Genomic DNA, 141,554 nt, shown 5'->3' on the forward strand with positions numbered 1-141,554 from the left:
CAGACTCGAAATTATCATCAAATAAGGACATTCCTAACTAATCTGGCTAAAGGGACATTCTTGGTCTCCCGAGATGACAGAGGTCCGCCTGGGAAGCATAAAGCGACAAGATTAAATACAGTGTTTCTTAAGAATTAAAATTGCATCAGGATTATCCCATTGGTACATCTTCCCTGGGGATTGTCTTTCAGTAACTTGTTGGTAAATTCAGTGATGTGGTGAGTTGGGGGAAAGAAAAAATTATTATTTTCACTTGACTCACCTTGAAATCATGTTTTTTAAAAAGTTAATTCCTACATGCAGCGTTCTTTTTCTCCGTCTCCTTCTCCTCACCTTTCTCCTCTTCCTTCTTTTTTTCTTTTTTTAGCAGGGAGGCCATACTCTGCAATATCTCTTGCTCTCTTTACTTCCGGAAAATTAATTCCTCCTAATTTTACTTTATATTTCTGATATTCCTTCTTGGTCTACTTTGCTGGTTTCTTCTTTTCCCCTAACTTCCACTCGAGCTGGGTCTCGCTCCTAGGTCCTCTTTTCTTTTTACATTTTTTTCCTCCAGATGATTCAATTTAGTTGTTTGGCTGAATTATCAGCAACAGACTGATAATTCTCAAATGCGTTATTTCCAGCTAAACTTGTCCTTGAACTTCAGACTTGTATATTCACTATTTGACATTTCTGTTAGATCACTAATAAGTGTCTTCTGTTCCACACATCCAACATGACACTCTTCACTCACTATCTACTTGGGTGTCCTGTATTGAACTGTCTAAATCCTGACCGTAGTCTCTCAGTAATATTTGTTGAGATTAATGAAGACTGATGCTTCATTCAATATCATCCAAAGACATGGTTTTCTTTTAGTGTTCCCTGGAGAAATGAAGGACCGTCTAGAGCTTTTTCTTTTTAGAAAGGTCATTCACAAAATTACGGAATGAAAAGGGATGTTATTTATTTATTTATTTATTTATTTTACACAATAAAACTTTGAAAAGGGATTTTAGAGGTCATCTAAGTGTTACCATCTCTGATCCCCATATCTCAAAGGCCATTTGAGATTATTAATTTAGTATTTCAAAAGCTCTAACATGTCGTATATTTTCCTGGGATGATTTTATATTATTGTTATTATTATTACTTTGTTTTTGTTTATTTGATAGAGTTGGGGGGCACCTGGTGGCTCAGTCTGTTAAGTGTTCAACTCTTGATCTTGGCTTATGTCTTGATCTCACAGTTGTGAGTTTGATCCCAGCATTGGGCTCCATGCCTAGCATTTTTTAAAAAGTTGTAGGTAGTAATTTTCAAATCATGGGGTTTGGAGACTATATATATATATATATGTGTGTGTGTGTGTGTGTGTGTGTGTGTGTAAAAGAATGGCTAAAGGAGGGATACCTGGGTGGCTCAGTCAGTTAAGTGTTTGCCTTTGACTCAGGTCATGATCCCAGAATCCTGGGATTGAGTCCCACATTGGGCTCTCTGCTTAGCGGGGAGCCTGCTTCTCCCTCTCCCTCTGCCTGCCACTCCCTCTGTTTGTATGCTCACACACTCCCTCTGTGTCAAATAAATAAATAAAATCTTTGAAAAAAGAAAAAGAAGACTAAAAGAATAGGTATGAATTCAGACAGACTTGGATTTAAGCCTTGGCTCAGCCACTGGCTGAGTGTGCCTTTGGATAAGTTAATTAAGCTTTCTAAGCCTTGCTTACCTTACCTGCAAAGTGGGAATGATAGTACTGCTCCTCTTTAAACTTTATGACTGTGGGGTTCATAGAGAAAACCGTATATTTCGTGTGGTGCAGAGAATGTTGAGAGCTACTTATTTCATTCATCCTTACTTCCAAATATTCGTCCCCAATATTTTGTGTTCGAGCTGAAATTGACAAATAAGAATTGTATATATTTGAGATATATAATGTGATTTTTTATATATGTATACATTGTGAAATGATTGCCACAATCAAGCTAAATAATATATCCATTACCTCATACAGTTATTTTTTTGTGTGTGGTGAGTATACTTAATATATCTCTTCACTTAGAAAATTTCAAGTGTACAATACATTATTATTAACTGTAGTCACCATGTTGTTACAGGTGGTATCCAGAATCTATTCATCTTATAACTGGAAGCTTGTAATCTTTGGCTAACATCTCCCCAATTTCCCCACATCTCAACCCTTGATAACCACCCTCTACATTGTGTTTCTAGGAGTTCAATTTTTAAGAGTCCACATTAAGTGATATGACTCAGTATTTGTGTTTGTCTGGTTTATTGGACTTAGCAAAATCTTCTGGTTTATCCGTGTTCTCACAAACAGCAGAATTTCCTTTCTTTTTCTTGCCTAATTACTTTGTCTAGGACTTCCCGTGTTAGGTCGAAAAGAAGTGGCAGATAATACTTTTATGCTCAGAACTGCAGAAAAGTTATCTGATGGACTTCAGCAGAGATGCTTTATAAAAGCTCTGAATAAAATAAGAATAGAAGTAAACTGTTTAAATATACTATAGTTAGCTTTAGCTGTTCTGTGAATATTTATTGAGTACTTACTGTGTGCCAAGACCTGGGAGTACAAAGGGGAATAAATCAGGAAAGATTTCTGCTCTTGTGTCTACATTATTGAATGCTGCTTCTGACCTAAGCAACTCTTCTAAGTATGTCATATGTATCACTTACTCTACATAATTACATTGTGAAGGAGGTGCTGCTATTATTCTATTTTTCAGAGAAGGAAACTGAGGACCAACATGTCAAGTAGCTCACCCTAGGGGATGTAGCTAGCAAGGGATGGCACCAAAATTCAAACCTATGCTGTTCCTAAAGCAGGAATCAGCAAACTGCAGGTACATGTCACATCTCTGGGCTGTTTAAAAAAATTTTTTTAAAATTTTTATGTATTTATTTGACAGACAGAGATCACAAGTATGCAGGGAGGCAGGCAGAGAGAGAGGAGGAAACAGGCTTTCCGCGGAGCAGAGAGCCCCATGCGGGGCTCGATCCCAGGACTCTGGGATCATGACCTGAGCTGAAGGCAGAGGCTTCAACCCACTGAGCCACCCAGGCGCCCCTGGGCTGTTTGTTTTTTGTAAAGAATGTTTTATTGGAATACAGCTGTGCTTATTCATTCCCGTTGTCTACGACTGCAGCAAAGATGAGCAGCTGTGACAGAGGCTGTACGGACCACAGAGCCTAAAACACATGCTTTCTGGGACTTCACAGAGAAAACTTGCTGACTCCTGTGGAGCCTAACTTCATGTAAAAACGACTCTATTAAGATCTCACAGCAGGCGTCATTAAAATGGTAGAATAATTAAACCACATTCACAAAATACCAGGTGCTAGACAGGATGCTTGCCATCATCGTGATTAATCAACACTTTTTGGAGGTTCTAAATAATGCAGTCAGACAAGAAAACGAAATAATTGGTCTCAGATGATACGATTTTACACTTAGAAAATGTAAGAAATTTTAATTTAAAACTTCTGTCTGTTAAGGGATCTGGGGTGGGACCTGAGATTCTGCACTAGTACCAAGCTCCCAGCTGATACTGATTTTGCTGATACCCATATCACACTTAGAATACCAGTGTATGGGTATTAGAGAGGGCACGGATTGCATGGAGCACTGGGTGTGGTGCAAAAATAATGAATACTGTTATGCTGAAAAAAAAAAAAAAGAATACCAGTGTATTCTTTGCAAGCATGTAGTCTAGAGGGTGGCTTTGAAGTCCTTCAAATTAGATTCTATTTCTAGGTTTCTCTGTTTTAAGATACCTAATTTTGGTCCCATTATTTACTCTGAAAGCCCCAGTTTCATCATCTGTAAAATAGAGGTAATCATAAGTAATAAGGCACATGACATGCTTAGCAGAGATGTGCCCATAGTAAGTATCCAATAACTGTCATCTCTATTAATACCTTTTAGAGGTCAAATTTCCTTTGACAACCTGTGGAAATGCAGAAGGCAATAGGAAATATCCAAACTACCTTTTTTTTTTTTTTTTTTTTTTTTTTAAATAAAGCCAGTTAGATAAAGTAACCTGTTGGAGAGGAGAACTATGCATCTTTCCCTCACATCTAGCAAGATCTCTATAAAATTGATATTTGAGGGGGAGCAGGAAGGGCAGAAGGAAATGGGTGAGTTTGATTCTGGGACCACCAGTCATCTCATGGCATCTGAGCTTACTGACCATCTTTCTGACTTCTCTTCCTTTCTAGTATGTTCTCTGCATCATAGTTGAGTGACCTAGTTGCAACACAAGGGCTAGCATATCCCTCTCCTTAAAAACCTCTAGCGGTTTTCCGTAACACTTACAATGGAATCCAGACTTCTTACTGTGGCCCTCATATTTCTGCGTGATTTCAGCTCCCTTCCTCTGGCTTCCTCCTTCCTTTTTCCCCATCGCTGACCCCTTTGCATCCATCCACCCACATCGTTGTTTCTGTGCTTCACTAAACCAGTCAAATATTCACTGCCTCAGGACCCTTGCACGTACTAATACTTCTCCCTGAATACTTTTCCCCTTCTGTTTATTTTTACACATTCAGGAACCTTGTAAAAATTATTTTATTTTACTTTTTATTGAGATAAGAATACTTAATATGAAATCCACCTTTTAGAATATTTTTGTCATTTTATTTTATTATTCATAAATTTTTAAATTTTAATTAATGTTAATTAACATCCTATGTATTATTAGTTTCAGGGATAAAATTTAGTGGTTCATCAGTTGCATATAACAGCCAGTGTTCATTACATTAAGAGCCCTCCTTAAGGCCCAACACCCAGTTACCCCATCCTCCAACCACCCCCTCCTGCAACCCTCAGTTTTTCATATAGTTAAGAGTCTGTTATGGTTCTCCCCTCTCTGTTTCTATCTTATTTTATTTTTCCATCCCTTCCCCTTGGTTCACCTGTTTTGATTTTAAAAAGTTTTCGATTGAAGTTGATATCATATTATATTAGTTTCAGGTGTGCCACATAGTCATTCGACAATTATACACATTACAAAAGGCTCACCGCAAGTGTAATTACCATTTGTCACCATACAATATTGTTACAGTGTTACTGATGACAATCCTTAGGCTGTACTTTAATCCCTGTGACTTAATGATTTTATAACTGGAAGTTTGTACCTTAAATCCCCTTTATCTATGTACAAAATAGGCTTGTTAGGTATAGGCAAGTTGTACAGCAGATTTCTAGAATATAGTCACCTTGCACCTGTTCTTTCTGTTTATACTTTCGGCCTCCATTCAAGTCATTTTCTCAGAGGGGTCTTCCTCGAGGAAATTGCCCACCCCACCCCATGACTCTGCTATATCTTCCATATGCACTTATCATTACCTACAATTATATATTATATACCTGTGTATACACACACACACACACACACACACATTTTCTTATTTCCTGTCTGTTCTTTCTTGTGAGGATGTAAGCTTCACCAGGTGGAAGGCTTTTTCTCTCCTGTTCATGGCTCCACCCCCACTTTCCACATCAGGGTCAGAGGACACAGTAGGTGCTCAATAAATAATGTCAGGTACATGGGCTCAGTGAGGGGTCTTGTGAAGGAGAGACAGGACGTGGTTAACCTCAGGCTCTGGCATCCCTCGGGAGAAGTTTTAGGAGACTGGCAGCTCAGCCTCCCTGGCCCCCAAATGATATGGAATGTTGCCAAGCTCTGAAGGAAATAATGTTTAAAGAGCCCTCTGCTAACTTACACTCCCAGTGATTCTCAACCAGCCTGAAGTAGGTTTTGGCATTTGTTTAGAAAAGGACTCTCTGGTGATGGGTTCCCTCATTTTTATTTAAAAAATACTTTAGGGGCGCCTGGGTGGCTCAGATGATTGAGCATCTGCCTTCGGTTCAGGTCATGACTTCAGGGTCCTGGATTGAGCCCCCTCAATTTGCGAGGCGCCTGGGTGACTCAGTGGGTTAAGCCTCTGCCTTCAGCTAAGGTCATGGTCTCAGGGTCCTGGGATCGAGCCCCGCATTGGGCTCTCTGCTCAGCATGGAGCCTGCTTCCTCCTCTCTCTCTCTCTGCCTGCCTCTCTGCCTACTTGTGATGTCTGTCAAATACAAAAATAAATCTTTAAAAAAATTTGCAAAAACACATGCAAACATACTCATTTCTGTCAATAGATGTTTATAACTGTTTATGGTCTCTCAGGACATTGGTCCAGTTATAAAACTTCACAGCCCTATGATCGTGGTGGGAAGGGTACTTGGCCTTGTTTGTTCATACTTAAACTGACCGACCGTCCTCCATTTATACTTCCTGTTTTTTTTCCAATACTGTCTTCTCTACGTTTTTCTTTGCAAAAGCCTTCTAAACCACTGAATTCATACGCCATAACATTTAATTACTCTTTAACTGTTGGACATTTTAGTTCCTTGTGAGTTGTGCGATTTGCTTCTTTCTTCTAGATACAGGAACTATATTTCTAGAAATAGCTTTATGTGAATACTTCCTTGTTCCTTTGGCTTGCTTCTTCGGAATTAACTCCCAGCATTGGGACTAGTAAGTACCTGATTTTTTTTTTTTTTTTTTTTTTTTTTTTAAGATTCCCAACTAACAGGGGATGCACGGTCTCCTAGAGATGGAATATAGCAAATCCTTATTCTGCTGCAAGTCCACAGGTTTAATGCTTCACCACGAAGGTGACAAATGTGGGGACACACTCCTGACAAGTCACATGGAACAGGGATTAAGCGTATGCAATCTTCAGCCTTTTGACTGGGGTTGAAATCTACTTTGATTTCTTCATCTGTAAAATAAGGTCAATAATAGCACCTGTCTTAAAAAAAGAGAGAGAGAGAGAGAGAGAGAGAAATAATAGCACCTACCTCATAAGTTTATTATGAGAAGTAAATGAGTTAATTGGCAGAAAGTGCTTAGAATAGCACCTGACATCCAATAAAAGTTAGTATTTGGTTTTTATTTTATTTTTCTAAAGATTTTATTTAATTGAGAGAGACAGAGAGAGCGAGCCTAGGCAGAGGCAGGAGCAGAGGGAGAAGGAGAAGCAGACTCCTTACTCAGCAGGGAGCCCTAAACAGGGCTTGATCCTAGGATCCCAGGATCATGACCTGAACCGAAGGCAGATGCTTAACTGACTGAGCCACCCAGGCGCCCCAGTCATGCTCATTTCTAATGCAGGAGACATCACCCCATGATACTGGCTACTATTTTCATCTTACTCCTTTTTTCAGTTTTCCCGGCTGTGATTCAGGATATCTGGCTTTTGTTGGTCTGGCTTACCTACTTTTTAAAAAGTTGAGTTGTGTCTGTCTTTGGCAAATCGTGTGTGAGTGTGCACGTAAGGACAAAATATAGAAGCTGCCACGTGTGTTGTGTGGCCAAGGGGACAGGCGCGTACACCGATGACTCAAGAGTGAACAGTGGAGAGTGAGGGGGTGGGTGGTCTATGCACTGAGTGAGAGGAGCCAATTTCAAGTCTGCACATCAGCCCTCCCGAGGCTGTGCGTGGTGCTCTGGGTACCTTCCTTCGGTGGGGCTGTTTCCCGGGAATTGCTGATGTGCTGGGCCTGTTCTATGTGGGCATTTAAGGAAAGCAGGCTGGCTGGAGCAACAGACTTCCTTCACGTTCATACTGGGGATGACCGACTCCAAGTGACTTGGAAGAAGGACTGAGTGCATTTGTGCGATGTCACTTTTCTTCCCAAAACTGTGGTGGTCCATCGTGATGAGGCAGATACTCTCCCTGAAGAAAGATTCTGTAAAAATCCTTCACTTTGCTCTAGAAATTTGCAAAATATTGTCCTCTGCAGTTTGAAGGCAATACTGCTTGTCTCTCTTTTTATCGTGTTGTAAGCTTGTAATTAAGATGATGAGTTTTGATGTTTATTATAGGATTTTGGAGAATATAAAACAGGAAAGATATCTTTCAGACTCATCACTCAAAGACTGGATTTCTTCTGTGGTGCAGAGATTGTAACTTTTTAAAATTTCGTTTTCTGTGTAGTATTGTATCACCAATATTTTCACGTTAGGACATTGTCCCAAAGTCTCGAAACTTTCACTCCTCCATCAGCGAGCATGGCAGGGCTCATTTCTCCATATTGTCGTCAGTACTGAGGATTATCCTTAAGATCCAAACCCAAAGAAAACATAATATTAAAACCTGGCTCACGTGTTAAAAAAACAAAAAAAAATTATTTTGCCATTTTTGTCCCACTCCTGTAATTTAGCAGAGCAGTATTTTTGGCTTGGCCTGGCCAAGAAGATCAATACAAGGAGAGCTCCGTAGCTTTGGCCATTGGAATGTAATCGAGAATTCCACAAACACCAGAAAATACTTGTATGCATATGCAAGCCTACCTTGCAGCAAATTCAGACTCACTGCAATTTAAAGGTCATGTTAAGGACCTAGTGACTTGGAGTCAAGATATGAGTGGTGAGATGGAGCCGTGGGGCATGTTCATGGGGTGATTTCCTGAACTTCCATCCCACCCCATGAGTCATGCTCATTATACTTATAAAAATATTTTGTGACTCAGCCTCTCATAATTGTACATGATACTGTAAGAATAAGAGGCTCCTTTGCTTTTTTTTTCTTCAGCTTTATTGAGGTATAATTGAAAAAACTGAGGTTCTTTTGCTTTTTAAGCTTAGTGTCAAGGTGCAGTAATATGATTTTAAAGTGTTCAAGAGGGATGGGTTTAGGGGTGCCTGGGTGGCTCAGTCAGTTAAGCGTCTGCCTTTGGCTCAGGTCATGATCTCAGGGTCCTAGGACCGAGCCCCAAGTAGAGCCCCCTGCTTAGCAGGGAGTCGGCTTCTCCCTCTCCTTCTGTCCCTCCTCCCTACTTGTGCTTTCTCTCTCTCTCTCTCTCTCAACGAAATATCTAAAATCTTAAAAAAAAAAAAAAGGTGGGGGATGGATCTAAAAGTATGAAAAGTTGGGTTGGCCGGAGGGTGAACCCCATAGGAGGGCATTAAACCTTATCCAGGGTAGACCATAAAAACTCAGGTGGACCGATGCAAGAAGACAGAATAAGAGTAGGGTTCACATTTGGTAAACAAAACAAAACAAATTGGATGTTGAATGTTGAAGGAAAAAATACAATCACAAAGTCCTAACTGGGGAGGGTAGCTGTGTGAACTAGTTAACTCATCTGGGCTTCCAGGTCCACATCTATCTATCTTTCTTTCTTTCTTTCTTTCTTTCTTTCTTTCTTTCTTTCTTTCTTTCTTTCTTTCTCTCTCTCTCTCTCTCTCTCTCTCTCTCTCTTTCTTTCTTTCTTTCTAAAAAGATTTTATTTATTTATTTGGCAGACAGAGATCACAAGTAGGCAGTGAGGCAGGCAGAGAGAGAGGAGGAAGCGGGCTCCCTGCTGAGCAGAGAGTCCAATGTGGGGCTCGATCCCAGGACCCTGAGATCATGACCTGAGCCAAAGGCAGAGGCTTTAGCCCATTGAGCCACCCAGGCGCCCCGGTCCACATTTCTATTGACCAAAAGTAACACCTGTATTGCCTGCCTTCTAGGTTTGACCTGAGAATAATATGCTCTTTGTATAAATATGAAATTTTTAACTCTTTATTTATTTACTTGAGAGAGAGCACAGGCAGGGGGTGCAACAGAGGGAGAGGGAGAAGCGGGATCCCCGCTGAGCAGGGAGCCTGACACAGGGCTCCATCCCAGAACCCCACCATCATAACCTGAGCTGAAGGCAGCTGCTTAACCAACTGAGCCACCCACGTGCCCCTAAATACGTTTTTTTTTTTTTAAGATTTTATTTATTTGAAACAGAGAGAGATCACAAGTAGGCAGAGAGGCAGGCAGAGAGAGAGAAGGAAGAAGGCTCCCCGCTGAGCAGAGAGCCCGATGCGGGGCTTGATCCCAGGACCCTGGGATCATGACCTGAGCCAAAGGCAGAGGCTTAACCCACTGAGCCACCCAGGTGCCCCCCTAAATATGTATTTTTAAGTTGCTGTTGTGGTAACTGGATAATCAGAGTACTAAACAGACATGTGAATGATCAGGAGTGTTCGTATGTAGATCAAGGAAGGAATGGAAATAGGAAAACAGGAAACCCCATTGTGAACCTACTGGGTGCACTAGGCTTGGTACTTTCAGACACAGAATCTCATTTAATTGTCACACCTCAGAGGTGGATGTTCTGCTCTCCTCATGTTTAAAAGGAGAGTGGTGAAGTCTGTAAAGTTACAGACTTCACCACTCTCCTTCTAAAGGTCACACAGCTAGTAGAGTAAGCCCAAGCCAGGCGAGGTAACATGAACTAGATTCCAAAGGAAGCCTTGAGGATAAGTACTCAACGATTGCAGACAGTGTTTTTAACGTGGCTGGGCAGGTTCCAGGCTCAAGACAAGGACAGTCACTTTTCCCATGACTTCTTTCCTCATACCAGGTAAATGGAAGAGGAAAACCAGACAGGAGTGGTCTACTTCCACTTCCACCCTTTCTCAACGGACCCAGCAGTGGCTCGCCTCATATTTGTGGCCCTCTTGCTGTTGTTCTTAGGAAGTCTTGTTGGAAACATCACCATTGGGCTCACCATCTGGAGAGATCACTCCCTCCATACCCCAATGTATTTCTTCCTTTTTGTTCTGGCCATGCTGGAAATTGGCTACTCTACCAACATTGCTCCCCTGACTCTCGCTAGCGTCCTTTCCATGGGGCAGATGCTTATCTCCCTCCCAGCCTGTCGGACCCAGATGTTCTTCTTCGTCCTTCTTGGAGGGTCTGACTGTGTCTTGCTTGCTGTCATGGCCTACGACAGGTACGTGGCCATCTGTCACCCACTGCATTACAAGCTCATCGTGAGTTGGCAGCTCTGTGGGCAGATGACTTTAGGTTCTCTGGGGCTGGGATTCCTGTTGTCACTGCCTTTGACCATTCTGAACTGCCGCCTTCCATTCTGTGGCCACAATGAGATCTACCACTTCTTCTGTGACATGCCTGCAGTCATGCGCCTGGCCTGTGCAGACACCCATGTATATGAGGCTGTTGTCTACGCCATTGGTGTGGCCGCCGTGGCTGTCCCCTTCCTCCTTATCTGCCTCTCCTACAGCTGCATCATGGCCACCCTCCTGAGGATGAATTCAGCTAAGGGAAAGCATCGGGCTTTCTCCACCTGTTCCTCCCACCTCATCGTGGTTCTCCTGCAGTATGGGAGCTGCACTCTTATCTACCTTCGCCCCAGGTCCAGCTACTCTCCAGAAGAGGGCCGGGCAGTGTCTGTTGTCTACACCTTTTTTTCACCATTGCTAAACCCTTTGATCTACAGCATAAGGAATCAAGAGGTGACTGACGCAGTAAGAAGACTTTCGGCAAGAATGTGCTGGTTCAGGAAACCAGAAATATTCCTTGCTAGAAAAAATATTGCCCAAACCAGGAGGAGCAGCATGATCTGAAGGACAAGAAGCTCCGAAGCAAAAAGGAAGGAGTGGAGAGATAAACGTGTCCATTGACTATCTTAGTCTGTGAAATGCTTATCACTGCAAATTCCTCTGCTTTTTCATGGATTCCAGTGAGGAAGCCCTGGATTGGCCCTGCCTGCCTAGCCAGCCTCCTCTCTCACTGCACAGCTTAGAATACGGACTGCACCGGAGTGTCAGTGAGGAAAAGGATGGATGAATGGACACATAGAGACATGATAGCAGTTCATATAATGGATGCTGTCCTGTTACCTAAGAGCCTGCATCCCCGACAGTACGCAGAGCCAATGCGTTCACGTATCCAATCGTCTTTTGACCTTTCTCTTTAGCTGCTCTAGTCCCACTGTCTAATGCCACTGTCTAGTCCCACTTTAAAGTCCCACAAACTTTATTGTTTGTCTGGCCACCCCTTCAACAGTGATCTTTCTCTTTTCACTAAATCACACTTCTTTTTATATAACCAAGTTTCTTTTCTTTTTAAAAGATTTTATTTATTTATTTGACAGAGGGAGAGACAGTGAGAGAGAGGAGGGCGCAGGGGGAGTAGGAGAAGGCGAGGGACCCTGGGATCATGACCTGAGCTGAAGGCAGGCACCCCTATAACTAAGTTTTATATGTTTTGGCATTGCCTTTATAATAAGTCTCTAAGGCCCCTTGGAATAGATGAAATGGCTTAGTCTTTCTTCGTATTTTCTGGTAAGTGCTGCATACTTAGCCTTAAGGTCCAACTATAAACTTGAGTCCTAACATTTCCTTTGCGTAAAAGAGAGGATGGTGATATCTACAGGCTTCCTACCTCAAGGGGGTTGGAGGGACAGACAAGTGAGAATATGGATGTGTGAAAATATAATAGGAAAGTACAGAAGAAGCCACGATCGTTATGTATGTATGTATGTCCTCTGTCCCTTGCCCTTGAACGGCTTTTACTAAGTTGTTCAAGTCCTGCCTTCCTGCTGATCCCATCAGCCCTTCCCAAAGCAGTTGAGTCAGTGGTTCCTCATCACAGCAGGTGGGTCCTGTGACTGTCACAGGCGAACCCCAAGCCATAGCGGGCAATGAGCAGGGCATTGGTGGCAGGGACCAGATGGAGGATTGAGAGTAGGGAAAAGTATTTCCAAGACATCTTCCTTGATAAGAGCAAAAGAAAAGAATCCCATTCTCTCTAGAAGTTTCAAGCGCACTTGGTGATAAAAACCAGCCTCTCGCATATCTGATTGTTTTGCATGTGAGAAAGAAGGGGATATGGAATCCTGATGGTAAGAATTCCTGGGGCATCTGAATATTTTCAGCTGTGCTTGTGTGGAGATTCAACAGATATTTTATTGATAGCAATGGTGTTTGTTAGAATTAATACATTACTTCTCTACTTTTTATTTATTCTGTTTCCAATATGCTTCCACAAAAGATGTGAAGCAGCTTAAAAATACCTTGGATACAAATGTTAAAAACACATAAGCAAGAAGATTGGGGTAAAGGAAAAATTTAGGTGGGATTATAGAGAATATAGTAGTAAAATTCTATGTAGAAATGCAAACCATGTGTTCTCTGCAGTTTCTACAGTGGTGATCTACAGGTATCTGAGATTTCTAGTAGCCAAGGAAAAGAATAAAATACAATTCAGTTGGAAAATTCAGAGTTCATATGATAATTTATAGCAGAAATATGGAGAAATCTAACACTTTTTTTTGTTAAATCTCAGAGGTAAAAGAATCTTCTCCCAAAATCTTCCAAAGGAGAATATTCCATATTTAGTAACCTACCTGCAATTATAATAATAACCCTAACTATCATTTACTGAGCACTGAATAATGTGCCAGACATTGTTTAGTACATGTTAACTCACTTGATTCCTACAATATCTTATAAGATATGTACATGTTAACTTGGTACATGTTAGCTCACTTGATTCCTACAATATCTTGTAAGATATGTACCATTATTATCCATATTTTACACATAAAGAACTGAGGCTCAGAGAGGTTAAGTAATTGTCCCAAGATTGCACAGCTAGTAAGTGCTGTCACAGTCTTAACTCCAGAGCCTGTGACCTTAACCACTGTAACATACAGTAAATATGAAATGAATTTTCTAGGGTTAATTCTCCATGTAAATTGATAGTGTGATGTGTTCAAGTCACTTAAAGTAGTTCTGGAAGGGATGATTATGGTCAAAAAGGATGCATCTTTCAAATTTTCTAACTTGATTTTGGGGAATAGACCTAAACTATTAGAGCATGATTGGCCAGCATGTCTTTCCACAAACACTATTTTACTCAACCAGGATCTGGTTAGGAATTGGAGAAGAGGAATTTCCAGGTTATTATTATTATCCAAGAGTTGGAATGCATATATTCTGCATTAATAATGAGCCAAGAAGTTTTTTGCTTAGTACAGAAGATTTGGACACGATTTGGTTTTCTTTTCTTTCATTACACATCCATCAGCATGCTCTAATTTCATAATGGTGTTCCGATGGAATTAGATTTGAACAGCACAAAATACTGTCATCATATTCTAATTTGATTTTATTTACTCATCAGTCTGAGCCTACTGGAAAGACTCCTAGTGGCATTAGCTATGCAAGGGAAGTGGCCTAGTATGCTCTGAATGTTTGTGTTGCTTCAAAAATGTATATACTGAATCTAATCTCTGATGTGATGGTATTTGGTACTGTTTGGAGGTAATTAGGTCATGAGAGTGGAGCCCTCATGAACAGTATTAGCACTCTTATACCAGAAATCCCACAAAAGCTCCCTAGCCCTCTCCACCATGTGAGGATATAAGGAGAGTGTGGAAGTGGGTCCTTACCACACCATGTGGCACTCTGATGTCAGACTTCCCACCTCCAGGATTGTTAGAAATAAATTTCTGTTGTTTAGAAGCAACCCACTTTGTTCTAACAGCCAGAACTAACTATGCCACGGTCCTACTGCCTAACTAGTTTATAGAAGGTAGTTATTTAAGAAAACATTCCCTTTTTTAACTAAAAATATCAGGCAGGCTGTCACTCAAGTTTAGGTGGGCCCCTGTGGATCCCCAGTCCTCTTCTTGTTGTTCACCAAACTGATGGAAGAGAGTGATTGAGGACATCAACCTTCATCCTTCTTCCTCTTCCCCCTTCCCTTCCCTTCCCTTCCTCTCCCCTCCCCTCCCCTCCCCCCCCCTCTTCTCCCCTTCCTTCCTTCCTTTCTTCTTTCTTTCTTTCTTTCTTTCTCCTTCTCTCTCTCTCCTTCCTTCCTTCCACACCTAATTAACTTAACCTGATCAAGATTGTCTTCTGTGAACACTCTTAGGGAAATGGTTGTGTAAATGACCAACAGCAGATATTTAGAGTACAAGTGGTACAAGCTAGATAGCGCCTCAGCTCTGAAAGAAATGAATCTGTTGTAACAGAAAACAGGCTATAAAGTAAAACACACAAGCGAATTGGAAAAATACAACCTGTTCACTTATGGATGTTACTGAACACAAATCCTTGTATGTATATTTTAAGATTTGATTGTTACTCAGGTAAGTTTGACCTAGAAATTAAAAACTTTAGGAAAGAATAGTAAAAGCCAAATGATTTTATGATTTGTCTGTAGTGAAATTCAGAGCTCACCACTCCTAGTCTTTACCCTTAGCAAGGAAAACGATCTTTGGGGCCATGCAGTGTTTGCTATAGTGTCTCTCTGGTTGCTCTTCCTAGAGAAGTGAGATATTGGTCAAGATGAAGTTCAAGGGCTTCTCTATTAACAGCAAGATTTACTGACTCCCCTCATCCCATAGAGATAATTTGCCAGCTATGCCTACTGTGGTTTGTGGTTGCCTGTGGAAGAACTGACTGAAAGTTGGGATCAGATGGATGCACTCAATGAATCACTGGAGAATGTGGAGAGACCATGCGGGAAAGAGGTACATTGATCATAGACATCATTGGATGACTCCCCCTTGGATGCACTCACTCTCTTTCCCAAAGTCCCTGGAGTCTGATTCTAGAAAAAGGATAAGAAGATGACTCAAGGCTGGTGCCATTTGCCAAGGAGTCAAGTGGATTTTTCTCCCTGTAGCTTCTTAAAAATGATACTTATTTAATACCTATAAGGCAAAGGCACATTAAATTTGGGAAAGAGAAAACCATCATTAGGGTTGCAGGAAAAAGTAAGCACGGAGAAGGAGCAAGATGGTAGAGAAGTAGGAGAGTCTGTTTCAACCGGTCCCCTAAAGTGAGCTAAGTATCTATCAGAACACTCTGAACACCCATGAAATCAGCCTGAGATATAAGATTATACACTTCTGGATCTCAACAGGGGCAGAAGACATCAGTGGAGAGGTAAAGTGGAGTGGGAGGGAACCACCAGTAGTGACCCATTGGAAAGTAACCCCCCATAACGAAAGTGCCCTGTGATTGGGGATAGCATTAACTTGGAGTCTGGTTAAAAGCACTCAAAAAGAGCAAAAGATCTTAAGGGGCAACTAGTGGAATCGGGTGGTCATGGGCATGGGCCTATGCCCATGGTTCCAGGACGGTCACCGCCGGTGACCACCCATGCCAGAGAGAGCCCAATGGGGCTCCAGTCCATGTTCCCTGAGTCCATGGTTTTCCGCTGCTCGCACCACCGCTGGGCTGGGCATACTTCTGCCCATGCCTGAGAGAGCCCGGTGTGGTCTCAGTTCTGGGTCCCTCGGCCCATGTGCCTCCAACGGGGGTGAGTGCACCGGGTGCAGGCGTGGACCCCAGACAGCAGTCCTGACAATGGCCGTCACCAGGATTCGGGCTCACCCAGTCCAATATTGCTCGCTGTTTTAGTGGCATGGGGGTGCAGAGATAAGCGGGGGCCTTGGGCGACTGCTGGGATGGTGGCGGGGGTGCACACTGCCTGTGGGAGGTTGTGGTGTACATATAGATATAAGCTTCAAGGTAACCCTTTTTCCCTATTCAATACTACCCCTATATATAAACCAGTTTTAATTTCCCTAACAATTGTAAATATTTATGCTCCCAATATAGGAGCAGCCAACTACATAAGGCAACTGTTAATCAAAATGAAGAGTCATGTTGATATGAATACATTAATTGTAGGGAATCTTAGCACAACACTCTCAGTAATAAACAGATAATCTAAGCATAAAATCAATAAAGAAACAAAAGCTTTGAATGACACATTGGACCAGATGGACCTCATAGATACATATAGAACATCCCACCATAAAACAACAGAATACTGATTCTTCTCGAGTACACATGAAGTTTTCTCCAGAATAGACCACATATTGGGTCACAAATCAGGGCACAACTGATACAGAAAGATTAAGATTATTCCCTGATGGATTCCCTGGGGGAATTCATTCAAAGAAGAAATAATAGAAATGGCTAATAGACACATGAAAAAATGTTCATTATCATTAGCCATCAGGGAAAGTCAAATCAAAACTGTATTGAGATACCAGCTTTATACCAGTTAGAATGACCAAAATCAACAAGCAAGAAACAAGTGTTGGAGAGGATGCGGAGAAAGGGGTACCCTCTTACACTGTTGGTGGGAATGCAAGATGGTGCAGCCACTTTGGAAAACAGTGTGCGGATTCCTTAAGAAATTAAAAATAGAGCTACCCTATGACCCTGCAATTGCACTACTGGGTATTTACCCCAAGGTTACAGACATAGTGAACAGAAGGGCCATCTGTACCCCAGCGTTCATAGTAGCAATGGTCACAGTCGCCAAACTATGGAAAGAGCCAAGATGTCCTTCAACAGACAAATGGATAAAGAAGATATGGTCCATTTATACAGTGGAGTATTATGCCTCCATCAGAAAGGATGAATACCCAACTTTTGTAGCAACATGGATGGGACTGGAAGAGATTATGCTGAGTGAAATAAGTCAAGCAGAGAGAGTCAATTATCATATGGTTTCACTTATTTGTAGGGCATAAAGAATAACTCAAGAGGACATTGGGTGAAGGAGAGAAGAAGTGAGTTGGGGGAAATCAGAGGGGGAGAAGAAGCATGAGAGACTGTGGACTATGAGAAACAAACTGAGGGTTTTGGAGGGGAGGGGGGTTGGGAGGGCCTGGTGGTGAGTATTAAGGGGGGGGTGTATTGCGTGGAGCACTGGATGTGGTACATAAACAATGAATCTTGGAAATTGAAAAAATAAAGTAAAATTTTTAAAAAATAAGAAAAATAGGCAGAAGCAATAGAAAGAGAAAGAGGAATGGAATTGAGAGAAATCGTGAATAAACTACTGCCACATTGCCTGCTGTGTCACTCAGAGACATCTGTGGCCCTGGCTGTAGTGGTAAGAGATCTGGACTCCAAAGAAATTGAGTCCCAACTCAAGTATGGCAGCTACTCTGCTGCATTGCATTCTGGGGCTTTCCACAAGGCAATGAAACTGTGAGTGCAGCCACCTGAGGCCCCCCACTGCCCATTGGTATCTTGTGAGCTGCAGCTTGCCCCTTCTGCTCTAGACAAGAGAACAGTTCTGATGGTCCTTCTCTGAGTGGACACCTGACTACTTCTCCTTTCTGAAACATGTTTCAGTTCAGTGTACGTACCATGAGACTTAAAAATGGCTGGTGATTGTGTTTCAGGAATCGCTTTGTATTTGTCGTTCTAGATTACTTTGACAGCCTCCTGCCAAGTTCTCTCTCTCTCACACACACATACCCACACCCCTGCAGGCCTTCATTTTGATCAGGTTCACAGAGTCTTCAGAGTTATTGGTTCTTGAAAGGAAAGTTTCAGGTGACGCATAAATGAGCATTTAAACATTTGTTTGTATTTATTGAAAAATGAGAGATTACCAAGGAGAACCCATGTAATATACATTGATATGTAACAAAAAGTAAGTTGAATTTAAGTCAAGAAAAACATTAAGTCGTTCATACCAGTAACTCAGATAAAACATAAATCATGAAAACTATTCATTCATGTCTGAAGTTTGGGAAATGTTTTTCCTACATTTTATAAAAGCCTTAACCAGGATCACTATAAACTGTTGTTGTAAAACAATTTAAGGGCACCTGGGTGGCTCAGTTGGCTAAGCGACTGACTCTTGTTTTCAGCTCTGGTTATGATCTCAGGGTCGTGCAACATACCACACCATGCAATGCAATATCTTGTTGAATTAGTTGCTCCCATTGCGCACCTATGTGGTAGGGATGGAGTGACAAGTAATATAATAAACACAACATAGAGTGATAGATGCTACAGGACAGAAAACAAAGATAGATGCCATATGACAAAGCCATCACAGAGCATGAAGCAGGGAGTGATTTTTCCTTTTTTGGAGGAGGGAAAGGGAAGGGGTGTATATCAGAATATGGCTTTATTTAACACTTGGCTGAGTTCTGAAGGATTCCTATAATTTGTCTAAGTGCCCAATATTAATTAATTGGATAAATTAAAACTGTTTATCTTTTAAGCTCTCTCAAACTTGGAGAGTAAAAATTAAGCAATACTTGGACTATAGCTAAGTCTAGTAGCAATTAAAGCAATTTAGAATATCAAGTCTCCAAACAATTCCTATTTGTGTTCAAACATTGACCTACAGGGGATGGTCAAGTTAAAAGTGAAGTTAGCCTCTTGGGGCTTTATTGAACCAAAGCTGGCAGGGAATTCCCCAGAAATAAGATGAGAAGAACTGAGAACTAAAAGAGAACCCAGAATTCTGTCTCTGCAAGACCCAAAGTCCTATGTTTCCCCCTTGGGAAGACACAGCAGGGAAGGAATAACAGTGTCCGGATGTGTGCTCCCCTCAGTACTGGGTGGTTTCTCAGAGTGTCAGTCTCCACGATTCCCAAGATCCTTGAGAAGAGGATTCCACTGTGGGCTTCACTCAGCTTCAGGGAAGGATGTGGCTGCCAGGTTCTCCAGGCAGAAGGTAAGGAGAGCACAGGGAAGACCAGGCTGGTTGAATTGTTGTGTGGTCTAGACCCTGGGGAATGGACCAATGAACCTTACCGACCTTGGGATTCCTGATCCCCTGAGGGGTTTCCTGGGGTGGAATTACAAATGAGTTGGAATATTTGTGCCATCTCCTGGAGCAAATGAAGTGACACAGTTTATGCCAAATATTCTAACAACAAGCAAATCTTTAAAACAGACAGCCCACTGCTGAGGGTGAGAGAGTAAGTCTGCCTCTCTCTCAAAGTGTGACCAATTTCCTAGGTTAACCGAGAGCGGTGAGAAAGTGTTATCCACCCTCCTTGTAGGAGAGGTACATGCTTCATTGGGACACCCAGGAAACATAGTGTAATCTACTCAGTTTCTGAGTTACATGCTCAATGCCTAGTTGGTAGTAGATGCTCAGTAAGTACTTGTCGAACGAGTGGATGCAGAACAGTTCTGTTAATTATACCGTATGAGGGAAGAAGGTAGAGGAGTATGCCAAGGCTCCTTCCTTCTCATCAAGGAAGAGGAAGGGATCTTTCTTTGAGTGTTCGCAAAATCTTTGGAAGCAGTACTGGTACCACAAGAGACATCAAAGAAGATGCAACATTATTGAGGCTTTATATTTCCCAGGTAAAAAGAGAACTAGAATTCCCTGATCCGATGTTTAAGCCGCAAGGGATTATGCATCAGCAAAGGCAGAAGAAAGCAGACAATGAAAGAGAACATTTAACTACCACCAAGCTCACAGGGTTGTCATTTTTATACCATTGAGAGGAACCCAGAGAAGGAGCAAAATTGGGAATGGAGAGCGGAGAGATTTCTCATTCACTTGTCAATACCTTGGATGAAGACACATAAGGCAAGAAAAATTTTTTATTCATATAATATATTTACTAGGGTTTGAATACTCCTAAAAATAGAGTGCCTTGCAATAAAACCCTAGCTACAGTAAGATCAAAATTCACTTGTGCATTATAAAGGCAAGAACGAAACAGAAACAGAGTTACTGGAGTTGAGGAATGATAAGCAGTTGAATATAAAACTTAGTTTTGGACTTCCTTACAGCTAAGGCAAAAATGGATTAATAGTCAAGTAGGACGACATATATGTGTTCATTAGAGAGAAACGTGTGTGTCTGGGCAAGGGTGTGGAGAATGTGTTGTGGATTCAGGTGAGTCTAAGCAATGAGAATTAGAATTCCTTATCTAAGGAATGTTGAACATCTCTCTGTAATCAGTGTGATTCTGTTTTGTAGTGGAATATGCTGTTGTTTTTAAGACATTCCACACAGAGAACTTTTCTTTAAAACTGGGTGTTATATGCAACTGATGATTCACTGAACACTACATCAAAAACTAATGATATTATATGATAATGATAGGGTGGCTAACCGAACGGGGATAAAAAAAACTTCTGGGGTGCCTGGGGGGCTCAGTGGGTTAAAACCCTCTGTCTTCGGCCCAGGTCATGATCTCAGAGTCCTGGGATCGAGCCCCACATTGGGCTCTCTGCTCAGCGGGGAGTGTGCTTCCTCTTCTCTCTCTGCCTGCCTCTATGCCTACTTGTGATCTCTGTCAAATAAATAAATAAATAAATAAATAAATCTTAAAAGAAACAAAAACAAAATTTCTTTGAAAACCTATTGATGTTCTGAAGAAAATTTTGAGGGATATTGGGGTTATTATGCTTGAGGGATGTGGCTTCCATATCTGATCTAATATAGCTATAAATGGGCATTAGACCAGAAACATGTTCATTAAATTTGTAGATGACAATGGGAGAGAAATCGATTGCTTGTTGGAGCAAAGAATTGCAATTTTCCGTAAGATCTTGATGGGTTAGAAGAATGAGCTAACTCTAAATGGTTGGCTTTAAGAAGAAATGAGGATGGGGCGCCTGGATGGCTCAGTTAGTTGAACGTCCGACTCTGGGTTTCGGCTAGTGTTGTGGTCTCCAGGGTCATGAGATAGAGCCCCGAGTCAGGCTTCATGCTAAGCAGGGTGTCTGCTGGAGATTGTCTTTCTCTGCTCCTTCCCCGCCCCCACTCTTGCTCTCCCTCTCTCTCATTAGAGTAGATTAAAAAAAGTCTTAAAAAAAAAAGAGATGAGGATAAAGAAAAATAAAGAGGGGAAGGAGAGAAGGGAGGAAAAGGAAGGAAGCGACACAACAATAAACTTAGCCCAAGTCAAGAGTATGATATGCCTGGGAATTAACAAACATAAAAATAAATATCTAGATTTAGCGCCATCTTGGTCTGCCTCACTGGCAAGTGTGCAGATCCCATGGCCGTATCTGGATGTTAATCTTGGTTCTGACAATGAGTGGTTGTATAACTAGGGGTGTGTTATGTCTCTTCAGTTTCATAGCTTCTCAAATGAGAATTCTAAAAATTGATAACATTTTTATAACAAAAAAAAATAATAAACCCACATTTTTGGGAAGAAAATTTGAAAAGTGGAGAAAGCATGAAGAAAACATCATCCCTCATTTCTCCCAAAAACACTATGAAGAGTGTACTGTTGCCCTGTCTGCTGGCAACAGAACTGGTTGTTGCCATGCACGCAGTTTGCTTCTTTGTTTTCTTCATTTAACGTCATATTATAAACATCTTCTTACTTTATTAAACCTCTTTATTATAACACTTTTAAGGGAAATGTAATATTTTGTCACATGGATATACTCTAAGTGACTGAAATGTTACTTTCCATTAAGCATTTGTTTTGGTTCCTTATGAGAAATTATTAAGACATACTATACACATCTTTGTGCCTTTGGATCCATATTCTGGGCTATTTCCTTAGGGTAGATCCTCTAATGAGAGTGCTGATTCAGTGCATTTGACATCCGTTTTTTTGTTGTTTGTTCATTTGTTTTTTTGGTGTGTGGGGGTAGTAGGGGCCGAAGGAGAGGGGAGAGAGAATCTTAAGCAGGCTCCATGTCCAGCACAGCACCCAATGGAGGGGGGTCTCGATCTCACAACCCTGAGGTCATGACTTGAGCTAAAATCAAGAGCCAGTGCTTAACCGACTGAGCCACCCAGATGCCCCAATGCACGTGACATCTTAATCATTTCTTGAAAACAGCTGATTATTTTTGTGGTGTCTGGGTGGCTCAGTCGGTTGAGCTGCCAGTTCTCGATTTTGGCTCAGGTCATGACCTCTGAGTCTGGGAATTGAGCCCCTTTTTAGGGGCTCAGCGAGGACATGGCTTGAGGATTCTCTCTCCCCTTGAAGCACCATGCCCCCCCCCCCATTCTCTCTCTCTAAAACAAATAAATAGATCTTAGAAAAAGAAAAAAAGAAAGAAAAACAGCTGATTATCCCTCCAGAAAGGATATGCTTAGTATCAGAGTGCTAAAATGAAGATTACTATTTCTACTTCAAAAGTACTCAATATCAGTTGCTGGCATTGATAGGGCCTCAGTAAATCTCTAGTATTCATGTCAATATGGAATTACATTGTGCCTGGCACTGTGCTAGCGTCCTGGGCATTAGTGAAGAATGGGACCCAATCACCCCTGCCCTCATGGAGCTTTGAGTCCATGCTGAGCAGAGAGCCTGATGTGGGGCTGCATCCCAGGACCCTGGGATCATGACCTGAGTCGAAGGGAGAGACTTTAACCCACTGAGCCACCCAGGCGCCCTACCCAGTGTTTTTTTACTATTCTTCATTCTCCTGCCAGTACCTCTCATTGGCCAAATTCAATCAGAAACCACAAGGTGAGGGAGACTGGTTAATGCAGTTCTTAGTGACTAGCCTCCCATGGGGCAGAGCAGGGTGGAGAGTGGATCAGGAAGCCGACCTAGAATAACCAACAAAATCTTCCTTTTGCAAATTATTAAGAGGAAGGGTGGTCTCTGGAAGTGACAGAAATGGAAAAGTGAAAAAAATGTAAAAGTGTCTAGAGAGGTAGAGTAGTATTACAGAGGCTATGGGTGAGGAATTTCAAGAAGTAGGGACAGCTTCAAATGCAATGCTGATCAAGTCAAAAGTAGCTGTTGGATTCAATGATTTGGAAGTCATTGGTGACCTTCACATTAGAGTGGTTTCAAGGAGTAAGATGGAAACTGGATTGCCTGTACTAAACAAGAAGTGGGGAATGGTCATAATGGGAAGGAGATAGGGAGGCATCAGAGGGTGATGTAAGATTGCGGGAATGTGTTACGGATATGGTGTAGGTCTTATGTTCTAGGTCCAGTGCTAGTGAGGGTGATGATGGGCTGCCTCCAAGTAGCTTTTGTTATTTCTTTCTGTGAAATTGGAGGCTGGGTCATCTATTATTAGTGAGGAAGGAGGTAACAGAGGAAAGACTTGAAGAGACCAGGGAGGTTTGCACTTTAGAGGACTGGGGACAGTGCTGGGGTTGGTAATGCCCCTTTGCTGTGGCCCTGTCAGCAGGGTTTTGCAATCTTTAGTCCTGTTCAGCCTGGAATAGGTATGTTGGATATTACAGAAGACAACAGGGTTGACAAAAAGTCAAGGAGCCAAGGATAATAACAATATTGGAAAAAGACTAATGGAAGAGATAAACCATAGGTCTTGGTTGGGTGGAAGGGAGTAACGCCCAAGGAGAAGGAGGCTTATTTGGAGGAACTGGAAGCATCAAGGTGGTCTTGAAGAGTTGGAAGAAATGAAATATTAATGATTATTACTACAGTCATGGAGAGCTTACTAGGGGCCAGACACGTTTACTTCTCAAAACAATCTTAAGAGTTTTGTCCTATTGTTATTTTTAAAGATAGAGAAATTGAAGCAGAAAGCCTCAACGAGTTGCTCTAGGTCATACTCTTGGTCAGTGGCAGATTAGGGATTAGAACCTAGATGGTCTAATCCCAGAGTAGATTCTAATCCCAGAGGCTGTGCTCTTGAGAACCAGGGGAGGAATTAGGGAACAGAGAGATCTGTGGTCTGGGTATGGTATTCTGACTTAAGATTTCGGTGTGATGCAAACAGATACTTACACACCTACGTTCATGACAGCATTATGCACAAGAGACAAGAGGTGGAAACAAATCAAGTGTCCATGAACAGAGGATTGGATAAACACACAATGGTATATACACACAATGGAATGCTATTCAGCCATAAAACATAAAGGAAATTTGGTATGTGCTAGCACATGGATGGACTTGAAAACATGATGGTTAGTGAAATAAACCAGATACAGAAGGACAAATATTGTATGATTCTACTTGTGTGAAGGTACCTAGAGTAGGCAAACAGAGAGAGAGAGAGAAATTGGGATAGAGGTAACTAGAGGTTGGGAGGAGAACACATGGTGAGTTATTGTTTAGTGGGTATGCAGTCTTTGTTGGGGATGATAAAAAAGTTTTGCTTATGGGTAGAGGTGACAGTTACACAACATTGTGAATGTATTTAATGCCCTTGAATTGTACACTTACACACGGCTAAACTCATGAATATTATGCAATGTATATTCTTTTTTTTTTTTTTTTTTGCAATGTATATTCTAATACAATAAAAAAGAAAAGGATTTCTGAGGTGAACTACTTCTGGATGATTACAACAAAAAGTCTGATTTAGAAGTGCATTGCAGAATTTATTTATTTACTTATTTATTCATTTTTAAGATTTATTTATTAGAGAAAGAGCACGAGAATGCACAAGTGGGAGGAACTGAGGGAGAGGGAGAGAGAATCTCAAGCAGACTGCACTGAGCATGAAGTCTGACACAGATCCCCTCTCAGGACCATGAGATCCCAAGCTGTAACCAAGAGTCAGATGCTTAACTGACCCTGAGCACCACCCAGGTGCCCCAATTGTGGAGTTTAGCCTGGAGAAAAAGATGGTTGGGGTTGGGGAGCTCAAGAAAGGGAGAAGCCAAGAGTTGAATGGGTCACCCAGCAGGAGCTCTGTGTCCTGACATTAATCTATCCTCAGGGCACAGCAGGTTACCGTCAACAGGCCCAACTCATTGACTACATGGAGAGTGCAAATCAAACTGGGATGATTCACTTCCACTTCCGCCCCTTCTCCAAACTGCCTGAGGTGCAGATGCTGATTTTCGTGGCCTTCCTAATCATGTACCTGGTCAGCATCAGTGGCAATGTCTCCATTTCTCTCATCATCTGGATTAACCGTTCTCTGCACACCCCCATGTACTTTTTCTTGGCCAACTTGGCAGTTCTGGAGATCTTCTACTCTTCCACCATTGCCCCTCTGACTCTGGCCAGTGTCCTGTCCATGGAGAGAGCCCTCATCTCCCTGCCTGGCTGTGGCACCCAGATGTTCTTCTTCATCTTCCTGGGCAGCACTGACTGCATTTTACTAGCTGTCATGGCCTATGACAGGTTTGTGGCCATCTGTCATCCTTTGCACTACACCCTCATGATGAGCTGGCGCTTGTGTGTCCAGCTGGCCCTGGGGTCTCTGGTGCTGGGTTTCATCTTGGCCATGCAGCTGACTGTGCTCATCTTCCAACTCCCCTTCTGCAGCAGCAAAGAAATCAGCCTATTTTACTGTGATATCCTCCCTGTCATGAGACTGGCCTGTGCAGATACCTGGGTCCATGAGGTCACGCTGTTTGTGGTCAGTGTCACTGTCCTCACCATCCCTTTCCTGCTTATCACTCTCTCCTATGTCTTCATTGTGGCCACCATCCTGAAGATCCGCTCGGCAGAGGGGAGGCACAAGGCTTTCTCCACCTGCTCCTCTCACCTGACTGTGGTCCTGCTCCAGTATGGATGTGGGAGCCTCATCTACCTTTGCCCCAGCTCCAGCTACTCTCCAGAGAGGGGCCAGGTAGTGTCTGTGGTTTACACATTCATCACCCCTGTGCTGAACCCCTTGATCTACAGCATGAGAAATAGAGAGCTTAAGGATGCTTTGAAGAGAACAATGATCAGGTTCCTGTTGTCCTAAATACAGTGAAGACTCTGGATGTTCTTCTCCAACATTGCTGGGAAGAAACAAATGAGTGTTCTTTCTGGAAGATGAGGAGGTGGGAGCTAAGAGGTCACTGGATTTGTATTGTTACTTCTTCCTGTTATATTATTTTTGAAAAGTCATTTTTCTTTTCTCAGCCTTGGATTCTTCATCTCTAAAATGGGGATGAAAATGCCCACCAGACTTAAACCTGGGGTAGTTGTGAGGACCCAAAGTGAAAATACTTTGTGACTTTAAAAGGGAGATGACAACCGTGGATGTGGTCATTGCTTATCCTCATCATTACGTGTAGAGTCTAGGTCTTGTTCTCAGGTTCTTAGCAGGGTCATATGTATATGTGAGCAGGGACAGAACCAAGAATGAGATACATATCAAACCGAGACCATTGCAACCACTCTGCTGATTCCTGTGGTGCAAATGCTGGGCTCCTACCTTCTCGAATTCTCTTTCATCCTAAATTCTTCTTCCTGGGAAAAGTGATGGGGAAAGAGCAGGAGCTTAAAAGTTGTTTTTTTTTTTCTTACATTTATACCCAGAGCTAATCTGTCTCCATCTTAGTATCTGACTCTGCATTAGTTATTAGTCTGAGTCTAACTCACTCTCCCCATGTCCATTGGGTATCCTCCCCTCAAGTTCCTTCTGTCTCAGATACAAACACACACACACACACACACACACACACACACACAAGTCTCACATTTCTCTTTGTCCCTAGATGCTGTGGTATGAATATTTGTGTCCGCCCACCTCAGGTTCATCTGTTGAAATCCTAATCCCCAGTGGGATGATATCAGGAGGTGGGGTCTTTGGGAGGTATTTAGGTCATGAGGATGGAGACCTCATGAATGGGATTAGTGCCTTCATAAAAGAGACTCCACAGAGCTCGCTGGCCCCTTCCACCATGTGAGGGTACAAGAAGTCTGTGACCTGGAAGAGGTTCCTCACCCAACCTTGACCTCAGACTTCCAGCTTCCCAAACTGTGAGAAATACATTTCTGTTGTTTCCAAAGCCACCCCAACTACGGTACTTCGTAATGGCAGCCCAGTTGGACGAAGACATGAAGTGGACATAATTGGGAGGTTTGCTTTTTTAATTGAGCCTCTCTGGGTCAGGGAGGGGTAATGTTGGTTCAAATCTCAATTCGGGTTGAGGAAAGCTCGTTCTGTGGAGATAAACACTGGCTGGGCACAATGGAGGGAAAGGACTGTAGTGTGGCTGTGAGTGGGAGCATAACTGTTGTAGGATGATCCTTGTTTCAGAGTAATGGCATTGGAACATCAGAACATAGATGGTTTACTGTCTTTTTGTAGGGTGGTGGAAGTTCATTTATTCCTCTGCCCATTGATTAGTGAGTCATTTATTGGGGTGCTGGACTGGCTCAGTTGGTGGAATGTGCACCTCTTGAGCTTAGGGTTGAGTTCAAGTCTCATGTTGGGTGTGGAGCTTACTTAAAAAAATAAAAAAAAATTATGAGTGATTCATTCATCCAACAACATTTAAGAAGACAGTAAACAACTGTTTATTGAACTCTGCTATGTACTATGTACCCACCTGTGGTAGGTTGGGCAAGATGTAGAGAGGTAAGAGGCAGTTCCTGCCTTGTAGGAAGGGAAGTCTGGTAGTGTTGAAGAACACGGGCCATGATAGCCCAACAGCAAGTGATAGAATGCAGTTAGCTTCTGACGAGGGACAGAGAAAGGAATCAAGGCAAGTGTATCTGGGGAGGAGGCATTGGAGCTGACCATGCAGGTGTCCAGGTCTCTCTGTGTGCAAACAGGAGCAGGATGGGCATTTCTTCCTTTTAAAAAGATTTTATTTATTTATCTGAGAGAGAGAGAGAGAGCGCGAGAGAGTGCATGTGTGGGGGGTGTGGAGGCCGGGGGGGAGGGTTGGGGGGCAGGGACAAGCAGACTCAGCTGAGCCTGACTCGGGGCTCAATCTCATGACCCTTAATGGACTGAGCCACCCAGGCACCCAGGAAGGGCATTCCTGAAGGGGGGATTGTAGAGGCAGAAGAATGAGCTCTTTGTACCTCTGTTTCCTATCTGAAAAATGTTTGCTACATTTTTTTCTTTTGTTTTGTTCTGAAAATGTATCATAGGCTTAGAAGGCAGAAACCATGGCCAGGATTCGTGTTACATGGAACTAAAATGTTCCCATCTTTCTTTGAAAGACAAGAAGCGGGGGGCACTTGGGTAGCTCAGTCAGTTAAGCATCTGCCTTCAGCTGGGGTCTTGATCCTGGAGTCCTGGGATCTAGTCCCACATCGGGCTCCCTGCTCAGTGGGGAATCATCTTCTCCCTATGCCTGCTGCTCCCCCTGTTCCTGTTTGTGCTCTCTCTCTCTCCATCAAATGAATAAATAAAACCAAAAAAAAAAAAAAAAAAAAAAAAAGAAAGAAAGAAAGAAAGAAAAGAAAAAAACAAAAAGACAAGAACTGGAAAGGATCTTCTTTGGCTCACTTACGGACACTTTGGGCCTCTCCCGTGTTCTAGTGCAGTATTTCACTAGGTCGGTGTTTTCTGCAGGACATGAGTCCTGTTGAATAATTTCTATTTGGGAGAAATAAACTTTCTGTGGTCAAACAGGTGTGAGGAGCACTGTGTTGATCAAACCCCCACCAGTGGTCTCCTACAGGTTCACTCAGTGCCTGTAATGTGCAAATATGCAGTCAGACTCTAGGATGTGTGGTGCATTTCTCTTAGTTTTCTGAACTCTGTCCCCACCAAACTCTTCTATTCCTTACCCTGTTGAACCTGCTGAGGTTGATCGACTACTCAGAGGGGGGTTTCTTTCACTAGTGACTGAAATAGTCCAGGTACTTTTCAATTCCTGGTGCTCCTTGAGAAAAACAAGTGTAGTTATCATGGGTTTGCAGGCTTCTTCTCAAGGATTGCACAAGGGAATTAATGATTGCCCATTTATCATCACAAAAACCCAGGAGACAGACCCTGTTGTTTTCTCTGCTTACAGATAAGGAAACTGTGACACAGGGAGTTTCAGTAGCGTGTTCAAGGTCGCACAGCCAGGACAGGCAGAATGTGGGATTTTGGTGTAGATGGTGTGTGGTTTCAAAGCCCAGGGAACAAAACTACAACCTCTCTCAGCAAGCTCTCCCTGTACTATGGAAGCTTGGGAAATCCCTTCATTTTTCTATACTTAATTTCATAATAAATGAGGGAAGTAGTATCTACTCTATTCCTCCAAATTATTGTGACATCTTTGGGGGACAGGGAAAAACTGTAAAAATACAATAAAAGATTCAGCATGGTTGGTTTAATATCCAAATGGAGGGGTGCCTGCATTGGCACAGCTGGTAGAGCACACAGTTCTTGATCCCAGGGTTGTGAGTTCAAGCCCCACACTGGGCTTAAAAACACAACATCCAAATGGAGAAATATATGACATGACTTATTTTTTTGGTTATAAACATTTTTTTAAAGATTTTTATTTATTTATTTGACAGAGATCACAAGTAGACAGAGAGGCAGGCAGAGAGAGAGAGGAAGGGAAGCAGGCTCCCTGCCGAGCAGAGAGCCCGATGTGGGACTCGATCCCAGGACCCTGAGATCATGACCTGAGCCGAAGGCAGCGGCTTAATCCACTGAGCCACCCAGGCACCCCTGGTTATAAACATTTTAAAGCCATAGTGGTTCACTTGCCTTTCCCCTTTGCTCCACTGTGTTTATCTGTTCTTCTTGATAGGTGTTTTGAAGACGTTGCAAGAAGCAAGAAGAAGTTGTCTTCTGCAACTCAAAGTAACCATAAGCTCTTCTGGGTGAGGCTTCTTTTCTAGGTTCTTCAGGGGAGCACCTCATGCTTTTAGGCTCTAGGGATTGAGGAGTTTATATAAACAAAGTGAGAAATGCATAAGGTTCAAATTATTTACAGTGTCAAGTTGAAGGCACAGGTATATGGCCTGTGGAGTTTTGTGCTAGGAAAACATCTGAACAACACAATATAAGACCTTTTTCTTTGTAAGGGGCACCTGGATGTTTTAGTCAGTTAAGCATCCAACTCGATCTCAGCTCAGGTCTTGATCTAAGGGTTGTGAGTTCAAGTCCTGCAATGGGCTCCATGCAGTCCCTTTGGTCCACTGGAAAAAAAAAAAATCAGTTGACCAGAGATATATGCATTTATTTCTAAGGTCATGAACTCAAGCCCCATGTTGGGCTCCTACTTGAAAAAAATAAAAAAAAGAGACACGTTTGCAAATATTTTAAACTCAATTCTCCAAAACATGTGGCATTGCAATTGCATTCAGTTTTAAGTAAGGATTATTTTTCTTCCTCAGGGAGAAGAGAGGATCCGAAGGGAATGCATGAGAGAGAGAGAGAGAGAGAGAGAGAGTGTGTGTGTGTGTGTGTGTGTGTGTGTGTTAGTAGCCAACCATTCTTTGGTTTATTCTCCAAATATTTGCATTCCACTTCGTAGTAGCACTAGGAGGTGAATAATACTGGTTTGTTGCTCTTAAGCAGTTTATGGTCTAGCCAGGGAGACAGAGTGGAAAGCAGCTAGATACAAGACAACACAGGGTGGGCTTTCAAAAGAGGTCTGAACAAGTTCTTCTGGGAGCAGGCAGGCCATGGGGGCCAAGGGGCTGCCTGAGCGAACAGAAGGGTTCCAGGCCTTTTTTTTTTTTTTTTTTTAATGTAGTGTTCAATGATTCATTATTTGTATATAACATTCAGTACTCAATACAGCACGTGCCCTCCTTAATATCCATCACCCGGCTACCCCCTCCCCTAACGCTCTCCCCTCTGAAACCCTCAGATTGTTCCCCAGATTCCATAGTCTCTCATGGTTCTTCCTCTCCCCCTCTGATTTCCCTCCCCTAATGTCCGGAGGGTTTAGGTCTTAAAGGAGGAGCAGGGATCTGACAGATGTGAAGTGGAAAAAGGGCAGAGGGAGGTGGGAAATCCTGGGCACATCTGGCTCAGAGAAGAGGTGGGCGTTAGGTGAGGCGGACGATGGGGTTGTGTGTGTCATGGGGGTGACAGTGCTCGGGGCCGGGCCAGAGGGGGCGAGGGCCTGGCCTGAATGCCACTCTAAGAGTATGGACTCCCTCTTCTTTGTAACGAGAAGCCACTGAGGAGTTCCAATCCGAAGAGAGACGTATGGAGCGTATCATGGGAAGACTCACTTATTAAATGTGGTCAACGTTAACGGAGTGCCTAGTATATTTCTGGCCCTACGGCTGGGTCTGGGTCCACGTCGGTGAAGAGGAGAGATGAAGCTGCTGTCCTCACAGAGTTTACAGAAGGAGTGTGAGGCAGACCAGTGGCCTGTACGGCAGACCACGTAACTGGCAGTGAGGTATGGGCTATGATAAAGTCCAGGCCGTCACATGGGCATGTCTGGGGGACACTTAAGTTAATCCTGGAGGGTGCAACCTTTACTCTGAGGCCTGGAGAATGTATCAGGGTTGTCCAGGAGGTGTATGGGGGAGAAGCAAGCTGTAGGAAGGTGAAGAGTGTAACTCTGGCATTAATTTGGGATTTGACCTCTGTACTGGGTAGCTGAGAGATGGCTCCTGGCTTTCATTCTCCTCTGTAATCCTCTTCACCTCGAGTGTGGTCTGCAGCCCGCAGAGTCGCTGCTAGTGAACAGAATACAGCAAATGTGATGTCACAGCTGGCATTAGGTTACAAATACACCTTGGCTTCCTTTACCCTTTTTTGTTCATCTTCCTGCTCTGATGGAAACCAGCTGCCATGTTGTGAGCTGCTCTAGGCAGAGGTCTACATGGCCAGGAGACGGAAGGAAGCCTCTAGCCAGTAGTTCTTGAGGAACCAAATCCTGGCCATGCAGAGCGACCTTGGAAGAGACCCCCCCAAGTCAAGCCAAGAGATGAGACTGTTGCCCCAGGCGACACTGCTCTCTGAGGTCTGTGAGATTGTGCCACAGAGCCACAAAGCTCAGCTGCACGGGGATTCCCAAATCACAGAAGCCAGAGGATGATAAAGGTTTGTTGCTTCCAGCTGGTGGGTTCAAGGGCAATTTGTTATGCAGCAGTATGTAGCAATACAAATGCTAAAGGAGTTGAAAACCATGGGTCAGTAAGTTTATTCTCCATCCTTCCCAGTGGTGGGGAAGAGCTGGGGAACAGAAAGGACCTTCCCCTTAAATTCTCTTGTTCCCCTTATCTCTACTCACCACCATACCTCAAGGTGCAGCAGCCAGAAAGTGGTCTCACTGGTTCTGCAGCAGCCTCTTGAGGTCCAGATGGGGTAGGGCTCAGTCCATTTCTCCAATGGGAAAAGTAGACTCAGAGGGAGGAGAGAGAAGGAAGTGGAGCTCCCAGATGCCAGGATCCTCTCTTTGGTTTGTTTGTGAAAGTGAAATTAAGTGTTGGCTGAATTATACAGAGCCAAAATGCACACTTGACCTGGACGAGGTTTGTTTAATGGGGAAACAGCCACACCCAGACAGAGTGGGTGGGAAACCAAGTTCCTCTGTGGGGCAGAAAAATAAAAATACTTGAGAGAGAAAGGGCTCCTAGCGAGTCTGGAACCTTGAGTCCCTGTCCACCTACCTGGAGACCCTAGAGTCCACTTGGGCTCAATATCAGAGTCTTTTTCACCAGCCCCCAGAAGCCCCCAGGCTCCCCTGGCCCAGGTCCCATATCCCACTGAACTTGACTTTTCCAGTTCCTTGTACACAGCTAGCAGGTGGAATCCATACTTCTGCCTGGTGGGGAAGAGCACACATTAATATACTAATAGAAAATGAACAAAAGAGGATTCATGCCTAACTAGAGGTCTTTTTTTTTTTTTTTAAGATTTATTTATTTATTTATTTGACAGACAGAGATTACAGGCGGAGAGGCAGGCAGAGAGAGAGGGGGAAGCAGGCTCCCCGCTGAGCAGAGAGCCCATGTGGGGCTCGATCCCAGGACCCTGGAATCAGGACCTGAGCCAAAGGCAGATGCCCAATGACTGAGCTACCCAGGTGCCACTTAAGAGAGCTCTTTACAGTATTTTTTAATATTTACAAAGTTTTAAGTTAAATTATATAGTCATTTCTGTTATGGCCCCAAAGGCTAACCAAGAGTTTATTTTTTCTTCATGGAAACATCTCGTAGAAAATCAAATGTCTTTTTGGTTTCCTAGTTTTATTGAGATATAATTAACATATGACCTTGGATTAGTTTTCTCTTTTTTAAAGATTTTATTTATTTATTTATTTGACAGAGAGAGAGAGAGAGAGAGAGAGCGCACGCACACAAGTAGGCAGAGAGGCAGGCAGAGAGAGAGGGAGAAGCAGGCTCTCTGCTGAGCAGGGAGCCCGATGCAGGGCTTGATCCCAGGACCCTGAGACCATGACCAGAGCGGAAGGCATTTGTTTAACCAACTGAGCCACCCAGGCGCCCCAAGACATGGTATTAGTTTAAGGTGTACAGCATAATGATGTGATACACACACACACACACATACACACACACACACGGAAAAATAAATTTAGTTAACATCTGTTACCTCACATAGTTAAAATTTCTTCCTGTGATGAGAACTTTTTTTAAAAAAAGATTTTATGTATTTGTTTGCAGAGGGAGAGAGAGAGCACAAGCAGGGTGGTGGTGGGGGGTAGAAGCAGAGAGAGAAGCAGACTCCCCTCTGAGCAGGGAGCCCGATCCCAGGACCCTGAGCCTCTCAGAACCCTGAGTCGGAGGCAGATGCTTGACTGACTGAGCCACCCAGGGGTCCCAAGAACTTGTAAGATTTACTGTTGGGGCACGTGGGTGGCTCAGTGGGTTAAGCCTCTGCCTTCGGCTCAGGTCATGATCCCAGGGTCCTGGGATTGAGCCCTGCGTCGGGCTCTCTCCTCAGAGGGGAGTCTGCTTCCCTCTCTCTCTCTGCCTGCCTCTCTGCCTACTTGTGATCTCTGTCAAATAAATAAAATCTTAAAAAAAAAAAAAAAGATCTACTGTCTTGGCGACTTAGAAATGCACAACACATTCTTGTTAACTCTGGTCACCGTGCTGTACGTCCCATCCCCTGGACTTTTAACTCGCAGTTTGTACCTTTTGACCTCCTCCTTCCATTTTGCAGCCCCACCTCTGGCAACCACCGATCTGGTCTATGCCTCTGAGTTCGAGGAATCCAAATTTCTGATTATCCCATAAATATATTTTGATAAGGTTATGGAATCTTCTGAAATAAGAGATGCATGAATGAAAACAAAGACAATAGGACATTCTTAATCTTGAAAAGGTTGGGAACCACTAGTTTTGACCAGCCCCTATGTCACAAAGGAGAATGCAGGTTGTGTGATGTGAAGGGACCGCTGTTGTGTGGCAGAAAGTCTGCCGAGAACCCAGGCCTCCTGGCTCTGTGTCAGCAATCCTTCTACAACGCCATAGCAGCTCTCCCTTCATGGAAAGCACAGATTACATTTCTTAAAGGTTTGGACAAAGGCAAGGAGCAAGAAATAGCAGCAGGGAGGGAGATTTTTGTTTTGTAAAGCAATACACGAACAAAAGTTGGAACTTTTCAACCAGGAAAGATGTTTCCTTGAGGTGTCTGGAAAAACTGCGAAATAAAATGGAAAAAAGAATTATTAGGTTATTAGGTATCAGATGGCATGCTAGGCCTTTCTGGGTTATTTGCATTTATTACTGATTTGTGCCTCCTGTGGTCTTGTAACTATTTTACAATTCTGTAAATTGTAGAAAACTGCTCAGAATGCAAATAACTCTTGTCCATAGAGATGCAAATGAGATCTTTCCCATGGAGAAGCCAGTTTTGCATTTAACATACTCATTTCAGCATTCTTGATTGCCTGTGTATGGGTGTTCCTTGGGTCCTTCCCTTAACAGTTTTTTGACACCTTAATGGTTCCCTCATTAATTCGTCAAATAAAATCTTTGATGTGTGTTCATTTTATAGTTGTCTGAGAGTCATGATTTTATCTTTATTTTCAATATTTTATTTATTTATTTGAGAGAGAGATAGAGCGAGCACTGGGGTGGGGGAGAGGCAGAGGGAGAAACAGACTCCCTGCCCAGCAGGGAGCTGACTCAGGACCCTGGGATCATGATCTGAGCCGGAGGCAGAGGCCTCACCGAATGAGCCACCCAAGTGCCCCTGATCTTATCTTTTTAAAAACAATTATCTTTTAAAAGGAGGCCTTGAATATTCCATCTGTGGATGTGTTCAGGCAGAAGCTGAACGGCTATCCTTGCTCCTTATTCCAGACTCCTATGGCCCGTTCCAGACTTTAATGTAAAGCTCTTCAAATATCTTGGGATATTTCCCTCAGGAGACTCTCTTTTTCTAAGGCGCGGGATCGCGCTATCCCATCCCCACTAACAAAAATTTAAGGGAAGGTGGGATACGGTTTCTGACTTACTCACCTTTTCCATGTATGACCACCAGGGGGCGCAGAAGCCTGCCTTTATCAAGGTCGCACCCCGCGCTCTGCGGCGCGAGCCAGTCGTTCCTCCCCCGTCGCCCGGGCCTCACGGCACACCCAAGTGGGGATTCACTCTGCCTTACAGACGCGGAAACCGAGTCCCCGGGCGAAACGGCGACTTCCCCAAAGTTGTACACCTTCTGAGCGGCAGGTGCTGGCGTCGGCGCTGGACTGCGCCCCTTCCTCGGAGGAGCCCCGACCGCCGGCTGTGTCAGACCCAAATTCTTCGCCCCCACCTGCCCCGTCCCGTCGCATGCCCAGTTATTTCCTCCAGGAACGCGCGTCCACAGCGTCCGCCCGCAGGCCCCTGGACGGCCAGCTCCGGCACCCGGAGCGCCCTTCCTCCCGGCGGCGCGCCTGGCTCTCCCGCCCACCTGCGAGGCGCCGAGCGCGTCGCCCGAGTTCTCGGTTCGCCGGACCGCGCGGGGCTGGGGCTGGGGCTGGGCCCGGCACAGCCTGGAGCAGCCGGGGAACGGCGGGCGGGCAGACGGAAAGGGTGGGCTGTCCGTCGGTCGCGCGGGCCCGGCCCTCCCTCAGGACTTCCCCGCCCCCTGAGGGGGCCGCCGCGCCGGTAGCGGGAGCCGTGGGGGCGGGGACCGGCTCGGGCCCTTTAAGGAGGAGCGCGGGGCGCGGCCCAGGTGAGGGGCGGGCCCGCCGGGCGGATCTGCGCTGCGCGCCGGCGCCGGCCCGGGAGCCGGATTTGGAGCGCTGGGCGCCGGCAGGGCCGGAGGGGGCGGCTCGGCGGAGCCTCCCGTGGCCTCGGACGCTCCTCCTAGCCCGCGGCCGCCGCCCGCCTCCGCCTGCGCCTCCAGCTCCGTCGCCCCGGCCGGCCGGCCGCCACTTCCGGCCGCTCACCTGGGACGCGCTCACCTGGGACGCGCTCACCTGGGACGCGCTCACCTGCCTCGGGGCGCCTGGGCACCAGGATGAAGGACCGGCTGGAGCAGCTGAAGGCCGTGAGTCCCGCCGCCCCCGGGAACTGGCGGCCCCGGGGCTGCAGCTGCGCGGGACCGGGCCTTCCCTTTGCTTCCCACATCGGGGCTAGAGGGGGGCCCCCGTGCGAGGCTTGAGCTCCCGGAGCTCCAGCCGCATCCGCGCCCCTTCCTCACCCCCCTCCCCTCCTCTTCGGGGTCATGTGGCGGTGATTCATCCCTGGACTGCGATTTCCGTGGATGCCTGCCGCTCTTCCCCCGCCCCGCCCCTTCCTCCAAGCTGGACTGTCACTCCGGAGCTGGGGTCCGCGGGCCGGGGCTGCCTGAGCCCTGCGGGATTCTCTGTGAAGTCAGGGGTCACCTCCACCTGCCTGCTACTGCCTGGCACTCTGCCCAGGATCGGCCTCCTCTTACCCTCCTTGTCTCCCTCAGTGGGGCGTCGAGTCAGGCTGCCCCTCCCCTGGGTGACCTCCTGAGCTGGGAGCTGGTCATGTGCCAGGAAGGGCTTTGCTCCCCGCCATTCCGAGGTCTATAATTATTAATTTCTCCCCCATCCTTCGGACAGCTGGGCAAAGGATCCGAAGATAGACTGTCTTTGGTCCCACCGCACTAAAGCTGAAAAACTCAGCCTACTTACCCTTCTGAGCTTCTGTTTCCTTATCTTTTGAGTGAGGATGATCATGCCTTAGAGATTTGTTATGATATCAAATGACATAATGGGACTTGATGTAGAGAATTGTTAAAGCATGGGTATTTGAGTCATTGACTCATTCTACAAATAATTACTGAGTACATTCTATGGGGTAGGCCCTGTGCTAAGCCTTGGGGATTGGGTGACACAGGCTCTGTCTTGATGGAATTTTAAATCTAGCCTTTGGCAGATACAGAACAGTCCCTCTACCTGGGAGCTTGTTAGGTAGCTAGAAGTCTAGGCCTCTCCCCACCCCCGCCCCACCTGGACCTACAAAATCAATCTGATTACTCAGGAATCTCCCCAGTGAGGCAAAACCTCATTCAGCTTTGGGGAGCACAGGAATATATAGAACTGGGTTTGCCTCCTGGCTGCACTGCTTACTCGGAGCCTAGTTTTGTCATCTGTAAAGGGTGTGGTTGTGAGGACTGATAGTGGGAGAGCACACAGACCCCTTTTCAAGGTACAGAGCACAGGTAGGATTAATATACGGTAAATATTATGCTGGTAGCTGTAAAAGCTCTTTGGAAAAATCCAGCCCTCCTACAAGCGTGAGGGACTGCCAGGAGGGCATTGGGTTGGTATTTCTTTCTCCTCCCTTGTCTCTGGTGGGACCTTCATGCCCCCCTCGCCTGCTCTGCCAGCTCTGGGTCTTAGGGCTGCAGAGGGGGCCAGGGTGATGGGGAACGGAGGATGCAGAAGGCACAGCTGCAGAGAGTAGGAGGGAGACTCCCTGCCTCCCGCTCGCCTTGTCATCTGAGCCTCATAACATCCTGGTCACTGACGGGACAGATTTTATTGCCCCTATTTTCATACAAGAGGCAAGTAGAACCCAGCTTGGGTAGGAGGGGTATCCCAGAGCTGGGCAGGGCACAACCCGGAGTGGATCCCAGGCTCCTGACGCTCTCCACCGGACTCTTTTCCTGAGGTGTGCTGGCTGGGGAGGCAGGGAGGAAAGAGGAGTATGGTTTTGAAGCTCTTCCTCTATGGGCCAGCACACCCACCAGTCCTAAAACAGCGCTGAACTGAACAGGGGGCGGAGGCAACTCCCTTCCTTGTGTTAGAAAATCCCTTTGCAGAGGAAGATAGCCCACAGCCCCTTTTAAGCCAACTGTCAACAAGTAGCAGAGAACTTTGAGTTCTGAGTTTCCTTGCCAGGAAAGCCAAGCAAGTCCCTTTGGGTTGGTTCCCCGAGTCTCATTGTCACCCTCTGTCAAATGGGGCTTCGCCTCCAGGGAAGGTCAGGGTGCCGCCCTAGTGTTTTGGAGCGGAGAGGACCAGGCTGCAGGTTCAAAGGTTCTGATTGTGGCCCAGCCACTGAAGAGCTGTGTTCCTTCCTATCCTTTATCCTTCTGCTTCTCTGTTCCTCTTTTGTTAAACAAGAACTTTTGTTCACCTCAGAAGCCCCTCCTGGTTCACGTCTTCTGTGAGGTCTGTTCAAGTTTGCTTGGATTTTTGTTTCTAGTCCGCACCCCGCCCCTGTGCCCCTGCGGGTGAGAGGTGCCTTCCCTGCAGCAGGGCAACCCTCCCTCTGCTTTCGTCGGTGAAGGACATTCTTTACCCTGCAAGAAACCCGTTTCACGTGGAGTAGTCCTGTGCAATCTCCTCTGTGGGATCTTTCTAAACCTTTAGGGGAGGCGAGCTGATAACTGCCTCCAGATAGTGGGAGGGATGTCACGTGCAGGAGATTAGCTTTCGTCCTTGTAGATAAAAGGAGATTGAAGTTGATACGTAGAAAGAAGGACTCTCTGCACAAAAGCTTTGTCAGTAGTGAGAGCTGCCCAAGGACAGACTGGGCTGGCCGGAGAGGTTGGGAACCCTCAAACTGGAGGTGGGGGGGTGGGGGTGGGGTGAGGCAGGAAGCTTGTGGGAGGTTGAACATTGTCGGAATTTGAGCAGTGAAGGCAAATGAAAAGATTTCAGGCCCTCATTCACCCTAATGATGTGTGGATGCTTTGTTGTGTGTGAGTCGGTTCTAGGTGAGGTGAGGCTCTGAGGTTTCCAGGACCGAAGTCTCAGGGTTGCACCCATAAAGCGGGTCATTGTACGGTCCCCCCATAGTGCCGTTGTGGAAGTTGAATGAGATAATCTGAGATAATCATCGGCCATAGGACATGTGAGTTCCCCAACCTGATCTGCTGGGAGCACCGTCCACACTGAGGGGCATTCCTTCCAGAGGCCAGGGTCACAAGACCTGACTCATCCCTTTCCCTGTTCTCTCTGGTAGGCTTAGTCAGCAGCCTGCTTCCCCAGGGAGGACAGGCTCGCCAGGAATGGGCACTGCCTACCCCCCGCCCGTCTCATAAGGCGGTTCTTGCTGATTTCTCACTTAGCCGACTTTGGGGTCCTTGGAGTCCATGCAGTTCCTGTCCGTGCTCCCTTTTCATTCCGCAAACATGTACCGAGCACCTGCCATGGCCCAAGCACCAGTGATGGGTATTTGGCTTTACTGGCGATTACCGCCTGTTCTGCATGTTCGTAGGAAGTTCACAGACAGGGAGATGCAGGAGAAGCAGAAGATGACAATCCCGTCCTTGGGGACGCTACAGTGGGAAGAGCCTGTTGACTGGCCTCTGGGGACAAGGCACTAGAGAGTGCTTGCCAGAAGGGATAGTTAGCTGGTTTTGTTGAGACCAAGTCTCATCTCTCCAGGACACGTAAAATCTGAGAGGGGAGGCTCTGGGATTTTCTGAGCCACTCTCCCACTCGTGAGCGCTTCCCTTCTTCACCACGATCAGTGCTTTGGGACTTGTATGTGCTGGGAAGGCTCAGCCTCATCCTCTTGGACCTCTTCCTCCTGGACATCATGTTAGACAGAATTAGGACACAGAGTCTGGGTCTTAAAGAGTAAATGGTCACATATGAAAGAAGAACCCAAATCAAAGGTAGGTTATGATAGTGGGAAGCCAATGATGTTGGGAATCGAGGTCAAGGACTTTGGACCCCCTGAAGTTGGCCTGTGAAGGACTAGAAATAACTTGGGATATACCAGGCCCTCCAAAGCCAGTGCCAACAGGGACACACTAATGAAATCAACCACGTGGGGCTCGAAAGGCCAGACGGACTCTTTTATCTTTCTGTTCTGTCTTGTGTCTTACTGCATCCCCCAAAGGCTCCTTGGCCTCCTGTTGCATCTGACGTTCTGGGGTCTCCTTGGGATGGGGGGGCCCCCATGGTAAGGGTTTGAGGGTAACCCCGTCAGAAGCATGGGGCTGTACTTCCCCTTTAAAGCTTACTTCATTCAGTAAATATATATTGGGCTCCTCTGGTGTGCCAGGTGCTTTGGCTCATAACCAAATCTTGACATCCTGACTTGAGAATCTCTTGATGGAGATTCAACTTAAGAACCTTTTCACTGAGCTTCTGTCCTTTAGTGATAAGATTTCTCACTGGTCAGTGGTTTCCTCCTGGGAGGATTCACCCCATGGGAGAGCAGTTGAGCTGGAGCAGACAGGAGGCCCCACGGGGCTGAGTGACAGGGGATTGAGCAGGGATTACGGACTCATCAGCCAGAGGCCAGAAGAGAAAGCGCTTGGACCGAGAAGGGGATTAGATTTATTTTTGTTCTGGGAGTGAGGGGGAGGCCGGGGCCTGGCAGAAGCTGGGGGAGAAATGCTTGTTTGTGTCATGCTCTCTCCCTTCTCCAACTATCAAAATTCCTACCTATCTTCCAAAACACATTCTTGACACTCCCCCTCCCTAACTGCAGCCTGGATCTCCTCCTACCGTTCCAGGTGCCCACATGGTCTGCACTGCTTTGTAGCAAATGCCTTTCTCCTGTGAGGCCAGTGGGGTTTTTGTCACCACGAAGCAGGCTTGAAACCACCTTCATTTGTTTTTTCATGAATTGGACTCTTTGTCTCCTAGGTCCTCTTGTCTTTAAGATTGATGATTCTAGGGCCACCTGGCTGGCTGGGACTCTACAGCAGACTATCCTTAATCTCAGGGTTGTGAGTTGAGCTCCCACTGGGTGTAGAGACGACTTAAAAATAAAATCTTAAAAATTGTTAATTCTCTTCCTTGCTGTCACCATATCATCAGCTGCTGTAAAAATGACCCTTTTTTGAACAGCTACTGACTCTCTGACAGGACTTGTGTTAGGGGCCTTATGGACGTTGTCTCTAAACTAACCCTGTCAACTGTGCAAGGCAAGGTGATGGTTTCTATGGTTCCCATTTCACAGGTAGGGAGATTGAGGCTCAGATTTGATTGACGTTCCCAGCTAGGAAATGTTGGGATCAAGAATCGAACATGTCTGGCTTTTCTAGGTTTTCCTGCGTCCGTATTTGATCGTCTCCCAGCCACACTGCACTGCACGCCCCTTGATGCAGTGGCAGAGAGGAGATTCCTGTGGGGCTCCAGTGCCTGGCACTCTGCGTGGTGGTCATCTAGCCAACATTTGTGTATTGTGTATTGACAAATCCACGGCGTGGCCCTTACACAGCCCTTACTCATGATTATGGCTTCGGCTTTCCTCTCCAGTACCTATAGGTTGGTGAAATGCAGCATTTACTCAGGAAGCCTGTGACTTTGCTTAAGAAGCCAGGGGTCACTGATTCCACCCTCAAGGACAGGATGGTCGAGTTCTGAGGCTCCTAGCTGTTCCTAAACCCTCAGCCTGGTTCATCATGGAGCATGGCCCTGTTCAGAAGGACAGTGAAAGAGAAGATGTGGATGCCACGGGTGAAAATGTAGCTCATCCCATTTTTCCCCTGGCAAAGCCTTAGACACCTCTGAATGCTCCGGTCCAGGGTCACCGCAGGGCAGCCTCCAGACCCTGAGTGGGCAGCACTTCCCACTCCTCGAACTCTTTATTCTTGCTGGTGGGTAACAGCAGGGGCCGAGTGTTGGAAGCTGCCTGCCTGGTGTGTGTGCTGTCTGGGAGAGCACAGACGATAGAGCCCCCAGCAGGGAAGGCTGTAGACCATGCATCCAGTGAATGAATGGGGACAGTCTGCACATGAGCTGACTTGGGATTCTGGAGCCCCCGAGGGGCCATACCTACAGCCACTTGGACTTCAGGTCTATGTGGCTTCCTCCTGTCACCAGTGTCCTCAGTCTCCCTGATCAGGTCGGCCGTTTTTCCGGCAATGGGCCATTTCCACAGCAGCGTTCCCCTGCGGGCACTGTGAATGTGGTTCAGCCTAAAGGAGGTGAGGGGAACAGCTGCTCTCTGGGGTGCTTAGCTGCTTGGGTCAGGGCAACTCAGTGGGGCATTGGGCTTGCTTTTTTAAAAAAATAAACTTGTAACTTTGGACTAATTTTGGATTTACAGAAAAATTACAGAGACAGGGCAGGGAGACCCTGTCTACCTGCATCTGGTGTCTTCCCTGGATAACACCTTCCATTATGATGGTGCGCTTGCCAAAACTCAGGAACTGGTATTGGCCTGTTACTACCCACTGAACTCCAGACTGGATTTGGATTCCACTCCTTTTCCCACGAATGTCCCTGTCTCTGACCTGGGCTCCGGTCCAGGACTCCAGATGGCAGTTGGGTGTCCTGCTTCCTTCACCTTCCCTGGCCTGCGACGGTTTCTCTGTCATTCCTTGTTTTCCACAGCCTGGTTGGTGTTTCCACGGCTTGGGTGTTTTCATGCCTTGGAAGCGTGTTTCGGGAGGCCAGCGCTGCATGCCTGCGCGGGGGTGTAGTGGCGGTTGGAGGCGTCGCTCGCGGCCGTGGGAGCAAGGGCTCTCCTGGCTCAGGCGCTCACCATCTGCGCCATCTTGGGCAGGTTGCTTGGCTTCTTTCTGCTTTTATTTTCTCAGCTGTAACATGGGGAGGGTCCCCAGAAGATCGCTGTCGAGGTTAAATGGTAAAGGTAAAGTGCACGTCTTAGACGAGTCCTCAGCCCGTGGGGAGCGCTCAGTAGATGGGAGCTCGGGTACCTAATAGTGAAGTGTTCTAGAAAGATCGTGATGGGATGGGGCGGAAAGGAAGTGTTGAGCAGGAGGCTGGGGATGAGTCGAGAGGAAGATGGTTTTAGTTCCTCCATTCTGTGTCCTTGAGAATGGGGTGCTGTGGGGGTGTCAGAGGGTGGGGTGCGGAGGGAGAGGAAGTCAGAAAAGGCTGGAGTAGGGGGCAAGAGCTGGAAGGGGACCTGACCCGTCCAGGGAGAAGCAGAAGATATTTTTCAGTTTCTTTGAATGGCTCCTGGGATATGAGAGGACACAGGAAGAGGGGTGGACTTCTCACTCCGGTGGCCTTCCTGCAGGTATCCTTTGGGTAAACCTACTCATCTTTTAGCATTTCCCCACGGGGTCACCTTTGTAACATTCTCTAATAGACACTCTCCTCCCCAGGAAGGAATCCCCTTAGATTCAGGCAAGGTTGGGCACCCCATCTTCGCCTGGGTGTGTGATTCCTTCAGTGCTATCCTCGCTCAGCATGTGGAGCTGTAACGACCGGTGTGCCTCCCAGTGGAGCTAGTGAGGTCCTGGAGGACAGGGCGTGCCAAGCTTGGTCTGTGCATCTCCAGTGTCTGTACTGTTGTCTGGCAAATGATGGTTGTTCAGTAAATACTGTTGGATGAATGAATGGATGGGACTTCATCCTGTGGGAAAGAGGATGTGTGGCTGTGGGGTGGGCTGTGACATCCCATCATCTCTCTAAGTTCATGCACCATGAGCCCAGTGGATTGGGCCAGCAGCGTTCCATCCTGGCTTGGTTCCATGTTAGCCGTGTGATTCTGGACGAATTAACCCCCTACCACAGATTCCTCATCTGTATAGACATCTACCCAGAGGACGTTTTCCCCCACCTCCTTTTCTTTGGGTGAACTTCCATCCCTTTTCACTGTTCCTTCTCCAGACCTAGCTCAGGTCCCGAGAAGCAGAAACAGTTGGCAGTTAACATGGTACTGGGAATGAAACTTCAATGATTTTTATATCCAACAAATGGAAAGCAGGATCTTTTCAAACACATGTAGAAGACTGAAAAATACTGACCGTGTATGAAGACATGAAGAAAATATATGTCGGATTGCAGAGAATATGAAATCTTTTAGGCCATGTTCTCTGATGATGACATAATAAAATTAACAATACAATAATCCTCCCCCCTGCCCCACCCCTCCCCCTGGGAGGCTTACCTGCTTTAGAAATTTAAAACATCTTTCTAAATAACTCTTGGATTAAGAAGAAACCAAAAAGGAAATGACAGAATGTTTAGAGTGATAATAAGAGTAGTGGATATCAAAATTTGCTAGAAGTTGGCAGAAGCCAAATTCAGAGACAGCTTTATTTCTTTAAATGCATATTCCAGAAAAATGACTTTATTCAAATAAATGAAGGAAGTTTCAGTTCCGGCTGAGGGACCTTCTGTCCTCACCTGAGAATTGGTATTATTTATTTCTACCACCTTTGGTAGAAACTCTGTTCAGAGGACACAGGCCCGGTTCTAGATTAGGTGGCATGGTCTTGGGCATTTAATATGTACACAGCACTGCTCTCAACATTAATGTACTGACTCATTTAATCCTCACAACAGTTCTGTGAGCAGATTCTTCATGTTGCAAAGGAGGGAGCCCCACCAGAGAGGTTCAGTGACTTGTTTAAGATCATACAGCAGCTGAGCTGCAGAGCTGGGTTCTTAACCTGGGATGTCAGATGTGTCTGTGTGTCTCTGTATAGGTGTGTAAGATTCATAGGATTTACATACGTGGATAAATTTTAAATAAATAATTTATTTATTTTGGGGGGGAGAGAGAGAGTAGAGGAAGAGGGAGAGAGAGTCCCAAGGCAGACTCTGCTAAGTGTGGAACCCGATGTCAGGCTTGATCTTATGACTCTGAGATCATGACCTGAGCCAAAACCAGGAGCCTGTTGCCTAACTGACTGAACCACCCAGGCACCCCTGTTCTGGTAACTTTTTCATTCATGTGTATAGATTAATCCAGTTCACAGCATCCCCTGAAGTCAGCGAGGCTGTGTCAGAAGCTGGAGTGGGAAGGAGCTGCAGGTGGAGTGCGGAGGGGAGGGACCAGAGCGCTGGTCCCCGCAGACCCTCTGTCAAGCCCTCCTGCTGCCCCTTACTGGCCAGAACCCCTGTGGACACAGTGTTTAACTGCCTGCTCGAGAGGTGGCTTCGTGTCAGTGACGAAATACACACCTACAACAAGAAGTAGTGTTGTTGAGGCAGAACCTGTGGCGTGGGGCCGTCAGGGACTTCGGGTTCTGTTCGGTTGTCCACGGACTCGCTGGCCTTATTGGCCAGCCTGGCCCCGGGCTGGTTCCTCAGTTCTTCGTTTTCCAGACAGGGCCAGTGTGGGCCTCAGGTTACTCATCTGGAAGACATCTTGAAAGTAAAAGTGCGAGGCTCGCTAGGGTGTTGTTCACGGTGGATTTCCTCTTGATTCCTCTGGCAGGCTTCGGTCAGAAGGGGAAGTGTCCCCCTGGAGGCTTTCACTGGAGGAGAAAACAGGCTGGGAGGGAACATGGGTGTTGGAGAAGGGCCATCGGCCGCTGTAAGTGGGGAACACGAGCACCGAGTACCTCTTGAGAGCTGACACGCTTACTCAGAATTTCTGGCTCTTTTAATTGAAGAAGAGGGACTGGAAAAACCAGATGTTGGGCAGTGTGTCCTGGGCATGTGTGTGTGTGTGCGTGCACACTTAGAGTCCTCATTGGTGCTTTTTGTCTCTGGGAATCCACAGCCCTCATTCCAGAGGGAAGCGGATGGGGGAGGGGCAGCAAGGACAGGGAAAGTCTCATGCCATTGTCCCTTTGAATTTAACCGGGGCAGAATCCGGGTTTATGAAGAGGAGTGGGTAGCTCCCAAGCAAAGAGCTGTTCCCGCATGTGGAGGAGGAAGTGTACAAATTTGTGTTCACCTGCTTGAGCCAGGAGAGCCCTGCCCCCGGCTCCAGCCACAATCCTTTAATACCCCACTGGAGGAAGTTAAGGACCAGATGTCCCTTCCTAGTCCAGACTGCTAGTGGCCTTCCCCTCTGAGTATTTCCCTCATCCCGGGCCTTCTGGCATGTCCCGGGACCCTCCTGTCTTCCTGCGGCCTGGCAGCTGTGGCAAGGCGGGAATCGGGGACGTCTTCATTTGGGATGCTCCCTGTTTCTTTCTTTGTCCTTCCCCACCGTCTTGCTGCTCTGATGTGTATGATCCTTGAGGGATGGCTGATGATTTAAACTTACATTGCAGCCATATTGTTTTTTTTTTTTTAATTTTTAATTAACGTATTGTCAAAATATGATGTTATCTTAGTTTCAGGCGTACAACACAGAGATTTTGATAACTCTCTGTGTTACGCAGAGCTCACCACAGTAAGTGTGATTACCCTCTGTCCTCATACAACCTTATGACAGTATCCACCGTAATCCCCGTGCCATACCTTTCATCCCGTGGCTTATTTTATAACCGGAAGTTTGTACCTGGAAAGGAGGGAGAGGCTTGCTTTCTCTATCTCTGTGCTCCAGAAGGCATCTATTTGTTGAAGCCTGTGGTTTCCTGGCTAGCTAAGCTTGCTGGTTTGCCTGCCCGCTTCCTTTTTTCTTCCTTTCTTTTTTGACAACGGGACTCTTCAAATGCAATGTTATATTCAGCCCTGGGGTATAAAGCAGATAAAAGGGAAGGTGTGCAGATTTCAGAGTAGGGAAGGGCCTGCCTGCTTGGCTCCCCGAGTACCCTGGCTTCCCTGGGTGGTTTGGGAGGCCCATCTCGAATGAATGTCCTGGGGTTCCACAAAGCCGGGCTGGAGAGCTAAGCTCCTTACTTGGTGAGAAAACCCAGGCTTAATGAGACAAGCGCCCAGCTGGGCTGCTGCTCGCTCTGGCTGCTGGTTGCTCTGGGCGATAGGCCGCTTTGGGAAGGTGCACTGGAATAACAAGGGCGTAAGACAGACAACCCAGGTGTGAGCGTAGACGCTGCCGATCAGCGGCTGGGAGACCCTGGGGAACTTTAGCACGTCCATGGCTTGCAGGTCCTCAACTATAAAACATGGACGGGGCTCGCTGACATGATGAACGTGAAGCAGCTAGGGGGTCGTGGCCAGGGGTCTGTGGGGGCGAACAAGGGGGACCCGAGTCCAATGGACTGAGGTTAACAGAGAAGGCGGTTAGTGTGGAGTGAGAGGAATTAGGGCTTTGGCCCCTGCACTTTGTGCTCTAGGGCCCTGAACTCTCCCCACTCTGCGGAGGAGGTTGTGGTCACGGCTCCTTCACAGGACTGTGGGGCACATTTGGGAGGCAGGGGTGGGCGGCAGATCCAGCGCTGCCCCCTGGCAGATCTCCCATCTCCTGGGGTGGGGGTGGGGTGGGGCGGGCAGCAGGAGGCTGTGCCTATGGGAGGGGGAAGGAAGTGGCCGAGCTCAAGGTTCTCAGAGTTTCTGCTGCGGCCCCACGTTGCAGTTCCTGCAGTGTTCCTGTTACCACACGCCTTGATTCTTTGATAAAGATGGTGAAGTTCTTTTCTTGGCTGTGCTCAGTCTTGTGGGCCGAAGAGAAAGGGTGCTGCATGCTTGGGGTCCCTGAGGCCTCAGTCCAGAGAGCCTTGGCTGTGTCAGAAGGGACAAAGGGTCTCCCTGGGACCAGTTAGATCTCCCAGTGTAAAAGCCTGGTGGGAGTCCCCATGTCCCACGACTCCGGATAACCCGTGATGACAGGCTCTTGCTTGGATTCTCTGACCGGACTCAAGCTGTGCTGTTGTCGTTGGTGTTGCTGTGTTACATTTTTGGAAGTGGCCCAGCCTGGTGGGAAAGACTGTGCAGGGGAAGATGGGAATCCAGAAACCCGAGCTCTTTTCCTGGCTGTGTCCATAACTCAGCCTTTGGCTGTGGGCCTTGATTTGCTCATCTCTAAGTGAGAGAATTGATGATAGAATCTGTACAGTTGCCTTCAGCTCTAAGAGTCATGTCTCTCCCCCCCCTTCCCCATTTAAAGATACTTAAATTCAGGTTGCAGCTGTAGAGAAGCTGGCTAGATCTTCTGTATGGCGGCATTTTTGAGTTGTAACTACGTGCTGTCTGTTGCCTAAGGAACTTTAAAATATTATTGAATCCTCACAGAAGCATTGGTGGATACTATTATCCCTATTTTGTAGTAAGGAAACTGAGGCTCAGAGATGCTAAACCAGTCGTGTAAGGCTTGGCGACCAGTATGTGCTGATGTGAGCCTTGGATCCCACCTCGCCTGGACGCCCTGGAGCCGACCTTACTGTCCTAGCTGTTAGTGTGAGAACTTCCTTGAAGGAGGAGACCTCACTCTTTTAGACAACATGTCTTTACAGCAAGATGATAGGGAAACTGGTGTGTACCCAGTGTTGTGCTGGAGACCTTCCAGATGTGCTGTTTTCTAATGCCCATCAATGTCGTAAGGTGTGTAGTGTTATTACCACTTACAGGTAAGAACCCCAGAGCAGTAGGAGACTTGATTGGGGTCTCACGGCGAGCAAGTGGTTAACAACATGTTTTAGACCCAGGTTGTGAGTTTCCAAAGATTTCTCTTTTCCTGGCTCACACATTTCTCTCACTGGAGATGGAGCAGTCTGTGCCCCCCACCCCCCCCACCCCCCAGGCCTTCTCCAAGCCAAGAAGCGATGTCTCGGATGGGGGGACGCTTTGTGCAAATTCCAGGGACCTCAAAGATGTATGTTACAATGGACTGCTAGGTGCCTGCCTTCCATGCTCCAGGACACAGTTGTTCTCAGCTTCCAGAAACCTCCCTCTGTCCATGCCAGGGTGGTAGCCTCATCCCACTTCCATGACGTCTGTAGAGAGGAAACTCAACAGACACTTGTTAACTCACCCTCCCTGAGGAAGACTGGGACCTTGTATTCCAGTGAGGGTCACAGAGATCCTTCACGGGACACGGAGCTCTCTCTGGAGGCTGCCAAGAGGCCCACGTACTGATGATAGTTGATAAAGGAAGTGCTCTGTCTCCACTTTAGAAACTGCTGGCTAACCCCGGAACAAATAATGCATTATATGTTAATAAACAAACAGACAAGCAAACAAATAGAAACTGCTGAGTGCAGGCTGCATCTCTGCAGAGGCTAGTCTATCACTGGGCTGAAACGGATTCCATTTTTTTACATATCTGGCCCCTGGTCAGTGCTCAGTATACACCTGAATGAATGACAAGAGCCAGTTCCTCCAAAACGGAGTTTTTGAAATATTAGAAGAGTACTGTTCAGCTCATTGGAGGAGTGCTAGGAACCTCTGTGGAACATGCCGGAAGCTGAGATGCCGCTTCAGAAGGGTAGAGGCAAGGGTGACTGCAAAACCAGCAGGTGTCTCTGTTGGGCACTGCTGCTGGCCGACTCAGCTCTGTTCACTGTGCCGTTCAGATCCCTCAGGGAGCCGGGGTCCAGGTCGGTCCCCTTTACCTTTCCCACACAATTCTGGGAAGGTCCTCTGCACCGAGGAAGGTATTCTGGGCAGGCAGGGACACTCAGAGTGTCTGTTACAGTAGGTGAGGCAACCCTGGCCCTCGGGGGTTTACAGCCAGGGTGGGGAGGAGATGAAGATTGATAAGCGAAGGAATAATTAACAGTAGGCTGTGCTGGGTGCGCTGTGACCTTAGCGGGGACCGGGAAGGCACACAGAGAAGCTGGTCTTGAGATTGACTTTTAAAGGCTAGGTACAGTTTTTCCAGCTGGTCCTTGTGTGACATTTGAGCAAATGAAAGAATGGTGTGTCCTGGAACAGCCAGGAGTTGCCAGTGCCTGGTCTAGAGAGTTCACCCTAGAGGGTGGCGTGTGGGTGGGGCCAGCCTTAATGGGTCCCGTGTGCTCTTTTAGGCAATGGGACTTTCAGTCCTGGAGGAGACGAACAGAAAGAATGACTTTTTAGGAAGTCGATTTCAGGGGCTGTAGTGCTGCCCTCGAATTCAGTTTCTTGGAATATGGCTGTCAAGTTTGGGTTGCTGATGGTTCCAGACAAGCCAGAGAATGCCACGATGGGGGAGCCAGCTGGTCAGAACGGACTCTGCAGGTGTCTGGAGAGTCTCAGATTTCAGTGGGAATTCCTAGTAATTCCATCATCTGTTGAGGGTGGGGTTGGGGGGCGTGGGTGGTGGTGGTGGTGGTGGTGGTGGTGGTGGTGGTGGTGGTGTGTGTATGTGTGTGTGTGTGTGTGTGTGTGTGTGTGTTGGGGAGGAGGTTGGTAGCAGGTAGAGAAGAGAGGCCCCTGGTGGGTTCAGAGTGTCTGGGTGACACATCTTGGTTTAGAAAGCCCCTTGGAGGTCGTGGAGAAGCAGGTGTAGGGGGATTGCCGCTCTCCACTTCTACTGCCAAGGACCCGTTTTCCCTCTGTGCTTAGAAGTGGCCAGTGTGTTGTGTGGCGCTGGGGAGAACGTAGAAACAGCTGAGGCCCTGGATGCTGAGCGGGAGTGGAATCAGTTCCTTTAGGTAGCCGTTTTATGATTTTGCAGAGGAAGTGGAATGAGATCAAGAAACCTGGGGTCCCCAGGGGTTGCCGGGGGCTGAGGGGAGAGCTTCCGTTTCCTTATAAACATGCGTTCTGACAGGGAACAACACACAGTGCCGGGTTTTTTGCAATAGGTGGTTTATGAAAACAGGAAAATCTTTGCTCCCACTGTGAGGATCAGAAGCGAGTGCTGTGGAGGAACTGAGGCTAGAAACTGTTCCAATAGAGATCTCTGGTAGGGCAGACACGCATTTGAACACTGTGGGGAAGGCGCTGGGAACATGGGGTCCAAATCCAAGAGACAGGCTAGAATCTGTCTCCATATTTTAGCTGTGTGACTGTGGCCAAGTTGTGCAACCTCTCTGTTTTAGGTTCTCCAACTGGATTGAGTTATAATACTACCCCTACTACTACGTACCCTACTACCTCCAACAACAACAGTAACAACAACATTAAAACCTAGCATTTATTGAGTACTTACAGTATGCCAGGCACAATGAAAACGTGTTTTAGCTTCATTGTCTCATTTCTTAACCACTCCCCCTTCTTTAGTGCATTGTCCACATTTTACAGATAAGGAAGCCGAGGCACAGTGAGGTCGGTAGCTTACCCATCCCTCCCTTTCTCCCCCACCCCACTGCCAAAAGTCAGTAAGCGGTGCAGCTGGGGTTGAAGTGCACACAGTGTGAGGTTGGAGTTTGATGCCTCATAGAGCTGTTCTGAGTTTTAAGGGAGATCCTATATGTATAATGCTTAGTATGGGCGTAGCGCCAGTTGGTGCCCTTAGCCCCGTCTCGGGTCCTGAGCCTCACTCTGCTCCTTTCTGTCTCCCACAGAAGCAGCTCACACAGGATGATGATGCGGATGAGGTCGAGATTGCCATTGACAACACGGCTTTCATGGATGAGTTCTTTGCAGAGGTAGGAGACTGTCTTGAATGTCCATGAGGAAACTCGGCTCTTTCAAGGGTAGCAAAGGATGGTCGGTCTTTTTCTGGGGTGGGGGCGGCCAGGTCAAGCAGTTGCCCAGAGATTCTCTTCCATACATACTTGGGAGGGGCTGGATCTTTAATCTTACTGAGAAAGTCAACGGAGGGTTAAATTATACCTAAAGAGATGTTTTTAGGGTCTTATGCTACATGACACCATTTTCATGATACCCTTTCTTGCCTAAATTTTGTGATTTCAATACAGGATCAACCATGGGGGTCACGTCAAGAGTGTAGAAGAAAAAAATATTACATTTTTTGGTCCATGATTCAGATAGATCCTATTTGTTGTTTCCAAAAACTCAAGCTCTTTAACTTAAGTCTAGTGATAACTGTAGCACTTAAGAAACGAGCAGTTTATGTTTTTGGAAGTTCAACAGGGGCAGAGATCCCCATCTGTAGATCCACATAATCTTTGATCTTGAAGGTCCTCGTGGGGAATGCCGTTGTTCGATGGTGAGTGGTGGAGTAGAGTCATGGGTTCACATCTCAGCCCTGCTGCTGACCTGTGGTGGTTCCTTCCCACACATGGTTTCCGTATCTGGATCGATACTATAATCCTCCGTGGGGTTATTACGATGATATCCTGGAATAATGTTTGTAAGGCATTCAGTGTAGTATCAGACCTGTTCGGGTCTGATGGATATTCCTTCAAAACAAAAGCATGAAAAGTTCCATGATGGAAGTTTCTGCCATCATACTGTGGGTTTTTTGTTTGTTAATTTTATAAAATTTTTTATATTTTTGGAAAGAAGACAAGGAGCGCTACATTCTTTCCGCAGGAAGAATGGGGGTGCCTCCTGTCTCTAGGTCAGGGATGTGGGAAGTCGCCCTCGAGCTCTTGTCTAAATAGCATGGCGGTTCACGGCAGGTCGTCTGTGGGAGTCGTTAGCGGGTAGGAGCGAACTGCAGCGTGTGCTGGCCTCATGGGGAAGTTGTCTGTGAACGCCCGCAGTTCCCCACGCTCTCCCTGGGTGGGTCTGTCCTTCTGGTCGAGGAGTCCCTGTGAGACCCAAGAGCACTTGAGTTGTGTGAGTCCAGTGCTGTCCCAGGTGTGGATCGTGGCAGGAACAGATCTTTTCAGGGGTGGGGAGGACCCCTGTAGGCACGGTAGCTTGTTCTGATCTTGCCTTGGAGGAGCAGAGACGTTAGAGAACATCTTCCCTTAGATAAGGCAGCTTTGCCAGAAACAGTGCTTTGCCCCTTGTAAGCCAGCGTGAGGGTCCCCGGAAGGCAGGGTCCCATGTGAGGTGGGAAGATGGTGGGCCTCCACAACTTGGTCCCAGTTCCTCAAGCATTTCTTAGCAGTTGATTTTGGTCCAGTCACTTAACGCCCTTGGCCTCTAATTCCTGCTCTGGAAATTGGGAATGTCAGTACATACTTTCAAGGTAGTTATGGGGGTAACGTGGGTTTCAGACATCCGGCAAGGGTTCTCTGAACAGACAAGTGCTGGCTGCATCAAAGTCATGTTTGGAATCTTAACAAGACCTCAAGGGCTGCTTTTCTTTTTTGCTTTCTTCTTACCAGATGCTTTTCTGTCATTGAGGAAAAGGAAAAAACAAAAAACAAATCCAAACCCTGTCATAATTAGGGTGGGGGAGGGGACTACACAGTGGGGTGGAAAGAGAGTCATCTTTGGAGTTAAGTTCTTTATCTGCTACTAGCTGTGTGATCTTGGACATGTTTCTTGACTTCCCCCAGTCTCGATGAGCTGGTCTGTGAAATGGGGAGCAACACAGTCACCTTGCAGATTTGTTGGGGAGTAAAAGAGTTGACCCCCAGAAAATGCTTTGTTTGGGCTTAGGTAAATGTCACTCCCCTGCTTTCCATCTGACGGGCCCCCGTGAGGATCACGCCGCAGTGGGGCGGGGACGGGGGGAGGGTTAAGGGTGGCCTTGGACCGCTTGTGTCCACGGGTCCTGGTCCAGATCTCAGCACCTCCCTGACCAGCAGCATGACTTTGGAAAAGTTGTTTCACTACCCTGAACCCCAGCTTCCTCTAAAGCAGGACTAGTGGTGTTACCTGCTAGATATTATTATTATTATTTTTAAAGATTTTATTTATTTATTTGACAGAGAGAGAGATCACAAATAGGCAGAGAGACAGACAGAGAGAGAGATGAGGAGAAGCAGGCTCCCCGCTGAGCAGAGAGCCCAACACGGGACTCGATCCCAGGCCCCCGGGATCATGACCCGAGCCGAAGGCAGAGGCCCAACCCACTGAGCCACCCAGCCGCCCCCCTGCTAGATATTATAAATGTAAATGGAGAATATATGTAGATGTACCGCGCACGGTGGCTGACATACAGTATGTCTTCATCTGTCTGAGCTGTGCTCGCTGTTCCTGATGTGTTTGGGAATGTGGACTGGAAATAGCCTTGAAAGTGGGATAAAGTACGTGCCAGGTGACGGGGGTTTGGACATGAGGAGGGGCCCCTGCATGTGGCTGGGGACACACTGAGTGCATCCTGCGGGAGTAGAGCCAAATAGATGGCTTGGGAAGCACTCTTGTGAGATGCCTTGCTTTCTGGACTTGTTCCAGCAAGCAGGTCCCCGCGGCTGTTTGTCGAGGACTGAGTGTGTGAATCACAACCCGGTCAGAGGGGCGGGTGCAAGGTGCAGGTGAAGTCATGGGACCAGGACGTTTTCAGAATGTGCACTGCACCGTAAAACTCAAATGGGTTCTCCAGCTTCTCAGCTGTTACAGAAAAGAATTGGCCCTTGGGTCCCCAGGCCTGTGATGATTACGCCAGGGGCCGGTAAATGATAAACCTCCGATTAGTGTCTGATTTGTGCCTGTCTGTATTTTCTTTGCTCTGTTTGCTCAGTTGGCAGAGAGAACACATTTGCAGAGGAAATGGACCTGCCTGTGAAGGCAGAAGCATCAGGGGCTTACTCTGTATCCGTTCGTCCATTCACGAGAATACACACAGGCTTACATCTCACACGGCGTGTTAAGGGCTGGGACTAACAACATTCTGTGTGACAGGGTCCTTTGCCCTCTGGTGTCCCTTTATCTGGTGATTCACCGAGATAGAGACATCAGGCCCCGGGGGGGGGGGGAGCACAGCAGGGGAGAGCGGAAGGTGAGGGAAGCCCCGTCGGGTGGTTCCACCGGCCCCTCAGACTCACCTGCGGAGCTTCCCGCCTGTCCACGTGCCCCGTTCAGGGGGCCTGGAATGGCTTAGACTTCCAGGTCTTTGGGAAGTCTGTCCAGATGAGGATGCGTCTTCTGCTTCTGCGGCTATGAACTGCGTCAGAGTGACAGGGGAGCCTTTGAAGGTGTTCAGCAAGAAAATGCTGGGCACAGACTGTGTTTCAGGAAAATCGTTCTGGTGGCAGTTCGTGGAGGTGGGGGAAAGGCCAGCAGTGGAAGGACTCGGCGGCCGGCTGGGAAGGGAGATGAGGACTCTGACCGGGTCTGGACCGTCCAGGGGTCATACCACGGCATTCCGTCTGGGGTGCTTTTGAGTTATTGTGGCTTAAGCAATAAAGGTGCATGATCAGTTCCCACGTGAAGACGTCCGCGTTGAGGTTGGTGCGGTGGGTTGAAGGTGGTGGGCGTCTGGGTCAGTATGTCTGTGATCTTCTTGGCTTTTCCCTTGGGACTGGGAAATAGAGTCTGTTCTGATTCCCTGTTGCCATAAGACAAATCACCCCAGTATTTAGGGTGTCAAAACAGCCATTTTATCGTGCCAACAGAGTCTGTGGATTAGGAATTCAGGCACAGGGCACAGTGGAGGTGGGTGGCTTTTGCTACATGATTTCCGGGGACTTAGTTGGGAAGACTAGAACAGCTGGGTGCTGGAACTTAGAGTGACTTCTTTATTCAGATGTTTGCTGACTCAAGGGAAATCTCCATAGAGACACTCCATCAGAGCGCCTCTGCCTGACCCGTCTCTGCGACTTGGGTTTCTTAGCCCGGCCGACTCAGCATCCTCAGGGTCTCCTCTCTGTCACATGGAGGCTCAGGGCTCCAACGCAGGGTTCCGGCTCTGGAGGTCCTATGGTACATCACTTCTGTGCTCGGATGTCAGAGCAGTCACAGGCCTGCCAGGTTCACAAGAGTGGTGCATAGATACCCCCTCTTAGTGGGAGGGCCGTTAAAGAACCAGTGCCACATTTTAAAAACTTCCAGAGCCACAGCTCCATATGATACAACACCACCGTGTACCAGCATCGCAAGAAGTCAGAAACGGGGAAGCCAGAGCAGTCCCGGATCCTTTTATGAGGTGAGAAAACCACCCAGATCCTCTAAGTTGACTTCCCCTTGGGGCCCACTGACCAGCAGTGGATCACATGTCATGGCCACTGAGCTGGGAGGGGCACCAGGGATTGACGTGGAACTGATCCTGACTCATCGTCGTGTGGGGCTGACGACATTGCCGCCCAGGCAGACTCGAGTTCTGTTCACAAGGAAGGGCAGGGGCAGGGGATGGCTATTTGGTGCATCAGAGTGCTCGTCAGAGCTGGTGAGCAAATATGTTTGAAAATGCTTCGTACTCTTTTCCTCCTGTGGGGAATTAAAATGTACATGAATTTACTAAAGGCTCTGAGATGTCTCGTAATAAAGAAAACTGTTTAATTTGCTTATCTGAGCATTTTTTTTTTTCACAGAATGCTTTCTGATGCATAACTTCTATTAGCAGGGGTGAATAGTGACGTTTCAGAAAATGCTATTATAAAGTTTTTGGTGGTTTTTTTTTTTTTATTAAAGATTTTATTTATTTATTTGACAGAGATACAAGTAGCACAAGTAGGCAAATCAGCAGGCAGAGGGAGAAGTAGACTCCCGGCCAAGCAGGGAGCCTGATGTGGGACTCAGTCCCTGGACCTTGGGATCATGACCTGAGCCGAAGGCAGCCGCTTAACCGACTGAGCCACCCAGGCGCCCCAGAGGAAGTGTTTTTAAAAAAAGTCTGTGAGACTGTTTGGCAGTTCCAATGGTCTATGAAGCTTGCTTTTCTCCTGAATTACTTGCATTCACTTATGTACTCAGTCAACAGACTTACACTGCGTTACGTCCTGTGCTTGGCCGGTGATGGCTGTGAGGTAGTGCAGGCAGGAGGAGGTCACTGCGTCAGGGCTGGGACAGGTGAGAGTGCAGGGCGTGTGTGCCAGGGGCTGGGGGCCTGGCAGGGCGCAGCGATGCCTACTTAGAGGAACTGGAGGCAGAGGCATTTCTGCAGAGGCTCAACTTTCATTAAAACTAAGAACCTCAGAGTGAAAGTAACATGGAAACCTCGGGATCGAGTCAAATCTGGCAGGTTAAGGACTCTTTAGTTTCTTCTACAGGTGGAATATTTGGGTGAATCAGTGAGCTGGGCAGTGTGAAGCCCTTGCCCGTCGCGTGTCTGTTTGCCCTTCCTGGGCTCTGCTCCGTACCGAAGGTCACTCATTTCCCAGGTTCCCTTGCCCGCTGGCTTTGGTGCGTCTGCCCTAGGGGAGGCACGGACAGAAGACTCAAGGAGGAGGGAAGAGGCCATGGTTTTCCTCCCCAGACATGCCTCCTCTGTGGCCTCCGTTGTTGCTGGGGAGAGCCTGCCCCCATGGTGCCCGTTCTGCCGGGCAGCTCCAGCATGCTCTGGCTCCCATCAGAGGGCCCCTGGCCTTGGGCTCTGGTGACCCTGCTGTTGGTGATTTCCAGCGTGCCTCACCGTCCTCTGTTCGGCCTCTTGGCCCTTCCGTCCTGGGGGAAAGAATCCCTGCATTCTGTTATTTTGGTTAAAATAACTAGAGAGATTTTTGCTTTCCTGACCACATTTTGAGTGATGCAAAACCAGAACGTACTTAATTGATTTGAGATTGTTATCTAAGAATACAAGTTTCATCGGTCAGAATGACTCTGAGACTGCTCATTTCTTTTCGTTCGTGAAAGGGGAGTTCACTGGTTTATCACTAGTCTTGATAAAACCCCGGACAGACTTGACTTCTGTTGCTTGGGCTGAGACCTCTTTGTTCCTTCTAGTCTGTTTGTTTTCCAAAGCCAAGAAGCAAACAAATCAAAGAGGACTTGACTGAGAACTTATGAAACAGGAACTGTTTTGGATTCTCCTAGTTCTGAGGACTAGAAGGTATATGAACCGTGACCCTTACAATCCCATTACTTTGTCACCGTAACAAGGTGGCACATAATAAATATGCAGGAATTAATTAATGTCTAACTGGGGGTACAGAGTATGTGGGAACTTAGGGGAGGCAGATACTCGTAAGTACAGTGGACAAAGCCTTCCACCCTCCCCCACGGCAGCATGCCGCTTCTCCAAAGAAGGGACTTTCTCTGCTTCCCATTATCTAATTAGATTCCACTGTCTCCTTAGGTCTAGAAGAAGGAGGCCATCCATGCCTTGAAAATAACTCCCTCCTTCTAGTTAGAGGGTGGTGATTAGTATAATCTGGTAGTCATAATTGGTTCCCTGAGGCAACACCCAACGTGGAGAGCGACTGACTTGCTGCCCTACTTGATTTCCTGGGGTGGCTGTGGACAGCATCACAGGGCATTTTGTTAACGCTAGGGATTGCTGGGAGGTGTAGATGAGGCGCGCTTGTGAAGGCAGGCATAGCGCCTGGTGCGTCGTACACAGGCGGTAATTTCTGGCTGTTCCTGGATTTCTCATCATTTCAATTCACTTCATGAGCATGTACTTCTCGTTAAGCCTTTGACATGCGTTATCTCATCTTATCCCCGCAGAAACTCTACGGAGTGGGAAACAGTGGGAAACAGGAAAATCCTCGTTTCACAGAGAAAAGAACCAGGGCTGTGTGTGTGTGTGTGTGTGTGTGTGAAAGGGGGTGAGCGGATTGTTCAAGGTTATAAAACTGCTGGGACATGGAGCCGAAACTTGAGCCTGGCCTGTTTGATTCTTAACATTTTCTGAACTGTACTGTCTGAATGGCCACATTACAGACAAGTCATTGAAAAATACATTTTTAAAAAATCACTTTAAAGATTTATTTGAGAGCGAGAAAGAGAAGAGGGGCAGAGGGAGAGTATCGTTAAGCAGACTCCCCACTGAGTGCAGAGGCCGATGTGGGGCTCAGTTTCATGACCCTATGATCATGACGTGAGCTGAAATCAAGGGTCAGATGCTGAACGAAGCCACCAGGTGCCCCAAAAAATACATTTTGAAAAGTAACATATAATCAGTAGGCACTGAGGAAGTACTGGCTGCAAATTTAGCATGATGGTTAAAAAAGTTACAACTTTCAGATGGGTTCCCTCCATCAGCAATGATTCTTGAGGACTCTTGGTGCTTAAAGCTCTCTGTAGGAGAAGGAAGCAATAAGCCACATGATACCAGTAAACAGCAACTGAGCCCGTCTCACAAGACAGGGAGTGGAACATGAGCGTTAATGTGACACTGCCTGAATACACCGGGACGAGCGAGAGAAGAGAGAGGAGCCTCCCATTGGCAGTTCTTGCACCTCTGTACCTGGTTCAGGAGACAGGGTTTGGGGTCTAACAGACACCCGGTTTCACCTCTTTCTGCAGCATGGCCCGCAGTGAGCGCCGTCCTGTGAGCTGCAGTATTCTCAGGTTACAAAAAGGAGCTAATGAGGGTGAGCTCACAGAAGTGTCCGCTTGTCTCTGACATGCAAGTTCGTTAAATCAGTTCAGTTCTTAAATATGTTCTTGTATAAGGTGATGTCAGGACACGGGAACAGCCCCCAACAAACACAAACAGCCCTGGGGCTTTGGGATTCAGCCTGGTAGGTTTCATACCAGGTTTGCTCCCCCACCCGCCAGTGAGGCTTCAGTTATCTGGCAAATGCACAAAAGAAAATAAGTTGCATGTAGCTGCCACCATGAAATACCCAGAAAGTCACCTTGGAGGAAAACCAGCACTTCCAAGAAAAAACAGAGACACCGAGTTCAAAAAAGGGAAGCTTTGTGATCAGCCAGTTGCCCCTCCTGAAGGTCTAGATGGGCTCTGTGATTGTTTGGTGAATTGACAGTTCCTGTATTACTAAATCAGAATCCCCGAGATGCCTCCAAGTGGTAGGGTTGATGGGGACAGAGGAAAGAGGGCAGCCAGCCCACACTGGGTGGAGGGTGGAGTTGCTGGGAGTGGGAGCCCGTGCTCCCTGGGGTGGGACGTTCCACAGGCAAGCTGAGGGTGCAGCACCCAGGGCTCGGCTCTCCCATCCACGGGGTCCAATAGGCCATCTGCCTGCTGGTCTCCGAACATCTGGAGTGACAGTGGACGTGAGGCCCTGCAGCTAACAGCTTCCTATCTCATCTTTCTACCATTGACCAAAGTTCAGATCAGGATATTCTTTGCTTTATGAAATAATATTCCAGAATATATAGTCTAAGACATCCAATCTGTTGAACATGCAAAATCTGAGGCCTTATGGTGTGTTAGATGTGTGAAACCCTTTTTGAAGTGGTTTGTGCATTTTATTCCAGACAGCCTTTTCCCTCAGTCCTATGTGATGTAATGGAATTACTTTGGCAAGACAGTCCCATGATAGAAATGGAACGTGGTGTGATGCAATGACCTTTTATGAGTTGTGAGAGATAAGGGAAGGGAGGGGCAAAGTGGCAATTTCTGGGTTGACCCGAGGGCCTGATTCTGAGGTGGTCACACCTCTAGAGCCTGCCAACATTCACAGGTGGTAACACAGACCCTTGTTAGTGATGGGTGGTCTGGGATTCTGCTACAAGTTAAAGAGTATAGAGAAGCCAAAAGATCAAGTCTTAGAAATAATGCAAAAAAGCATCTTAGAAATAATGCAAAAAAATGCAAAAAATGCTAATGCAAAATAATGCAAGTTTTAGAAATAATGCAAAAAACATGCAAAAATCAGGTTAGAGTCTGGAGTGCTCTAACATCCAAACATCCCTATTTGAGTGTCATCATACTATGTGACCTGTGATGTCCTCAACCTTTAGGTTCCTCACGTGGACCTCATGCATCACTGTGGTTGGTTCTGCCAGCTGCTAACGTGCTTCGCAAATGCGTGGGTAGCAACTTGTACTTTGATTTATACTCTGATCACACGGTTACATTGACAGTTCATCCTGCATCCTGAAGCAAGAGAGTCTGCTCTCAAACTGTGGTTCTTCACAACCACTGTGTTTGTAGAGAGGCAAACTCCACGGTTCCACTGGCAGCAGGGCTCATTTGAGGGTTAGAGAACTCAAGTTTTATTTTTCCTGTTGTCTGTTAAATCTGGAAAGCTCTGACTAGGTTTTCAGACACAAGTGAATTATGTGCTGGAAGAAGGCATGCTGGACACTGCGTACTGAATTACATTTTACTGTATCCCTGACGGTAAGATCCTGCCAGATGGTATTTTACAGAATTTGTTGGTTAATTGCTGCAGTGTTGACAAGCCCGACCTTCTGGAAGTGCGTCAGCTAGACCTGGAGGGCACTGAGGTCTGTGTCAGGCTCCTGCATCAGCAGGGGCCATGGTGCCTGAGTGCTCGTGCATCCGTGTCTTGTGATGCTGGAAATATTTTATGATGTGCACCTTGCATAATCAGGAACTTTAGACAGGTGTAGAAATGGCCTGTGGCTGGAGCATCTGGAGGCTGATCATCTGGGGAAATGCAGCAGAACACGTGTCCAAGGGAAGCTCTGGCATCTCCTGAGGGGGCCATGCTTCCTAGTCTCTCGCTCTCTCTTCTTTGTTTTCACTCTCTATATTTATTCTCTCCCATTCCTTACCTTTCTTTCCTCTTCCTTTTCTCCTCTCTGCCCTCTTTCCCCCTCTGCTGTTCTCATCCTGGGGATGGCTGACGGGTCTGCTTGATGGGGCTTATTGGCCTTGTCCTTCGACTCATCTTCATGGGTTTTCCCGGCTCTTCTTGTCTCTGGTCTGCAGCCTCCCGTCCCAGATGGGCGGATGTGTTCTTCACGAGGAGCAGCATGTGTGGGTTTTTGGTGACTGCTCTGGATGCTAGTTTATCTGGCCATGCAAAGGGCGCTTACCCAGGAGCAGCAGACTTTTCAGTCCTCATTAGCTGTCCCACAAACCCAGAAGGTGGACAGCTTTCACCAGTGAGCTCTGCTAAGCTTTTGTCTCAGTTGTGGACATGTTCTTCCTCTCCCAACAAAGGCCATTGTCTCTGTGATTCTAGATCGAGGAAACTCGTCAGAACATCGACAAGATCTCAGAGCACGTGGAAGAGGCTAAGAAACTCTACAGTATCATCCTGTCTGCACCGATTCCTGAGCCAAGTGAGTGTTTCCTTAGAGCTGAGTCATCCAGCGATGGCCCTTGGCACTGGGACTGAGCCAGTCTTGCTCCTGTGAGCAGCAGGGAGTGTGTGCGCCGCCCCACACTGTGGACACACTGGCTGCTCTCCGTTCCCCTTTCCCTGCCTGAGCTCACACCCCCAGCGTGGCCAGCGCTTGTCTTCATGGTCCTGCGGAATTCACGTGGCTCTGCTCTGCTCTCCTCCCATCCAGCCTCTCTCATGCCTGCAGCGACGCTGACTGCTTCTCACGTCCCCTATCTCCCACCCTTGGCAGTACCTTTGCGTGTGCTGTTTCTCCACCTGAAATGCTTTTCCCTGTCCCCAACCAGATCCTGCCAGATCAGGGCCACCTTTTTTCCATGAAGTGTCCTCCCATTTGTTGCCGCCACCTCGGCAAACTTTCACATTTTTAGAGTGGGGCCTGAGGCTGAATTTTAGGTTCCTTAAGGACAAGGAATGAGCCAGACAGTATTATTTTGCTCTGAATTGATCAGTGGCTCCCTAGCACCTGAAGGTTAAAGCTGGAACATTTCAGAGGAGCATGTTGGAATTGTCTTGGTCACATGCCTGCCATCCTCTGGACCTTTTCCTCCTGCCACCTCCGCACGTCTCCCTTACTTTAGCCAGATTGAACTTGGGCTGTTCCCCAAATAGTTCTTGTCTCATGTCTTCTACATGTTGTCCCTTCTCCCAGACACTCTGCTCTTCTCCTCCTTTCCTGCCTGGTTAATACTCCTGCCTTCATCAAGACGCGGTCTTACCGTCATCTGTCTTTAGAAGCGTTTCCAGATCCCTCCAGGCTGTGCTACAAGCCTCTTCATCACCGTCCTGTGCATATCTTGACCAGAACTCACACCTTACTCCACACTGCACATGAGAACAACAGATTGATTCGTCCCTTGTCCCTTAGTAGGCCCTGAGCCCCTGGAGGCAGGATCTCTGTCTTCTCTCTGAAGGCTTGGTGTCTAGCTCAGGTCCAAGCTTGTAGCAGGGGCTGAAACATGGTTTCTGAATGAATAGTCCTGGCCAGTGCTTACTTTGCTCCATAGATCCTAGAACAGCATTGTGCACCGTGGTAGGTATGTCATAAATATTTGCCTGAATCCCATGAAACTCTCTCTTACCTTTGAGTTGAAGCCATCGTGGTAAACCAGATGATTTTCTCATAATTTAATTTTGTGTGCTGGAGAGTACTTGGGAAAGCTTTTTTTAAAAATTCAACTTAATTAAAGTTAGTTAACATGTAGTATATTGTGAGGCTCCGGTGGAGGTCAGTGATCATTGGTTGCATATAATACCCAGTGCTCATTACATCAAGGGCCTTCCTTCCCTCCCCTCCAGCAACCCTCAGTTTGTTCCCTAGAGTCAAGAGTCTCTTATGGTTTGCCTCTTTCTCTGTTTTTATCTTTCTTTTCCTTCCCTTCCCCCTCCCCTATGCTCATCTGTTTTGTTTCTGAAATTCCACATATGAGTAAAATCACATGGTATTTGTCGTTCTATGACTCACTTATTTTGCTTAGGATAATACTGTTTAGATCCATCCATGTTGTTGCAAATGGCAAGCTTTCATTTTTTGTTGATTCAAGTAATATTCCATTGTGTGTGTGTGTGTGTGTGTGTGTGCATGCGCGCACATGAACGCACGCGCACCCCACATCTTTATCCATTCATCCGTCAGTGGACATCTGTGCTCTTTCCATATTTTGGCTGTTGACATTGCTGCAATAAGCATTGGGAAAGTTTGTTAAAAGACAGCCTGTAGGGCTCCAGCTGTGGGGGTTTTAATTCTGTAGGTCTGGGACCAGGGTGCCTGGAAAAGTGCCTTTTAAGTGAGCTGTCTGTGATTCTAAGGACAGATGCCTGGGAGCATCCCAGGATAAATACTGCTGGGGGTGGGAGCCTGAGAAAGCTCCCACCTCCCCTTGATTGGTGAGGCTCACAAAGCAATTAGTCTTACTGATTCTGCTTGCCTTTGTTTACCCAGAAACCAAGGATGACCTAGAGCAGCTCACGACCGAGATCAAGAAAAGGGCCAACAACGTCCGGAACAAACTGAAGAGTACGAAGGGAGCAAAGGGAACAAGCCAGGCCAACACGACCCCCTCATATCCACGGGGCCCAGCACCACCCCCTCACTTCCGCGGGGCCCAGCACCACCCCCTCACTTCCGCGGGGCCCAGCACCACCCCCTCACATCGCAGGGCCCAGCACCAGCCCCTCACATCTGTGGACCCAGCTTTTCGGGACGAAAACACATCCAGATGATACACTCGTCCCATCTTTCCTTGCGGTTTGGGCACTGCCCCTGAAAGTTTGCCTGTCCTGGAAGCAGGACGGCAGTCGAGAGAGTGCAGAACTGAAGTGTGCTGCCGGCTGCTGAGTTGTTACGTGACTTGGTGCTTTAACTTAGTCCCTTGACTTTTCTCTTACTCGTCCTATTTCCCAGCGTCTGCATCCCTGTGGGCAGAAATGCTGGAGCTGTCTAGATGCAGAACATGTTATTATTCAGTGTGCAGTCATTTCTTGGAGGGCCAGGTCTCCACCGCTTCAGTTTAGACCTTTGTTCAGTGAGACCCCGGTCACAGATGGGGTACCCCTGGGGCCAGAAAGGTCCCTTTCTTCCAGCTGCACTTTTGCCCCGTTGTTTTGGGAATGCAGGCTGTTGGTCAGGGAGTGGAGGCAGCACTTAGCATTTCTTCCCCCCAAATGAATCACAGTCCCTGTTTTCTTGGGCAGAGGGGGAGGTGGCTAGGGGCAGCTTCCAGTAGTAGCTGGGAGAGTGTGCAGAGCCCTGTGTGTTCTTATCCACTGCTCGCTGGGTGGGGGAGGTACTTCCTTCCTCCGTTCTGCACACGAGCGGACAGGAACACTAAGGTGACATGGCCTTCCCAGAGTCACACAGCTATCGAGTGGCAGGGCAAGGATTTGAGCCTGAGCCTCCTGCTGACAGAGACTCTTGCTGTTAGCTGGGCCCCGGTACAGTCAGACAAGACCTGGTCCAGTAATGGGTGTGGGACGTGAGGCCTGTGGCTCCCTGGTGAGCTGGTGTGTCGGGATGGTGGATGCCTGTTATGTCTACATCCGCGGGCTGGGTGTGAGAGGGGGTGCGGGAGCCTTGCACTGAGCTATGCGTCTTGGAGGAGAGCAGCGATGATGTTGCCAGAGTAAGCTTGCTGTGCTCCGCAGGTATGGAGAGGCACATTGAGGAAGATGAGGTCCGGTCGTCCGCAGACCTTCGGATTCGGAAATCCCAGGTAAGATGTTCCCTGATCATTTCATCCAGTCTTAACTTTGTTGTTGTTGTCATTCTTAGCTGTGGAGCCTCCCCCCCCACCCCAAGTACAGTTCTTGTTTGGACTCATTTGGAAGAACTGGTAAAGGATTGCTGCCCAGGCTGAAGCAGGAGAGGGGCCAGAGGCCAGGCCTTGTGGCTGCTCTGCTACCCGGGCTTCTCTAAGGAGGCCCTTAGAGAACTTCTGAGGGTCCCCCTGGGCACAGCTGCAGAATTATTCGCCTCCTGAGGGCATGGAGGTTTTCTCTCTGAAGATTATGGTCATTAGTTGTCCAGTTTGGAGTTAGGCTCTCTGGTGGTGATCAAAGATATGATCCGTGTCCTCAGAGAACTGTCAGTCACGTTCAAGTGGCATGAGGAGGCTGTCACATAGGACCCAACAGAGCGGTGGGAAGACTCAGTGACGTGCACAGTGCTCTCAGCATTCACAGAGCTTGGGCAGAGTTGGGGGCGGTCAGAGGGGGCTGGGCCTTGGGTGGGCAAGAGTGGCAACGTGGCTCAGGGGTAGAGAGGTTCCTTTAAGAGGAGCATGGGGACAGGAGTGGTGGTTATGTTAGTAGCAGTTGTGGTAGTGATGGGGGTGGGGCAGGGGTGAGGGGCAGGCATGGAGAGAACAGCCTGTCTGGAGAGAAAAGTTAGTTGTGGGCTTGTGGCTGTTGAGGTTTGGTTTTATTTATTTATTTATTTGATAGACAGAGATGACAAGTAGGCAGAGAAGCAGGCAGAGAGAGAGGGGGAAGCAGGCTTCCTGCTGAGCAGGGAGCCCGATGCAGGGCTTGATTCCAAGACCCTGAGATCATGACCTGAGCCGAAGGCAGAGGCTTAATCCACTGAGCCATCCAGGTGCCCCGTGGCTGTTGAGTTTTTATCAAGAACTTAGTGCTGTATTTCAGAGATCTCTGAATACCTGTCCGGGGAACCAGATAGCCTGTGTCCATTTCCTTCAGCTTGTATTCTGTTAGGAGACAGTCTGGGAGCCTCCCGAAAGTGGGACCAGAGTGTGGGAGGGCTGAGAGGCAGGTGTCTCTTGCTGGGCTTCTGCAGTGACTTTGGTTTGAATGTGCGTGCTGCAAATACTGGTGATTTTGCAAGGGTGAAGCCAGTAGGCCTTGATGTGGAGAGGTGGGCAAGGAGTAGAAATCATGGTGAAGACTGGAACACAGGCACAGGGGGCTGTTGAGCGAATGCATTGCGTTATAGGCAGGGGAAGATAGGGAGGTCAGGTTGGGTAAGAACTCAAGAATTTTGGCACGTTTTGGATTTGGAAGGGAGTCTGGCAGCTTTAGAAAGCAAGCCAAAGGTTGTGCCAGAAAAAGGCAGCTAGTCGTGTGGATGCAGGGCTCTCCTTTGGCCTCAGGATTACCACGTGAGGTCAGCAGACAGATACTGGACACATGCCTTGGAAAGGTCAGCAGACTCTCCTGATGGTGTGAAGTTAGGAAAGCGGAACGCTGAGTCTCATACCTGGTCTTCCCTTCCAAGTGCAGCGCTGCCACAGACTGGGCCGTGTGGGGCGAGGGGCGCGGGCTCTCTGACATTGAGGGCTCCCCGGCCTTCCGCTCCCGGGGGCTCACTGCATTCGGATGGTTCCCACAGCACTCCGTCCTGTCCCGGAAGTTTGTGGAGGTGATGACCAGATACAACGAGGCTCAGGTGGACTTCCGCGAACGCAGTAAAGGGCGAATCCAGCGGCAGCTCGAAATCAGTACGTGTGTGAAGTTTGGCGCACGCCCCTGTGCCTTTCCCTGCCCTGGGCTGTCTGTCCCAAGTCGGGAGAACTGGGAGAGCGAGCGGCAGCCCCCCGCTTGGCCTTCTGCCTGCATTCGCACTCGAGCCCAGGAGAGGCCTTCGGTCACCGGCGTGTCTGATGCCCGTCGTGGCTGAGGGTGGCGCGATGCTTGTGGGCCCCGGTTGTTTGGTTCCTGGGGGCGCCAGCATTTCCTCACACGGAGGGGAGGCGCCTGCTGACAGTTGCTGTCCTGGGGACCTGTGCCATCTTTTTGTTGTGTCTTTGACAGCAGAGAACATTTATGAGATGATAGTATGGCGCAGGGTGCTGTGAGGAACGTGACAGATGTGACGGACATGACATGACATTCAGGGACTCGGGGCGCTGCAGGGTGCCAAGGGTTCTAAGTGGAGGAAGTGTGTGAAGCAGCACGTGGTCAGAGACACGCGAGTGTGTCTGGGAGTGCTGCCCCTGTGCAGCCTGGGAAGAGGGAGCCCTTGGGAAGAGCAGTGTGGGGTTCGGTGGAGGAGGGCGGGCTCGCCTGGGAACTGGCTCCTGATCCTCCGAGGCACAGTGCATGGGCCGGTCAGCTCTCTGAGCAGGAAGGGATGTGGTCAGACTCGTGCTTCAGGAAGTAACTGCGTGTCATGCTAAGGGTGCACTGGATTAGGGGAGAAATCAGAAGGAAGCAAGACGCATCGGGGGCTCTCAGGGGTGTGTTATAGAGGCCACTGTCTTTAGAGTGAAGTTACCGTGTTCCCACATGGTAAAAGTTCCAGAGATCTTTTTTTTTTTTTTTTTAAGATTTTATTTGTTTGAGAGAGGCAGAGATAGTAACAGAGAGCATGCGCGAGCACGAGCTGGGAGAGGGAGAAGCAGACTCTTCGCTGAGCAGGGAGCTCAGGATGTGGGGCTCGAGCCCAGGACCCTGGGATCATGACCCGAGTTGATAGCCAGTGCTTAACTGACTGAACCACCCAGGCACCCTTTTCAGGGAACTTTGAATTGGTGTGCTTTGATCTTGTATTTGATGCTCTACTTCTTTCGTTATAAAGCTGGCAAAAAGACCACAGATGAGGAGCTGGAGGAGATGCTGGAGAGTGGGAACCCTGCCATCTTCACTTCTGGGGTGAGTGTCCAGGAGCTGGGATGCAAGTCCCTGTCGTGGAGACTGGAGGCTGCTGTGGACCTGTGTGTGGTTGGTGAGGGCAGGGCTGCAGGTGCAGGGAGGCAGGGAGGCAGCGGGCTTGGCTGGAGTGTGGGTGGGGGCTGTGCCAGGGGTGCTGACTCATGGTCTTTGTGTGGCCTGTTGTAGATCATCGACTCTCAGATTTCCAAGCAAGCCCTCAGTGAGATTGAAGGGCGGCACAAGGACATCGTGAGGCTGGAGAGCAGCATCAAGGAGCTTCATGACATGTTTATGGACATCGCCATGCTGGTGGAGAATCAGGTAACCGGCCGTGGGCACCACCCTGGGCAGAGGGAGGAAAGCTCAGGTCCTGCTGAGAAGGGCGCACTCCTGAGAAGGGTGGACTGGAGAGTCAGGTGAGGTGCGGTGGGGGAATCTTCGGGAATCTTCACATGGGGTAACAGGATCCCAGTGTCCTGGAAAGGAACGCCCTCCCGCGTCCGTCTCAGCCTCGTCCTCTTGCCCGCTTTGTCGGCCTCATTTCTGCCTACTGTGGGGTTCGATGCGCTTGGTCAAGTATTGCCTCCTACTGTCTCAGCACCTCTTGTGCCCTTTTACCTGGGGATGTGGGTTCTTTTTTTTTTTTTTTTTTTTTTAAAGGTTTTATTTATTTATTTGACAGAGAGAAATCACAAGTAGACGGAGAGGCAGGCAGAGGGAGAGAGAGGGAAGCAGGCTCCCTGCTGAGCAGAGAGCCCGATGCGGGACTCGATCCCAGGACCCTGAGGTCATGACCTGAGCCGAAGGCAGTGGCTTAACCCACTGAGCCACCCAGGCGCCCCGGGATGTGGGTTCATAATGGGGTTGCCTTAAAGCGGCCTCCTGATGGGAACTATTTCATGGGTGACACCAAAGACAGGATCATTTCCCCAGTTCATGTTGAAAAGTTAGCTTTCCCAGAGGCTTTAATTTTTTCCCCATTTTTGTTTTATCTTCTGTGTGTTTTCCCCAAAATTTTGGCACTTTTTGCTAAGGAACAAGAGCAGATAACAAAAGGAAGGAAGGAACAGTAGAATAATATTTATGGGAACACTCGGAACACCCATGGTTTGACAGCTTATTTTGTCCCTGGGCTGCTCGCTCAAGGCCGTGCGTCCCTGTCACCTGTATGCGGTGCTGGCTCCACATGGTCAGGCGGCCACTGGTCCTTAAGACGCAGTCAGAGATGCCTTGGTGTCCATGTGTGCCACCGTTACCATGAACCCCCTGGTCGCTCTGCCGCCTGGGAAGGACTGAAAACTGCTCCTTGTGGAGGGGCTGCAAAACCTAACTGAAGCCTGAGCACTGCTTGGCTAGTTTCTGACAGCTGTCCCCTGCTCAGGGCCCAGCTGCCTTTCCTCTGTCCCCTTCTGGCCTTTCGGACCATTCCTTAAGTGCCCTCTTCCCTGCTCTTCTTTTTTTCTCTCCTCGCGGCCTTGCTGAGGACTTGGCTTGAGAGTCGGTGTTGGTAAGTGCCTTTCTCTGTTTACAGAGTGTCGTCAAGCAACGGGTTGGGTCGAGGCAGGTCTTGGTAGGGGAGGGTTGTTGCCATCCTAAGATGCTCAGAATTCATTGGAGTGACCAGACTTTTGTGTCAGGAAGTAATCGCCGGGAGATGGTTGGGAACCTCACCAAGAGACTGTTGTCTCTTAATAACCTCATAGATATAAGATGTAACCAGATAGCTTAGGTAAAGCCCGTGCCTGTCAGTTAGGGGCTTGGGAGTATCTCTTGGAGAAAGCCAATGTTCCCAACCATGGGTGTTTATAGCTCCCGTTTGCTAGCACTGTTCCGAAGCACAAGTCCACACACTTGCCTCAGGCCAGATGAACTTGGTTCAGGTCTGCACGACCAGGAAGAGGCCAGCATCCCAGTTATGCCCTAAGATACTCTTATTTTGGTTTCTCTCCTCATATGCTTAATTAAAAACAGAACAGTGGTGGTGGGATCAGTCTTAGAACACGTATTTACCAGGCATCTTGACAGTGTGCTCCAAGTGTCCCCTGCAGTGCCTGTCCCCAGAGAAGTGGTACTGAGGGTTGCTTGTGTGAGTGACCACCACCAAGGACTGGGGGGGCCATAGGTAATCCCATGGAAGATGGAACGTGTGCCCCACAAAGGACTTCCCCATGCTCCTCTTTGCACTGGGGATTATAACAGAAAGCCCTGTCCCCAGTGAGCTCTGACTGTCCTGGGGCAGGTTTATGGGGTGTAACTTGTGTCTGTCCTTTGCAGGGTGAGATGCTAGATAACATAGAGCTGAATGTCATGCACACAGTGGACCATGTGGAGAAGGCACGGGAAGAAACTAAAAGAGCTGTGAAGTACCAGGGTCAGGCCCGGAAGGTGAGACTCTCCAGCTGCCTTCAGAGAAGAGAGTCCATTCTGCTTGCTCTCTCTCGCTCTTTCTCTCTTCCCTCTGCCTGTCTCCTTTTCTGCTGCCACCACCTCTTGCATCCGGGCAAAGGGAGCCATGATTGACCGTATCGAGAACAACATGGACCAGTCAGTAGGCTTTGTGGAGCGGGCCGTGGCGGATACCAAAAAGGCTGTCAAGTATCAGAGTGAAGCTCGGAGGGTGAGCGCCTCAGTCTCCACGGGTCTGGCTTGCTCCTCCTCTCTCTGGTCCTTCCCACCCGTGTCCTTAAGCCCATGCTTTTTCTCTCTGTCCCGGCTTCATCCCAACACCCGTGTCAGCCTTTCCCAGAGAGTAGCTCCTTCCTTCCCTGGCGTGCCTTGCATGGATCTGGCTCACATGTTCTCTACCCAGGAACCCACACTTGAAGGCAGTTCTGCAGGGTGGATGCGTTGCCCAGTGTCATTGCTAGTCTTCTCCTGCACAGAGCTCATGATCCTTTCAGATGTCACACTTGACTCCTCTGTTCTTCAGAAACCTGTTCACTCTCCTCCACTCCATTAACCAGGCCCAGCCCTCTTTTCTCTGCTGTGAACCCCATGCTGTGCTGATCTCCGTGCAACATTACCTCCTATGTTACGGAACACCTGTTATTCCTACTTACAGGTGAAACAGTTGAGGGTCAGAAGTTCCGTAATTGGCTTCATGGTACCGAGTAGTATAGGAGTGGGATTCCGGTTCAGGTTCCAGTCACACGCTTTCCACTGTACCAGCATTATTTACCCTCTTCCGCTGCCCCTGTTGCTTGAGGACTTCGAAGCTTCTCTGCCCACTGGGGTAGCCAGCTCTGGTGGCTTGCACTTTTTAGACTCTTCTTTTCTGACTACTTCTCCTGGGCTCTGATACTTTTGTTCTTCAGTTCTTTTTCTTCTGCTTCACCCATTGCTTGTGCAGCAATTCAAGGAGTTGGGAAGTGATTTTACCTGATGAATCCAGGCTGGCTCACAACCGGACCGCAGTCCTGCTTTCTGTTCCCTAGTCCCTGGACTGGGTCTGATGGGTGGGCGTGTGCTTTAGGGGAGAGACAGAAGTTTGAAATTAGAGCTATTTGAAAATATACACTTCTTTTTGAACAGGAAAAATTGGTCCCTTGATACCATGGCCGGTTGTTGCTAAGAGATCCTATGATGGTGGTTTTTTAAATCTGTGCATGCACACAAGACTGAAGTGTGAGCTAAGAGTCAACAGAAGCTCCGTATTTCCATTTGCTGGCCTCGCGAGCCAGGAAGTCACTTAAGATATGTAAAATATCCTAGTAGAATGTCTTAATGTAGAGCTATAGTCTTTTTTGGGTTGATAAGAGTCTTTCAGTGTGGAGGTGAGAGGGGTTGGGTTTTGGATGAATTGTTATTTGGTTGTTTCTAATGATGGTTTGTTTTGTTTCTCTTATCCTCTCCAGAAATTGATAATTATCATTGTGGTAGTAGTGGTGTTGCTGGGCATTTTAGCATTGATTATTGGACTTTCCGTTGGGCTGAAGTAATGGTGGCCCGAGTGGCTGCTGCACTGAAATGTAAGTAAATGGAAGGTTCTTGGGGATTCTGGATTGGCTTTCTCTTGAGAAATTGGCCTGGGGTTTCGCATGGCAGTGCTCTTCTTTTGTGATTGTCCTTGGATTCACAGAGCTCTCTCGGACTTTCCATCGCCTGTGCCTTCTTTTATCTCCTTAAAATACTCCTCTGGGCTTCTAGCCCTGGAGAAACTTCTCTTCTGGGCCAGGCTCCCATTGGTTCCTCTCCTGGGGACTCTGTCTCAGCCCTTTTTCTAACACCATGTTTCGCCACCTTTCCTGACACACCTGAGCACCACATTTTTGCTCCTTTCACTCGGGAAGCATGCTCCTAATTGGGAACAATCTGTGTCCTGGGTCTGGGGTTCATCTTCTGAATTCTTGCTGACTTTGATGGATGTTGGGCTTTGCTTTCCATATCCTTTTTAGTGTCAAGAAAGCTCTGGGCTGGGGTGTGGGGTGGTGCGGTTTTGTTTGTGGCTGATGGGTTGGATCTTGAATGATAAAGCAGTTAACATTTTTGAGTGTTGAGTCATGCCAGACCATGTACTGAACACCTCATACACGCGTCCTTGAATCCCCACAACACCTTCTGGAGGTAGGTACTGTTGTTTACCGTATTTTACAGACAAAGACACTCAGGCTTATAAAGAGATCTTAAGTCAAAGGACAAGTTTGAACACACAGCTGATGGGGGGTTCAGGAGAGTTCTTTCTTACGTCTTAGCTTCTCTTTGTGAAATCAGGTAGCCATTTATCATTGTCTACAAAGTCTAGAGAACCTTGGAGGAGAGCGAGTTTAAAATTTAGGTTATCGATTTCTTTAAAATCTGGTGAAAAGAATAGAGCTGACCACTGAATCAGGGCTTCATGGGCGTAGCAGCGTGATGGGAATGACCTAATTGGTCCTGTTAACACACTTGTAACTTCCTAAATATTACTTTTCTGGATAAAGTATAGGATGTAATGTTAACAAAAACTTATAAAACAGAAACCGTAAACAGAATTTTTAATATTATTGTTGATGACCTTGTGGCATGCTCACACACTCACACATGGTCCACAGACTTCAGAGTATATCAGTGGTTTTAGACCCGGTCCAAAAATCCTGTGTGTCATTCCACATCACTAAAATCTCTTGGTGAATCTAATTTTCAATGCAAGATTGTGAGTATACTCTGAATTATTTAATACTTCCCCAAAGTTGGAGTTTTGCGATTACAGTGTTACTATAACGAATGGTGTGACTAATCTATATTTTTCTCATTTTTATTTTCTCTTTATTATGAAATTAGAGAATTAGGATTGCTGAGGTAATAGATACAAATGTCTTCAATACTCATCATATTACTTCCATGTTGGTGCCCAGACCTGATCCTTCTTTTCATTTTTGCTTCTGTGTGCCTCTTCCTTCTTCCTGCTCCTGTGAGCCAGAGGGTCTCAAAGTCAGATAATTAGAGCACTGAACAACAATTTCTTCTTGAGAATGTAAATGAATCCCTTTTTTAAATGAGGAGACTAATGAATGTATTGTTTTTAGTTGACTTTCCTGATGTCCAAGAGGCTGCCTCTCGCTGAGCAGTGTTGAATTTACTGTAGTGTGTTCCATGTCCATGAAGTCACGACTGGTTGCTCCTTTTAGGTCTGGACCCACCTGTCCCTCCCACGTGGCCTGAGGACGAGGTCTCTGAACAGGAGGGAGGGAAGACAGCCTACCTTTGACTCCCTAGTTGTGTGCCAGGTACTATTCTAAGATAGTAACATGGTCCCTGTTTTCAGATGGGAAACTCTGAAGCTCAGTGAAGTCAAGAAACTTGTCCAGGCTTACCCAGCCATTTAAGAGGAGCAGCCGTGATGACCTCTGAACTTCTCTTTATTCTTTTCATGGTGTAAGAGAAGTGTGGAGCAGAGGAGTAATGGAGCAGAAGATTCCAGTTCTGCAGCTTGTATTTGAAAAGCGCTGATGAGGACCCTGTAGAGAGAACAGGTGCTTTTGTGCAGTGACTGCCTCCCGCTGATGTGACAGCCTGTGTGGAAGGATTACAAGAAGTCCAGGGACTTTTTTTCCCCCTTTCATAATACAGCTTTTTGTTTCTGTCACAGCAGGATATTTAGTTCCGGATCCCATATCCCGTCCTGTCTTGGGTTTGTCTGTAGGATTTCTCAGGTTTAGTGTTGACTTCTCTATCACTTTCCTTTTTTGCGGTGACGTCTGATCTTCTGTCTCCACCTTCTAGGTTTGTGACTAAGTGTTAATGTTGCTCTCCACCATCATTCTGTGCACTGATCAGCAACTCCTTCCTGTGCCTCTCTTAGAACCCGATTTCACTCCAGCCTGGTGTGGCCACCCTTGTCTTCAGATGGGAACGGAGTTTGAATGGCTTTCCTGAGAGAGAGTGGGACCTGTTCCTTTGTTTCCTTGTAACCGTCCTTGGACCTGACCCAGCAAACAACTTAGCCCCGGAGGAAGCTAATCTGCCTGATGTAACCCTGAGTTCTCAGAACCTTCTCCTGCCCCACCAACTCTGAAGTACCTTCTCTCCCGGACAGTATGAACCAACCCAGCTTTTCTTTGTTCCCTCTGAATGTGTCAAAGTAAGCCTTGCGCCTTGGAAAGCCGATTCCAAACCTTCCCGGGGTGCTGTATTTTCTACCTCATGGAGTATTCTCCCAGAAATTGCAACGTATTTTTTAAGGGGTATCTTTAACAACACAAAGGGATTCTTCCCTTCCAAGTGTGGTGACAGTAAGGCTCAGCTCGAGCCTTGTACTTGGCAGGGTCTTGGTCCTCATAGTTTGTTGTCCCTATGTCTTGAAAATATGTGGAACTGGCAGATGTCACTTTGGTCTTAGCAGCTGACTTGTTTGAAGTTCAATCTTAAATCAAGCTCTTGGTATGTTCAGCTTCATGGCCAACTTCAGTCTTTATGTTGTGTTCTCTCATGTTTACTCAAGGAGGCACCAGGATGATACGGTTGTCTGACGTTATCATTTGTAAAGGCTGAAGGTATGAGATATTTGTTTGCCTCTCTGAGTCTTGGAAACCGGCTGTTCTCCTTTGGAGCAATGCTTTGTGAAGCCACTGCCTTGAGGCCAGAAATAATCAGGCACTTAAAATTGGGCCAGGGACAAGGTGCTTGAGTCTGAGGCTCTGGAAATGCTTAGATTGGTGCGAGTGTTCAGTCACTCATTTCATATGTTCCAGATGTACTTTTATAATCGTGTGTGAGACGTACATATATATTTGCCTGTCTCTCTCAGGAAGTAGGAAACTAGAAATGGAGAATATTATAACATCAAAAAACAAAAACAAAAACCTTGGGCTGAGCTAAAAATTAGGTAAGACATTTGCTTATTTGCAAATGAATCACAGCAGAAATAGGATCTTCCTGTGTCATTGAGAAACCTTGTTTTCTGGATGAGTGCTGGGACGATCATAGATCTTTGGGGTTAGGACTACACTGATCCCACTAAGTTTTTCTGCTTAGCATACAGCTATGACAAGTTTTGGCACCTCTCCTTGCTGCTGCATAGGTGAGGCTTGTCCTGGGAGTATCCCACAGCAATCTTAGATCATTCCTGGAGCCTTTAGGATGATCCTGTCTCCAGGGCTGAGTCAGCTGGGGGAGACCGGGGACTACTGAGTAGCTGGTATTGCTACCAGGTAAATGAGCTTGACAGGTTCTTTGTCTCCTCCCCAATTCTTATCATGGAGGAAGCAACAGCCAGGAAATGATTTCAAGTGTAGTGACTATGGTGACCCAGTGGTGAGCCCCTTAGATTCCCTGCCAGTCTCCCTGATGTATAATTGAACTTCGACACTCTAGGATAGAGTGAGCACCTAATCCAGGCACTGCCCTGGGCTTCCTTTGCAAAGGCTATGTACTCCGTCATTGCTCAGCACTCCGACAGAGCCAAAGGGATGCCCTCTTCCCATGGCTATGAAGTCAGACAGTGGACTGGCTCCAGCAACGAGGGAAGACAAGCTCTTAACCATAGGCCTTTGCTGAGCCCTGGGGCTTAGTTTGGAATACAATAAGTGAAGGTTTTTTTTTTGTCATTTGTGTTTTTTAAATGTAAACTTGATTATTTTATTGATAATTTAAAAATAAATGACTTTATATTGATCGTGAAACAGTTCTTGCTCTATTTCCCTACAAAATAGTGGTTGGGTGCCACCATGTGGTGGTTTTTGTTTAGGTTTTGGAAACAAGGGTTAACAGTGCTTTTTATCCATGTGCCAGACTGCATGGATCAAAAGTTCTAATTTTTGAAAATGCGTTAACTCTCAAGAATATGGTTTAACTATATTTGAGTTTCAGGTTTAAGGTGGTCTCCCTAAGAATTCAGTTGACTCATCAGGAGTATCTGTCTCTAGGAGGAGATGGGGTAGCTCTGGTGTGGTGGGAACCAGAAAGCAGAACAACATACTGAACATCCTCAGAGACTGCTGTTGATCTCATTTTGAATCTCTTGCCTGAAAGCATCGCTTCTAGTAACATCCTGGGTTCTTGAAGCCAGATCCATCACCCTTTCCCTTCACGTCTTCCTCCGTGTCTGGATCCACTTTCGCCTTCCTTCCCCTGCAACTCTGCGCAGTGATGCTGCTTCTCACATGCTTTTTCTTTCCTTGTCTGGATGAGCAGAAGAAGATCATGATCATGATCTGCTGTATTATCCTTGCGATCATCTTAGCTTCTACCATTGGGGGCATATTTGCCTGAAAAAGGTGAGCCATTTGTGGGGAGATGATTTTTTTCTTTCACTTACTTGAAACTCTTACATGCTTAAAAGCACTTGTCGCTGGTTCCCCAGATTTGGGAGGGAACAGGTATTAGACTAGAAAAAGGCTGGAGAGAACTATGAAAAAAGGTTTCATAGAGAAGTACGGATGAATAACGAGTTGGCCATAGATGGGGAGGCAGGGGGCAGTCTGCTCTGTTTAGAATGATTTATAGAAGGATGTTGACTTCCAGCAGCAAAATTTGGGTGGTGGTGTCTGGGAATGGCTAAAGGAGAAAGAATTAGTTCTTGCACTGGAAGCACCCCTCTTTAGTAGGAGAGAGCCAGCCAGTAACCCCAGAGTAAATTAATGTCCTCTCTTTGAGGGTTAGGACCGTTAGTGCAGACTTGCCGAGTAGACTCTTTGCCCCTGCAGAGGAAGCACTTGGTGATCCTGGATTCAAACCTCCTGTTGTATAACCTGTGATTTTCTTCCCCTTCCATTACCCCTTGTAGTCCTCACCGATGGAGCCTCGGCCGGCACTTTTAATCCTCCTTCCACTTTCTGTGGTGCCATCACTTCTCCACTGCAGATTCCTCAACAGCTACTCCTTTCCACTGTGAAACCTAGGACATTGGGTCTCCATCAACCACCTCTTAAAAGTTATGCAAAGGTAGACTTAGGACAGTGCGGGATGGGGGGGGGGCAGGGCTGAAGGAACACGAGCTGGTTAGGAAGGTGGTGTCAAGGAGAGGCTGAGGGGTAGAGAACACGTGCTTGTTGGGGAAATAAAACAGAGCCAGGCAGGTATTGGAGCACATCCAGCTCATCAGCATTTAATTTTCTCTGACCAGTACCAGGCCTGTTACGTCTGGTCTTCAGGTTCTTCTAGGTCTCACCTTCGACCAACGCTCCATCTACTTTCTTCTTCAGGGTCTGATAGTCTAAAGTGAAGATGGTCTAACCACAGGTGCCACGCATGTCTTGCTCACAGCTGCGTCCCCAGTCCTTAGTACAGTGCTTGCCACTTCCAGATGTTCAAGGATGGGTTGACTTAATTAGCTGTAATTAAGCTCTGATTTCTGCTCACGGTTGAGTCCGTGGGTTTTACTTTGAAACCTTTTAAGGCATCAGTGGTAAGTGGGTTTGTTAGTATGAGAGGCTGTGTGCAAATACCTGTGAAGGGGCTGATTCACTTATGCAAATACATGACAGGCTTCCCACTACTGTGACATGGTCTTTTTTTATGAATGGCGATGGGAGTTGACAGTCTCTCACTCTCAAAGACTGCTGGTCCCAGGATTGTGGCTCCCAAACAAAAGAAACAGGTTTATACCATGACTGAACTCCCAACAAGCATCAGGACCATGCTCTATGAACTGTAACAGAGAGGAAAGGTCAGGTCAGAAAAGTGACAGGCAGCTACCACTTGCATCGTTTCTTACATGGTTCATGTTGCTAGGTGAAACTGAATTTTCTTGGCCAGCAGTGTGCCTAAAACTATCCTGAACAATTCAAAGTTCAGATGTGTTCTAATGCAATTTAGTAATTATATTACAAGAGCTTCACTACAAATACATTAACCACCACCATGTGCAACTCTTGAGGACCATGTAACTGTTTAGATATAATTGCACTTTTGAAAGATTACTTTCTTTGCCACATGTCTTTTTTAAGAAAGCGGGATTAAAAAAAAAAAGCTGACGTTTCAAGTCAGTGTGCTCTTTCTACCCATTTTCAAAAGCAAATGGTGTACGATTTCTGTCCATTTGTATTTCTTTCAGTTTGAATGGGGGATAGAAACCTGCTGGGTAGTTCTGGAAGAGAATGAATCTTGTTACAGACCAGACAGGAAGGTGGAGCCATGGGGATTTGAGATACATGGGGCCTTTATTCATCCAACAGTAACTAGTTGAGTGCTGTGCGGCACCGCACTGTCCTAGAACCTGTGGGGCCACAAAGGTAGAGCCAAATACATGCCCTCCTCGGAGTTTCAGACCTAGGAAAGGCCAACTTCAACTTTTATCACTTACTTGTGTTAAAAGGCAAGGGTATGTTCCTTATCATATTGTCCAACATTCCCCTTTGTCTTCTAAAATTGAGAGATGGGTAGTTGGGCATAAATAAATATCTGTTGAATTAATGTACGGACTGGTGTGTTTTTGCTTTCCAAAAACATCTGTAACTAGTAAAGACAGCAACTAGCTCCTGTGCTATAAAAGGTGGTACAGAATTCTCCCAGTGTCCAAAAGTAGTGTTCCTAAAACTGAAACAATGTACAGTGAAAAATTACCATTTTGTGAAAGCAAAAATCTTCAGATTTCTTTCAGTTTGAGGAAAACAGGTACCAATGTAGCTCTTTGGTAAAAGTGAAGTGATGTGAAGAAGACTTGGACAGCAAGGAAACCCAGGCAGATGTTAAATCCAACTTATACAGAGATGGGAGATGGAGGCATTTGTTTCAGCCCTGAAGATATACATCTTACAGCTGGGGAGAACTGGACCCACTAACAATCAGTGAAGCTGGCTCAGTAATCATTTAAGGATTAGGAGTGACCAATGAGAAGTTACATCCTGAGGTGATACTCAGACTTTATTTTATATAAATATAATGCACTTAAAAAAATCAATGGATATTCTATAATTTTTCACAAATCATTTACTCGTACTGCTCCTGGGTTAGATTATCAGTACCACCCATAGACTGTTAAAGGCAGGCTGAGGGGAATAAAAATGTAGATTTTCTTTTGGTAGCTTTTGTATATTTGTGTCTCCCATTCTCACTACACACGTTCAGGCATATAGAACTTTCCCCAGTACCGCCCCTTCTGGGTTAAGTCATACGGGCTCAGGACTTTGCGTATCCCAAGCATGTTGGCAGTGGCTATGCGCTCAAAGGTCCAGGGGTTTTGGTTGTTCTGTTCCCGTTCCTCTTGATCTTTCCGCATCTTCTCTAGAGTCTCCCGGCTCACGGCCTTTGCTGGGAAGGGCAACTTGTGGGCAACCTGGTCCAGGAAACCTTGTACCTCTTTGAATTCACAACGCCCACCCACTTCTACTATGAGACGGCCAGCCTTCACGGGAGTCACGTAGTGATCAATGGCACCTTTGCCTCCCCCCATGCGCTGTCCCATACCCTTGCGGGTAATGGGCTTGAAAGGGGCTGGTACTCTCCATAAAGCAAACATGTTCTTGGGGTCCATAGAGCGGTTGATCGTCAGGCGCATCATTTCAAAATGGCCCCAGTGGAGGTAACCACCACCCAGTGCCTAAAAGTGGATGAAAGAATTAGAAATACGTGGGGACTTAGTTATCTTGCATGTGCTCTTTCACAGTAACTGTGGCTTCAATAATTTACAAAAAAATAAAAAGTTCTGGTAAGGACCATGGAGAAAAGCCTAGGGTACAGAAGTAAATGAAAACAAGGTGGACCCATTTCAATGGATAACCAGGGAAGGCCTCTTTGAGGAGCTGGTATTTATTTACTTAAAAGATTTTGTTTGTCAGAGAGAAGTGGGGCACACAGCACAAGCAAGGGGAGCAGGGACATGATCCCAGGATCCTGGGATCATGACCTAAGCCAAATGCAGATACTTAACCAATGAGTCACTCAGGCATCCCGAGGAGGTGATATAAAGCTGAGACCAGGATGGTAGGAACCAGCCAAGGGAAAACAAGTTAAAGGAAGAGGAATGGCTTGGTGAGTGTGAGCAGAAGGCAGAATGGCTGGAAGAGAGTGAAGGACAGGGTATGGGCTTGGGCCTGTGAGAAGCAGTCCAGGGCTGATCAGCAGGTGGCGGGAAGGACTGTAAACTATTGCTCTGGCATCCTGATAGGAAATCAGTCCTAGTCCACACCCATTTGTGCAGCTACTGACATCAAGTCTCCATGGAAGCCACTCTAGGAAGGAATCGTGTCCTGCATCTTAAGTCATGGATAGTTTTATTTTCACCAGAAGCCTGTGAGGATTTCATAGTCTGATTATAGGGGCCAATTTGGTAGCCTGCCTTCTCCTGTTTTTGTATTATTTTCACTTGACATGAAAAAGAAATTCAATTGTTCACTGGGTAGTGCACATCAGTTTAAAGAGCAAATGGTGGCCATTCCAATAAAACCCACAAAGGACGAGAATTAACTCTAAGAGCATGAGATTTTGCTAATCCCTGGCTTCCATCATGCAGCTGCTTGACACTGAACTCACTTACCAAGATTGCAAAACTGCCTTCTGTGAACTCAGTAGCTTCAGTAGAAGGTCCCCGGATGTCCCTCAAATTCTTAGGTTCTCTTCTCACTTTTGGCACAAGTGGTACCCTTTCAATAAATCGAAGCTTGGGCTTTTCAGGAATGGAAACATCTAAAAAGGAGCACAGACAGCCAAGAAGAAATAAAACCACACATCTCCAAGGATCCAATTTCTTCCTACAAAGATTTATATTAATCAAGTGGAAGTCTTAAGAGTTACCACTGAAAAAAATAATTTCAAAAGTATATTAGGTTTTTCCTGTGGCTGCTTTTTTATTGACACTCGAATCTTTTGATTATGACAAGTATTAATGGAGAGGTTCTGAACCTTTGAAGATAACGAAGTTTCAACTTTCAAAGGAAATGCACTCTACATAACACTAGAAAAGAGACCATCTGGGAAGGTACAGAGATTGAGACTGTCACAGATAACACTGGCTAACTTTTTTTTTTTTTTAATGTTTACTAAGTGCTAGATGTTGAACTGAATGCTTTATGTGCGGTATCTAATTTAATCTTTTTTTAAAAAAATTATTATTATTATTTTTTAAGATTTTATTTATTTATTTGACCGAGAGGGATCACAAGTAGGCGGAGAGGCAAACAGAGAGAGAGGAGGAAGCAGGCTCCCTGCCGAGCAGAGAGCCCCATGCGGGACTCGATCCCAGGATGCTGAGATCATGACCTGAGCCAAAGGCAGAGGCTTAATCCACTGAGCCACCCAGGTGCCCCTTAAAGATTATTTTTTGACAGCAAGAGACATAGCAAGCAAGGTAACACAAGCAGGGGGAGTTGGAGAGGGAGAAGCAGGCTCCTTCCTGAAGAGGGAAGAGTGAAGGACAGGGAGCCTGATGTGGGCCCGATCCCAGGACCCTGAGATCATGACCCAAGCCAAAGGCATATGCTTAACAACTAAGACACCCAGGCACCCCTCATATAATCTTTAAAACCACTTTAGAGGCTTGGTAATTTTTTAGGCCTTCCCTTTTTAAAATTTTGAACTTTGAAGTTTGGCACACATAATCAGAAGGGCGCCTGGGTGGCTCAGTGGGTTGGGCCACTGCCTTCGGCTCAGGTCATGATCTCAGGGTCCTGGGATTGAGTCCCGCATCAGGCTCTCTGCTCAGCGGGGAGCCTGCCTCCTCCTCTCTCTCTCTGCCTGCCTCTCTGCCTACTTGTAATCTCTCTCTGTCAAATAAATAAATAAAATCTTAAAAAAATGTACAGGTCAGTGAATTATTAGAAAGTGAATGCATAAACACATCCACATTAACAGTCACCCTGCTCAAGAAAGTGAACTTGAGGCAAGTACTTTTTTTTTAAAGATTTTTAATTTATTAGACAGAGATCACAAGTAGGCAGAGAGGCAGGCAGAGAGAGAGAAAGGAGGAAGCAGGTACCCCGCTGAGCGGAGAGCCCAACATGGGGCTCGATCCCAGGACCGTGGGACCATGACCTGAAACAAAGGCAGAGGCTTTAACCCACTGAGCCACCCAGGAGCCCCTATTTTTTTTTTTTTTTTTAATTTATTTGACAGAGAGAGATCACAAGTAGGCAGAGAGGCAGGCAGAGAGGGAGAAGCAGGCTCCCCGCTGAGCAGAGAGCCAGATTTGGAGCTCAGTCACAGAACCCTGGCTGGGATCATGACCTGAGTTGAAGGCAGAGGCTTAACCCACTGAGACACACAGGTGCCCCTAGGCAAGTACTATTTTAAATCTCCATTTTATAAAAGAGGAACCTGAGACCTAGAGACATTTTATAATCTGGTCTAGGCCATCCAGTGAAAACAGCAAAGCCAGATGGATTTTTTTTTTCTTTTCTTAAATACTGCACAGCATCTCTGGATGTTAATTGGGGTGGTGGAAAGAATACTACACTGTACATGAAAATACTTAAGTTCTGCTCTGCCAGATTGTTAGGAAACCTAGAACCTAGGAATCCTTTGATCTATGCTCTATTTCTACAGGGGCTTTTCATGCTGGCACCTGTGCATTTCCTACAATGTGCAGCAAGCTTGCTGTGTTGAGAGTGGATGGATTGAAATGCAGGCTGGACATGGTACATCTTTTTCATAGTAGACATTCTGACAAGTTGGGGGAAAAAATTATTAACTTGAAAGGCACTTAAAACATGTCTCTGGGGGCGGGGTGCCTAGGTGGCTCAGTGGGTTAAAGCCTCTGCCTTTGGCTCAGGTCATGATCTCAGGGTCCTGGGATGGAGCCCCACATCGGGCTCTCTGCTCCACGGGGAGCCTGCTTCCTCCTCCTCTCTCTCTCTTGCCTGTCTCTCTGCCTACTTGTGATCTGTCTGTCGAATAAAAATAAAAATCTTTTAAAAAAAACAACAACCCGTCTATGGTAAAACAGGCACAGCTTTATCATGGAGTCAAATATAAAACAAGGGCCTTCAAGGAAATACCAAATTATTAATTGGCTAATACGGACCTAGAAACTGCCACCTGCTCTCCTCCAGTTTTTTCTCTTTTAAAAAAAAATATTTTAATTTATTTGAGAGAGCATGCACAGGTAGGGGGAGTGGCAGGCAGAAGGAGAGGGAGAAGTAGGCTCCCTGCTGAGCAGGGAACCAGAAGTGCGACTGGATCCCAGGACGGTGAGATCATGACCTGAGCAGAAGACAACTGCTTAACCAACTGAGCCACCCAGGCAGCTCTCTCCTCCACCTTCTATAAGCAGCTACAGAGAAATTTAGTGATGCTGTCCCCTCCAAATCCACATGAACTTCTGGAGCATACAGTAGTTTCACAATTATGTGTAGAAGATAAAATCCTCAGAGCTCAAGGACACTTTCATATTTTTTTTCCAATTGTTTTTCTTTTTTTAAGATTTCCAATACAGTAAAGACATGATAAATTATATTTACAAAATTGTGGTTTACCTTAACGTTTGTATTTAACAAGTTAATGCTTTCCCCATAGTTCTATGACTGCATAGTGTAGCATCCTTTAGGGAGAACGTCAGAAGTTCTAATTTGATGGCAATATGCGCTGGCTGGGGACGAGGGGTGCGCTGGGGGGAACCGCCCCACACAGTACCACAGGGGAGGTACCCCATTACACGGTCGCGCCATAACAGCACCTGTTCTATCCCGACCGTTTACACCACTTCCTGGCACACAGCAGGCCCTCTAGGGGTATTCACTGAGCGGGTGAATGGAGGAGGGAACGCAGGATCCGCCTTCATTCTCGCCTCCCCTCTTCGGGTCCCATCAGAGAAGACAAACCCGAAAGGGACACAAGCTCACCCTCAAAAGTCGGCACCGGGAGCAGCGTCTTGAGGCCAGCGCTGGCGGGCGGGACGGCCCAAGAATCTACAAAAGCAAATCAAATTAAGATCCGGAAGCGACAAGACCCGGGCCTGCTCCGACCCAGACCCAAGTCAGTCCTGACGCAGGGCCCCGAGGGGGGGCCGTGGGGTTCCGCTACATGCGCTCACAGGCCCAGCACCAATTCCCACCCCCCGCCCCCGGGGAAACCAGCAGGGGTCTCCGAACGTTGACCCCCGCAGGTGGCCGTGGCTCCCCGGCACGAGTCCCCACGGCGGGGACAGCGCGGCCCCTACTCAGCTACTCAGCTCTGGGGTAGCGGTCGGCGGAGCCGGCTAGGCGCCGCACTGGGGGTGGGGAGGTCTTCTGAGGGACCGAGGGCCTCCTGACCTGACACCCGCGCTCGCAGGAGCGGCGCCCCAGCACGAGCCAGCAGCCGCCACATGGCCACGCGGGGTCCACCGCCGCTGGACTCCCACCGCGAACGCAGGGACTCCCTGGACCTGGTCGGGCCGGAAGTTGCTTTCGCAACGGTCCGTTCCCGCAGAGATCCCGGCGGAAGCAGAGGAAACCGCGCCGCCTCGCTCGGGTTCCCGCGCCGGCGTGTGCTAGTCACGCCCAGCGCCGCTTTAGGTTTCTGGAAGTCTCAATACGTATACTCTTGGGGTCTCTCCCTGGATGCGGGCAGCGGGGTGGGGATTTCCGCTGCTTCTTTAGTGGGGGAAGCTCAGAGACATTGGGAAAAGCCCACTGACTGACCATTGCTTGAACTTGTCAGTGTTCGGTGGCAGTGTGGTAGGCGTTCAGTACCCTGTCATTGCCTGTGTCCTTCAGAGTTCAGGAGCTAATGACGTCATGGCACCCATGTGCAGATAACGTGCCAGGGGTCGAAGGATTTCACTTAGGGTCACACAGCAGAAAACGGTAAGATCAGAATTTGAGTCTGTCACTCCAGGGACCCGAGGGACTGGACTGGATCCAAATTTGATGATCAAGTTAAAGTCATGCGTGACTCTTCTGGGAGGATGATGGTAAAATCATGGGTCTGAACCCTTTAAATACTTAGAATGAGAGAGGCTCTTTTCCCAAGCTTCTGGGACACAAATGGGATTAACAAATGGAGACTGATGTCTGTTGTATTTAAATCACGCTGCATCTGTGTATGGTCTTTCCCAAAGGATTAATTTCAGAAATGGCAAAAACTAAAACCTCTAATGCTTGCAAAGTTACTGGGATAACTTTCTCTGTCCACAGCGTTAGGCGCTCTTGATAAAAGCTGTCTCAAAAAAGAGTTAATGGACTTTATTTTAGCCATTTCTGGCCGTGTAGAGCAGTTCTGAAAAGGTTTAACTGTCCCCCACTCCCAAGCCAGTGTCAGATTCTAGAGAGCTCTTCCCTACTCTCTTCCACCCAAAGTGGGAGACCTGAATGTGCTCAGGCATTTAAAAATCTCAGGCTGAATATTGTGTAATTTTATCTTGGATAGAAAGTAAAGTGTCAGTACAATCTCTCTGGATTGGTTTCTATGACTCTTGGTGACCCTTCAGATGCAGATCAGGGGGCTAATGATAATTGCTAGCATATATCTTGGGGGGTGGGTAGAGATAAAGGAAATTTCCAGAGGGAATGATCTTCACCAGCAATGTATCAGAGTGCTTATTATCCACATCCTTGCTGAGTTGTCTTGCATAGCTTTGTTTAGAGCTCTGCCAATATGAAAGGAGAGAAATTATACCCAATATTATGTTTATAAGAGGCTGTTGGAACAGGATTGTGTCTGACTCCACTTTGCCTGAAGCCCCAGTGTATGTGGTAATCTGTACATTCCAGAGTGAGGTGCTGGGCCATCTGGACAGGCCTGATGGATTGATTGATTTTAGATTTTATTTATTTATTTGAGAGAGAGGGAGAGCATGAGTGCTCAGGGGGAGGTCAGAGAGGGGGAAATCTCAAGCAGCCTGCATGAGCCGAGTGTGGACTTGATCTCAGGACCCTGAGATCATGACCTGAGCCACAACCAAGAGTCGGAGCCTAACCATCTGTGCCACCCAGGAGCCCCCTGGGTAGGATTTATAAAGGAGGTGGTAGGAAATGGCTTTGTTATTCTTAGCTCCTTACTTTTTTCCAGACTGTAAAAAGGACTGGGAAAATCAAGAAAAGAAGTGGAGACTGGAAATTACATTAAAGATTTCTTTGGACTGAGTTGTTGGTATATTGTGAGTTCCACTGTTCCTCTCTAGTGGCTCGGGATTGGGGTGCTCCATCAAGCTTCATGAGAGAGAGCGTTCAAGACCACTCAGCTTGATATGGACCCACTGTTTGAGAGGGATTGGTGTTTGACAAAAGTCTGTGTTTGGAGGTTTGATGCAAAGTAGAGGGCTGCAATTGGGAAGTAGTTACATTTCCATTGATGGTGGGTCAAAGGTGTGCATACCTTCTTCACCAGACATGGACCCCCAGGCAGTGTACTGGTTTAGGGATTTCTTGTATCCCATCTAACAGGCCCCCACTGAGAAGCAAGGAGAAAGATGCTGGAAGAGATGAAATGATGGGTGTCTAGGGCCCGAGGGAAGACTTGTATGCAACCAGCCAGTCATTCAGCAGAGATGAATTTGCATGCATCGAGATATAGCCTCAGCAGTTAGGGTAGGGTGTGTGTGTGTGTGTGTGTGTGTGTGTGTGTGTGTGTGTTTGTGTTTCTCTGAAGAATCCATAAAGCTCCCCTGAGAGAATGAGTGTACTTTAAACTATACCAGGAGCTGAGTCAACTACTGTTGGGTGCTGTATCATTTTGCGAGGGCTTCTCTAACCAAGTACGCCAAACTGGGGGGCTTAAACAACAGAAGTTTATTGCCTCACATTTCTGGAAGCCTGAAGTTTAAAATCAAGGTGTCAGCAGGATTGGTTCCTTTTGAGGGCTGTGAGGAGAGGGCTGTTCTAGACTTCTTTCCCAAGCTTGTGGATGGCCATCTTCTCCATCTTCTCCCTTTCTCTCTTCCTTTATATGTGTCTTTGTGTCCAGATTTCCCCATTTTATTAAACAGTAGTCATATTGAATTAGGGCTCACCCTATTGACCTCATTTTAACTTGATTACCTCTGTAAAGACCCCTTCTCCTAACAATGTCACACTCTGAGGTACAGTGGATGGGGGCAGAAGTGGGGAATAGGGGGGTGGAGGGGGTGATTGGGACTCCAACACTTATTGGTTGGTCAGGGGGGAGGTGGACATACTTCAACCCATATCAGGTGCTATGCCAGTCTTCCCAGAGGGGTCAGCAACAGAGGTGAGAGATGAGGGGCAGGAGAGATCTTACATGACTGGTAAAAGAGCAAATTGAGGAAATAGAGAACCCTCTACCCGACCTCATTCCCATTTTGTTTCCGCTACAGTCACCCTATCTGGAGCAGGCCTGAACTAGCAGAGGGAGGCAGCTTCACTGTTAGACGGAATTCAGAGTTGTGACTATTACACGGTATTGGGCATTTTAGTTACTGAAATCAGAATTATCTTTTTTCTTTCTTTTTTTCTTTTTAAGTCAGAGAACTGAGAAAATACAGACACCCCACCCCCCCAGTCTGACAAAGTTGGTTTGGAGTTTGGGTAAGTAGGAGCAGGGTAACCTAAAGGTTTTTGTTTGTTTGTTTGTTTGTTTTTTCTGAAAGATTTTATTTTTATGTAATCTCTACCCCCAGTCTGGACTCGAACTCACAACCATGAGATCAAGAGCCACATACTCCACTGACTGAGCCCTCCAGGCACTCCTAAGTTTGATTTCCAATACCATTTTCTGAGTCCTACTTCATATAATTTACACACTGAATATACATTAGTTTGCAATTTTTTAATGACTAGTGATGTTGAACTTTTTCTCCTACCTTTTTTTATATGTTTATCCATTTTTTCGTATGTGATTTGTTTGTGTACTTTCTGTATGATTCAAATGTACTGTTTCTTTTTTATCAATTCTAAAAGCTTATTGTATATTGATCATATTAACTCTTGTTTGTATGATTCAGTTTCTTACAGTGTTATTATATCCTCTAATTTTATTATATTATTTATTTTATTATATTCTTTAATTTTTAAATTTTCATGCAGTAAAATCTTTCAGTTATTTTCTTAAGAGTTTTTGACTTTGCTAAGATGCTTATAAGGCCAGAAGTAGGGATGTCCTTTGGCAAGTTGAAAATTCTCATTTCATATGTGATTTTTTGGGGTCCCTGGGTGGCTCAGTCAGTTAAGTGTTGGATCTTTGATTCCAGTTCAGGTCATGATTTCAGGTCCATGAAGTGGATGCCTGCATTGGACTCCGTGCTGAATATGGAGCCTGCTTATGATTCTCTCTCTCTCCTTCTGCCCCTCTCTGCTAATGCAGGCTCACACTCTCTCTCTAAATAAATAAAATCTTTAAAAAACATGTGATTTTATAATACGCTAAATTCTCATGTAATATATTTTTTAACATTTTATTCCATTCCCTTGCTCTCCCTGATCTGAAACCAGGGTTAGACTGTTTTAATTATCGTTACTTTATTACATATTTTTATATGTTTGGTCAAATTCACTTTACTGTCCAAAAAACATCATGGCTGTTTTGCATGTTTGGTCTTCAAGATAGAATTTGGAACTATTTTGTTCTAGTCTCTCTCCCTTTCTATTTTTATTTTCTTGGCCAGGATTCTTGTTGTTGTTGTTGTTATTCCTCTTCTTAGAAATCTCAAAGGCGTTTGTGCTTCTGAGCAAGATTCTTTGTCATTTCAAAGACTTACAGGATCTTAGTTGGAAGGGGCTGGAGGAGGATCTCTGTAGTTCCACTTCCTCACCAGGGTGTGATCTTCAGTCACAAACTTGGCATACATCATTCGTATATCTAGTTAAAGGAAAGTACAGTTGGATTTGGTAACAATCTTCCCACCTCTCCCCTGCATCTTCACAAAAACAGTAACGCAGAAAATTGACCACTTCCCTGAAGGAAGTTTAGGCTTTACCATCCATGGCCAGTAGAGGTGGCAAAAACACTTATGATAGTCTCTCAGAGCATTACCAAACCCGTGCTTGGACAGTTATGCAGCAATGAACACACACAGACTACATTTTATTACAGCACTTCCTCAAAGTGGAATCGCAACTTGTCATAGAGCCATTGTCAGCTTGCTCACCTGTCCCCCAATCCTTGCCAATACAAATAAGCACACCCAGTTCATTGCAAAAGTTGGACAGTGGTTCCCTCTCTCTCTCTCTCACACACACCCCTTCCTTTCATTGCCTAATTTATTGATAAGTAAAAAAGTTATCTTTGTTAAAAGTAATTTTTCCCATTTTCTAGTCCAATTATTGTATCGAATGGAGAGAATGTAGACACTAGAGAAGCAAACAAACAAAATCAGTTACCAGTAATTCCATCACAGTTAACCATTCTAATACTCTGGCATGCATGGCATCAGGGTGATCATGAATGTCTTTCTATGTCAGCAAGTATTTATCTCCGGCACAAATTTTACTGACAGTTAAGAAAATAAATTTAAAAGAGCTGCCAGGGTGGCTCAGTCGGGTTGAGCATCTGGCTCTTGATTTCAGTTCAGGTCATGATCTCAGGGTCATGGGATCAAGCCCTGGTCTGGCTGCAAACTCAGTGTGGAGTCTGCTTAGGCTTCTGCCCCTCCCCCCCATAAAAATGAAAATATTAAAAAAATTAATTTGTATACTTTTAAAAAATTAATTAACTTTTTAAAAAAGTATAATTAACATACACCTATATTAGTATCTGGTATACAAGTAGTGATTGGACACTTCATACATTACTCAATGCTGATCCCCATAAGTGTACCTTTAACAAAAATTTTTTTTAAATTTTTTAAGATTATTTATTTATTTGTCAGAAAGAGCAGGAGCACAGAGAGCTGCAGGCAGTACAGGCAGAGCAAGAAGCGGGCTTCCTGCTGAGCAAGGAGCCCAATGTGGGACTTGATCCCAGGACTCTGGGATCATGACCTGAGCTGAAGGCAGATGCTCAGCCAACTGAGCCACCTAGGCATCCCAGTGTACATTAAAAAAAAATTTTTTTTAAACTTATTTATCAGAGAGAGAGAGAGAGAGAGAGAGAGAGACTGAGCACAAGCAGGAGGAGTGGCAGACAGAGGGAGAAGCAGGCTCCCTTCTGAACAATGAAACCTGATGTGGAACTCGATCCCAGGACCCTGAGCTGAAAGCAGACGCTTAACAGACTGAGCCACCCAGGCGCCCCTCCATAAGTGTATTTTGAACCTTCTCCATCTATTTCACCCATCCCCACCTCCAGTTCTCCTCTGGCCACACCAGTTTGTTCCCTCTAGTTAAGAGTCTGTTTTTTGGTCTCTTTTTTCTTCATTTGTTTTGTTACTTAAATTCCACATATAAGCCAGTAATTCCTTTACTGGGTATTTGCCCAAAGAAAATGAAAACGCTAATTCAAACAAATATATGCACCCCTATGTTTATAGCAGCTTTATTTACAATAGCCAATTTATGGAAGCAGCCCAGCTGTTCATTCGTAGATGATGGATAAAGAAGATGCGGTGTAGCTATGCAATGGACTATTACTCAGCCATAAATAAGTATGAAATCTTGCCATGTGCAACAGCATGGGTGCTCTAGAGGGTATAATGCTAAGTGAAGTTGGTCAGAGAAAGATAGATACTGTATGTCCTCAGTCATATGTGGACTTAAGAATTTCAGTGACTTTTAAGTATCCCAGCATATGGATCCTCCAGGGTTTATCTCTTCATTGCCCTGTTGTTGGGCATGTAGGCTGTTTGCGTGTTTTCTATATTATGATTATCAGGGCATGTTGTGAGAGATCACTTATTCACATTCCTGGAGGGTGCCTTCCACCACAGCACCAGCGCTGGGCTTTTCCTGGGGTTCAGTGATGTACCTAATGGTATGCTTGGGCTGGTGGCTCACACCTCCTTCTCCTGGGAGCCCCTGTTGCCAGAGGGCAGGCTCTTGCTCTGAGCAGCTGGGGTGGGGAGACTGGGCTGGGGCAGGTGGAGCTCTGCCTTGGGGTCAGTTCAGGAAATGTACTGAGTGAAATAAGTCAAGCAGAGAGAGTCAATTATCATATGGTTTCACTTATTTGTGGAGCATAACAAATAGCATGGAGGACAAGGGGAGTTAGGAGAAGGGAGTTGGGGGAAATTGGAAGGGGAGGTGAACCATGAGAGACTGTGGACTCTGAAAAACAATCTGAGGGGTTTGAAGTGGTGGGGGGGTGGGAGGTCGGGGAACCAGGTGGTGGGTATTAGAGAGGGCACAGATTGCATGGAGCACTGGGTGTGGTGCAAAAATAATGAATACTGTTATGCTGAAAATAAAAAAAAAATTAAAAAAAAAAAAAAAAGGAAATGTACTGAGGCTCCATCTCTAGGGTTTGCTCTGTAATTGCCTCAGCACACATTTTGATTCCGGTATATCTGTGCCCTATTGTGATTCTCTCCTTTGTATACTTTTGAGAATTGGGATTTTGGAGGTTGTACTTGAGTCTGTTTTAGGTCTTTTGATACAATTTTCATATCCTTCACTAGAAAGTTGGTACCAGTGTTGACTCCTACCAGCAGAGAATAGAGTTACGACTGTCTTTGAAAACTTAATTTTTCTTTCAAATGTAGGTATGGGGTGTGGTTATAGATTTGTATTTCTATTTACTGTGTAAAATACATATGTTATATGTGTGGTTTGGGATTTTAAATGTATATTTATATTTAATATATAAAATAGATATAAAATATAAAACAGATATCAAATTTTATATTACATACTGTAGGTTATACTTACATATTAAATGTGTGTATTTAACTACAAATTATATAAAAATATACATTTTAAACTAATTTTACCCAGAATGAGCACTAGAAATGCAAGGGGAGAGTATGAACATGATTTACCTAGTTCTAAACCATCTGGGAGACTCATGAAATAATTTTGGTCATTTCACTAAGTGATTTGAAAAACAGTACTTGGCATAAGAAATAAAAACAGGTTTTTTAAAAATAGGAGTTTTTAATATATATCACTTCATTTGTAGAAATAAAGGAATCCATTTGTTAATTAATCATGAAGATCAGAATGAACTCCAAAGACAACACCTGGGCTCTCTCTCCTCCCCTCATCCTAGGTTTAAATGATGATTGGCAGTCATTGTCTTGAGAAGCTGGACCTTTTTTCATGGGTCACAGATGTTAAGACTCCTGGGAAGTTTGAATCATTTATTCTACATAGTGGTTTCTGCGTTTTTAGCAGGAATATAGCAACATTGTAGATATCCAGGATATTTTTGCATAGACTTGGAATAAAGTGAACAAAAATTCCACCATCTTTTGAAGATGTTTGAGAGAACCTGAACCCACCTTGTCCTTAGTACTGTGTGAAATTGGCCGTGATGTGCTCATGGTCGGCGGGTTTGTAGTCGGCAACTCCTGGAAACAAGCAGAGAAGAACATGAGGAGACCATGGTGCATGTAACCACCCCCACCTCCCAAAGGACCAGCCCCCTTGCTAGAGGAGGAAAATCATCCCAGAGTGCAATGGGCAGCTTGATGACTATGGAAGAGCATGGAATTGAGATTTAGGGAGTCTTTGTTTCCAGGCTCAGAGTTGCCACATGGAGCATGTCTTTGGACAAGCCCCTTAAATTGTGAGATCCTCTTTTGCCTCATGTCTAAAACTGCACTAATAATATTTACCCCAAAGAATCATTTCAGTATTAGGAATAATGACTGCCAGATGCCTAATATAGTACCTGACACATGGTAAGAGTGCAAGAAAATGACTTAGTTAAGCCAAGTTTAGAACATTCGAGGTAGGAACTCATGTTCACTTTTGAAGATTTTGCCAAAAGTAGGGAAGGGCAGTGGGTTGAGAATTCTTGTGTTTCGGAGCAGAGAAGTTAGATGATGGCAGTATTGATGATTAGCTTTCAAGTCACCAGGCATCAGAAAGAATAAGATCTTTCTGGGAACTTTTTGGATTTCAGAGGCCTGTCTGTTTCCCCTTCTTTCCCCAGAAAAGAAAAGTAATTGGCAGACATGAGACGAACCCTGATTTAGGTTCCTGGGTAATTCTGGAGATGAAGGTGATAGGAGAACTAATAATACTTATACTGAGCATTTGTGAGTGCGTGCTCTGCAGGAGACATTGTACTTACTCATTTTAAACATGTTATTTTTAATTTTCATACTAACCCAAGACATGGCTATTACTGTGTTCATTTCATAGCTCTGGAAACTGGTTCTGAGAAGATTCACTCTTTGCCTAAAGCAGCTAGTAAGTAGGAGAAGGGGGCTTCTAACGAACCCTTATGTAACCTTGAGGTCTTTATTATGTGTTTTGCTGCAATTCAACAAATTCTGACTGGACAGATTTTGTTACATACCTGACAGACTCTAAGAAAACATCTCTCCCATCGTAATCTTGGATAATGAAGCATCTTACAAAGCCGCAGCCACAGCTCTGCTGTGACCCTACGTGGCCTCACATCTTCCTGCACGGTGACGATTAATATCCTTTAACTAGCGAACATCTTCCTTAGACAAAATAGCATGCATGGCTCTTTAACTTAGAGTTATTTTTAGTATTTGTGCAAAATTTTAAAGAATGTTAAGGTTTTGCTGAAGTCTGAATTTTATTCTTGCCTCTTCCCCACAAAAATGTGTATAAACCTTCTTCTATTTGGAGATTTTTTTTTTTTTTTTTTGTGGGTTAGACGAGACGATTTTATTAATGCTAAATTTCCTATGCTTGATGATTGTATTACTGCTCTTTATTTTTTTTATTTTTTTTTCCTGCTCTAATGTTTTTTAAAAATCTCCAAATATTCGAGAGATATTTGGAGATTTTTAAAAAACATTAGAGCAGGAAGAAAAATGAATGCTGAGTGAAGCTGTGGGGGAAGGACAGTCATGCTACAGTTTGGAAGCGTGGTCTGGATGATCGCTCAGTCCCACCCTAGATGCAGGACTTGTCAAGTCCCTTTAACGCCTCCGAGACTTAAGTTTCTCTCTCTGTAAAAAGAGAATCACTGATATCTACAGAGTTGACATGTGGCATACAATAACATCACTGCACGAAGAGCTAGGTTTCCCCTTCCTCATGTTTGTTTCCCACAGGCTATGAAGTTGCGGTGATTTTATATTACATGATGATATTTAATTTTTAAATCCTAAAGTGGCCATCTTCTTGGATCACATACTACTTTTTCTACCTTTATTATTATTATTATTATTATTATTATTATTATTATTTGTGTCTCATGTTATCTGGGTTCTCCTTTTTCAGCTCCTATTGCTTTAAGTAGTTCAATCCACTTTTCGTGGTCACTGGATATGTCCCCATTGGTTCAGGATGGAGTCAGGATTCTTCATTTTCGAAAAAGCTATTTTAGAAAGCCAGCCACCTGTTCTATCATCCATCTACCTACTCATCATTTATCTGTTATTCAATCAAATCAATTCATATATATGAATATATATATTCATAATACATGTGTACATGTACATGTATATATATATTTTTTCCTTTTTTCCTTTTTTAAATTTATTTTTTATTTTTTATAAACATATATTTTTATCCCACAGGGTATCCCCTGTGAATCACCAGGTTTACACACTTCACAGCACTCACCAAAGCACATACCCTCCACAATGTCCATTTTATCACTGTATACACAAGTATCTCACATATCTCACATGTGAGACATACAGTCTCACAGTTTTTGATTAAATGAATGAATGAATTAAATAAGTAAGTGAAAGAAAGCAGCCTGCAGACTATGGAAGAAAGTCCCAGATTCCTTTCCTTTTCTCACCTTCATTCAGAGGTGTCTTGCCGCTAAGGAACTGCCAGTATGTCCGCTCATGAACACTTTCAGTGATATCATTGATAGAAGAGACGACAGGGCCCCAGGATGTCATCGTGGTTTCAAATCTGTAAGAATAAAAATATATGTGATTAACCTCATTTATGTCAGGCAATAAGGTGTTAAGGTGAACGGACAGAGACATTCTAAATACTTTAGAGATCATATAAAAGCCTTGAAGTGTCATGTCATCCACATAAAGTAACCCCAAATTACTAGAATTCATAGAGCAATTCACCAGTGCGGCAGGATACAAAATTAATGCGCAGGAATCAGTTGCGTTTCTGGGAAATAGAGTTACAGAGGGGAGGGGAGTGGAGGATGGGGTAACCTGGTGATGGGTGTTAAGGAGGGCACGTGTTGTGATGAGCGCTGAGTGTCATACATAACTAATGAATCACTGAAAACTGGTCAAAAACTCATGATGTACTATACAGTGGCTAACCAAACATAGTTAAAAAAATGTCTCCCTTTAGGTACAAATAAAATTAATGCAAATTAAAAATATGTTTATTTTTAAAAATGCTTAAAAGAGAAATTGCTAATGACTAATGGATATGAAATCACTTCACTTGGTACTAAATGATATTTAAATGAATGGGTTTTAAAAAAAACCTATCAATAAGCAAATTTTAAAAATGTAAACGCCCAACAATGGGTGAATACTTACATGAGTGATGAGATGAATATTCAAGACTGAATTTTTTTTTTTTTGGCATTGACAAAATTGTATTTTTCCACACTTTTAAGTGACATTAAAAATGCTCATGCAACAATTGTTAGGTGAAAATGTGGGACACAAATTTTACATGAAATAACTATCCTGCCCATGTGAGGGGTCACAGCTATCTATAACATGCACAGAAGAAAACACCTACCAAATCATAAAGAAATGTCAACAGTGATTACATTATGGATATACTGTACATTCTTTGTCTTGTTCCTTTCTTTTTTTTTTTTTTTGAAAAAAATTTTTTTTTTAAATTTCTTTTCAGTGTAACAGTATTCATTATTTTTGCACCACACCCAGTGCTCCATGCAATCCATGCCCTATCTAATACCCACTACCTGGTTCCCCCAACCTCCACCCCCCGCCCCTTCAAAATTTATTTGAATTCAGTTAATTAACAGACAGTGTACTACTAGTTTTAGAGGTTTTGTTCATTATGCATCACCCCCCAACGGTCCACTGTATGAATTCATAACATGCACGGTCAGAAAAAGAAAAATCAGGCAAAATTATAGTTAAGCTCGGAGAAGTAGTAAGGTATATTCTGAAGGTATTTAAAACCCAAGTATTCTTGAAACGCAACTTTTGTCTTGACCTGTCCGTGGGAGTCAGGGAATTACGGAGTTGGGCTGTGGACAGCAGGCACAATGTATGGAACCTAATCCTGTGGAACAGGTTCCACATCCCACTCAGGTGTCACTTCCTTGGGCTTGGTCAGTCTTTCTCTCTGGCATCTCTCTGCAGAATTTGGGTCACATCATTGTCCTTTGAAGGCCTCTCCTCTTTTCCTTTCCAGGACCTGGCATTTCCCCTCTGCTCTTTCTGTGAGCTTAGTTTTCTCCATATTTCTCTACTGCTTCCTCTTCTTGCATACTATGAAGACATCCCAAGTTTAATTTTATTTCTCAGGATTTATTTCTATATTTTGTCCTTTCCTGACTAGAGAAGAAAAAAAGTGGAAGGAACAGTGGAAGGAACGTGAGCTTCGCAGTCAACTGAACTAGTTACATGTCATGGCATCTTAGGAATGTTACTTAGCCTCTTTGGGACTATGTGGTGCTATCTGTAAAATGGGCATATAGATCATGGTTGGTTTGTTTGTTGTTTTTAAAGTGGACTTACGCCCAACACGGGACTTGAAGTCACGATCCTGAGATCAAGAGTCGCCTGCTCTGCTGACTGAGCCAGCCAGACACTCTGGACTTGTGGCTTGTTGGGAACTTTTCTCTGCTACCTCTGCACAGTTCCTCAACTTCAGTCATCCCCTCTATCAGATGACCGTCTGACCTCTTTCGCCTGTCCTGACCTCTTTTTCTAGGCCTTCATCTAAACCTCCAAAAGCTCCCTAATGTTGCTGTTGTGAACACCCGCAATTAGACATGTCTAAAGGAACTAAGTCTTTTTCTCTGAAAGACATTCTTTCCTCCTGACACTCCTATCCAAAGTTTGGAAGCTTCTCTCTATTGCTGTCTCCTCTCCCCCAGTACTCACAGAGCCAACTGGCGTCTTCCTTGGTGTGAGTCTGTTTATCCTAGAAGAGGTCTTCATCACTTCACAGATTCGTCACCTCAGGCTAGCCCCAGATCTCTCCTTGTCTCCCATTCTCGAACCAATTAACGTTTTACAACGTGACTTTTCTTAGTTGAAAACTTGCAGTGCTTTCTCTAATAGAAGTCTGATCTCCTTAACCTGGTTTTTCAGACTTTGTGTCTCCCAGCCTATCCTTACAAGTTACTCACTTGATTCAGTCCCCTATTCTCTTCTCTAGTCAAGCTGGCCTACCCACTGACCCTGAAGTCCTTGCTTATTCCTGTCTCAAATGCTTTGTCCTAGCCATTCCCTCTTTCTAGAATACCATCTTTCCCCATCTTCCCTAACAGTACTTATTTTTCAAATGGGCTCCAAAGCCACAAGCCTTCCTGGACTGTTCTAACCCACAATAGACTCTCCCCCCTTTGAATTCCTGTTTGTAAAACTCCATCGTATGTTGACTGGGGTGATTGAATTTTCCTGAGCCAGCTTTGATAGTTAGATTGCACGCTTCTCAAGGGGGGATGAAATGATGTTAAATTATCAGAAGGAAAAAAAAGTAAGAAAATGAAGGAAGGTGGGAGAGAATGGGAATTCAGGTGGGGTTTGGGGAGAATGGTGAACATTGCTTACAGCACTCACTTGAACGTGGGATTTCTGCGTTGTGCTTCCTCTAGGACAACAAGTAGTACTGATCCACTTTTCACACTAATGTCCATGGTCTCATTGAAGAGCAGACCCACCCCCCTCAACTGGTTATTTATGGTGTATATGATGGTGATGTTGTATGCTGTGGTGGGAACAGGGCTGGGTTGAGTGGGGAGAGTTGGTTGCACTTCAACACCTGTGAAGAGCGAAGAGGCCACATTTGTTAATGATTACAGGGCTTTTATTATAGGTGCAAAAATCTTTGTTATTGGCAACTTATCCTAAAGAAACATTTCAAGAAATGGCAAAGATTTTGTGTTCTTTGTGTGTGGTTCTGAGGAACTCATGTGATCTATGAAGCGCTCATTCCAATCTAGAGAATTGCTCATAGCTGAAGAGCTGATGGCTCATTTTAACTGTTTCTTTTCTTTTTTTAAATATCTTTTTTATTTTTCATAAACATATAATGTATTATTAGCCCCAGAGGTACAGGTCTGTGAATTGCCAGGTTTACTCACTTCATTCACAGCATTCACCATAGCACATACCCTCCCCAATGTCCATAACCCACCACCCTCTCCCTACCCCCCTCCCCCAGCCCCCCTCAGTTTGTTTTGTGACATTAAGAACCTCTTATAGTTTGTCTCCCTCCTGATCCCATCTTGTCTCATTTATTCTTTTCCTACCCTCCAAGCCCCCCATGTTGCATCTCCACTTCCTCATATCAGGGAGATCATATGATAGTTATCTTTCTCTGATTGACTTATTTCGCTAAGCATAATACCCTCTAGTTCCATCCACGTCATCGCAAATGGCAAGATTTCATTTCTTTTGATGGCTGCATAGTATTCCATTGTGTGTATATATACTACCTCTTCTTTATCCATTCATTTGTTGATGGACATTTAGGTTCTTTCCATAGTTTTCCATAGTTTGGCTATTGTGGACATTGCTGCTACAAACATTCGGGTGCACATGCCCCTTCGTATACATTTGTATCTCTGGGGTAAATACCCAGTTGTGCAATTGCTGGGTCGTAGGGTAGCTCTATTTTCAACTTTTTGAGGAACCTCCATGCTGTTTTCCAGAGTGGCTGCACCAGCTTGCATTCCCATCAACAGTGTAGGAGGGTTCCCCTTTCTCTGCATCCTTGCCAGCATCTGTCATTTCCTGACTTGTTAATTTTAGCCATTCTGACTGGTGTGAGGTGGTATCTCACTGTGGTTTTGATGTGTATTTCCCTGAAGCTGAGTGATGTGGAGATGGCTCATTTTATATTGAACATTAGTTTTGTTAAAAGAATTTATAACCAGGGGCACCTGGGTGGTTCAGTTGGTTAAAGCCTTTGCCTTCTGCTCAGGTCATGATCCCAGGGTCCTGGGATGGAGCCATGCATCGGGTTCTCTGCTCAGCGGGGAGCCTGCTCCCCCCTACCCCCGCCACTGCCTGCCTCTTTGCTTCCTTATTCTCTCTCTCTCTCTTTCTCTCTCTCTCTGTCAAATAAATAAATAAAATCTTTAGAAAAAAAAAAAGAATTTATAACCAGAAAGGAGGATGGTTAGCCCTAAGTCATGTGTTTTACATGGTTGAGTTCTGTGGATTTGTGGGATTTTTGGTAACACTGTGAATCTGGAAACAAAGGTAGTAAGTTTCAGACCATCTAACAAAACACCTGGGCAGCTATAGTGTAGAGTCCTTGGAAAGACTCCATGGCCACCTTGTTCAGGTTGGGAAATCACTGGGAAGCAGCCTAAGGAGTTCGGTGAATATAGCTGTGTTTGGTGTGATTAGGATTGGGTTGCTTGATTACAGTCTGTATAGACTCTGTTCTGAGATAGGAAAGGAATTTAGTAATCTCTGCTTATCTCAACAAATCCATGTAACATAAGACATCAGTACTCTATACTAGTATTTGTCTAGAAGGAGGAGTTGGAGCTGTCTTTGCCAAGACTCATTATCGCTGGAGAGATAAAATTTTATGCAGGACTCCCACTTTCTTTGTGCATATTTCTACAAAGTTTGAATTTTTAAGTAGCCCTATATTATATTTTTAATTGGCTAAAATAGAGATATTTAAAATAAAAAGGCATATTAATGCCTCGTTTCCACCCTATTCCTTTGGTGTGCCAGGAGCACCAGGCCTTGTATTTAGATCCCCAAATCTGGGCTTAAAATCCAGCTCTTTTTCTCATAAGTGTCTCAGACCAGCTCAATGATTGGTCACACTTTCTTTGCTATGCACTACATGTGGCTTCTATTTCTATGTAATACTTATTTCATTCTTCCAAATGTTGTAGTTTTTGTCTACATATCTGTATCCTGACCTTGTAAAGAGCAGGTATCATAAGATAGTGCATGAGGTTTGGTGCATTTGTCAAACGAATGAAGGAAGTTATGTATCATCTGATTGTTAGGACCATGGATGTCCCCTCTTTACCAGCGTCTCACAAAATGCTATGTGTATAGTAGGTGTTCACTTAATGTGTACTGAGTGAAGTAGACATGGGGGCTAAATTCTGAGGACAGGCTGCCATGGCTGTGTGTTAGCACACAACGGTTGGGGACTGGATATCAGATGTGGCTCTGCCTACATAATAAGCCTGTGTGCCACTTAAAATTGATCCACATAAGGAGCCACTACTTTACGACATAAGGAAAGGCAGATGTTAAGAGTTCTTACCAGGGCTGCAGGACACATGGGGCACATCCAGGTATGTCTTGCCTTTCATGGAAGGGAGGATTTGGGCAATGGACATGGGATTGTGGAATTTTCCCTGCTCAATCTCCTGAAGTATTGTGTCCATGGTCTTCTGGCAGTTCCACTCCTTGTTAGGTTGCTTAGGTGTCACAGAGAGCGCCTGGGGGCAGGAGAGAGAGGGAATGAGAGATTGATTAGGCATAGCTGAGAGTTGGCTTCTATAAGCTTTACAAGAGATATACTTGATCACTAATCTTGGGGGATCACTCAGAGTCCAAAACTGAGCTGCCCAAGGTTTGGGACATTGTCTGTCTTGTTCCCTGCTGTGTCTCCACCTCTTAGCTCAGGGTCTGTCACATAGCAGTCACACAACAAATATCAGTGCACCAGTTAGATTTGAGGAACACTACTGGGGCTGCTGTATTTATAGTATATGTGTATAAAACAGTTCTTGAATGTAGAATGAAGGTGAGTCCCAGGGAAAGCAAGCTCCAGGAGCAGTGTTAGTCTGGGACATCTGGTCATCCAAACATAGCAGTGCTCTTTGTTTTGTGTTGTCCTGCACAGCCTTTGGCGGACTCCTCCCGTACTTTTTGATCATGTCAGGACAGTTAGCCAGAGGTTCCATAAGCCTGGCCACAGGGGTGGACTCCTAGCCTGGGCTGGGGTAATCCTAGAGTGCCATCCTTTTGCTAACAGTGATTAGTGGGCACCCCACTAGCCAGCATCCTTCCCTGACATACAGACATTCAGAGAGAGAAGCACGTCTTTTCCTCCTGCTGGGGTATTCAGCTGGGACCATGTAAGTAATCACTGGGCTGTAACCATCTTCTTCAGCCCCTTTGAAGAAACCATGCCATAGGAGACAGTGAGGAAAACCAGGGCTGAGTGACAAAGAAAAGTAGTGCCTAAAAGCACAATCTGAGTCCTTTATTCTGCTTAATCCTGAAACCATTTAATCTAGCCATGGACCTTCTAGTTTATAACATGAAATAGTAAATCCCCATTTTTTTCTTAAGCAAAAATTATTTGGGTTTCTGTTATCTGCACAGTGGTTCTTGATTAATGCTCCAAGCAATTCATTCTACTTTGCTGAGATTTGTATCACATGAGTAAAATAGAAATCACAATTTCTTCCTACCTTTGCGGGTTCATTTGAGGTTCAGATGTGGGACAATAAGCAAAAGCATTTTGTTATGTGTAATGTGTAAGCTGTTATCACCACCTCCCTCCCTTTAGGGTTGTGCTGACCATGACCCTCAGAGTAAGTCAGTGGTTTGAGATTGCTGGTGACTGATTTACCTGAAGCTTGGAATAGGAAGTGAGAGAAGAGAGTCAGATCAGAAATGGATAAGGAAGATGTGGTCCATATACACTATGGAGTATGATGCCTCCATCAGAAAGGATGAATACCCAACTTTTGTAGCAACATGGACAGGACTGGAAGAGATTATGCTGAGTGAAATAAGTCAAGCAGAGAGAGTCAATTATCATTTGGTTTCACTTATTTGTGAGCGTAACAAATAGCATGGAGGACAAGCGGAGATGGAGAGGAGAAGGGAGTTGAGGGAAATTGGAGGGGGAGGTGAACCATGAGAGACTATGGATTCTGAAAAACAATCTGCGGGTTTTGAAGGGGCGGGGGGGTGGGAGGTTGGGGGAACCAGGTGGTGGGTATTAGAGAGGGCACGGATTGCATGGAGTACTGGGTGTGGTGCAAAAACAATGAATACTGTTACGCTGAAAAGAAATTAAAAAAAAAAAAAAAGAAAAAAAAAAAAAAGAAATGGCTCTGTGAGCCAAAGGCAGCTGATGAACGACCCAACAGTTTTTGACATGACCAACACTGTTAGACCTCTTTGCTCTGCCAGAGGTCACTTTACGGGGCAGCTTGGCTTAAGGGGCTTCAGGTAGATCCTCCTCAGCAGCCAGATCTTGTTCATTTGCCATATTCACCTCTCAGATCCCAAAAGCAAGATGGATCCCCTTGGGATAAAATATTACCAATGCCAACACTCTAGAGAGGAATAACACATTACCTATGAGAACTCATTAATGGCTTTGCATAAAGATGTTTATCAGATCCTTTTTCCAAGTTAAATCCCCAGGTTAAGAGGAACTTTGAAGGCTTTGGATTCTTGACAGAAAGCAGAGAAGAAATTCTACAACAGAGGAAGTGCCTCCCGAGTGCCTAGGGAAGCCAGGTGGGTGGCCCAGGCTACTTGAAGGGCACTGGCATCCTGAAAGAGGATGAATGAAGGCTGGAGAGGAAGCTTAATATCACCACTCTTCCACTGGCAGAAACCATGAACACTTATTGGCATCACATTGTGCTTGTGATGTTTTAAAAAAATACCTTTGCAACCTTGTTTTTATGGGGAAAGTGAAATTCAGAAAAATTCAATATTTGCCCACGGTGGTGGGAGATCTGGGATTCAAACTCAAGTTGTGACATCTTGAGAGCCCTTTGCTTTTCCACAGAAGAACATTTTAAATTAGAAAAAAAGTCGTGTATTAGATATCTGGTGATTTCAGACTTCAGGCTGCTTGGGTAAATTCTCGTTATGTGCCATAACTCGAGTAAGGAGAGGTTATGTATCCTAACTGATTAGAAATACATATGACCTATGATATCAGATAAGGATGAGGTCTTGCCTTTTCATAAATAAAGCTTTAATTCTTAGGTACAGCTTATCAGAGTGTACCCTGTGGGTGAGAAAATCCCAAACGGAATTCATAAACCTAATTAGCAAAAGCAAACATTTCTCTGTCTGGCACTAAGGGGAAGCAAGTTTATTTTAAGTGAGGTATAGATAAAACCCATCTTATATCCTGTCCACACTGCCTCTGATATTCCACAAGGTTTTCTAGCCCTGAATCCCAGGATTGTTCTTGTATGAGTCAGCCATGGTAACAGTCTTTTTTTTCCACGACAAAACTTCATTCACCTTGACATGCCATGGAAGCTGATTAGTTGCTCCAATACACTGCACATTGGAGTGGTGATATTGTATTTACTTTTGTGTTTAACATAAACTAATTTCTAATCTGTTTATGTCCTTTGCTAATTTCTAATGTGTGGAACATCAGGGGCAGTCTCTGCTCCTCTCCCCCAAAGGATTTCTTTTCACCACTAGTCCAGAGGTATATTAGGTTTAGACCTGGCATTGTAACTCCAGGGTTCTCTGTTTCCTGGGCTTTCTGAGTTGAGAAGGTCATGGTACAGTTTTTCCATGAATCACATAAGGCATTTTATGACTTCGGAGCATGAACTTCTGAGTTTGGTCTAGATGATTTGGCCACAGATGACCCTTTAATTTCTGATTCTAGCTGGTTACCTCTCCCCACTATCATTAGTATGTCTTCCATGGGAAGATGCTGCCCTAGTCAACCCTAATCAATGGGGTGAGGGTTGCATTTGGAGATATATCAAACAGCATCTTATGGAGTCCAAGCCTGGGTTCTGTACTAGGGAAACATAGGATTGAGTATGGACAGAGTACCAGACACACCTGATTCCCATTTAGAACACTGTGTGAAGTTGCAATGAGATCGAGATTATAGGAGCTTGACAGGTCAGCTTTAGGTGTTTTCACTGCTGTGTTCAGGTTGTTTCAACCTGTGTTAAGGTTGAACATAAGCCTACATTTTCTGGATCAAGATAAAGGGCTAAAAAAAGAACACTTGACTGGCAAGATGGAATTAGAAAATTTAATTTTTTGGAGGGCCTATTTTAATATCTTATTTTTTATACATCAAATTCTCATCAATCTATGATTATTATGAACATACTGATCATTGTCAGTAATAACCTGATATGTTTCTGGGATTTATTTTTTTTCCAAGAAAGAGAAAGGAATTCTTATAATTTTATTTTCACCCTTTACCTATGAGGTAAGAAGGAATTAACACCTGTGTTTTCCCAGTAGAGAAACTGAGACAAACACCACGAGGAATCTACCTCAAGTCATACTAGCTTATCTTCCCCAGAGATATAATTGTAAGAACCTGGTGTCTTGATCCCACAATCAAGTCTTATCATACTGGCATGGGCTCAACAAAGAAGCATAGGTGATGTGTTTACCTGCATGGCCAGGCCAGTACTGTAGATGTCTCCAATGATGCCATTGTCTTTGATCCTCATGCTGACATTCTTCACGACTTCCTGTAGTACCTCACTGAACAGAATTTTGAAACCTTCATCTGAACCTTCTGGGATCTTGTTGTACATACAAGTCAGAGCCAAGGTCGCCATAGCTCCTGTGTCTGTGAATCATGGTTGGTGGGAGGTGGGTGAGACAACCATCACCCAACAATATGAACAGCTAACATTTACTGTGTGCTTATTGCGTTCCAACTACATTATCTCCTTTATTCTTCCGGACAACCTGTGAGATAGGACCTATAATGAACTCCACTGAAGGGATAAGGAAATGGAGGCACATAGAGGCCAAGTAATGGCCCAAGGCCACACAGCTGGTAAGTAGCAGTGCCAGGACCTGAACCCAGATCTAAGGCTCATGTTTTTAATTCATGTAGACTGGTACTTCATTCAGTCTCATTTTTCTTGTCCCAGTGTTTATCTTTTAAAAATTTCACTGGTTCTGGAAGGCCCGGCCATCACCACCTTTCAGTGAAACCTTTGGTCTGCCCAGTGCCACAGGTACAGTCTCTTTTCTGAACTTTTCAAAAAATAGGCTCCACACCCAGCATGGAGCCCAATGTGGGGCTTAAACTCCTGACCCTGAGATCAAGACCCAAGCTGAGATCCAGAGTTGGACACTTAACTGAGCCACGCAGGTGCCCCTCTTTCCTGAGCATTTTTATCATGTGTTGTTCGGACCTGTTTTGCCATCTCAGCACTCTCTGCTCTGTTTTATCGTTACTGTGCTCTGTGAGCAACTGGATGGTGGGAACTTTGCATGCCCCGGGGCACCTGGCACAGGGGCATTTTCATTATTTGCATGGGAAAGTGTATGTGGATTGAATGAGCAAGCTACGGCAGGACAAGAGAGAACAAGTGAAAGACTTGCCAGATGACTTCTCTGATCTTCTCCCTCCTATAATCACCACCTGAATTGTATAACCTCATTAAGGATGACAGTGTTGTTGAAACCATTGGTGGCCAAGAAGTCAAATCTCCTGAACTGACAGACTCCCTAGCAATGCATGAGGTCCCAGATGGAAAACAGAGGCCTGTCTGCTCTTGAGCCACAGGGAGGGCACTAGAGTACTTGATTATGATCTGAAAGAGACTGAAATAGGAGAGTTTGCCTGAAACAAGAGAGGTTGCAGGGGCAGGGTGGTTAACGGGGTGAAAACCCGAGATATGCTATTGCTTGTGAGTCCAAAGGAGGAAAGGTGACCATGAATGAAGGGCGCGTGATAATGTCCACAGAGAGGGTGTTACTCAGGGCAGGTATCATGACCTGCAGAAGGGTGGACAGAAAAGGACATGGTGCTGTAGGGGAAAAAGCTTCTCTTACAGAATGAAGAAGTAACATGGTTCCAGTGTGTCCTTGAAGGGGAGGAGCATCATGGGTTTAGGGTTCAGAGATTATCTGTTTACTAGAAAGAGAATATCAGGATGTTATAAGAAGAAACATGGAGAGGAACAGAGAGTAGAATCATCAGTAGTGATAAGAGAGAGGGTTCAGGGGGCCTGGGTGGCCCAGTCATTTAAGTGTCTGACTTGGTTTTGGCTCAGGTCATGATCTCAGGGTCGTGAGATGGAGCCCTGTGTCTGGCTCTGCGGTCAGGGTGAAGTCAGCTCGAGGTTCTCTCTCTCCCTTGCCTTCTGCCCCTCTCCCTGCTCTCCCTTTCTCTAAAATAAATAAATGAATCTTTTATATATAATATATATGTAATATATTATATGTAACTATATATAATATGTAATATATATATGTTTATATATGCATAAATATATATTTATATTATATATATAAAAGATTTTATTTATTTATTTGACAGAAATAAATGAATCTTTAAAAAAAAAGGTTTCAGGATAAGACTTGGGTCTAGACATTGATTTAATCGTTTAAGAATTTGTCTGGGAATAACTGCTGACTTGTGTGACTTATTTATTGTTCCTGGTGGAGATTCTGTCATTGTCAGACATTTCAAGCGTTGCCCTCGTTTCTTTGTTTTATTGTCTCCCTTTCACTTATTCCCTAATTCACATGTCCAGCAAATGTTTGTTCAGTGCCTTCCATCTGCAGACATTTTCATGACCCTTGGCTCCTCCGCCATGGAAAGCTCCCCCTCCCACTTTCCCCTCCTGCCCCCCTCCCCCACTGAGTGTCCTTGATATTCCCAGCTCAGGGCAGTGTTTGGAAGTGGCAACCAACTCACCCGTATTGAAGGGGGAGGAACCAAACCTCAGGATCTTGGCAAAGCGGGCTGCTATGGGTAAGGCTCTTGTTGGGTTCTCCTGGCACAACGCCAGGACCGCCAGACTGGGCCCATAGAAGTCTGAAGCTGGAGCACGGGGACCTGGGAAGGGGACAGAGGGTCTCTGTAAGATTAACATTCACCATAATGGAGGACATCTGTGAAAAAGGTAAAAGTCAAACCTTTAAAGCAGAAATTTCCAGAAAACCTGTCCAAAAAAGAAAGACTCCATATTGGCAAAAGCTAACTTTAACATTTCTCAGAATAAGAATGTCAGCCAGCAGGACAAGAGAATAAAAAGGATGACTGTCTTCAGGTGATGGCACAAGTCTGTTTCCCAGGATGGTGATCTTCTCTAGTACATTTGGAATCGAAGTGAATATCTCACTGTGTGGTCATCCAAAGAATCCTGAGTGGAGATAACTTGTATCCTCTCCCTCATTTTCCACTCATCTGTCTTTTTTTTTATTATTTTTTTAAGATTTTATTTATTTATTTGACAGAGATCACAAGTAGGCAGAGAGGCAGGCAGAGAGAGAGAGAGAGAAGCAGGCTCCTCCTGAGCAGAGAGCCCGATGTGGGGCTCGATGCCAGGACCCCGGGATCATGACCTGAGCTGAAGGCAGAGGCTTTAACCCACTGAGCCACCTGGGTGCCCCTCACCCATCTTTTTTGTTCTAGGTTTAATACTCTCAGGAAGGACCATTTGCCTCACCCTCCCCTCCCTTCTGCTGAGGTCTTACCTGAGGGTGGCCAACTTTCCATTTGTCTCTGTAGAACTGACACTTTATTCCCAGGGTCTCGGCAGGAGGAGTTGAGGGCCATGATGGTAAGGGCGAGTTGACCAATGGTCAGGTCTGTGGAGGAGAGAACAAAACAGTCACAAAGGTATTCTCAGGGGAGAGTGTGCCAGGGGTCAGGGCTGAGCTCTCTGATCTGATCGCCAGATCATTTTGATTTTTTAATAATACGATTAGAGTCAATTATATGGTTTCACTTATTTGTGGAGCATAACAAATAGCATGGAGGACAAGGGGAGTTAGGAGAAGGGAGTTGGGGGAAATTGGAAGGGGAGGTGAACCATGAGAGACTACAGACTCTGAAAAACAATCTGAGGGTTTTGAAGGGGCGGGGGGTGGGAGGTTGGGGGAGCCAGGTGGTGGGTATTAAGGAGGGCACGGATTGCATGGAGCACTGGGTGTGGTGCAAAAAACAATGAATTCTGTTAACGCTGAAAAGAAATAAAAAAAAAAATCTTCTTAAAAAATACCAAATCTTGTCAGAGGGGAAAAAAAAACCCAATACGATTAGATAATTTTTTAAAAAGTTTTTTTTTTTTTTTTTTTTTTTTTTTTTTTTAAGTAATTGTTATACCCAGCCTGGGACTCAAACTCACAATCTGGAGATCAAGAGCCACATGTTCCCACCATGGAGCCAGCCAGCTACCTCTAGATAGTTTTTTGATCTTGTTTTTCTTAAGGAAAGAAGTATGGAGAAATGTTCAAGGAGGGTTTAATCTAGTGACCACTGTGTGACTCGACAACTTCCTCAGGAATCCCTGGTATCTATTTAGAAAAGCAGCATGGGCACCCATACAAATTCAGACCTGAAAATAATTTTAACTTTACTATCTAACTTGATCCTCAAGGCAACTCCTGTGAAGTAGGCAGAACAGAGATTTGATTATTATTATCATTGTTATTATTACTGTTAGAGTCCTTGTTATTAGAATCAGCTGCATTTTTAAAATGAAGGCGTGAGGTTGGTCTGGATTTGCGACCTGTTCAAGGTTCCAGAGTTAATACATGGTGGAGCCAGAGCTGCAAGCCCCCTCTTTTTAATATCTGGTCTAGAGCTTATTCTGCTTTCCTGTGTAACTCTATAGATGCTCTGACTGCACGAACCTTTCATTCCAGGTACATAAGGAAAGGTGTTTGGGTGATTCAGGGACAATCACAGGTGGCACTGGTGTGTGTGGGGATGTGAAGTTGGGATCTGAGCCTGGAGAATCAGGGAGTGTGTAGAAAGGCTCTGATTTCTCACCTGCACTGTCACTGGCCATGAGCTTGTCAGTTAGGAGCTTCTGGGCCTCCATGTCGTAGGCTCCGGCCAGGTTCATGGCAATCAGGATGCTGGGATTGGGGTAGGCTGAGCTGGTCACAGAGTTCTCCATGAGCACTTGTATGCCATGAACCAAGGGCTGCTGTGCTGGGGGAACAGCTGAGAAGAGAAAAGCCATTTACTAAACCCCTAATCTACTCTCTCTCATCTCAGAAACGTGTTTCCCATGTGTCACTCTGTTAGAAGACAGGATTAGTTAGCATTAACATTTTCAGGGACACCCTCTAGTGTCCCTAATAGAGATGGAGGGGCACCTGGGTGGTTGAGTCATTAAGCGTCTGTCTTTGGCTCAGGTCATGGTCCTGGGGTCCTGGGATCAAGCCCCACATCTGGCTCCCTGCTTAGTGGGAAGCTTGCTTCTTTCTCCCTCTCCCACTCCCCCTGCTTGTATTCCCTCTCTCGATGTCTCTCTCTCTGTGTCAAATAAATAAGTAAATAAATTCTTTAAAAAAATAAAGAGAGGTGGAGAAAACGTTGACATTTTCTTTTGAGGCCAGGTAGACCAGTTAGATGTTGGATCTCCTCAAACAACCCTTATGTTTAACAAGGTGACTTCTCACTTAGGAAGTTCAAGCAATATGGCTCATGGCCATTTCATATTATTTTTAGCAGATTCCTAGAAATCACTGATTTCCTTGTATTTTTTTTCTCACTCTTTTATTTTAAAGTTAGCTTTTTTTCAGGGAGGTGCCTGGGTGGTATAGTTGATTAAGTGTCTAACTCTTGGTTTTTGGCTCAGGTCCTGACCGTAGGGTCCTGGGATGGAGCCCCACGTCCAGCTCCGTGCTCAGCATGAAGTCTGCTTGAGAGTCTCTCTCTCTCTCTCTCCATCTTCCCCACCCCATCTCACTCTCTCTTTCTCTCAAATAAATAAATCCTAAAAAAAAAAAAAGTCCTTTTTTTTTTTTTAAAAAGGATTTTATTATTTATTTTTTTAATTGTTAGAGAGATTAAGAGAGAGAGAGAGAGAGAGAGAGAGGCTGAGAAAGAGAGTGAGAGTGACCTGGGGGCCAGCAGGGAGAGGAGCAGAAGGAAAAGGACAAGCCGACTCCTTCCTAAGAGCAGCACTCAACGCTGGGCTTGATCCCACCACCCTGAGATCATGACCTGAACTGAAAGCAGGAGTTAGATGCTCAACTGACTGAGCCACCCAGGTGACCTTCCTTTTTAAAAGATTTTTTTTTTTTTTTAAATCTCTGCACTCTGCATGGGGCTCGAACTCACAACCCTGAGATCAAGAGTTCCATGCTCCTCAACGAAGCCAGTCAGGCACCCCCTTTTCTTCTCAGTCTTACATGGAAAATGTGGAAGACAAGGGATACGAGCTGTCCTCAGTGAGTTCCAAACATCCCCCAGCAGTGGCATTTGGTCAGAACAGCTCTGAGCGTCTCTCTTTGTGCTGCCATCCATTGCTCCTGCACCACTATTTTAACCTCTTCTAAGGTAAAATGCATAGACTTGCCTCTCCAAGCACTTACGGGGTTTAGTCAGGAAGGATGCAGCACACACTCACTCTGACTTGCCCACTTGGAACTCCTACAGTGATTGCCATTTTCTTTCTTTTTTTCTTTTCTCTCTCTCTTTTTTTTTTTTTTTTAAAGAATTTATTTATTTGACAGAGAGTGAGAGAAGGAGAGAGAGCACAAGTGTGGGGAGCAGCAGAGGGAGAGGGGGAAGCAGGCTCCCTGCTGAGCAGGGAGCCTGATGCTGTACTCGATCCCAGGATCCCGAGATCATGACCTGAGCCGAAGGCAGAGGCTTAACCCACTGAGCCACCCAGGTGCCCCGTGATTGCCGTTTTCAATCACCTTCTCCTCAGCAGACCTCCGTGTGAGAGGTTTCCCCCTGTGCTCCGGGGGAACTGCTCCCCTGACCTCTCTGGAAAAACCACCATACTCACAGCATGAGCTTCGGGTCCAGGTGCTGGTCCCAGCTGCAGCCCAGAGAAGGTTCAGGAGGGGGAGGGTGAACCAGGTCATCCCACTCTCTCTTGTTTAGTCTACGGCTCCCGTGTACAGATCCCCGTGTTTGAAAGCAGGGTGTTTCTCTACTTTCTCTTATATGTGCTTCTTTTTGTCAAACAGTCTGGCGTCCTTCCCGTTCTGACCACTCCTAACCACTTAAGCTGACCCCTCCTTCTCTGATAGAACGAATTTCCATATGCTTATCTAGGTTCCCGCCTATCCATCCTCCCAGGAGTGTGGAGGTGACTTCTAGGAGGCACAGTCGTAGGAGACACTTGGGGCTGAGTATGGGGTGATGGCCATGACAGAGTGTCCTTTCCCACAGTCCTGGGTCATCACATCAGGAGTGTGGCTGGTGTGCGAGTGAGTGTAAACAGGCCTTCCTCCTGGGCCTGTACACACCTGCCCAGACAGCCTCCTGGCTGTTGGTCAGTAGCCACTTCACCAAAGGTTAGGCAGTTCTTAAGGCACCACCTTGCTTTTGTGAAGTTGGCCTTTATGCAGTTAATAAGTTGCTGTGACCTGAGTCCCAGCCTAGGCCCTTTAAGGTTGTTTGATTTCAGGTGAGCAATGGACCCAAGCTTCCCAGAAACTGTATGTTTGTTTTTTAAGTAGGCTCCATGCCCAGTGTGGAACCCAAGGTGGGGCTCCAGCTCATGACCCTGAGATCAAGACCTGAGCCGACATCAAGAGCGGATGCGGACCTGAACCACCCAGAGGCTTCGCCCAGAGATTGTTTCATTGGACTTTTCTTTCTTTATCTGGGAACAAAGCAGTTTCAAACACCTAGGGCTTTCAGATATTACCTTTTAAAGTAAGTAATTAGAAAATGTGGATCAATGGACTATATTAAATGTTAAATGCAGCTATATTAAAGCAAAGTATACCTTCCTATAACATATAACTAGAAATAGTATTTGAAATTATGAAGGGAGGGGCTAATTTTTTTTGTAACTACTGGAATTTAAGCAGCTTTATTTGGCGGGGCCGTTCTTTAGTGACTCCGATCTTAGAATAAAATTCAAAGTCATTTTTAATGACAAGACCCTGTCATTTCTGGCTCCTGATTGCCTTTGGATATCCCCTGTGACTTCCCCCTTGCTCCCTCTGCCCCAGCGGCACTGAGCTTCCTGTTCCCTGAACCCATCACCTGCCTTTGGATTTGCTGTCCGCACTTCCCGGGACACTCCTCCTCAAATATTCTCACTGTGGCTCCCGCACTTCCTTCATGTCTTTGCTCAAGGACCAGTTCTCAAAGAGGTCTTCCCAGACCATCTCTCTTATGTAGAAGACAGTGTTACTCCCATGGACACTCACTGTGCCCCTTCCCTGTTATGACTCCTCACCCTCTGTCACACTGTGTGGTTTGTTTACTGTCTGTCACCCTCTCCACTGGAATGTTCACTCCAAGGGGGAAGGGTCTTTGTTTCTTGTTCACTCTTCTATCTCCAGCCCTTGAGCTACTGTACTGCTTATTTCACAGTAGGAACAGAATAAATAATTTTTGGATGAGCAAATTAATGAACAAATATAGGACATTTTTTTTTTCTTTCTCAGGGGAGTGTTGGTGGTTTTGTGAGATGAAAGCACAGGATATATATTGGAGTGCATTAGATAGCTTTTGACATGGCCCTGTGTTCCCACATCCCGATATCCATGCCCTTGTGAAATCCCCTTCCCCAGAGTGTGGGCTGGCCTCACTTCTTATGAATATAATACAGGAAAAGTTATATGATGTTACAAAGGTCCAACTTCCCTCTTGCTTGAAGTCTCTCTCTGGTTCTTCTTGCTTCTTGCTCTGAGAAAGGCAGCTGCCATGTTCTGAGCTGCCTGATAGAGAAGTCTCTATGGAAAGAACTGGGGGTAGCTTCCAGTCAACAGCCAGGGAAGCAGAAGTTCTGCCAACAACCATGTGAATGATCTTGAAAGCTGATTCTTCCCCAGTTGAGCTTTTAGATGAAGCTTCATTTGACATGTTGACTGTGGCCTCATTGAGAGACTCTGACCCACAGAAACTTGAGATAATATATCTTGTTGTTCTAAGCCATCAAGTTTTGTGTTATTATCTACTATGTAGTGTACAGTGGGGTGAGGCCAGAAAGACAGTTTGAGGGGTTTGCATGTCATGTGAAGGAGTGGTAGGCACAATTATGCCCTCCTCCCAACACCATACAGGTATCTACATCCTAATCTCTGAAATCTATGAATATGTTAGGTCACATGGCAAGGGGGAACTAAGGTTGCTAAAATGAGCTGATTTTAACATAAGAAGATTATTTTGGTTTATATCAGAGGATCCACTGTAATCAGAGGTCCTTATCAATGGAAGAGAGAGGCAGCAGAGTGAGTCAGAAAAGGGGATATGGTGATGGGAACAGAGGTGGGAGTGATCTGAGTGCTGCTTGGAAGGTGGAGGAATGCTGGCTTCCTCCAGAAGCTGGAGTAGGTGAGGAAATGGGTTTCTCCCCTAGAACCTCTAGAAGGAACTCAGCCCTTTCAACACCTTGATTTTATCTCAGTGAAACCCCTTTCTGACATCTGACCTCCACAACTGTACGATGATGTGTTTGCCTTGAGCCAGTAATTAGTGGTAATTTGTTGCATCAGCAGTAAGAATCTAACACAGGATTAGGATCCCAGCATGGCACTGACTTTGGGTTTCAGTGCCTGATTGTGCCCATCCTGAGATAAGCCACAACCCCTTCATGTGCCTGCTCTTTAAACACACTTTTCCTTATAAATTGCCACAGTTGTGGTTGTTGCAAGACTGATTATGATACAATTGTCTCACTTAGCAAGTAACTTCCGGAGCAGAAACCACACAGGCCATACATTTCTTAACTCATATATTTCGACAGTCCTTGACTAACTATTGAGGGAACTATTTTTTTTTTTTTTTTAAGAGACCGGGGTGGGGGTGTTGGGGGAAGATGGGGGAGGGGCAGAGTGAGAGAGAGGGAGGAAGAGAATCTCAAGCAAGGTCCATGCTGAGCACAGAGCCTGACTTGGACTTTGCTCTCAGCACTCAGATCATGACTGGGCCAAAATCAAGAGTCAGATACTCAACTGACTGAGCCACCCAGGCATCCCTTGATGGAAAATTATCAATTTATTTGTCTGTTTTTTCCTGTGCCTCACTGTCTGGTATCCAAGCACCCAGACTCTCAATGGACGTCTGAGAGGTTTATTTGTGTTGATTATTCTCTGCTGTGACAGCAGAGGGAAGTTTCTGCCCTCAGACTCTCTTGGTTCTGTCATAGTGTTAAGCCTTAGAGCTTCTCATAAGGCAGGTGTGGCCAGAGCTAGGATTCCCTGGGCAATGTCAGTAGAATGCAAAGGGAATGTTACTCCATTTCTCTCCATGTCTGTCTCTGTGATTAAATGCATTCCTATCAGATAGCAATGTTACTATATTCTACTATGGGACCAGTGATTGGGAGAAACTGAGCTCTGTCTGCTAAGAATGGAGGCTCCTGGTGCTACAGGGAAGTGTTAGAAACACAGTGGTATTAATGGAGATTTTATGTTTGATCCAACGAAAGGAATTAAATGAGAATTGTAAAGGAAATGACTTTTTCATGCTGTGATAACCTGTTATTTGATTCTGTGTCAGTGTGCCAACTAGAATATCCTTATACCACGTTCGGGAGAATAGGTCTAATATAAATTGTGTGCTTTACTCATGTTGAGTGACTATTATCGAAATTGACCTAGAATCTTTGTGTGATAGTCTGCAATCTCAAAAGGACCCATTCCAATTTCATTATTTTGAAATTCAATTTCAGTGGTCCATTGCAGGTTCAGTACTTCCTGTAATTTTTTGCTGGAGCTTCATTATTTTTCCTAATGGACAAAACCAGCCATATGTACTGTTTTTCCCCCCAGGATATTACCAGTTTCTAATCTGTCTTTTTGAGCATAATTGTTAACAAACAACACTGTTTACAGTGTTGTGGTTGGATGATAAGTTGTATGGTCACACTGTGTATCATAGTCAGGAATAGCAATTATGTAACATTCTGCATATTTATTACCATAAACCATTATCCCTCAATTTCACATAGCTTGTAGAGTCTACAAGCATGTCTGACAGCTGCTGCCCCAATATGAGCAGCACCATGAAGGTCTCCTGTCTCTAGCTTAGCTTTCAAGATGAAACCCAGACCCAAGGGGATAGAATCCATTGCTGTCTAGTGATGAAGGCATCTGTCATATCCAGTTAATGAAGAATCATGTGGAGATGACCCTGAGGGTTGAGGACCAGTATCAGAAAGCAATGGTCAGAGCCTGACTATGAAGAAGGGTTGCTGGTGGTATGGGAGGAAGCTAAGAGTATCATGAAGGGAACACAGGAGAAATGAGGGAGGCACTTATAAAGTAATTGAACTAATTCTGCCTGAAGGCGTCTTCCTTTTGGGGTATCTTTATTTAAAGATTTTATTTATTTATTTGAGAGAGAGCGAGGTAAGGAGCAGAGGGGGAGGCAGAGGGAAGGGGGGAAAGAATTTCAGGCTGGCTTCATGGTCAGCATGGAGCTAGCCGTGGTGCTAAACTGCACTGAGCTCATGACAGCTGAGCTCAAGTATGGGACACTTAACTGACTGAACCACCCAGGCACCCCTAACTTATTTTTATTTTTAGATTTATTTATTTGAGAGAGAGAGAGAGAGCTGGGTGAGGTGCAGAGGGAGAGGGAAAGGGAGAGAGAGAATCTTCAAACAGACTCCTCTTTGAGCAGGTAGCCCAACACCACTGATCCCAGGGTGTTAAGGTCAATGACCTGAGCCAAAACCAAGAGTCAGCTGCTGAACTGACTGAGCCACCCAGGCACCTGTAGGTGCCCCTGATTTAATATATATATACTTTAAAAATGTGAATTCTACTGAAATCATCAAAGGTGATTTTTTCCTCATGTGTATTTTGATGATATGAATATCAGAGTGATTTTTATGGTGAAATAAAAGGAAAATACATGTGGAAGAAGAAAAAAATGGAACCCAAGGGAGGTAGCTGGAGACTATTCCTGAGACTTTATGGACTGGTCTTTTATGTAGAAGTCTTACCTTTCCCTCTTTCTCAGACCTTTTTCTCTCTACACACTGCCTTTCTGAGGTCAATATGTCCACTCAGTCAGTCCCTTACATCTGGGCCTCAGAGAACTGCCTCCCTAGAGATTTTCTACCAGATCTCATTGGCTGCTGCTTCAACACTAGATCTAGAACCTTATCTCCATTCCCACGCACTGCCTGAGGTCACCCACCCAGTTAGCAGTGGAACCGTGAGTAGAACTCAGTTTAGACATATGGTCTAATCTCTTTTCCCTTCCCCTTCCTTCTACCAATAATCCCCCTTTAAAATGAAATGATTAGAAAATGCTCCTTTTGTATTGTTGTTGATCTTTAATTGAACACCTACAGAGAGAAGGGAGCTTATTGACGCTCCTATTAAAATGGAGATGAGAGAAAAGGAAGGGATGAGGCCAATCTCTGCCTGTAAGTCCACTGTTTGAATTTATTAGTATGTGCTCCAGCGAACCTCCAAATCATCTCCTGCATGGACAACATAACTACCAGCTCCTGAAAAGGAAGAATGAAAAGTGGGTCAAATTATTCTTTTAAAGATTTATTTATTTTAGAGAGAAAGAGAATAGGAGCAGGGAAGGGGAGAGGCAGAGGAAGAGGGAGAGGGAGAGTATGTCAAGCAGACTCCTCACTGAGCATGGAGCCCTACTCAGGGCTTGATCTCATAACCCTGAGATCATGGCCTGAGCTCAAAACAAGAGATGGACACGTAATTGACTCAGTCATCCAGGTGCCCAATGGTTCAAATGATTTAACTACCAAATCACCAAATAATGGTTCTCACTTTCCCAACACCTTGGCACATTCCCCACCAGAGCTTACACACTCACTTCTGGATGTTTGGGGGCATTGTCACTCTGTGGGGCTTTTTAGCCCTCTCTCCCTTACCTTGGTTCAGGTGTTCACCATTGCTCCGGAGCTCCCAGTAGGTCCTGTCATTTGTGCTGGCCTTTATGCCTCGAACACTGATGATGTAGGGGCCCCATGCGGTCTCCTTTGTTTTGAACCTGTGGGGACAGCAAATGGGTTTCAAGAACTTAGAACTTTCAAGGGCAACTTTAATGGGCATTTCTTAAACTCCAATGGACCTAAGAATCATTTGAAGCTATTATCAAGAAAAGCAGATTTCCCGGCCCTATCCACAGATAATTTGATTCTGTAGGTAAATAGGTGGTGCCTAGGAATCTGCATGTGTCATAAACACTCCAGGTGGTTCTGATGCAGGCACCGCACAATCTCTGCTGAATTAGAGGAATGAATCTTATTTCTGCCCCTGCCTCCCTTTGTGGTAGACACTCTGTATTTAACAACTGCTAATCTTCTACCCCAAGATAGTAATGGTTGAAGAGACAAAAGCAGCAGAAGAAAATGTTAAACTCACATCCTAGAGGCATCATAAGTAAGTAGGTTTTCTCTTAGGAAAGAAGAACAGGAAAGAGCAACTTAATATTTCATGTTGTGTTTATTAAAAAGTGACATAGCCAATGTTTGTTTCCCGGGACACATTTCTCTGCCTTCCTGGGAGCCCTTGAAAGCAACCTTTAAAATACTTACATTATGTGTGTGTGTGTGTGTGTGTGCACACGCGCATAACATTTACAGTACATACTATATATATAAAATTTTCTCTATGGCATCTTACATTATGTTACTAGACAAAGTAATTGCTGATTAGGTTTAGGGAGTCAAGTGAATCATACCTTTCAGAGGCAAAGTTAATATCTTAATTTTAATATTTGACCTCTTTAGGCCAGGAAATCTAAATTTGGGCTCCATGAATCTGAAAGGGAGGAACATGGAGAGACTCAGGGCATTTGTGAAACCTCTGATTTAAAGGAAGTTTTGTGTCTGTGTTTACTTGTGTGGAATCAGAAGCCACTGCACTCATCTGATTTTCAAAGGGGTCAGTGATTCAAAGATAATGACCCAGTGTTCTGAACACAAAATGGCTGAGCTAAGAGGTTCTCTTTGTTGAAGGAATTTTACTGACAGAAGAGAGATCTCTTGGACTTATTCACCCATTAAGTGACCATTAATTTAGTGTACCTACTGTGTGTTGGAAGATGGAAAGTCTCACCTTTTTTTTTAACCCCTGCCATGAGATATAGATGGAGAGCAAAGTACTAATGAGACTTTTCAAATATACTTTTCAAATATACTTCTATTCAGGTACTTATGTGTTCTTACTGAGTCTTTCAAAAATCACCAACTACCTTCACCTTAGGTTAGGCACAGACATACCTAAATAGAGTTGGATTTTCTTTCTGAGCTTGTTCCATCACATTTAGGAAGACAGAACCATCTGTCACAGAGACCACAATGCGATCTTTTCTTTTATCAATTACCACAGAGTAATTTACTTGGATTTGTGAAGGTGAGACAGCAGGTGTCACTGATACAATAGGCTCCTGAGTGGAAGGGTGGAAGGAATCTGGCAGAAACAGAAAAGCAGAGAAGAATTACTATTCAGAAAAATAAAAATGATGTTCAAGTTTACAAACATATCCAACCCCTCCCCCAGGCCTGGTAGAGGGGGATTTTTCTTTAGGTAGAGGAGGATTGCTACAAGGAGCAAGAATCATCAGCCAAGGGGCGGATCTCTTGTGTGCCTAAACCAGATAGGCATCAGCTTGTAAATGTGTGGTTCAGCTTCACTCCCAGCTGTTTAAACAGTGCAGGTTCCCTGTCTCTTCTTTCTCATCAACACTCCTGAATTTTTCTTTTCTTTTCTTTTCTTTTCTTTCTTTTCTTTTGTATAGCCTATAATGATGCTTTCCTTTTTTGGGATGCCTTTTATTTCTTAACATTTATTGAAGACATATTAAGTATCAGGCACTGTACTAATCATTTCACATAGCTTATCTTATTCAGTCCTTACAACATATCCATGTTAGGTATGTTTATCATTTGCATGTTTTATATTCGTAAACTGAAGTTTAGAGATTAAACATTTTGTCTGAGGTTTCTAAACCTGCAAGTGGCTGAGCCAGGAATGAACATAGATAAAAGTCAAATCTTCTTTCATCCCTGGTTTAAAAATCAGTTGTTTGAATAAATGATTCATGTTCTAATTTTCTTCTTATAACCCTTTCATATTCCTTCCATATTCCTCTGAGTTCCCTGAGGGCTCACTCATTGTGCATAACGGAGAGTCAGAGAGAATACTTTGTTTAGAATGGGAATGATGCTCAGAACATCTCTCTAACCATCAGAAAACATCCCTTTGAAGACAGACATTACTGAATCAAGTCTACATTGTTTATCAGTGTTTGAAACAAGAACAACCATCTACGACACTGTTAAGAACAAATCCTCAGGTGGTTATAATCACTGGTGACACATGGAGGACCGCATTCTATCTGGGAACTGTTATGCTTTAGGGGTTTATCTGGTCAGTTTTGGTCCCTAAGAACATCTTAGTCTCACATTCTTTGGGTATTCTGCTCTTTAGTACTCTACCTGAGCTATAGACGCAGGAAGAGTCTTTGTTAACATCCAAGTAGGTCTTTCCCTTCAGGGCTGGTAAGATTTGAGCTGCAGCAGTTGGCATACGGAATGCTCCTCGAGAAATTTCTGTGAGCACTGTATCCCGTGTTTTTTCGCAAACCCATTGATTTTCGTTATAATAGTTGGATGAAACAAAGAGAGCCTAAAGTGTGAGAGAAAGAATGAAAGGGAATTAGAATGAATGAGAGAAAGGTCAAATAGGGGCAAAGCCTACATCTAATGAATTCAGTGAATGTTTACTGGACACTGACCACAGGGGAAGAACCTTGGATAACTAGGATACCTTTCCCGACACCAAGAAGTTTAAAAACTAGCTTGGGGGGAGATGGAGAATTGCTTAATAACACAACCAGTAATGGCATCAATAAGAACAGACTTTACCTATTCACTCTTGCAGCCTTGGCACGGAACAATACCTTTCACATGGGAGATACCTGATAAATGCTGTTAACAGACAATCATGAAGGAGTCCCTAAGGCGAATGCCTTAAGAGAAGCATCTAGTGCCATGGCTTTTCAGAAGAGGGAGAGCACATACTTGAGGAAGGTAATACTTGAGGTAGGCCTTGACGATATTACAGCATTCCAGTAGGAGACAGGAGAGGAGCACTATACCCAGAGGGAATAGCATGATCAAGGATGCTAGAGTAGGTGAGGCCAGGGCATGGCCTGTCTCTGATGACACTGTCTGCAAAATCCCTGGGGAATTCCTCATGGCCTTGGAGGACTGGTGTACAGGGGAGACTCAGGGTGATTGTGGAAGAACAGGCAGAGAATGTGGTTGGGGCCACATTGGTGGATCCCTGAGCTTCAGAGTGAGGTGTCTGACATTATTTCCTTAACAGTGTGGAGTCAGATAGATTCTTGAATAGAAACTATAGAAGCAGCAAATGTAAACCGGAGGGGACAGCATGATGGGGTAGGAAAATTTAGGAAGGTATCAGAGTGAGTAAGACAAGGACAAAAATGGGTTGGTCCTGCAGATGTTGCTCTGTAGTTTCTAAGGGAAGGATGGTTCCTCTTTTCATTTTTCCTGAAGACTCTTTAAGTTAACCAAGAAGTCAACAAGCATTTGTGGGATATTTTAAAAAAAAAAGGTTATGGGGTGCCTGGGTGGCTCAGTGGGTTAAGGCCTCTGCCTTTGGGACATGATCTCAGGGTTCTGGGATTGAGCCCATATTGGGCTCTCTGCTCAGCAGGGAGCCTGCTTCCTCCTCTTTCTCTGCCTGCCTCTCTGCCTACTTGTGATCTCTGTCTGTCAAATAAATAAATAAAATCTTTAAAAAAATTAAAAAAATATAAAAAGGATTATATTTCATTTCATCTTCAAAACTGTCTTGTAGGCATGCAGTTCCCAAGTCTGCTGTGAATAAATATCCCCTGGAGGTTTTCAAAACCAGACCAAGCTGGGTGTTATATGTAACTAATCAAACATTGAACATTACATCAAAAACCAAGTCATGTATTATATGTTGGCTACTTGAATTTAAATGAAAAAAAAAAGTAAAATTGGACCAAGGCCCATGCTCCACCTCTCAGTTTCTCTACTGACTGGCTGATGGAGCCTAAATATTAGTGTTTTCCAAAAGCTCCTCTAGATGATTCATATGTGCAGCCAGAATGGACAACCAGTGTTCTATGAAGGCCAAACTCAGCAAGACAGACAACAGCCTCTCACCAACAGTAAAGACAGCCTGTGTGATTGGACCACTATTAAACCCCAGCTTCTTGTAATTTTTCTCAAGGACCCTCACTGGCCACATTGAACACCTTGATCTTGCTAAAATGTTCTTTCATGCTTCTTGCTGTCCTCTCTCCCTTGGAAAGCCCTCTCATCCTGGGGGGGCCTGGCAGACCCCTACTCATACTAAAGATTCAGTGAAGTTTTGTTTCCTGTCAATCTTCCTTCATCTCTTCTTGTATCTACCCCGCAGGGTCATGTAAATCAGTGAGTGAATGCAGGAATAAAGCCCCAGACTTCAAGGAACATATACAGGACAGAGTGGGTGCCAAGTATGAGTTTTGAAACCAACTGTTTAGGTTCCCTCTCCATGTAAATCACATTTTGGCCTTGTAATGTTAGGCAAGTTACTGATACTCCATGACTCATGCTCTTATTCTGGGAAATGGAGCTAATAATATTTTCCTCACTAGGCTGTTGTGTGCATTCATGAGCATGCCAGTAAATACTAGCTGGTATTACTGGCACTGCCTCTTATCACTTGGACAGCCATAATCTAATTTGGGAGATAAGAGGCAAGCACCAAACGCTAGCATATGGCATATGGTGAAATTGTATGTGATAGAACAACATAGGAGGTTGGAGTAGACTCTAAAATTAAAAAAAGTTGTAGTCAGGAAAAGCTTCATGGAAGCACTGGACATGGAAATCTAAGGATCTAAGGTGAGGAGAATACATTTCCATCAGAGGAGAAGAATCACATAAAATCAGTTCGTATAGGAAACAGAGTGGATAATATCTTCTGGGGCCAGGAAGAAAGGATACAGATATTTCTTTCCTTCATAACTCTCTTCTCTGTCTCCTGTTTTACCCTCTGACTTACCTGCATAGCTTCTCCTGTACTATATATGTTTCCAAGAAGACCATTTTCTGTTTTCTGAGACAGAATCTTGTTTATCAGTGACTCTGTATAATTATTAATATTCTCTATATCCTTTTTATCTATTTGTTTCTGCCGTCTTGTTTTGTTCTTCACACAGGTCAGAGCCAGGACAGCCATCGCGCCAGTATCTGCCAGGAAACAAAACATTGGTGATAGGTTGACCAACCATTCCAGTTTGCCTTGGTCTGAGGGGTCTCCTGGTAAGTAGGATGTTCAGCACTAAAAGAGGCTCTCATATCTGGACAAACTGGGAAGATTGGTCATCCTAGTTGATGATGGGAGAGAAGGATTTGAAGAGATAGCAATCATCTCTTCAGCACTAAACACTCAAATATTTCAATATCCCTTTCTTATGTTCAGTATCCCTGTGCCTTGTACACAATAACTCACCTGTTGGTCATAGGAACACATACAGATTTGCAGGTGCATACACATGGACAGTTTTCCACTTTTACATCTTGGCTGTTCTCATTTTTTTTTTTTTTTCATCTCTCAGCCATATTGGCAAAGGAATTGGGAGAATTCATGATGATACCCCAAGCAACATATGTCTTTGCAATGTTCCAATGTTTCCATTAGGCTGATTAGAAAAATAGCACTTAAGAGAGTTGTTTTCCAATAAAGCTTCTTAAGCGGGAGGATGAAGCAAGAGTTTGGAAGAAAGGAGGATAAAATCTTTTTTTCTGGCTTGTTACTTAGTTCCCCTGCTGGATTCTTTAAGTGTCGTACCTTCCCTCTCCCATGGAAAGAAATATCACCTCACTATCCAGAGATACTGAGTGGTGATTCTTTTTGGGCTTCTTGGAGAAAGATGAGCTTGTGTCTCTGGATCCATAAGGGCTGAGCAACAATGCTAGTTGTCTAGAGGGGGCTTCCTTTTGGATGTATAAACTGACCCAGGAGAAAATTTCTAGTCCTTGTCTATTGAAGGTACAGACTTTATTAAACAAAATATTGGGCCCTTGTCCATGGAGAAGTTGTGTTGTCCAAGTAAGCCCACACATTCAGTGCTCCCAATAAATTAGAGAAAGAGGTGAAGTTAAGTTAAATGAATTCCACTGCTTTCCTGCCTCTATACTTACACTTCCTAAAATGTCTTATATGAAGATTCTCACAATCTATCTTTATTTTACAGATGGGAAAATTAAGGTCAAGGGTTAATATCCACTGGTTATATAATTCAAAGAAGGAGTAGTGTGGGAACTGGATCTTTCTACTATATTAGATATCTAGAAAGATGCTTAAATGCCCCCCAATATTCATTCTTCTCAAAAAGAAAATTCTCTTCCCTGATCACTAGGGTAAAAAGGATAAAAATAAAGTCCAAGTACTTACAGGTAGAAAAACTCAAAGGAAAAGACTTACCAGTGACTGTGTCCTCTATGCCAAGGGAACTGGGTGTAATCACTCACCTACTGAGAACTGTCCATGAAAATAGTAATTTTTATTTTCAGGATTGAGGAATTTAGCAACTTCAGTGATTGAGTAATTCCCATTGAACAGACACAAGGCCAAAATGTCCAGGCTGAGCTGGTAGTAGTTAGTCAGTGGATTGCCATTATGATCTTCTGTTAGAGAGGGAAGAAATACCTTACTCATGGAAGTAATAGTGGAGTAATAAACTTTCAATATACTCCTACCTGCTTTTTTAGAATTTCTTTACATTTAAGAAAAGGTGAGTAATAGAGGGAGAAAGATCACTCATAGAATCATCAAACCTAAGAAATGTAAAGGCTGTTAAGAGCCACCAAATTAACTCAACTCCTTTCATTTTATAACTGAGGTGACTCAGCACTAAAGAGATTAAAGTACCATCCTGATACTCAGGTGGTTACAGAAGTAGGACTAGAATACAGATTTCCCACCACTAAGCTTCTTGCACTTTGAATGGAAATGTGTTGGAACTGGAAGTAGAAGAAGTAGAAGAAGTAGAGGCCATCTCACAAGAAGATGGGATTAGAACAGCTTAATGGATAACAGGATGAATACTGGTTGGGTGTTGAAATAAAAACAATGCACCTCAGTAGCCACGATCACAATCAGCCTATTTTTCCCAGTGATAAAGCACTTTTGGCCATCTTTATCTCTTTATCTCTTCCACTAGTATCATATGTTTTGGTACTTCTGACATAGTGTCTTGTATTGATCAGCCATTTCTGGTGTATTTCATTATTTGTCTAAAAGTCAAGCTTCTAGAGAACAAGAAAACTGTGTTCCTTTAGTGTGTGTGTGTGTGTGTGTGTGTGTGTGTGTGTGTGTTCATCATCTTATGTAAGGTGGATGTAAAGTCCATGCTCATTTGGATCTATTTGAAAAGAAAATTCAAGATGTGTGTTGAAAGAGAGAAGAAGGGAAAATGATCAAAGTTATGTGGGATGAACAGAATGACGAGGAGAAGGAAAGACTGAAGGGAAACTTCTTGAGATCTGGATCAGTGGAGGAGAAGACAAGTTGTCCAGGGACTCTGAACATTTGACTCTCACCCATATTTCTGATTTCTTCTTTGTATTTATTTCCTAGTCTTTTGACCAGTTCAGAATAATTTATAGACATCCCATCAGGTGCTTTACATGCTCCCAAAGCCAGTATAGCCAAGGCAAGCTGTCCCGAGGTTAAAGATGGCTCTGAAAAGAAAAGTATTCGAGTTTAACAAGGTACATGTTTGTGACTTTTTTTTGGCATCTTGTCTTACTTCACCTGTCAATTCTCTCCTTTTTTCCACTCTATACAAATATTTACTTCTTTATTCCCAAAGCAGAGACTTTTCTAGCAGTGCTGTATAAATGCCAGCTAAATCATAGTCTTCCCCATGAAATCATGAAGTGTTTTGGGAATCCTGCAATCCTTATAACAATTTTAAAAGGAAAAGAATAGATAATAAAACTTTGGGATTTACTCTCTTTGTGGGTGCCATCTTGCCAAGATAGTAATAATTGACTTGGATGTTCTGCCTTGTAGAGTATCAAAATTCTCAGGTTTCTTGTAACTCTTAGAATAATATTGTGAGGTAGGTAGGGGTGGCTTCATTTCTCCCTTATCTCAATCAGAAAGCTAAGGCTCCCTATTGACATGAAGGGCTCAGCATCTAGCCTGCATTCAACCCCAGTGCTCATCTGGGGTGCCTGGGTGGCTCAGTTGGTTAAGCATCTGACTCTTTGATTTTGGCTCAGTTCATGGTCTCAGGGTTGTGGGATTGAGCCCTGTATTGGGGTCTGCACTGAGTGCTGAGCATGGAGTCTGCTTAAGATACTCTCTTTCCCTTTACCTTGGTCCCTCCCCACCTCTCTAAAACAAACAAAGAGCAAAAAGAGAAACAAAACCAAGAAGACCCAGTCCTCATCTCTATTTCCCTGCGGTTTCCTTGCTATTGTCCAGTTTCTTACATGTGGGCCATATCCCTCCTGGTTGTGAACTCAGGTAACTTACAGAACAGTATTAGTAGATAAGAGTCTTTAATTTATTTTGATTTTCTTTGTGACTCTTTAAAGGAAAATGTTTTTCAGGACACAGACAAGTAAGGCCTAGCAGTAAATAGCAAGAGGATTTGAGGTATCTTTCTTTCTTTCTTTTTCATTTTATTATAATTATAATTATAATTATTTTAAATTAACAAATAATGTATTATTAGCCCCAGGGGTACAGGTCTGTAAATCTCCAGGTTGACACACTTCACAGCACTCACCATAGCACATACCCTCCCCAATGTCCATAACCCAACCACCCTTTCCCAACCCCGCTCTCCCCGGCAACCCTCAGTTTGTTTTGTGAGATTAAGAGTCTTTTTTGGTTTGCTTCCCTCTGGATCCCATCTTGTTTCATTTATTCTTTCCCTACCCTCAACCCCCCCCATGTTGCATCTCCACTTTTTGAGGTATCTTTCTGTCCCTTCAAGTTTTATACAGCTAGAATAGATGTAGCAGGGACACTTTAGATACAAAATTATGTCTAAAGATCTGTTGCTGGAGATAATCTTTATGGATAGGTAAGTCTTCTCCTAAAACTTCCAGAGAATAAAGCTACTCACCTGTACTGTTCACAGTGAGTATGAATTGTTCAGTCAGATGTTGATCTTGGCTTTGGTTCAGGGACCCACAAAGTCTGAGAGACAGCAGTGCATTGGCGGCATGGATTCTTTCGGTATAATTTGAATTGATCATTGTATGTATCAGAGGTTTTAGAGCAGTTTTGTTTTCCTTGCTTACCTCTGTGGCAGGGGAAGGAGGAAATAAGAAGAAATAAGAAATGCACACTAAGAAAATATTAAGGAAGGGACGCCTGGGTGGCTCAGTTGGTTAAGCAGCTGCCTTCAGCTCAGGTCATGATCCCAGCATCCTGGGATCGAGTCCCACATCGGGCTCCTTGCTCGGCAAGGAGCCTGCTTCTCCCTCTGCCTCTGTCTGCCATTCTGTCTGCCTGTGCTCGCTCGCTCTCCCTCTCTCTCTCTGACAAATAAATAAAATCTCTAAAAAAAAAAAAAGAAAATATTAAGGAACAGGAACCCTAGGAACAGTGTTGGTATTAAAATGTTTTGTAACAGACATGTTTAGTAACAGGGCCCAGGGAGAACAACCCAGTGGTCACTGACTGTGTTGCTGGAACAATACAAAGGTGGGTCTGGAGTCTCTGCTCCTTTAGCAGCGTGGAAGTGTTTCAATTTTTTAACAGCTTTTTCAGCCTTATTATTGTGTATTGGCAGATTATCAGTCCTGCCTGGGAGATCTAGTAGGATTCCCTGATTTTGAGGAGGAAGCCTGTGTGCCCTTAAAGAAATCCTGAGGCCAGGGTGTCCTTAAAGAAACTTCCATAATTGAAGGCTTAATGGAGACTAAAATACAGGTCTTCCCAATCCCAGTCTGTAGTCCTCACTACTTGCTGGATTGAGTTCCTTCCCTTCTCCATCTTCTAACTCAATCAGGTTATTAATACTGAGGGAAAGAGGGCAATAGTTCTATGGTACGGTGGTGACTGACCCCAGAGATCTGAATTGTCTGGTTGTCCAACCGATCTGGCATCAGGATCGTTATTCAGCAACCTGTACCTTTCAGAAAACCCTCTAGTCTTAGCCTGTAATATGACCAAATCCCAAAGGAAAGGATGGAGGAGTCACATTCTGCTGTGGAATTAAGAGTCCCGAGACCTCAATAACTGGAGGAAAATAAGAAGAGTTAGTTTTAAGAGTTCTAAGAGTTACCACTTAAAATATTTTTTGTTGGTGGGAATGCAAGTTGGTGTAGCCTTTTTGGAGAACAGTGTGGAGATTCCTCAAGAAATTAAAAATAGAACTTCCCTATGACCCTGCCATTGCACTCCTGGGTATTTACCCCAAAGATACAGATGTAGTGAAAAGAAGGGCCATCTGTACCCCAATGTTTATAGCAGCAATGGCCACAGTCACCAAACTGTGGAAAGAACCAAGATGCCCTTCAATGGATGAATGGATAAGGAAGATGTGGTCCATATACTCTATGGAGTATGATGCCTCCATCAGAAAGGACGAATACCCAACTTCTGTAGCAACATGGGCGGGACTGGAAGAGATTATGCTGAGTGAAATAAGTCAAGCAGAGAGAGTCAATTATCATATGGTTTCACTTATTTGTGGAGCATAACAAATAGCATGGAGGACATGGGGAGATAGAGAGGAGAAGGGAGTTAGGGGAAATTGGAAGGGGAGGTGAACCATGAGAGACTATGGACTCTAAAAAACAATCTGAGGGTTTTGAAGTGGCGGGGGGGGGGAGGTGGGAGGTCAGGGTACCAGGTGGTGGGTATTAGAGAGGGCACAGATTGCATGGAGCACTGGGTGTGGTGCAAAAATAATGAATACTGTTATGCTGAAAATAAAAAATAAATTAAAATATTTTTAAATGAACTTTGCTTAGGGGTGCTTGGGTGGCTCAGTTTGTTAAGCAGCCAATTCTTGATTTCAGCTCAGTTCATGACCTTAGGGTGGTGGTATCAAGCCCCACTTTGGGCTCAATCTGCTTGAGATTCTCTCTCTCCCTCTTCTTCTGCCCTCCCCCAAATCATGGTCATTCTCTCTCTCTCCTCTCTCTCTGTGTCCCTTTCTAAAATAAATAGATACATTTTTTAAAAAAATGTACTTTGTTAACACTCCCAAGAAAAATCCTACCCATCTCCAGATTATTTCTTGGGTTAGTGGGGATACTGAGAATAGCACGAGCTCTTTGTTCAGCCAGACTTTGGCTGGATTCTCCGGTCCCTAACTTATGACTATGGGTGACTTATGTAACTTTCTTGACCTTCAGTTCCCTCATTTCAAAATTGTGGATATTAACCTTTATTTTATAGTTATTGGACAAGAAATCAGTTAACAAACTATAAAGTACCACACATATTATCACTCTTAGCTCAATTGTAGTTTTGATCACTATACTTAGGGAACTGAGGCAATGTGAGTTCTCTATCCCCGATGTGGGGCTCAGGATCACCACCCTGAGATCAAGAGTTATATGCTCTGCTGACCGAGCCAGCCAGGCACCACTCTATCTTTCTTCTCTTTAAAAGACAGGGCGATCTGGACCAGTGGTTGTAGAAAAGTCCTTCTTTGTTAGAAGAACAACTGGACAATTGTTGAGTCATGACTGAGATTTTATGGAAACATCCAGTTCAGCAGATTTTCCGGCACTGAAACAGACTTTTCATTTCCTGGTCAACCTCTCATCAGGTTCCTTGTCCACTAAAGACAGGTAATTATTTTTTACAGTGGATTGAACTTCAAAACCTCCACAGAGACCCCCTATTCTTAGGATACAACAAAGGAAATGACAGGCCAGGAAGAAGAATTAGAGTTGGCAGCATTTCTGCTTTAGCTTGTGTGAACACAAGTCTTTCAGCTGTGGTGTTGACCTCTTCTTGTAGGCTACAGAACACCAGGAGCATGTAGCCACCAATGGCACCACATAGTCATCTTTGGACTGGGTTTAAGCACAATTCCAGGGTCAAGACTTACAAAAGAGAAAACATGAAGCTGAGAGCTATACCAAGCTTCATAACATCACTTGCTCCAACACCCTTCCCCAACTCTCCTCAATTTATGGATAAAGCTAAAAATATTCAAAAGCATTGGATCGTACAGCTAGTAAGGGGTCAGACTATACCTGAACCAGTTTTTCATTTTCCTACTTAGTAGTTTTTAATAGAACCTCATAATCATGGATTCCTATACCCAGAGGAGAGGTGATGGGCTTGTATGCATGCCCTGTGGGGATGAATTGGAGAGGCTGATGTGTACCTCGGAACATCTAAACTCAATAATGACAAGGGAGAAGTTTTTGTTATTTGAAAGGGATTTTTAACATTTTTTTTCTGTGCAGTTATAAGGGGTTAACCCAAAACCCATGGGTTGAACTTCAAAAAAATAGATTGCATCTCAAATTCAAAATAAAGCTTTCTATGATCTTGAAAAATTTCTGGTATCCTGAATAGTCTATCCTTGAATAGAAGAGGAATAGACAGTTTCTTGGTAGGGTTCCTATGGTGGAGAAAATCTAAATATAGGAAGAATAGTTAGGCAAGTTAGCATTAAATCTACAACGCCTCTTAAAACAACATATGTTATCGAACTTTCCTCGCCATGTCCTGCCAAATTTTACATTACTCAGTCCAACCATATATAGAACTGAAATAGGGGGGCATCTGGGTGGCTCAGTCAGTTAAGTGGCTGCCTTCTGCTCAGGTCATTATCACAGAGTCCTGGGATCGAGTCCCGCATCGGGCTCCCTGCTGAGTGGAGAGCCCACTTCTCCCTCTCCCTCTGCCTGCTTCTCTGCCTACTTGTACTCTCTATCTCTCTGTAAAATAAAGAAATAAAATCTTAAAAATAAAAAAGAACTGGAATAGGATATTTTCTCAGGTCACTCTACACAAGTCCTCTGCCAGGAGACTTTAGAAGACTATCACACAAGGAGTAATTTTAGCTCAATGCGTACTTACCACAGATCTCGCATTGTTGTCTTGGAATAAGAGAAAACAATAGGAGCCCCAGTAGGGGCAGCTGGTGAGATTGTCTCATCTTTCCAAGTGTTCTGGAATGGTGAGGGCTTGTCTGGCTATTTATTGGGTGATGGCAGATGGTAATGAGAGTTCCTCCTTTAGCTTGCCTCAGCCTCTTTCACTTAAGCAAATATTGAGCAATGTCAGGGGGTGTGGTGTGGTGAAGTGTATTTTTCCAAGAATTGTGATAAACCAGGAAGAAGACTTGAAAGATAAATGGTCAGGGAGGAAGAAGAACTAATATTCTTTGTTCCCCATCCCAAACTTTAGGATTCACAGTCCTTACTTTCCTTCAACCCAGTGAGGATAAATTAAGTTTCCCTCTTTTTCCATTCCAGTTTGGTTGTATTTTATTTATGTCTCTTGAAACATTAGATTTGATGGGCAAGGGCTTAACACATAAAAAAATGGAAGTAGAAGTTGTAAGACTGAAATTGACCAGGCAAGTTGCGGGAGCCTGGCACCTGAGGATCTTTGGCATCGTGGTTTCTGATGCATGATTTTTTCTAAGATAGATGCCCTGCGAGTTTCATAGCCCAGGAGGAACACTACAGAGATACACATCAAATGTGGATTTTTGCTGTGCCAGGAAAGATGCTACAAGCTCCATGTAAGATGTGTTGTCTATCATAGGTCTCCCAGAAATTATTAGAGAATACTATCAGTTTGGCCTTAAAATGTTTGTTATGGGTCAGCCAGATGGTGGAATATCCCCCCACAGCAACAGTCATTTTAGCAGCCATCCATGGACAGGGGTTTCTATGTGGGAATTTTGTGTTCCAAGTAAGAGGTTCAGAAACCTTATTGCAGCTGCTGAGGAGAACTGTGATGAAAGGACATACCAAAGAAGAAAGACTTGTATTCACAAAAGCTAAAGCACAGAATTTGCCTGCTCTGATTTTTCTTCCTGGCTTTTTCCCTGTTGTACCCTGAAGAGCCAGGCTCACTGACCATGGTCCTGGGTACTGACCAGAAAACAGCCTCATCCCCTTGTGGACTTGGCTCTGTCAGTGTTTGGCACTGGTTCTGTGAATTGCACCATCGGCCAAGGGACCTGGAAGGAATCATGCCCACCTGAGCCTTGGGTGATAGGACTGCTGACCTTGGTTAGGGCTGAGGAGCCTGAAGCGCTATGACCGGGGTACAGCATGAGCCATGGTCTGGGAGCAGTCTTTCCCACCCAGGCGCCTAGCAGAAGACACACCCTTCAGTGCCTAGGAGGCAGACTGGCTGACGATGGTCCACCTATGGATCCTGAATGGACCCTGTGACCTGGCTCCATCCCCTCTCAGCTATGGTTCAGGGACAATCCTGCCCATGCTGGGATCTCTCCAGTGACCCAGCAGGAGCCAGGACTGTCATGTACCTGATAAGAGACTTGTGGTTTGCAGACCTAACTGAGGACCCAGCAGCAGCAAGGTGACCCAGTTTCATCCAACCTTGGTCACTGTGATCCCGGAGAGAATCCCATCAGCCCTGGGTCTGACAGGAGAAGGTCTTTACCTGTCAAAAACCAGCTGTAAAGATGGATAGGTGCTTGCTCCTTCAAACACACAGACACAAATATAAGGCCAGACAGATCACAAAGCAAGCAAACACGATGCCAAAGAAAACTAATAAACGGACTTAACATACATAGAGAGAAAACAAAGCAAAGAAGCTCCTTGACATGGACCTTAGCAATGGTTTGTTTTGATCTGACACTGAAAGCACAAAAAACAAAAGCAAAAAATAGAAAGTGGGCATGCTTCAAACTGGAAAGCTTTTTGCATAGCCAGGAAACAATAAACAGCATGAAGAGGCAACCTATAGAATGTAAACAAATTCTTTTTAATCAGATACCATATATTTGATAAGGTATTCAGAAAAATAATCTATAATGAGCTCCTACAGCTTAATCACAACCCCCCCCCCCGAATAATCCCATTGGAAAATGGGCAAAAGACCCAAAAGAACATTTTTCCATCAAAGACACACCAATGGCCAACAGTTACATAAAGAGGTGGTCAACACCACTAACCATCAGGCAAATGTATAGCAAAACCACAGTGAGATATCATCACCCCCTCTGTTGGAATGGCTGGTAGTAAAGTGATAGTATGTGTTGGCAGGGGTGTGGAGAAAAGGGAACCCTCGTACAATGTTGGTGGGAAGGTAAATTGATATAGTCATTATGGAAAACAGTATGGAGGTTCCTCAAAAATTAAACGGGGAACTACCATATGACCCAGTAATCCCGAATATATATCCAAAGGGGTAGCTGCACTCTCATGTTCTCTGCAGCATTATTCACAATAGCCAAGAAGTGGAATCAACCTAAATGTTTGTCAGCTGATGAATGGATAAGGAAAATGTGGTATGTATATATGGTGCAATATTATTCAGCCATGAGAAAGAAGGAAATCTTATCATTTATAACAACATAGATGGATCTCAAGGGAATTATGCTAAATGAAATAAGTGAGGCAAAGAAACACAAATATTATATGATATCATGTGGCATTTTAAAAAAGTCAAAAGTCGAGCGCCTGGGTGGCTCAGTGGGTTAAGCCGCTGCCTTCGGCTCAGGTCATGATCTCAGGGTCCTGGGATCGAGTGCCACATTGGGCTCTCTGCTCAGCAGGGAGCCTGCTTCCTTCTCTCACTCTCTATCTGCCTGCCTTTCTGCCTACTTGTGATCTCTGTCTGTCAAATAAATAAAAAAAAAAAATCTTAAAAAAAAAAAAAGTCAAAAGTCATGGAAGCAGATGGTAGAATTATGGTTGCCAAAGGCTACAGGCTGGAGGAATTGGGGAGATGTTGGTCAAAGGGTACAAACTCTGAGATATAGAGTGAACAAATTCTGGGGATCTAATGTACAGCATCATAGTTATGTTTATGTCTCCTGATGGATTAGATTTGATGGGGCAAAGCCTTAAAATATATAAAAATGAAAGTAGAAGTTGTAAGCTTCTTAATTGAAATTGGACCCCTCCACTAAGACTGATCTTATCAGGATCATTTCCACACTGCTGTTTTCAATGTTGATTAAAAATTTTTGGAGCACCTGGGTGGCTCAGTGGGTTAAGTTGCTGCCTTCTGCTTGGGTCAGGATCCCAGGGTCCTGGGATCGAGTCCCACATCCGGCTCTTTGCTCAACAGGGAGTCTGCTTCTCTGCCTCTCCCTGCCACTCTGTCTGTTTGTGTGCTCTCTCTCTCTCTGACAAATAAATAAATAAAATTGTCAAAATAAACAAACAAATAAATAAAATTCTCATTTATCTCACCTGACATTGATTATTCTTTTTTCCTTACTTACTTTACTTGGCTAGAAGTTCATCCTTCTATGGAGTTTTTCTTTTTCTTTTTCTTTCTACTGTCCTGACAGATCCTTCTTGAGGTTCTCTTGCTGGTTCCTCATAATGCACCTAAATTTTCTAAAAGTTGTCATATTCTAAGGTTCAATTTCCAAAACTCTTCTCTCTCCTTTAGTAGTCTTATTAAATCTCAGGGTTTTAAATGATACCTACATGCTAAAGTTTTAAAAACTTCTATCTCACATGCTTTGTCTCCCTCTCTGATTTCTTCCCATTCAGTTTCCCTGCATTCCCCTATGGTCCTATTAACTCTGGACTCCAGGAAATAAACTGAGGGTTATAGAAAGGAGGAGGAGGAGGGGATAGGGTACCTGGGCGATGGGCATTAAGGAGGGTATGTGTTGTGATGAGCACTGGTGTTATATGCAACACATGAGTTGTTGAACACTACATCAAAAAATTATGATGTACTATATGTTGGCTAACTGAGCATAAACAATTTTTTCTACCTCTGTACAGGAGTATATTTAATTTTAGATTTGAATTTAGCCTTGGTCATGTCATTTACTTTGGTCAATAGGAAGTTAGCAAATATGATGTAAGAGGAAGTTTGAAAATTGCCTTTCAATTGAATTCTGTGGTTTGAATCCTGGACCTGCTATATGTAGGAACAAGAACTAGCCTGCTGTAAATGCCACACATGGGAGAACTCAAACATTCTAGTTGTCAGCCTGCCAGCTGCCTGATGTTGTGTGAGGAGCTTTTAGCTCATTTAGCATTGGTTGAACCACCTGATGAATAAAATAATGTGAATAATCCTGGTCAAAATTAATAGAGTATCTAGTTAAACCTAGATGGTTTAAATATATGCGTCAAATTGCTGACCCATAGATTTGTGAGAAAATGATTGTATTAAGCTACTAGGTTTCAGAAAATGATTGTATTAAGCTACTACTGAGTTTTGCAGCAGTAGATAAATTATATGCAATATTTAGAATTTTTCCAGTTATATAGTTTAAGCAATACTTTAGGAAGCTGATCACCTATTTCATTCCTAGGTACCTCCTGATTCATTAGCTGATTTCATAGATCTCTGTGAGTTAAAATATTCCTATTGTTATTCTGTTGCCTGTTCCAACCTTGTCCAACTCCAACCATGATTCAAGTACTGTCATCACATCTGGCTGATTTAGGGTGACATTATACCAACTGAGATAATTGGAATGACCATATCTCTATTATTTCCAACCATTTTATTTCACTAATTGATTTCCTAATGTCATTGTGACTCTGGACTCTCCCCCAAGGAAGAAAGAGTCATGTGGATGGGTTGCCCATGATAAAAATCCTCTTCAGTATGGCCATCTCCTTAAGACTTTGATGGTGCCTTTTGGGCATCACATTCTTACTCATGTAGGTCATTATTGAGTCCAGCTTCCATACTAACAACGAAGAAAAATGGTGGAGCCACTTGCTGTTGCTCAAGTGCTGACACTTCATGGTCTCTGCTAACTGCATCTATATTGATAAGTTTGGCATCATCCAACATTATATTCTGTTTTCTTTGGTCTAACACATCAATGATCCAATTCTACACATGTTTTTTAGGTTTCTGTAAATGTTAATTATGAAGATCTTGTAATTAGTTTTGTGTTTAAACTATCTTCTCTTGAGTCTAACTTTGCCCCTGTCTTCTTGGGTCACACTGGGATCTGACAATAGTGATGGCTCTGAGTAATGAGTAATCACAGGCACAGGTTTAGGCAGAACAGGCATGTCAGGGCCTCCAAGCAAAAGAAGACTAGTCCTTTCAGTCTTGATGGGAAAATCTAATTCTGTGAAAAAGGAAGTTTCAAAGCGATTGGGTGATTCAAGATTCTCAGATTCTTTGAAGTATATTCAAAATTCTCACCTTGAGTCTCAGAATCCCACTCCTTCCTTGTCAATGGCCACATCTTTACCATGGAGATTTGGTAGGCTAAATACTAAACTTTCATTCTGCAAGCTGTACAATTAGATTGTGCTCTAATTTTCCTAAGTCCCATGGCCTGTGGGTATAAGAAATAAATGCATCTTGTCTAGCTCATATAGAAGCTGTCTGGTTTTCTGATTTAAGTTGAACAGAGAGGGTAAGATTTTGAATTTATAATTTTATTCCTGTAAGCTGATCCATGATGTCGGAAGCAACATCTAACCACATATTCCTCTTAATCATAATTTCTGAAATCAGCATCTAACCACATATTCCTTTTAGTCATGATTGCTGAAATCAGCATCTAACCACATATTCCTCTTAATCATGATTGCTGAAATCACAGGCAACTGCAGAAACTAACTGATCTCCAAAAATCTAGCCCTCAACAGTAGGCCCATCACCCTAAGAAACACTAGGTGACCGATAAACCAATGTGATGCCACCATATAACACAGGTTATTTTAAAAAATATTTAATTTATTTATTTGAGAGAGAGAGAGAGAGAGAGAGAGAGAGCGTGAGTTGGGGGAGGAGCAGAGGGAGAGTGAGAAGCAGACTTCCACTAAGCAGAGGCTGGATCCCAGGACACCAGGGTCATGACCTGAATGGAGAGCATTTGCTTAACTAACAGAGCCACACAGGCACCCCTCCCACGGGTTTTAAAATGTCATTTTTTACTAACACTGAGGTGATACTGCATTCCTACAAAAATAAATAAGCATTCAATCCCCAGATTGTAACTTAAGGCTGTATTTTGTAAGACCGCTCCTGCTTTGAACTATTCTGTTCAGGGTCTGGTTAGGAAAGCAGAAAACACACCAGATAGCTCAATAGAGTACTTTAATATGGGGGTTATATTTTTGAGGTTTGTGGGAGCTGAAAGAAGAAATAGGAGGCCCCCTGGAGGGGCTGATGGATGCAAGGGACCCATGGAAAGGAAGGGCTGCCTGGCAGGAGGTAGACGGACTGTAGATGTCTCAGGATAAGATATTCAGGGGAGAAACCCCACAGACCCTCCTCTTCTCTCATCCTCTAGTCTCCTGGCACTGCCTTGGCAGTGTCTCCTCTGTTCTTCCAGCAGAAGTGAGGTTAGATGCAAATTCACAATCCAACTCATGAGGCGCAATAGGCTTCACCCTGGCTCAAGTTTGCTTAGCTATAAGGAAGGCTTCAAGACATGAAACTACTCTGCGTGCTCACTCAGTATCAACACAGAGGAGATGTTATGACTCCCAGGCACAGCTTCTGATGTTCCATTCAGTCTGTACTTGAGATGGGCATGGCCATGAGACATGAGGCTTGAGCGTATGTGGACAGCCTTAGCTTAAGGGAACCATCAGTGCCGGGGTCTCCTCTCACCTTTTATATCTACCTGTTTAGTGACACAGGCCCTCAGGTATCTGTGACTAGCTTCCGTTCTCTGGCGTAGCAGCAATGAAACAGTAAATAGTCTTCTTTTAGATTGTCACTTATTGTGCATCTCCTGTAAGTATTCGTAACAATTCTCTGAGTTAATGTTAGGAGAGTTAACCAAGGGTCAAATACCCTGGCATCCTTGGAGAGTAGACAACAGCCCATGGAACCAGCTGTAAATTTCTACCGTCCAGCCTCCCGTTGATTACTTCTTTCCTTCTTTCTTTCTTTCCTTCCTTCTTTCTTTCTTTCTTTCTTTTCAGCATAACAGTTTTCATTGTTTTTGCACCATACCCAGTGTTCCATGCAATCCGTGCCCTCTCTAATACCCACCACCTGGTTCCCTCAACCTCCCACCCCCCACCACTTCAAACCCCTCAGATTGTTTTTCAGAGTCCATAGTCTCTCATGGTTCACCTCCCCTTCCAATTTACCCCAACTCCCTTCTCCTCTCTAACTCCCCTTGTCCTCCATGCTATTTGCTATGCTCCACAAATAAGTGAAACCATATGATAATTGACTCTCTCTGCTTGACTTATTTCACTCAGCATAATCTCTTACTTCTAAAAAGGAGACAGTAGAGGGATCTTGGGAAGAAGTTTGCTGGGATTAGTCCTCTGACTCAGAGCTGAGCAGAGGAAGGCAGGGAATAGTCAAAGGGTTGGAAGACACTTTAAACGTCTTCAGTTGTCCTCTGCCTCCACCATTGTACCAAACTCCTCAGATGATTTTGCCAACAAGCTGTTCCCAAAAGTAATAGACAGCTCACCTTCACTTTTCAAGAAACAGCTTTTGTTAGTAATAATTCACATCCTATACAATTTAGCTGTAGAAGGTGGTTTCAGTGGTTTCTGTTTCCATGGACTTTTGTGTGTTCACAGGTATGTCCAACCATCACCACAGTCAGTTATGGCACATTTTCATCACTCCAGAAAGTTTATTTGCCAGTTTTTAAACTGGGTCATATCTTTTTTATTATTGAGTTGGAAGAGCTCTTTTTATATTCTGGAGACAAGTCCCTTAGTAGAGAGGTGATTTGCAAATATATTCTCCATTCTGTGGTTTGTCTTTTCTACCTGAATTCTTATGAGCAGTGAATGTAATAGATTCTCTAATTTGAGATACATTTTCCCCTTTTATGACAGTGACCTCAAACTTCTCCCCCGATTGTCTTCCCAGACTTTTTGACTGCTCCTTTGTACTCACTACCAATATTTTGTTTAAACTTTGTATGTTATTATGTCTTCAGGACTTTGTATTAATCTGTTCTTGTTTCTCATGCTACACACTCAGGGGCTAGTTTGAAGCCTACAAATATACTAACATTTCCCACATTTTTATTTCTATTTTGGATTCCCTTCTGAGTCCCAAGCTATGGCCAAAGACTTTCTCTGCATTTCTACTTAGATGTCTCATAGGAATCTCAAAGCTAGCATATCCTAAATTCAAAGCTTTTTCATCTATTGCTAACTTGCTTTTTCATTGGTGATTCTTTGCTTTTTAAGAGCCATGTGACCTTAGGTAAGTCTCTTAGGGAACCTCTCCAAAGCTTAGTTTATCAGTAAAATGTAGACATTAATAATTCTTATCCCCTGTTTCATGAGAGTTTGGTGAGTACCACAGAATTGCTGAGAATAGTACCTAGTCCATAACAGGCAGTACATAATTTTTAGCTCTCATTATCTCACTAATAACCATCAATTCAGTTGATTGCACCTAAAGTCTGGCTGTCAAGCATGATACCTCTGTCTCCCCATAAAATGTTCTAATCAATCACCACTTCCCTGATGGCCCAGGGGAGAAGAATGAGGCACAAACAAGTCAGCTGCAAGAGAAAGGGAGCAGGAGTTGACCGCTGAAAGGACTGTTGTCTTGAACAACTCCTCAGTCCCTTATTTATTAGATACAAGATAATGATCAACAAAGGAGTCAAAGGAGATTATAGATAAGCAAGAAGATAAGTAAGATATGCTTGGTCAAGCAGTATAGGATTTTGTGGTTGAGTAAACACATTTAAAGGGATATAATTTGTTGTTGATTCTCCAGTTCTTTAAGGTGTAAAGACAGCTGGTGTATTCTGGATTTTTCAATTTTTTTTTGAGGGAGGCTTGGATGGCTATGTATTTCCTATTTAGGACTGCCTTTGCTGTATCTCATAGGTTTTGGACCAAAGTGTCTTCGTTCTCATTGCTTTCTGTGAATTGTTCAACATAGTGTTAGAAGTCCTAGCAACAGCAATCAGACAACAAAGAGAAATAAAAGATATTCAAACGGGCAAAGAAGAAGTCAAACTCTCTCTTTTTGCAGATGACATGATACTTTATATGGAAAACCCAAAAGACTCCACCCCCAAACTACTAGAACTCATACAGCAATTCAGTAATGTGGTGGGATACAAAATCAATATACAGAAATCAATTGCTTTCTTATACACTAACAATGAAAATACAGACAGGGAAATTAGAGAATTGATTCTATTTACTATAGCACCAAGAACCATAAGATACCTGGGAATAAACCTAACCGAAGAGATAAAGGATCTGTACTTGAGGAACTACAGAACACTCATGAAAGAAATTGAAGAAGACATGGAAAGATGGAAGACCATTCCATGCTCATGGATCAGAAGAATAAACATTGTGAAAATGTCTATACTGCCTAGAGCAACCTATACTTTCAATGTCATTCCGATCAAAATTCCAGCATTTTTCAAAGAGCTGGAGCAAATAATCCAAAAATTTGTATGAAATCAGAAGAGACCCCAAACTGCTAAGGAAATGTTGAAAAAGAAAAACAAAACTGGGCTCATCTTGTTGCCTGATTTCAAGCTTTACTACAAAGCTGTAATCATTAAGACAGCATGGTACACAGAAACATAGACCAGTGGAACAGAGTAGAGAGCCCAGATATGGACCCTCAACTTTACAGTCAAATAATTTTTGACAAAGCAGGAAAAAATATGCAGTGGAAAAAAGACAGTGTCTTCAATAAATGGTGCTGGGAAAATTGAACAGATATGTGTAGAAGAATGAAACTCGACCATTTTCTTACACCATACACAAAGGTAAACTCAAAATGGATAAAAGACCTCAACGTGAGGCAGGAATCCATCAAGATCCTAGAGGAGAACATAGGCAATAACCTCTTCAACATCGGCCACAGCAACTTCTTTCAAGATATGTCTCCAAAGGCAAGGAAACAAAAGTGAAAACGAACTGTTGGGACTTCATCAAGGTCAAATGCTCTGCACAGCAAAGGAAACAGTCAACAAAGCAAAGAGGCAACCCACAGAATGGGAAAAGATTATTTGCAAATGGCACTACAGACAAAGGGCTGATATCCAAGATCTATAAAGAACTCTTCAAACTCAACACACACAAAACATAATCATGTCAAAAAATGGGCAGAAGACATGAACGGACACTTTTGCAATGAAGACATACAAACGGCTAACAGACACGTGAAAAAACGTTCAGCATCACTAGCCATCAGGGAGATTTAAATCAAAACCACATTGAGATATCACCTTACAGCAGTTAGAATGGCCAAAATTAACAAAACAGGAAACAACATGTGTTGGAGGGGATGTGGAGAAAGGGGACCCCTCTTAGACTGTTGGTGGGAATGCAAGTTGGTGCAGCCACTTTGTAAAACAGTGGGAGATTCCTTAAGAAATTAAAAATAGAGCTTCCCTATGACCCTGCCATTGCACTACTGGGTATTTACCCCAAAGATACTGCTGTAGTGAAAAGAAGGGCCATCTGTACCCCAATGTTCATAGCAGCAATGGCCACAGTCACCAAACTGTTGAAAGAACCAAGATGCCCTTCAACAGATGAATGGATAAAGAAGATGTTGTCCATATATACTATGGAGTATGATGCCTCCATCAGAAAGGATGAATACCCAACTTTTGTAGCAACATGGACGGGACTGGAAGAGATTATACTAAGTGAAACAAGTCAAGCAGAGAGAGTCAATTATCATATGGTTTCGCTTATTTGTGGAGATAAGGAATAACATGGAGGACATGGGAGATGGAGAGGAGAAGGGAGTTGGAGGAAATTGGCAGGGGAGATGAACCATGAGAGACTGTGGACTCTGAGGAACTAACTGAAGGTTTTGTTGGGAGGCAGTGGGAGGTTGGGTGAGCCTGGTGGTGGGTATTATGGAGGGCACATATTGCATGGAGCACTGGGTGTGATGAATAAACAATGATTTCTGGAACACTGAAAAGAAATTAAAAATAAATAAAAATAAAAAAAATAAAGGGATCATCTAATTAACTACAGGCAATCTCTGGAGAAGGGGAGATAACAGAAAAAAGAGGTAGGCAGCATTCCACCCTGAGCGGGCTGCTCAGCTTTAGGGATGTATATCATCCTCTCCCCCAGAGGCCTGTTGCCAGTACATGTTTAAGCATGTTTGGTGACTAGTATAATCAAGAAGTACATTGTTTTGAGGGACAGTTACATGGAACCAATCTGCTT

At 44.9% G+C, this 141,554-nt stretch overlaps 6 protein-coding genes and 1 long non-coding RNA gene across 15 annotated transcripts; 3 read left to right on the plus strand and 4 right to left on the minus strand.

Annotated features, from left to right (window-relative positions):
• Nucleotides 1–10,394: 10,394 nt before the first annotated feature.
• LOC131811973 (olfactory receptor 10V1-like) lies at nt 10,395–11,396 on the plus strand. The gene has a single exon (XM_059141010.1). The coding sequence runs from the start codon at nt 10,395–10,397 to the stop codon at nt 11,394–11,396; it is 1,002 nt and encodes a 333-aa protein (XP_058996993.1).
• Nucleotides 11,397–25,241: 13,845 nt separating this feature from the next.
• Nucleotides 25,242–26,180, plus strand: LOC131812064 (olfactory receptor 10V1-like). Its single transcript, XM_059141132.1, has one exon. It carries the CDS (start codon nt 25,242–25,244, stop codon nt 26,178–26,180), a length of 939 nt encoding a protein of 312 aa, XP_058997115.1.
• A 1,520-nt stretch (nt 26,181–27,700) lies between these two features.
• LOC131813171 (uncharacterized) lies at nt 27,701–35,613 on the minus strand. Its single transcript, XR_009346649.1, has 3 exons — nt 35,561–35,613; nt 34,229–34,736; nt 27,701–32,895 (listed from the first exon to the last, which is right to left on the minus strand). It is a non-coding gene; the product is annotated as an uncharacterized LOC131813171 (long non-coding RNA).
• A 549-nt stretch (nt 35,614–36,162) lies between these two features.
• On the plus strand, nt 36,163–78,794 carry STX3 (syntaxin 3). Of its 8 annotated transcripts, none has more exons than XM_059143386.1 (11): nt 36,247–36,575; nt 51,453–51,536; nt 61,695–61,794; nt 63,799–63,873; nt 65,001–65,068; nt 66,703–66,811; nt 67,891–67,964; nt 68,151–68,285; nt 70,471–70,581; nt 76,575–76,657; nt 77,167–78,794. In XM_059143386.1, exons 1-10 carry the CDS (start codon nt 36,546–36,548, stop codon nt 76,650–76,652), a joined length of 864 nt encoding a protein of 287 aa, XP_058999369.1. In that variant the 5' UTR covers nt 36,247–36,545; the 3' UTR covers nt 76,653–76,657; nt 77,167–78,794. The 8 variants fall into 8 exon arrangements, with proteins under 8 accessions (XP_058999315.1, XP_058999369.1, XP_058999363.1 ...); XM_059143359.1 differs by lacking the exons at nt 70,471–70,581; nt 76,575–76,657; nt 77,167–78,794 and adding exons at nt 70,239–70,349; nt 71,819–71,932; nt 73,708–74,388 and having other exon boundaries at nt 36,268–36,575; XM_059143374.1 differs by lacking the exons at nt 70,471–70,581; nt 76,575–76,657; nt 77,167–78,794 and adding exons at nt 70,239–70,349; nt 71,819–71,932; nt 74,166–74,388 and having other exon boundaries at nt 36,268–36,575.
• A 432-nt stretch (nt 78,795–79,226) lies between these two features.
• MRPL16 (mitochondrial ribosomal protein L16) lies at nt 79,227–84,723 on the minus strand. The gene is made up of 4 exons (XM_059143398.1): nt 84,566–84,723; nt 84,155–84,220; nt 80,857–81,005; nt 79,227–79,920 (listed from the first exon to the last, which is right to left on the minus strand). The coding sequence occupies exons 1-4, from the start codon at nt 84,618–84,620 to the stop codon at nt 79,435–79,437; spliced, it is 756 nt and encodes a 251-aa protein (XP_058999381.1). The 5' UTR covers nt 84,621–84,723; the 3' UTR covers nt 79,227–79,434.
• A 3,905-nt stretch (nt 84,724–88,628) lies between these two features.
• Nucleotides 88,629–111,262, minus strand: CBLIF (cobalamin binding intrinsic factor). The gene is made up of 10 exons (XM_059143323.1): nt 111,090–111,262; nt 109,112–109,288; nt 107,812–107,925; nt 107,030–107,170; nt 104,760–104,941; nt 100,658–100,835; nt 97,972–98,173; nt 95,019–95,137; nt 92,563–92,631; nt 88,629–89,048 (listed from the first exon to the last, which is right to left on the minus strand). Exons 1-9 carry the CDS (start codon nt 111,166–111,168, stop codon nt 92,570–92,572), a joined length of 1,254 nt encoding a protein of 417 aa, XP_058999306.1. The 5' UTR covers nt 111,169–111,262; the 3' UTR covers nt 88,629–89,048; nt 92,563–92,569.
• A 5,270-nt stretch (nt 111,263–116,532) lies between these two features.
• On the minus strand, nt 116,533–130,477 carry TCN1 (transcobalamin 1). 2 transcript variants are annotated; one of them, XM_059143428.1, is made up of 9 exons: nt 130,321–130,477; nt 126,389–126,568; nt 124,848–124,988; nt 123,777–123,929; nt 122,305–122,492; nt 119,694–119,883; nt 118,476–118,665; nt 117,123–117,241; nt 116,533–116,729 (listed from the first exon to the last, which is right to left on the minus strand). In XM_059143428.1, the coding sequence occupies exons 1-9, from the start codon at nt 130,397–130,399 to the stop codon at nt 116,668–116,670; spliced, it is 1,302 nt and encodes a 433-aa protein (XP_058999411.1). In that variant the 5' UTR covers nt 130,400–130,477; the 3' UTR covers nt 116,533–116,667. The 2 variants fall into 2 exon arrangements, with proteins under 2 accessions (XP_058999411.1, XP_058999400.1); XM_059143417.1 differs by having other exon boundaries at nt 123,777–123,932.
• Between the last annotated feature and the right edge of the window lie 11,077 nt (nt 130,478–141,554).

Source organism: Mustela lutreola, chromosome 1 (assembly GCF_030435805.1).
Source record: "Mustela lutreola isolate mMusLut2 chromosome 1, mMusLut2.pri, whole genome shotgun sequence".
NCBI classification, from domain to species: domain Eukaryota; kingdom Metazoa; phylum Chordata; class Mammalia; order Carnivora; family Mustelidae; genus Mustela; species Mustela lutreola.

Coding starts and splice junctions, on each gene's coding strand:
- MRPL16 (XM_059143398.1), bottom strand. CDS start 84,620: ATGTGGCGGCTGCTGGCTCGTGCTGGGGCGCCGCTCCTGCGAGCGCGG. Junction 84,221..84,565: donor CCTGCGAGCGCGGGTGTCAG/GTCAGGAGGCCC, acceptor TTGCTTTTGTAG/ATTCTTGGGCCGTCCCGCCC. Junction 81,006..84,154: donor CCCGGTGCCGACTTTTGAGG/GTGAGCTTGTGT, acceptor GCTCCTTTTTAG/ATGTTTCCATTCCTGAAAAG.
- STX3 (XM_059143332.1), top strand. CDS start 36,546: ATGAAGGACCGGCTGGAGCAGCTGAAGGCC. Junction 61,795..63,798: donor TGCACCGATTCCTGAGCCAA/GTGAGTGTTTCC, acceptor TTGTTTACCCAG/AAACCAAGGATGACCTAGAG. Junction 68,286..70,470: donor CCATGCTGGTGGAGAATCAG/GTAACCGGCCGT, acceptor ATCCGGGCAAAG/GGAGCCATGATTGACCGTAT.
- LOC131811973 (XM_059141010.1), top strand. CDS start 10,395: ATGGAAGAGGAAAACCAGACAGGAGTGGTCTACTTCCACTTCCACCCT.
- CBLIF (XM_059143323.1), bottom strand. CDS start 111,168: ATGACCTGGTTCACCCTCCCCCTCCTGAACCTTCTCTGGGCTGCAGCT. Junction 95,138..97,971: donor CGCAGAAATCCCACGTTCAA/GTGAGTGCTGTA, acceptor TTATTCTTACAG/ATTTGAAACCACGATGACAT. Junction 92,632..95,018: donor CAAGACACCTCTGAATGAAG/GTGAGAAAAGGA, acceptor GCTTGTTTCCAG/GAGTTGCCGACTACAAACCC.
- TCN1 (XM_059143417.1), bottom strand. CDS start 130,399: ATGAGACAATCTCACCAGCTGCCCCTACTGGGGCTCCTATTGTTTTCT. Junction 117,242..118,475: donor GAAAATCCAACTCTATTTAG/GTATGTCTGTGC, acceptor CTGTCCCCACAG/GTTCAAAACAAAGGAGACCG. Junction 116,730..117,122: donor TGGTGAACACCTGAACCAAG/GTAAGGGAGAGA, acceptor CTTCCTTTTCAG/GAGCTGGTAGTTATGTTGTC.
- LOC131812064 (XM_059141132.1), top strand. CDS start 25,242: ATGGAGAGTGCAAATCAAACTGGGATGATTCACTTCCACTTCCGCCCC.